Genomic DNA, 141,829 nt, shown 5'->3' on the forward strand with positions numbered 1-141,829 from the left:
TGTCCAACTCTGTGCGACCCCATAGACAGAAATTAGCCAGGCTCCCCTGTCCCTGGGATTCTCCAGGCAAGAACATTGGAGTGGGTTGCCATTTCCTTCTCCAATGCATGAAAGAGAAAAGTGAAAGTGAAGTCGCTCAGTCGTGTCCGACTCCTAGCGACCTCATGGACTGCAGCCCACCAGGCTCCTCCATCCATGGGATTTTCCAGGCAAGAGTACTAGAGTGGGGTGCCATTGCCTTCTGTGATTTCATGTCTCCTTTTAAAACGTAAAATTGCAAAAAGTCAGCTTAGATCACATTTTTTCCCTTATACACCTCTGTAACAAATAATACCATACAATTATCAAGCTCTATTTTTGCAATTTCTTAGCAAAACTAAGAGTAGAAAGGAACTGCGCCAACAGGAACACCCTTTTAGGGATGAATCTCCAGGAGGGTTTCACTACTGTCACTGTGTCATTGCGAGCCTGCTAAGAACAGGCTGGGTGAGGGGGGAACTTCTGCTATGTCCTATGCTTTCTTGCAGTGGCAGATGGAAGAGGCAGAGGGTATCTGGTTTTATCTTATGGCCTCAGAAAAATTCCTCTGGAGTCTAGGTCAAGCAAAGGGAAGAAACATTGGAAAGAACGGTCATTACATTGCTTAAGAACTACCCTGGCCCCCTTAATATTTCATCAGAAGAGCGAAGTTAACTAGAAGAAAAGCCCCTATGCAATAAACGGAATCATGGACAGATGAAAAGATGTTTGTTTGACCCAGCAAGCACAATATACTGTGCCATGGCACATCCTGATTGAATATTACTAAGGGGCTGCCTGTATTTTTGAGCCTAAAGTCTCTTTGATTTATGGTGCCAAAGTAAATGACAAGCAGGGCCAATAAAAATTCTTTAGAGATTCAGGCTTACTTTCCATTCCATTTTGTCGAGGAGGTGAAAAGACGTGCATGCTTGTAATGGGACTTATAAGCATGGGTTTCTTAGCGAAACTCACGAACCACAAATGGGGCATTTGTTCATTTATGTCGAGGGCATTTCTGTTGTCAGAAGGGGACTTCCGTCCAGGGCAGGTTCCAAGGCAGGAGTATAGCTTCATCTGGGGGAGGCCTGAGCTAGATAAACGTTTTGTCCACTGCTGGGAGTCTATTGAGCAGCCTCAGGGGGACCCAAGGAACAGGGTTGTCCAGGAGTTGGGTTCCTGAAAAGTGTGACCCACAGCCCCTGTTCCCAGGGGGTCAGCCTTCCTTTCAAAAGAACCTGGAGGAGAACAGACTTCAGAGAAGTGAATGTAATCTTGAACGAATGATTTGTACCTTACCTAAGTTAACCCCTTGGACAAAGCCTGAGAGGAAATATCCACTGAAAGTCACGGGAGGTAGCGGGCTTGAGATGAATTTGGGTTCAAACCATACTTGTGAGTAACTTTGGGTAAGTCATTTCTTTGAACCTTGTTTTTTTCTTCCATTAAATGGGCATGATACCATCACCTTCATAGGACTGGTATTCATATTAACTGACCTAACATATTAGTTTGCTGGGGCTGCCATTAACAGAGGACCACAAACTGGGAGGCTTGCAGAACAGAAATCTACTGTCTCGCAGTTCTATTAAGGGAAGTGAGGCTTGGTGTATGGAGGCTAGAAGCTCCAGACAGAGGTGTCGGAAGCTTTCTGGGGTCTGTGAGGGACTGTCTGCTCCACAACGTTCCTCTGCCTTCCTGTGGCTGGCTGTCAATCTTTGATGTGTATGGGCTTAGCAAAGACAAACTCCAGATTCTGCCTTCATTTTCAGCTTGCATTTTCCCTACGTGTATGCAAGTGAAAGTGAAGTCATTCAGTCATGTCCCACTCTTGGCGACCCCATGGACTTTAGCCTACCAGGCTCCTCCATCCATGGAATTTTCCAGGCCCCTTTTGTATAAGGACACCAATATATAGGAGCCCACCTTAGTAACCTCATATTAACCAATGACGTTGGTAATGACTGGTGACTAACTAATGACACTGGTAATGTGACCTTACCTGGTAGTAGCCAGGTAAGGTCACATTCTGAGGTAATAGGGGTGAGGACTTCAGCTTAAATTTCTGACGGACACAATTCAACCCACAAAGGGAAATTATGTAAAATGACGGGCATATCATAGTTCCTCAATAAACATAAATAAAATAATTGCATGTTGAAATACTAACATTTTGAAGCTGTTGGGTTAAAAAAACATATTACTGGAATTAATGTCACCCGGTTTTCCCTTTTTTAATGTGGCTATGAGAACATATAAAATTATATATTTGGCCCCTATCTGTGGCTCAGATTCTATTTCTATTGGATGGTGCTGGTCTAGAGTCTGAAGCAGCAGACAAAGTGTTAGCTTTTGAGTCAAACTCTGTCGTTAGCAGCTTTGTCGACGAGGGCAAGTGATTTAACCTCTATAACTCTCAGATTTCCCATACGTGAGATGGAGATAAGAGTGGATTTCACGGTATTGTGGTGAGGATTACGTGGGATCAGGTACATAGGCTGCCTAGCAGGAGTTTGCTACCTGGGAGAAACTTGGTACATGTGTGCCTCCAACCCCCTAGTTAGGAGGAAGAGAAAGCCATGCACTCTTAATCAGCACCAGATGCAGGCCTAGCGGCTTTGCAAAGATGGAGCTCTGAGAAAGCACAATGAGGGAGGGGAAGCTCAAGCACACAGCCAAAGTTCTCCATGCCGCTCTGTATGCAAGGCTTTCAGGGTTTTGGGGGAGAAGGGCTTCATTTGAACTTACCTTCTTGCATTTCTTTCAGCTTGCTCTAAAATGTGGAATGTGTCCCTGCAGAATAGAGACCTGTGCTGCATCAATACTGGTGCTTCGTGTCTGATGAAGCCACATTTGTACAGTGTGTGATTTGCTCCTGTTCTTACTGTCCCAACCCAAGCCTTAGAAACTCTGGGGAGGTGCTCTCATCTCCTGGTTTTCAGGCCACCTTTATCTCCCAAGAGCTCTGGGGATTACACCTCAGAGCACTCTCAGAAACCAGCCCAAGATAACCAGCCTCACATATAATAGTTCAGTTCAGTTCAGTCACTTAGTTGTGTCCGACTCTTTGCAACCCCATGAACCGCAGCTCTCCAGGCCTCCCTGTCCATCACCAACTCCTGGAATTCACCCAGACTCATGTCCATTAAGTCAGTGATGCTGTCCAACCATCTCATTCTCTGTCATCCCCTTCTCCTGCCCTCAATATTTCCCAGCTTCAGGGTCTTTTCAAATGAGTCAGCTCTTTGCATCAGGTGACCAAATTATTGGAGTTTCAGCTTCAACATCAGTCCTTCCAATGAACACCCAGGACTGATCTCCTTTAGGAGGGACTGGCTGGATCTCCTTGCAGTCCAAGGGACTCCCAAAATTCTTCTCCAACACCACAGTTCAAAAGCATCAATTCTTCAACGCTCAGCTTTCTTTATAGTCCAACTCTCACATCCATACATGACCACTGGAAAAACCATAGCCTTGACTAGATGGACTTTTGTTGGCAAAGTCATGTCTCTCCTTTTTAATATGCTGTCTAAGCTGGTCATAACTTTCCTTCCAAGGAGTAAGCGTCTTTTAATTTCATGGCTGCAATCACCATCTGCAGTGATTTTGGAGCCCAAGAAAATAGTCAGCCACTGTTTCCACTGTTTCCCTATCTATTTGCTATGAAGTGATGGGACCAGATGCCATGATCTTCATTTTCTGAATGTTGAGCTTTAAGCCAACTTTTTCACTCTCCTCTTTCACTTTCACCAAGAGGCTCTTTAGTTCTTTTTCAGTTTCTGCCATAAGAGTGGTGTCATCTGCATATCTGAGGTTATTGATATTTCTCCTGGCAATCTTGATTCCAGCTTGTGCCTCTTCCAGCCTGCATTTTTCATGATGTACTCTGCATATAAGTTAAATAAGCAGGGTGACAGTATACAGCCTTGACGTACTCCTTTTCCTATTTGGAACCAGTCTGTTGTTCCATGTCCAGTTCTAATTGTTGCTTCCTGACCTGGATACAGGTTTCTCAAGAGAAACTGCAATTGAGAGAAGTGAAATATCCTGTCGTGGAGAGAAGGGTCTTGTCTTGGCTTGGTTGCCTAGATGTTCATGTTAAAGGCATGGGTGTATGGGGGTTAGGGTGAGGGGGACGGTGTGTTTCTTGGCTGTACATTGAGTCAAAGACCATGGCGGGCTGCTCGATGCATCAGATGGAGTCTGGAGGCACAGGGAGTCCAGAACACTGGTCCCAAAGGCTCCATGTGCATGGGTTCATCTGAAGAATTGACCAGATCTACAGACCACATCCTAAGAAGGGAAATGGATTAGTGGGGCTTGTCCTAAGGAAGATAAGCAAGTAGGAACCAAGTTACATGGAAACCATTGGCAGAATGGGTAAGTTTACTCTGAAAAGTGGAGACAGGGGAAGTCTATAAGAGTTGGGTTCCTTGCGTGTGAAGAAAGTTCTTGTCTCACTCTGCTGGCCCCTTTGGGTGTGACAGAGACCAGTGGGTAAACTCTCTGGGAGAGAGGTGATTGTCTTCCATGGAGGAGAGTGCATTTAATGATTGATGCCTCCCCTATTCCTAAAAAGATTTAAAATGACTGAAACAAGCAGACGAAGCCCCAGTTCAGCAAGGCGTCTTGTGAGGCTGGGCTCCACGTCCCTGGAGACATCTGAGTGTTTGCTGCCTCTGCTCCTGAGCAGAGGCCTTGGCTGAGCGAGAACCTCCAGTTCTGGACTTGGAAGTGCAGACAGAGCTCCTGAGAGTGGTGGGGTGTTCCCATGAGGTTCAGGGGCCGCCTGCTCCCTCCTCCTCAGCATCACAAGTCCCAGGGCATTCTCAGGCCCATGTGCATGCTTGCAAGGTTGTGCATTTGGTTTGGAACCTTCTTACCCCCTGAAAAATACACCTGCTATTCGCAAATTTCACTTTTTCGTACCCCTTCTCCAGGTTCTGGTAATCTCAGGCTCCTGACCCCACCATCAGGGTGAAAGAGACTCCCAGACCAGCCTTTTAGCTAATGCCCACATACAAAGGAAAGTCCAAGCCAAGAGTGGCCAACACACAGCTGGCATGGATGGAGGAGGGTTGAGGCAGGTTGAAGGAAGAGTCTCCAGGGCTGAGGAGGAGGCCCTGGGCAGGGGCAGCCGTGTGTGCCCACCTTGGCCTGGCTCTTGTTGTATTTGCCAGCCCCGCCTATGCCGTGGAATGAGCCAGCCCTGGGGACGGGCTGCTGCTGGGCGGGGTGGGAGGTGCTTTCAGTGTTTTTCAATTGCATCTGCCTTTGGGGATGGGAAAGAGTGAGTCAGACACAGTTATTTGAACCTAGGACCCCCGGCCCGAACTCTGAGGAGACAGGAAGGCGCATGGGTTAGTCACTGTGTTTCTGTGGGCCATGTTGGGGTTGGAGCCTGCTCACATGTTTCGCCATCACCAGCCTTTCCATGGGTGGGACAGGATGCTTGAGAGCAAGGGCTTCCATGGAATTGCCCAGGGCCAGCCAAGCACCCCAGCCTGGAATGCTCTTCAAGGCCTCTGAAGACCACAGCTCCCCACAGCTCTGGACAAGACATGAGGTGGGGGGCGGGGAAAGGCCAGCCAAGAAGGGCCTCACAGAGTTCCTCACGGTCAGCTTTAGGCCAGTTGGCTGGTCCAGAACAAGTTGATGCTGCTCCCTCTGGGCACACGGATGGTGGAATCCTCAGGTTGGCCTTCCACATGGGAGATCAAGAACCTGAAAGTGTATTCACACTGCTTCAAGTAGCTGTTCCACTCTGAGAACTGACTGTAAATAATTAATTCCAGATTTGCAAAAAAAAAAAAACCAAACTACCAGATGGCCACTGAACTGTTATTTATCACAGTCAATGCTTAAAATGGACTAATGAACCAGTAATTTGACTAAATTAACCTACTTCATGTTCTCAGTCACTACTTGTGGTATTTAGGAAAATTTTGTAATTACATGGGAATATGTTTGTGTCTTTCAGTCAAAAACATAAAATCACAATACAAATGTATATAATTGTAGAGCCCCAGCTGTGTGAAAAAGCAAAAACACACACAGGAAAAGTCAAAGTTGGAAGATACCTAAATGGGAGTTATTTCTTCTTTCTTTAGTATCTTCCAAACTGCCTCTGATGAGTGGATATGTTTGATCATTATTTTGATGTTTTTCAAAGTAACTTCAGGCTTAAAGCAAATCAGTAGCCCTTCCACGCCTCCACAAGTGGTCCCATGTATGGTAACAGAGAATAAGCCTTTTTTATGCAAGAGGTTTCTGTATTGATGGAATTCAAAGAAGTTTGAAGGCTCATATCATAGAAAGTTGTCTGAGGGTGAAAGTGCTAGTTCCACCAAGCGGTCACTGGCTGGTCAGGGCTTCCATCTTGCCCTCCCCCACAGATCTGCACAAGCCCCAGAGAAACCTGACCGTTTTTCAGGGGGAGATTCTCAGTCCCCCATGAGGCTGCAGGGGAGGAAATATCTACCTTCCCAGTGTCCCTGACACAGCCCAGGGGTGGACAGACCCAGGGTGTGGACTGACTATACCTTCTGAGTCTCCTGTCTCCTCTCCTCATGCTGATGGTCACGACGTGAAGTATTTCCTCACTCTTCCCACGAGTCTGGCCCCAGGACAGAGAGATACAGTTGTCACGTGTCCCACTTACCAGCCTCAGAGGCTCTGACATTCATCGTGCCAGAGGAGTGCTGAGATGACTCACACGGCAGGAACTGGCACATGTCTTTATGTTTCTCCATCACCACTGTTATTTTCCTGCTATCCCCACCAAATCAGGATGTTTTTGCCCTTCAGCTGGGTGTGCTTCCGGACCCCACGGACTTGCGCAAAAATAGTATTATGGTCTTAACAAGAACATCTGTCTCTGAAGGGATTAAGGACTATCAACAAAGTGATTAACTACAAAAATCTCCTATTGGATCAACATGAAGTCTCTTGTTTCTGCCTCTGCCTCTGCCCCTGAGCAAGGGGGTGGGACAGCTGGCAGAGACCCCACCTGGGTGAAACTTCACTAGACTGCTGCGGACACTCAATCGGATCACAGACATGACTGAGACCTAGGGCATGTCTCTCCAGGATTGTGTTGAGAGTCTCCAGTTATGCGTCCCTTAGGGAAGGAAAATAGCATAGAATGAGCGCCTGAGCTCACGGGCCAGGACCCTGCTGCCTGTCCCCTGAGTTCCCGGGGGGGACACGAGCCTAGCCCGAGCCCTGGGAGGACCTGGAGGAATGCGGCTGAAAGAGCCATGATGCTTTCTTGCTCTAAAACGCCTGCAGCCCTGGAGCTCCCATCAACCGCAGGCTCCCAGGAGCCTGACTCTGCCTACCCACCTTACATCTGGCTCTACCCCCCTTCGCCTGGCTCAACCCAGCCCTTCTGTGAACTAATGGAAACACTCATTTCAGGAGAGAAGAGCTGTAGCCAGGAAAGCCCAGCTCCCCTGCTCTGTGTCTGGGCCTGGGGGGCAGTCCCCAGGGTGGGCCAACTGGGGTGGCCCATGGCTTCTATTCTTGGGGCCCAGGCAGGAGCATGGACACCCCCCAGCCACCCACACACCTAGTCAGATACGTATCTGCCAGGCTGCACCATAAAACCCTAACTAGGCACATAAAAGCTGCCTGCCAGCCCTCCGGTGCCTCTGCTGGCTCCACAGAGCCTGCCAGACTAGCCAAGACAGACGGAAAGGGTCCGGACACTGTGGCACCAGGGAACACAGGGTCCCCAGATGCCTGACACCTCGGCATGGATTGTAGCCACAGCAAGGCTGTGGTGGCCAGTTTGAAGAATCACCTAGCTGCGCCCTCTCTTGGGAGTGGAAGAGACTTGGCATCACCAGTGATTTAAGGAATAATGTTTAAGCCTTGGGATCCACCAGGCAAGGTGAATATCACACGAGATGCAGACCCTCTGCTTGGAAAGTTAAAGGTCGTCCAAGGTCATACAGTCAGAGGTCAGGCTAGTCCTCTACCCTTGCTGTCTGCTGGGGATAGCCACTCTCCCTTACTGTTTCCCTCCATGGACCAGGCTTTAGAGAACCACTTTTGGGTTGGCAGGAAGTTAGACCCTGTCTTCAGGGAGAGCAGAGAGCTACTGTTTCCAGAATCCCAGATCCAGGGAGGGTGATGGCTCTAGGAGATGGTGTGGTTGGCAACCCTAGACCTGATCCTGCTTCAGGACTCTTAATTGTCTCACCCGAAGGGAGGCCCCAGGCCCCAGGCATCTGCCCATGAACAGCCTTTGAGTTTCTTAAACTGCCTTGAAGAGCCACATCTCTTATTCAGTGGACACCACATGCTCCTGCCTTCTCTCCTAAAGGCTTACCTCTGTTGTGCTAGTGTCTGACTGCGCAGAGTCTACAAGGGCCAGGGGTTGCCTTCCACCCTACCTGCAGTTCTTGGAAAGACCATGCCTCTTCCTCTCCCTCTGACTCTGTATACTCCCTTGGCTGGAACATCCCTCTTTCCTCTCTCCTTATGCTATTTCCTTCTCGGCCCAGTCCCCCCCTCCTCCAGGAAGCCTTCCTGGACCTCTCCACCCAGGCTCAATTAGGTCTCCCAGTGACATCTCTACCAACACTTTCACTCCACACCTACCTCTCTGACCTCATCTTGTGCCCCGCCCCATCTTGCTCTCAGGTCTTGGAAGCCTTGAACCCACCTGCTTTTTCTGCATTCCCAGAACTACTTGCCCCAGCACTCAGCTCATCATAGATCCACAAGAAACATTGTTAAATGGGTGCTGAGCAGGAAAAAAATTTCCATATCCTACGGATGCAATGAGAGTCCAGAAACAAGACTCCAGAGAGCCTCATAAGTAGACTGGGATGAGGGCCAGCACCTCCCCGAGCTGCTCTTGAGGGATGTCCTGGTACCTGCCCCAGTCTCCTGACATTTGCATGTGGGACCAGGCCCCATGCTGGCTGACTGATGCCCTGGATAGGCAGTGGGGCCTATCAGTGTTCCAGAATGAGGCTGGGGGCAGGGATGCAAAGAAGACAACCAAGGGAGGATGTGGGGTGTAAGGGTTTCCCCTTCCACACCATAGCCCTGCCAGTAGGCACCTGGAATATTACAGCATTTCACATTTCCTTATAATCCCCCTGCTTCACCAGGAAGGATGCGCAGAAACTGGCTGATGAGTTCAGAGGAGGGAAGGTGGCTTGGGAGGTGAGTTTATTCCTAACTTTTATGCCCAGGCAAATTAGAAGCCAGCAGTCAGAGCCCAACTACCTTACCTCACATGGTAGGTCAAAGAAATTGGACCCAGCCCAAATGGCAAATGTAACAATGTATAATAATAAAATAAAATAAAATAAACAACATAGGACAAAACTACAATTGCATATTTAACCTGCAGAAGAGGCTGTAACAAGGCTTAGAAGTATAAATGATATAAGAAGAATCAAACCTGATTTTATAAAACATGTAAAACTTGATACATTCAAAAAATTAAGTTTAGTAATAAGCTTACTGGACAGAAGTTTAAGAAATGCACGTAAGTCCTGTAAATATTCATACTCATTGATCAAATAATTTCATTTCTGAAAATCTGTTTTTGGTATTATTTGCAAGAGTCAATAATTTTAAATGTGGAAAAAATATTTATTGCACAAAGATGTATCTTTTGGTATTGTTTATCATAGGAAAAATGAGAGTAATCAATAAGAGAATATTGGTTAATTGAATATGCAGTTAATTAAAATACGCTTTTGTAAAAATTTTTTGCATTATAAAGAAATGTTTATGCTCCCAAGTTTAGTGACAAGTGAAAAATTCAAGCATGTGAATCCAGAATGATGTCAACCAAGTGAAAACAAAAGACATTCACAGAGTTAGAATGGGAGAGAACTGAGTCATCTACTGAGACTGAGTGTGGATGGCACAAAAATAGAGAATTCTTTTTATCTCTGCTTTTCATGTTTTCCATATATTCTTTAATGAGGTTGAAGTATATTCATAATAGGAAAGCAAATATCCTTCTGAAGCAAAGCTAAAATGCTTCTGCTTTATGCTCTGACACTGTGCTGACTTGGGTGTGAGGGCCTAACACACTGGCCGTGGGCTCAGGCTCCCTGGTCAGAGACAGCACCCTCAGCAGCAGGGCTGACCTCCTCAGTGTTCACTGCGCACAGAGGTGGGCAAACGGAAGCAGTAAGCCACACAAAGGAACACGCATCGAGAAGCACCACATCTTACGGCTTTATCGGAAGCAGGCAAATTTAAGACATACTAGAATTCTGGATTGGGTAAAAAAAAAAAATGCTCATAAAGAAAAAAAGCAGGAAAAGCTCAATAGATTACCAACTGTCTCATACAGGGCAAAATTATCCCAGGTAAAATGTTAATCTGATTAACCTAAATCTGAGACAAGAGCACCACTGCATAGTGGCTCTAGAAGAATGGATTATAGTCTAGCTTGCTTTCAGGGGACTTGGCTTTAAGTCTCTTCATGAGCTAAGCCTTGGCAGTAGGAGAACACATACAGGCCAAGGACCTTGCATCCTGGGGTCATGTGACGCACCTGCGACCCTCAGCAGGCACCAGGAGCACAGGACAGAAGGACTCCTGTCCCAGTCCTCGGGAAGCAGGTGGGGGGGGGGGAGTGGGGCAGTCCCTTGTGGCCTCTTGGCATGCCCCCCCCGGCCCAGCCCCCCACTCTTCTGAACGCCTCCCCATGTAGCCTCTCTCTGCTGGCAAGCCTGCCCAGGGCTCCCAGGGCCACAAGAAGACACACACCTGCAGCCTAGCAGTCCAGCTGCCTTCTCAGTCCAGCCCTCCTCATCCTGTTTCATGCCGTATTCCTCACAGCAAGTCCACCAAACCATTACATTTTCCCGAAAATTGCTAAACATTGGGAAAGAGCCTAAACAGTATCATGAGCAGGTGTCCCCAGGAGGTAGTGCCTGGCATACAGAGGAGGAGGAGGCTGCACAGACAGAGCTTGGAAAGTCAAGAGGGTTGCCCAACGCCACAGCGGAAGGGGGTGAGAGCAGAGGCCCCTCTGCGGGCTGGCAGTTTTCACTGGTACACTTGTCCTGTGTCAGGCAGGCCTGAGTATCAGCACGCATGGCGGAGCGGGGACTTGGGTGTGATGGACAGCAGGGCGTGTCCCAGGCTTGCAGCAGGGCCTGAGTCCTCCTAGGATGGGGCAGTAGGGAAAGCTGAGGCTGAGCCCAGTGTAGAGCAGACACCCAGAGTGGGGAATCATCCTGGGGTCTGAGCAGAGCAGGACGAGGAGCTGTTCTCCACGCAGTGGCTTAGGGAATTCCAAAGCTGGAAATGAAGGTGTATGAGGACACCATCCCCCGTGAAAGGGCCCCACTGGGAGAGGAGGGAAGCAGAAGGGATGTTTCCTACGGCATTTGCCGCAGTATTCATTTGCCCAGGTCTGAGAGTTTCCTGGGATGCAGGACTTTCAGCGCTAAAACCAGGAAGGTCCTGGGTCAGCAGACACCACTGTCACCCTAACCTTAGAGGGAGTCAAGAATAGGGCTCACCTCAATTGTTCTACTTTTCATAAGCAACCCGTGAGGTCCATTCATTATTATCTGCATTTTACAGAAGAGAAAGTCTCACACTGGCTCAAGGATGAAGCCTTAGGCCAGACCTTGATCCACAGACCCCACTGTGATCTCTTTCCACAGGATGATGGTGCTCTCCAGCGGACCAGAGATTATAGTGCTTAAATAGTCTAAGCGAAAGCCAGAGGTGAATGGAAGCCAGAGAAGGGAAGAGCAGTCAGTCAGACCATTCAGGCAGGTCCAAATGGAAACTGGAGACAGGTGGGCTGATCCCAGAGGTGAACTGGGCGTGGGGACTTCGGGCAGCCAGGGAAGGAGGTAGAGGGCAGGGTCTCCCCCCTGGCCTCTAAGGTGCAAAGTGCCTCAGTCACTAGTCTGAATCTGTAGCTTGTCTGAGCTGGGATAGACGCCTGAGTCCGTGACAGGCTGAACTGGGTTCACAGGTAGGGATTGAGGGGCTCAACCATCAGTCGAAAGTAGGAGATTGGAACACAGGTTTGGCCATAATGGGATCTGACCAGACAGAAACCCGTCAATAGCCTCTAGAGTCTGACCTATTCACGGCAGGAGAAGGAATGGAGGAGGGCTGTGGGGAAGGGGAACACGTTAATAAGAAACCAGGTAGGTCCCAGGAGGCCAATATTCTGAGTCTCTCTGGGTGTAAAAATACCAGTTAGGAGACACATGGCAAAGCTGGAGTGCTCTTACAAGGATGGGATTGTTCGGGGACCCACTAAACTCTGAGTGGGTAACAACAGTGAGACACGAGAACATTTTTTTTTTTTTTTAAATCATGCTGTATTAATAATCAAGACTGATTTCACAAAAGCTGAGCTTTATGACCTGGGTCCATTAATGACCTGGTGCCATAAACGTCTCCTCCAACAGGAAGTTACTGATGCTCTGAGTACCCCATACCAATGTTAACTTGGATCTTGTGTCCATGCATCCCTGAAGTTCTGGATGCTCCCCTTCTCCCAGGTATAGTTGTCCTCTTACTGAACGCCATAGGCGTAGCTCTCCTCTTACTGAACGCCATAGTGTAGCTGTCCTCTTACTGAACGCCATAGGTCCTTCGGGGAAGGACGGGGAGTCGCCCCTGCTTACCTTTGCTGTTCTTTGGCTGTCTTCATCCTCCTGGGGACCCAGCCTCTCCAGCCAATGTGTCCTGGGCCTAAAAACTGTCTCAGGACCAGAAACTGGGCAAGACTGTGATGCTTATTGGAGTGGCTGCTCCCAGCCTTGCTCATCTACCCCTGATCTCATTTTGATGTACAAATTAAGCAGTACTCTCATTGAGCTGCCCATCTAGGGATTCTGGGTTCTACTAAGCATCTCCATAGCTTCATGTGAGTCAGGCATCCTGGCTGTGCTCCAATTATGCCTTCTTTTGATAACTGTTTTCTGTTTTACCTTGAACAGGCAACTATTCCATTATCTGGGGATCCTTTTATCCCATTTCTACTAAGGATCCCAGTTCAGTAGTAACATCTGCTATCCCAAGCCCCAGGCCACAGAGAACAGCCATCAGTGAGCTCTTTACGATGTTGATGCCCTACTCACCGCCAAACTCCTTGCCACCTGTAAATGAAGAGTCCTCTGAACCCTTCCATGGAATATTTAGGCTTGTAGTTCTCTGGTCCATAGGGAGTCCTGGAGCCAGATGGTCCTTGTAGATGGCCCTGCCTTGGGGGCAAGGGATCCTTCAGGCCATTCAACACAGCATTCAGACTGTCCTGGGGAGAGGGACAGCTTTGGGTGAGCTAATGCTTGGGATAGGAGGACATTGGGGGAGATTCAGCTGAGAGCCACCAGCAGATTACTGTCCTGGCTGCTGGGGATAATGAGGGCTTGTGTCCTGGAAGGGGTACTGTGGTGCCCCATAGCCCGTGTGTAGGGAAGCATTGCAAGGGGAGGCTGGGCTGTGTCCTGAGAGCATGGGGAGACGTCTAGATTCTGGGGCACAAGAGGGCTGGCAGGAAGGGAGAGACTGGAGGAAGGCTGTACAAGACGGGTGGGACTGGCTGAGCCAGGGGATGAGAGCTTGAATGCCAGCACAAGAACATCAGGCGTGGTCCCTCCCTCAAAGGTTTTCAGGGAGATTATTTTGGGACTGCAAAGAGATGGTACAGCCCCTAAGGGGTACACATTTCTAAAGTGTCCCTATGGCTGCCTCCCCCACCGACTTCTAACTGGCTTGCTCTGGCCAACCCACACACACCACCCCCCGCCTTCCCTCAGATCGGCTCCCTTCAGATTGTCGCCCCCCACAGTGCACCATTCATGCATCAGCTCCAAATAGTCCCACTGTTCAGCTTTAACGAGAAGTAATACCGATTCCCATGTTTGCTCAGAGAGCACCACATCTCATCAAACCAGAGCCCATGCCGGCTCAGATTACTGGCCGAGACAATGTTCTGTAATCCTGGTTTATTCACATGTCACGGGTATTTTAGCAGAACAGAAATGAATGGCCTGAGCCACCCTAGGAAGTAACGGGAGAGTTGGGTTCCTGCCCGGGGAAAGTCATGCTTTCTCCTGCCACGGTTCTCCGAGGAGCCGACTTTGATTCTCTGAGTTTTTCCCAACTTTCAGAAAGAGAATATGGGCTGAGGAGGAGTCACAAAGTGGGTAGTTATTTCCCTATAAAATGTTAACTCCATGGATGGATTTTGCCAGAGCAAAAATAAAATCTGTCATTGATTATAAAGTCTTTTGTGCTTGTTATTTCACAGATTTATTACACTTGGGCCTGGCAGCCTGGGGGAGGCCCCCGGATCCTTGTCTCTAGCGTCCCAGCAAACCCTTCAGCCGCCTTTTCACAGCTCATGCCCCAAATGGCAGGAGGGATTTGCTCGCATTTCTTTTGTCCTAAGGGCCCAGAGCTTAGGAAGTCTAGATGAAGAGGCGTGAATCATTCAGCCTATCCTTGGATGGAGACCCACAGATACTGATGATAAAGGCACGTTAGTTGAAGCCCATGACTTCTTAAATAAGGAAACATTCTCTATTTTTCTTTATCTTTTCAGCTCTTGGCACTGTGCACTAAGAAATACATTTCCTCTGCAGAACAAGGAATGAGCAGGCTGAACTTCTCATCAGATCTCCCAGAATCTGGAGCCATTTTAAACAGGCTACAACCTCTTTGAAACACATGATAAACAAAAAGAGTAGTTACTAAAGATCAATACTATTCAGTATCACCTCATGTTAAAACCTTGACTGTGATAATCCTAATTAGCCTACTTTTGTCCCCATTTTAGACCAAGACCCAGAGAAGACAAGTAACTTGCTTAAGGCCATACAACAAGAAAGGGTTGAAAATAGGGCTACGAACCTTATCTCAATAGACTCTAAAAGCTCATGGAGACGCTCTCATTTTCAAGAGTGAGTTGACATGAGGCTATAGACTCAGGCATAGCGTGTTGGGGCCTTCTCGTTTAAAGAGGAGGCACCCAGGGCTTCCAAAGAGATGATGGGGCTGTCCCTAGCTGACAGAGATAATTAGAGCCACAAAACAATTCTCCCACAAGGTAACTGGAAAACATCATGAAACAACATCTCAGGCACATTTCCTTCGGGTTTACTTGGGGTGAGGTTCCCCATGAAAGCAAATGAGCCTACTTCCCCAACTGTCCAGAGTTTGGTTTCTCCTTTATTCAAGTGTAGGGCTTTATAGCTATGGAGCCTCAGGGTTTTCTGAGCCTAAGAAAACTCTGCTGCTGCTGCTGCTGCTGCTGCTGCCAAGTCACTTCAGTCGTGTCCAACTGTGCGACCCCATAGACAGCAGCCCACCAGGCTCCGCCGTCCCTGGGATTCTCCAGGCAAGAACATTGGAGTGGGTTGCCATTTCCTTCTCCATACATGAAAGTGAAAAGTGAACGAGAAGTCACTGAGTCGTGTCCAACTCTCAGCGACCCCATGGACTGCAGCCCACCAGGCTCCTCTGTTCATGGGATTTTCCAGGCAAGAGTATTCTGTTATACCAGAGTATGGGGCAGATAGGCCTGGGAGACACAGAGGCCCCAAACAATCTCTCACCACCCAAGAGAGAACATTTTCTATCCCCAACAGTAAGTTCAAGACTTCAGAGCCCTTGATAAAAATAGCGTCGGATGCTCCCAGGACTGGGACCATTTTGGTAACAAGCTGCAAGAAATCACAGCTCTGGAGACTTGTATCTACTGTCTGCCATCTCAACTCTTATTCTGACCTGCAGCCTGAGCTATTAAAAACCAAACATTCTCATTGGCAAGCTCCACAATTAGCCTCATTTCCACGCTCGGAACACTGTTGTGCCTGAGCTGAAGTTGCACAGTGATTGTTTCTTGTCTCAGCGATGCTGTTTGCAGGCGATGCTGGGAGCCAGCGAGGATGTGACCCGGTGGTAATCTGAATTGCTTCACCAAACACATTTTTATCCCATCATCTCGGCTACATGAAAGGGGGCCATAGTGCTCCAGTGTTCAAGACTTTACAGTCCCGCTGTTCGGCAATAAAATGAGGCAAGAAATATTAGCCGTCCCCAGCTGATGCCTTAATTCTTTCCCAACAATGTCAGAGAATCTGTACCCTACAGGTTTTAGTGCCGTCTAAAGCCTGACCCTCAGGCTGTCTTGAATGGAGCGGGAATGAGTTAAGGAGAGCAAGGAGGCTTTAATGGACACAGACCCCGAATAGCCCAGCTTGTCCCGACCTCCTGCGGACTCACCCTCCTTTTCACAGGCCTCGATTGTGTATGGCCCCAGCAGAGACAAAACTACCCATGAGCAGAGGTTACCCCCAGCCGGTACAGGTCAGAGGCATTCTGGGGGAGAAGAGAAGAGGGGGGCGGAGGGGAAGTAAGGGGCACACGAAGAAAGAGGGAAGTGAGGATGGGGGTGGGAGAATGGAGTAGTGAAAGTTGGTGGGGATCATTTATGAGGAGAGATTCTTCAAGTCCAAGACTGTGACTGGTCACCTCGCCTTCAAGCAAATCACTTTCGAAAACTGTTTCACTGGACGAATGGGAGCTATACTAATGGAAAGTTGAACATAAAGTGTGTGAATTATCAAAAAAATAAAATGCTTCTCTATCATTCTTCCAAAATCTATAGGCCTAAGGTTCCGAGGCTTTCAATGGGATGGCCTCTAATTTGACACTACAAGATTTTGAAAAATTACAAATGGGTTGTGCTTTAGGCACCAAATGGAAGCTTTCTCCAGCAATTTTTCACTTATTGAATTGTGAGCCCTCCAAGAAAAGTAACTATTTTGGCTCACGCAACCCAGAGTTACCAAGGAATGGGAACAGCATGTTTGCAATGTAGTATGGTTAGCATCCTGGACCTTGCTGGAAGAATATGAGTTTGAAGAGGTCCTTTCCTTCCCTCAGAAGTGTTCCTAAACCTTCTGTGACTCCTAGCTCAGTCCAAAGAAGCCCATAGACCCTTTCTCAAAAGACTGTTCTTACTATGCAGGGTTACAGAGGAAGGCAATCACATTCAAACAGAGCTCTCAAAATGTTTTTAAAACAACTTTGCAACATAGTATACATGTCTTTTAATGAATTCATTAAGTAAATGGCATTAATTTCAGAATAGTGATGAGCAAGAGTGATCATTTTGAGAACTCTGAAAACATGATAAGAAAATATGATATGGAAATATCTGTGGTTGGTGGCCATTGGTGACAAAGTCACAGGCAGGGTTAATACCTTTGTGGTTGTGTTTGCCTGGGTTTTTTATATTACAGAATGTAAGTTTCAAGCTTCTCTGGTGGCTCAGTTGGTGATGAATCTGCCTGAAACGCAGGAGACCCAGGTTTGATCCCTGGGTCAGGAAGGTCCCATGGAGAAGGGAATGGCAACTACTCCAGTATTCCTGCCTGGAGAATCCCACCAACAGAGGAGCCTGGTGGGCTACTGTCCACGGGGTTGCACAGAGTCAGACATGACTGAGGGACTAACCCACACACTCAAGTTTCAGGTATAGGTTAGTGAAAATACAGATGTAAGCTTTTTCCATCCAAGTTCACAGATGCCCTAACATTTTATCTATGGACAAGAAATCCAGCTAAAGGCGAGATGAAGTTCAGGACCCACTGGCCTAGGGCTAAACTGAGAGGTACGGACCAGGATTCACCGTACCCTCACTGTGAAACTTTCTTGGGAAAGTCAAGTTTTTTCTTCTCCTGTCCTGAAGCTCCGGAAACGTTTTGTAAAACAATTTAAAACCATGTCCTTTTTTCAGGACAAGCCTGATGTCCAAAGATTAATAAGCATCTTTGATGTGTTTCTTCAACAGGAATTATTGTTGCAAAAAAAAGGGTCAGTTAATGGACTAATTATGAATTTTAATCAGGATCTCGTTTCAGTTACCTTAGGTTGGCTGAGCTTTAGTGTCAAGGCTTTTCTTTTCAAAGGATGCCCGGGGAGGGTTTGTGTTCCCCTCACTTTTGCATTTTGGACGCACACTGGCTCAGAGACAACTGGGCTGGGCGCACACACATCCCCCTTCCCCCTCCCCAAGCCCGCCTCAGTTCCTCACGGGGGAGCTGTCATCTTGCAACCCAATCATCACATGCCATTGCAGGGGCAACCCGGCAGGAGGGCCCCCCTCTAAATGCCTCCCAGCCCTCGCGCGGTCCAGGCCAGGCCAAGGCGCCGACACACAGGAGCCGGGCTGGGTCCCCGGGTCTCCGGCTCGCCGCAGGGGAGCGACGAGGGCGCCTGCCGACGCCCACGCCCCCTACATTTCGGGCGCACACTCGGGCGCACACCCCTGCGCGCGCGCGCCGCCACACTCGGGCGTACGCACGCCGCTGTCGGGCCAGGGATTGCCGTGTCGGCGGCGGCCCGGAGTGGTCGGGGCGCTCAGCCGGGTCTCGCTCCAGGGCTCCGCCGGCCGCCCCGCCCCGCCCCGCCCCTCGAACCCGCCGAGCCGAGCGCGCCTGGGGCTGCAAAGTTTTGCCTTCAGTCCGCCCAGGCAGCGCGCAGGCTTGGGCTCGGCTCGGCTCTGCGTGGCTCCGGATTGCCGTGACCGCTGGCCTTCCCGTGCGCCCAGCTGTGCGCCCCGCTCTGCCCCGCGCCCCGCGCGGATCTCGGCATCCCGAGCCCCCGCCTGCGTGCGCAGTCAGCGTGCCCTCCTGCCGCAGGGTCTGTTCTCAGCCTCCTGTGCGTCCTCGATCTCCTTTCTCCTCCTCCCCGGCGGCTCTGGCCCCTTCGCCTCCGCCACCCATCATGGCTCGTGGCCCCGCTCGGACCAGCCTGGGACCCGGGTCCCAACAGCTGCCGCTGCTGTCGCTACTGCTGCTGCTGCTGCTCCGGGACGCGGACGGCAGCCACACGGCCGCCGCTCGGCCTGCCCCGCCCGCGGCCGCCGACGGCCTTGCAGGGGACAAGAACCCCCAGCGGTCTCCAGGAGACGTGGCCGCTGCACAGAGCCCAGGCGCCCAGGACATGGTTGCTGTCCACATGCTCCGGCTTTATGAGAAATACAGCCGAAGGGGCGCGAGGCCGGGAGGGGGCAACACGGTCCGCAGTTTCCGTGCCCGGCTGGGTAAGTAGAGGGGACCCCCCACTCCGCTTCTCCTTGGCCTCCGGCCCTCCTCGCTGGTCCACCCGCTCACATCCCCGCACCTTTGCTTTTCCTCTGCCATTCACTGACGAGTTCATTCATTCTTTCACTAACTATTCCACCTTCCCCCTCCTCACCCCTCCGCCCCCCAGCACTCTATGCCAGGCCCTGAGCCTCCAGTGGGAACGCCAGAGTGACACAGAGTGACAGATTTCCTGCCCCTGGGGTGCCACTAAGCCTGCGAAGGTGGAAAACTTGCTGGACACAGACCACCCCACCCGCAAGGCTGTAAGCACAGGATGAAGGTGGCACTGGGCTGGCAGAGCTCAGGGTCTGTGTGTGTGGGTAGAGGGTGAGGGAGGGGGTTGGGGGGATCCATGTAGAGGGTTTAGTTATGCGGACTCTTGACAGGTGAGGCAGGTGCCGGGGAAAGCCCGCCAGGTGGGTATAATGCAGCCCTGAAGGAAGTGCTGGCACTGGGCCCAGGCGCGTATAGTTGGGGCATTTAGTGGGCATGGGGTTGGGAAGCAGGGTGGACAGAGAATGGGGTTGAGTGCCCAGCCTTGGGTACATGGGACTGAAGTCTGCTGAGCACTAGCATGAAGTGTTCAACCATGGTGATTTGAGGAAAGGTCTAGAAGCTTGGGCAGTGGGGGTTCCCCTTTTCTCTCCTGCCCTTGCCCCTCCTGGGTAGACCCTTTCCCCTCTCCCCACACCCTGGAGGAAACCGGACAGAGATCATTTGCAGACCCCTACCCTTCTTGCTTCCGAGAGCCCTTCAGAATCCAGCTTCCACTGACTGCCCGCTCAGCCTGGGCTACCTCTGCAGGCCCTGAGTAAGCAGAGGGGAGAGGTGCGGCCTGGTGGCAGGAGCTGAGGGAAGACCCTCGTTGTCATGGAGATTACTCATGGTCTCAGAATGCCATTGCAGAAAACGTGGGTAGGGGTTCCCTGCAGCCCTTGTGAAGGAGGAGGCCATCCATCAGGGGAAAGATCATTGCTCTGTAAGGCCCCTTTTGAGGTGGAGGGGAACAAGCCCAGCACTGGGCAGCCAGACAGCCCGGGGTCAGATCTGCCATCTCCCTGTTGATCACTGGGTGTGTGATTTGGGATAATACAGCCACGACATAGAGCCAAATCCTAGAAGTTGGTCTCCCAGAAATGTATACTGGGAACTCCTGCCACAGAGGGCCCTCCCCCATCCCACTCCCATCCCCTACTGGACAGACTCACTAGGTCAGTGTTCCTGGGTTCCAAGCCAACCAGATCTAACTCCATCCTCCCTGGTGCCTTTAGTTACATCTTGGGGCACACTTCTGGAGTATTATTATTAAGCCACTCAAGATGCATTTAGCATGACTGTGACCTTGGGCAAATGACTGAAATGAAGCTCTGTGGACTTGCGTGTACTCATCTACAGAATTGGCTGGTCATGGCAGTATCTTCCCTGTAGAGTTGCAGGAAAGATGACATGAAATGATATGTGTTAGCCCGGAGCCCAGCACTGTCTGGGTTAGGTGTTGGTACATTGTATTTCCCCATATACAAAACATTTGTGTTCACAGAGGTGTAGACCTGACCTTGCATCCATTAATTCAGTCCCCAAAGCCTTGCAGCTGGGGAAAGCAAGGCTGGCAAGGTTACTGCTGCAATAAGGGGCGAATATGCCCACTGAACCCACCTGGCTCCTACAGGCCCAGGCATGAAGGTGCACAATGTGTTTCCCTGTTCTCATAGACTGGGGGTACAAGGAACAGTGAAGCAACAGTTAGCCCTGAGAAGAACGTGGTGGCAGTACTTCAGATCCAGCCCTCTGATTTTACAGATAAAGAGACTCAGGCCAGGGCGGGCAGAACTGTTCACAGCAGCAGTGGTTGGCACTGTCTGTTTGTCAGGATCAGGCTGTTTTCACTGCTAGTCCCTCTGCAAACTCCCATCAAAACTGAGCCTAGGATTTAGGAGACAGAGGGTGGAACAGACAATTACTCTGTTAGGCAGATCAGAATTATTCTGGACCAGTCTTGGATTTTCTGATAAATCCAGCACTCTTGTTTGGAACCATCTGGCAGCCATGGGTAGAAGTCCCAGCTCCGCCAGCTACTGGCCGTGTGCTGCAGCATGCATGACGATGCCTCTCTGAGCACTGATTTCTTTGCACATAGAGGCAAGGTGAAGATTCAGTGGGTTGAACTAAATTTTGTGTCTGACTCAGGAAGCTTGGTTTCTCATCCCCTCCCTTGATTTCCTTAAGTTGGTTTGTACCCAGCTCCTGGGCAGCCCTCAGAGGTGCCTGCTTCATGGCCCGTGACCTGCTGTGAGGAGGTGTGAGCCTGGGCAGGACTCCTTATTTTATGAATGAGGCACAGATGTAAGGGTTTCAGCTCTGGATCATGGCAGTGCCAGCCTGCTCCAGGACGGCGGCCTCTGCTGTCTCAATGGGGTGGTCCCTGCAGCCCGTGTTGCAGTGGAATCATGTCCTCTGCCTGCCAACAGGCAGCACAGCTCAGATTCCAAGTGCAGGCTGGGAGCTGGACCAAATCCTGAACCTGTGACCTGGGCCAGGGACTGAGCTTGTCCATGACTCAGTTTTGTCAGTTCTAAAATGAAGCTAATCATGCTCTCTTCCTCATAGGGCTTTTCGAATGGATTGCAGTAAGTCCAGTGCTTAACACCGCCTGGCACGTGTAAGTCCAGTAATGTGTTAGCTCTGCCATTATTGCTCCAGCCGCCTCGCTCCTTCCCTCCCTTCCACTGCTCCCTGAAGCATGTCTTGTTCCCTACAAGTCCACGTCAACAGAGAGAGCTTCTGAACTTGACCGTAAAGGTTAAAAGTTAGACACCTCCAGCCCCAAACAATCTGCACTGAAGTCTAGGCCTTTCCACCTACCCATAGGATATTGGGCAAGTTACTTAACCTCTCTGAGGTTGGTGTCATCTCCAAAATGCGAGTAATGATACATACCCATCTATCAATAATGTGAAAAGTCACATTCAGTTGCCGAAGTCCTTCCCGAGCACCTCATTCAGTGGCAGATGCTGTAAGCCCAAAGGACACAAAGAAGCAAAGACTATTGGCCCTTTCCAGAAAAGCTCAGAGAAGGCAATGGCGCCCCACTGCAGTACTCTTGCCTGGAAAATCCCATGGATGGAGGAGCCTGGTGGGCTGCAGTCCATGGGGTCGCTGAGAGTTGGACACGACTGAGTGGCTTCACTTTCACTTTTCACTTTCATGCACTGGAGAAGGAAATGGCAACCCACTCCAGTGCTCTTGCCTGGAGAATCCCAGGGACGGGGGAACCTGGTGGGCTGCCGTCCATGGGGTCGCACAGAGTCGGACACGACTGAAGAGACTTAGCAGCAGCAGCAGCAGCAGAAAAGCTCACAGCTGGTTGAGAAGGAAGAAGTGAACAGAAGAATGTGAGCATCGGGACAAGTAGAACAGTGGAGTAAGAACAGGCTGGGGCTGGGCTTCAGGAGCCCCAAGGGACAGCACTCACCCAGCAGGGGAAGGGCTGATGGGGAGGGGCTGGAGAAGCCTCCACAGAGCGGGGGAGTGCCAGACAGATTCTGAAGAGCAGAGGGTGTCAGCCAGGTATGGGAGTGAAGCCTGCCCCAACGCACCGGGACCCCTGAGGAGTTTGGTTTCCATGAGGAAATAACAGGAGGAGAGAGTTGGGAAATGGAAGTGGTCCATCAAGGCCATCAGGAGCTTTGAGTGTGATGAATTTGCCTATAGGCAGTAGGGCAGTGTAGAGTGTGTGTGCGGGGGTCGAGGGTGGAGAAGAGAAGAGGAGAGAGGAGAGATTATGGGAGTAGTGCATACTGTGCAAAAATCATGGAAAATCACAGTAAGGAAAGAAGTTATCCCCAGTCACAACCCAGATATGACCAGAGTTAATATTTTATGGAAAATTACATAGAGTTTTTATCCTAATGGGATTATATTTTCAACATGCATGTTAAACTTGCCATATTTTCACTCTTATTTGAAGTTCCTGGGGTGCGTTTTCATTACTGGTCATCCTGAATTGTTTTTTTATGCTTTTTTGGCCATTGGCAAATTTTCCTGTGGGAATCACTTCATCCACTTGGGGTTCTTGTCTTTTTCTTAGTGATGTGTAGAGCTTGTGAAGGATGTTGGCTCTTCCTCTGTGACAGATGGTTTCCTTGTGAAGGGTGAGGGTCGGTGTGAGGGTGACTGGGTGCTGGGGTCACACAGGCAGTCGTCAGGTTGTAGGCAAAGACAGTGGTGGAAAGATGCATCGTTCAGGGTGGTTGTGGAGAAACAAGATGCAGCCACTGGGATTGGTTGGGTGCAGAAGGAAAAGAGGCTGTGAAAATTCTCAGGCTCCAGGTGGAGAGTGTGGATAGGTGGCAATGCCTCCTGTTGGGCAGAAGGACAGTGGTCAGGGGTGTGGCGTCCTAAGTGTGGCCGAAGCTTGTGAAACCAAATGACCCTGTGTTCCAAGCACGTGCTGTGTGCCAGCCAGCTTGTTGAGAGTGCGCAGGAAGCGTGCACACATTCTGCCTAGTCGACTGAGGCACAGAGAGGCTGTGGGACTCGCCTAAGGCCCCGCAGCTAGTCAGTGATGAAGCGGGGTTTACACCCTGACTCTGGAGCCTGCCTAAAAATAGCCGCTCAGTACTCATTAGTCCTCTTTGCTTCTCTGCACGCCCACTGACTGGCCCACCGCTACCCGCTTCCAGCTTATTATGTTGGTGCTTGCATCTTCAGTCTGGCGTTCTCATGTTGGTCTCCCTGATGGCTGTTTCAGGGGCAATAGGTGAAGGGACAGATCTCCAAATGGATTCTGTTTCTATTGAGCAGAGCAGTCTGAGGGTTCCCTTGGCCAGCAGGGAGCCTGGAGCGCCCACTGGGCTAGAGCCCTTTCCCTGCCTCTTTCCCCTCCAATCCCATCCCTAGCAAGTCCGGAGGAGGTTGAGTGCCCAGTAGAGTGGACCTGATTAAGGTTCTAAGACTTCCAAAGATCTGTAGAGAGATCAACTTGTCTAAATCAGGTCCTTTCTTTCCTGGAGAGTCAGAATGCAAAATCATCCAAGTAATGACTTGTGTTTGCAAAATATTTTAAGATTTCACAGCACATCACCTTTGTTAATTAGCTGTTAGGCAGATCCAGATTCTATCCAAGGTACTTGGTTGGGGAGGATGGAGAGTGCGTGGGCTTGGGGTCAAACAGGCCTGGAAGCGTACTCTGATCCTGCCCCTTACCAACTGGGGGACTTTAGGCAAGTTATGTAGTCATGTACCCTCTCTGAAGCTCCATGTTTTTGTCCATTTGCCATCTCTGCTGCCCTGATTATGAACATAAAGAATCAAGCCTGCTTATATGCTTGGAACTTTCAGTTTCCTGAATGGTAAACAATATTATTCCCATTTTAAAGATGAGAAAACTAAGGCTCAAAGGGAAGTAACTGGACAAAAGTCCTCCCGTGCAGTGCTTCCAGCTGAATTTGCATAATTGGCTGTGTTTTTCCGAAGAAAGAGACTTTCTGGACTTCTTTCAGGATGTTTGCTGAGCCCCAGGGCAGCAGGCCAGGAACCCTCTTTGTTCAGTGAAGCAGATTGATCTAGCAAAGACCCCTTCCTACCCTACCATTCAGCATGCATTTCTGAGCAGTGACAATCACTTAGGCTTTGCGCTAGGATCTAGAGATACAGCAGTGTACTCAGCTGCAAAGCCCTGCCCTCTTGAACGTTGTGTTCTGGGGGAAACAGAAAAAGTTACAATGAAATATATATTAGCTTGTCCCAAAGTGATGTGAAGACAAACGAAGCCCAGGACAGACAGAGTGATGGGGCTGCTCCTCCAGCCAGGGAGACCAGTAGGGATGCTGCTTGGCGGAGCCCTGCAGGAGAGAGGCACTGTGCTTCCGTGGGAGAAGTGATAATGGCAGAAGGAACAGCTGGGACAAAGCCCTGAGATGGGAGTTTCATGTGTGGAAGGAGAGGAGGCCAGGGTGACTGGGGCAGAGATGGGGTTGCGGAGGGCAGATGCAACTGGGGAGGTAGGCAGGCCAGGTCATAGGGCCTTGGTAAGAGGTTGAGTTTTTTTGAGGGGGCACTATGGAGGGCTCTGAGCAGGATGGTGACCTGATGCTGAGAACACCCAGCCCACGGGGGGGCCTCATGTGGACAGGGTCCTGTGAAGCTGTGACAGGCACTGCAGCCGCTCCCAACCATTGCCATCTGTCTCATCCCTGGAATGAACTCCTCTGAGGACCTCTGACCACCTTTGCCAGGACCCTGATTGGCCCAGCACTTAGCCCAAAGTAGAAGTATCCCAAATATTTATCTGGAAAAGAGAGAGAGGCAGGGGAGGGTGCAGGAATGGAGACAGGAATTGCAGGAAGGAGGAAGGAAGGCTCTTTTCTAGCTACCGTGAGACGGGAGCCACAGGCGCTAGCATGGTTCGCAGGAAATAGGGGCTTCTTTGTGGGGATTCTCCTTTCTAGCCGGGGCTAATCCAAGCTAGGAGACTTCAGGGGGGTGGCCTTTCTCTCAGTCTGGAGTTCCCTGCAATGTAGGGATACAGGCACAGTCAGAGCTGGGCCAGTCTGTTGCCCTTCAGGCCACTGAAGGCTTAGGGGTTCAGTTCCCAGCAGGGAGGGTCTTCATATAGCCGGCGGCCTACTGAAGGCCAAGCTGCCTATGGCCAAAGGCATTCAAGCCAAATGGAGGAAAGACTCCTGCCTGCCCTGAGTGTAATTGATCAGGCTGCCTGACTGCTAAGATTCCTCCCTCTCTGAGTTCCCGAGGGTGCTCTCCCTGGCTCTCCATCCTAAGGGAGGGGCAGCATGCACCATTGCCCTCCTGTACCCCATGCAGAAATAACCTCCAGGGCAGGCCGTACTCTCCTCCTCTACATCACGTCTTGCCACCCAGGGGACAGTCCTCCCAGCACCTTCGTCTGGTCATACACACCTCAAGTCAAGGTTGCTGTCCTGACCTTGGTGGTCCCAGTTATACTTCCTTAGTCCCTCTCTTGCCCTCTACTTTGTCACTGGAAGGGGAGCCAAGGTGCTTTTCTCCAGAAAGTCCCATCTTGGTTCCCCCTAGTCGGCTGTTTTCCTTCTCATCACACACTGCAGATGTCTAGGCCAGAGATTCTTGCATCCTGCTGTGAAGAGCCAGCTCTTTGCAAAGAGTCTGAAATGTCTACCCTCAAGCTTCCTAAGTGTTCTCCAGCAAAGAACCTGTTAGCAGAATGACGGAGTTGACTTGAATTGGGTAAAAGAAAAGTTCTTCCTCAGCTGTGTGAGCTGGACCACTGACTGAGAGGGGCCTGCACTGGTGTAGGAGGCTCTTGCTCTGCCAGCCTGGGTCATCTGGGTAAAAGTGGTGAGGAAGCACATTTAGGGGATTCCTCCTCTGTGCCTGGCACCTTATAGATGTTATTTATTTAATCCTCCAAGCATTCAGGTGAGACAGAGATTCTAGGTCCCTCTGAGGCAGATGAGCAAGGTGTTGTCCCATTAGGGCCTGGAAGCCTGGTTCCTAGGGTCTTTCCCAGCTGGAAGGGTGGGGCTGCCTTGTTGGTGAACTTGTGCAGGTCAGCCCCAGATGTGTTTGAGGGATCCTGGTCCTTATCATGGGTCTGGCCTCTGGAGAGCAACCTGGTGTTGGAGGTTCTACGGAGTGACCTGCTGCAACCCTGATAGTGTTCTTTCTTTGTAAAACAAGTTCAAAAGGCCTTGGACAGAGTGAATAGCAGACACTCGAACAGCTGTGCTCTTAAGCTCAGTTTTTCTCAGAAGCCACTCAGAATGCAGGTACAGCGTGAGGGACGCTATTTAATTTACCTCAATTGGACAAAGGACTGCATTTAATGTCTATAAAATAGAGGGTTGTGCAAATACAAGAGGCAGCGGAGGCGGGGTCGGGGGGGGGGGTGGGTGGCACTACTGTCAGCAGGGCTTGGATCCAACCCAAGCTATCCCAGATTCCTCATTCCAGCTTGTCTCATGAATGAAGGTGGTGGGAACACTTGTTCAGTGAGGGGCATCAGAACGCAGGGGTGGGACTGGGAGCTTCAGCGTGCAGCAACCTGGACCCTGTCTGCCGGCTTTTTTTTCTTCCTTTCTTTGTAATGGGATGTGGACAATCCCTAACCTCTCTGACCTTAATCCCTCGTACTCATCTGGTCACTGAAAATAGCAAAGGGTGCCCTCATCCGTTCAATGTGAGAATTACAGGGGATGTGGAAAGCCTGGCTGGCCTGGAAGTGCCCCCATCGAGAGGCGTTCCTCCTCGGTAACCTGAGGGAGGCCTTGTGAACACGGGGCTTATCCAGGAGACAACTTAACAGGCTGTGGTCTGTCCTTCCCTTACAGAAGTGGTCAACCAGAAGGCCGTGTATTTCTTCAACCTGACTTCCATGCAAGATTCAGAAATGATCCTGACGGCCACATTCCACTTCTACGCAGAGCCACAGTGGCCCCCTGCGCGTGAGGTGCCCTGCAAACAGCGGGCCAAGAATGCATCCTGCCGCCTACTGCCCCCTGGCCCCCCCGCACGCCAGCACTTGCTCTTCCGCAGCCTTTCGCAGAACACGGCCACTCAGGGGCTGCTCCGTGGGGCCATGGCCCTGCCACCCCCGCCGCGAGGCCTGTGGCAGGCCAAGGACATCTCCCTCATTGTCAAGGCGGCCCGCCGTGACGGCGAGCTGCTCCTGTCTGCTCAGCTGGATTCTGGGGAGAAGGAAACAGGAGTGCCCAGGCTCGGCCCTCACGCACCCTACATTCTCATCTATGCCAACGACCTGGCCGTCTCGGAGCCCAACAGCGTGTCAGTGACACTGCAAAGATACGACCCCTTCCAGGCTGGGGACCCAGAGCCTGGTGCAGCCCCCAACAGCTCAGCAGACCCCCGCGTGCGCCGGGCCACGCAGGCCCCCGGGCCCCTCCAGAACAACGAGCTGCCTGGGCTGGATGAGAGGCCAGCACACACCCCCCATGGCCAGCACTACCACAAGCACGAGCTGTGGCCCAGCCCCTTCCGTGCGCTGAAGCCGCGGCCAGGCCGCAAGGACCGCAGGAAGAAGGGCCAGGATGTGTTCATGGCCTCCTCGCAGGTGCTGGACTTCGATGAGAAGACGATGCAGAAAGCCCGGAAGAAGCAATGGGATGAGCCACGGGTCTGCTCCCGGAGGTATCTGAGGGTGGACTTCGCGGACATAGGGTGGAATGAGTGGGTCATCTCACCCAAGTCCTTCGACGCCTACTACTGCTCGGGGGCCTGCGAGTTCCCGATGCCCAAGGTAGGGTCGCCCTGCTGTGCTCCGCTCGCGGCCATCTCAGCTCTGCCCTCGCAGGCGAGTCCTTCTGCCTCCTCACTCTGTTCCCTGTCTGTAAGCAGGGATAATAGCACCTCCCATCCATCTGAGCCAGAGAATAGCTAGACAGGCATACCCAGATGGCAGCCTGTTGGATGGATGCAGCCCGCAGATGGATGCTGTCTGGCTGTCCTTTTGAAAGTGTTGCCTTCATAGCATTGGAATTTTAAATCAGAACCTGTCTTCTTTTGCAGAGCAGAAGATCCTTCCTTTCAGGTGTGTGTTTCCACACAGCAAATCACAGAGGCTGCGTGGACGCTGGCTGTTCCCCCATGCCCCCCCCCCAACCCCCACACACAGGTCCGGTCTCTTAAACCCCTTCGTTGCCAAGGCTCTTCTAGAAATCTGGTTTGGATTTCAGGGCATGGTGTCTGTAACCAGCGGAGCTGGCCTCGGTGACTTCGCAGTGTGACTCTCCCTGTCCCCACCTTCCCCTCCTCTACTCAGGGCAGAGGCTCACGTGGCAACTAGCTCTCATTGTTCTCAAGTCTGCAGGACACACGTGGGACCGTTTGCTCCATTGCACTGACCTGGGTTTTCAGATGCTCACCTCCCCTCTGGGCTGGGCCATGGGTCTGTCCATCCATCTCCCCACAGCCTGAACTGCTGTGGGATGGCTGCCAGAGGATGTCAACCTCAGCACAGAGCTCACGCTTTCCTCCTACTTAGCTCTTCCGCTGAGTTCCAGGTCATGCCTTCCCCTCCAAGAGAGGAAGTCAGTGTGTAAATTCACTGTGAACGTAAATAAATCAGTCAGCTGGGGAAATCCCAGACCCAGACGTAGGGCCCTATTAACCTGTTTGGGAATTAAGAGGCTTTTCCTCAAAGCTGTGCATGTGCAGGAGAGAGGAAGGGAGGTGCCTGACAGAGAGACAGGCGTCTGCTGGAAGGATGCAGCCCCAGCAGACGCAGAGGGAGTGTGCGACAGCCCCCGCCCCCGGCCCCCTCCCCGACCCCGCTGGCTGACCCAGCACTTACCTTATCAGTCTGCCTCACTGTCTTCCCACCTTCCCTGACATCAGTCTGAACTCCCCAAATGCCGGTGTCCCGGCTTCGCTTCCCACCTCCCACCTCCCCACCAGAGGCACAGGACAGATAAAACTCTGGCCGACAATGAGCTGAAGCACCTGTAACGTGGTGCTGTTCCTCTTCGAGGAGGTGCTTGAAAAATGGCATTCTCTGTGTTTGCAGCTGGGACCCGGACACTCCTGGATATGAGAGGCTCCCTGGAGAGGGAGGGGGAGAGAGCTGGAGTGGGCCCAGCGAGTGTGGTTTCCAGGCCAAACTACTTTCTAACTGAGGACTCTCGGTCAAGTTATTTAGTCATTTTAAGCCTCAGTTTCACCAATAAAATTAGAATCATGCCCACCGCATAAGATGGATACGAGGACAAGATGGGGCGATGCCAGTGAAGCAGCACCTGCCACCTCACAGGCAGAGCCGCCCGGGAACTGGGTTTTCAGACCCATCACAGTGGCGCACGTGTGCCTGCTGGCCTTCCCCTCCTGCGTGGAGAGCGCGTCAGTGCTCACTGGACTCTGCAGGCTGGGCAGCTGTGGCCCGAGGTGCATTCTCCAACCGTTTCCCTGGCCTTCCCTCTGGCGCGCCTGGCCAGTTCCAGGTGCTCCCTGGGGATGTGTGATGTGCAGCTGTCCTCAAGTGGCCAGTGCCTTCTCCAATGCACCTTCCCTCCAAGAGCCCAAGATTTGGGAGGGAAGGGGGTGGGAGGAAGCCTTTTGCAAAGGTCTCTAGGACTCAGCCTGTAAGTGACTTCAGAGGAAATATATGCCCAGCCCTGGGATCTCATCTTGTTTTCTTTCTCACTTTTTCTTCTTCACCTTTTCTATGTCCTCAGTCAAGGACATGAGGCAGCATGGTGGGTGGGTGAGGACTGCGGGGTGGGCAAAGCTCGGAGGTGACCATGCTCCCTTCCCCCTTGTAGATGGTCCGCCCATCCAACCACGCCACCATCCAGAGCATCGTCAGGGCCGTGGGCATTGTCCCGGGCGTCCCAGAGCCATGCTGCGTTCCCGACAAGATGAGCTCTCTTGGGGTCCTTTTCCTGGATGAGAACCGGAATGTGGTTCTGAAGGTGTACCCCAACATGTCCGTGGAGACCTGTGCCTGCCGGTAAGACCAGCTGCTCTGGAGTGGAAGGAGCCTGCCCTACCCACACACAGCAGGGTAGTATTCTGGGAACCTTCTGGAGTGAGCACTTGATTCAGGGTGCAGCTGCAAAAATAGGGCAGAGCCCGCAGACAGCCATCTGTCACCCCAGGGCATTGCTCTGGGGTCTTTCATTGCTGGTGATTCAGCCTCCTCAATGCCAGTTCGAATCCTTTAAAGGGATCTGGGAATTAAACCTGACCTGATGGCTTCTCACAGCCCATCCCCTCTGCTCTGAAGGCCTGAAAACCAGCCATATCCATATGTTGGGTTTTGTGACCATCATCTCATAACCTGGAAAGAAGACTACAAACTTGAAGGTGCTCACGCCCTTCATATGGAAAGAACCTCTGCTTAAATAATCAGTTTTAAAACACTTTGGGCCACAGAGTGATGCTGGAAAATGGATATGGAATATAATACAAATGGATGTCTCCTCTCAAAATCCACTGCAGATGCTTTTATACATACAGCATGCGCATATAACCAATTTTGGCTTCTTTTTCTTAATATATATTTTATTTTAAAACAAGAAGGAGGGAGTTGACACCATTCCCCCACAGAGAGCGTCATGCTGGTTGCGTGTGCATTTTTTAAACCTGCTTATTGAGATAACCCATACAGCAATAAGTTGGAATACTAAAACATAACCAAGATTTTATATTTTTGTAAATTATACTTTCTATACTGTAGATTGTGTATGGTATGTGTTTTTATGGAAAGCTAATAAATTAAAGGGACAATGGTATCTTGAAAAACTGAATGTCACCCGTTCCAAAATATGGTTGGATCCCCGTGTGTAAGTATGACATTTGGGGTCACCGCCTTCTTTAGGAGCTGAGGCCCCTGTAAGTCATCTCCACACTCTCTCATCTTTAGCCTAAGCTCCAGACACTGGCCACTCCTATGCCTTCCAGGGTCCTGCTCACTTATACTGCACCTCAGGTCCCCACCCCGGGCTTGTCCAGGTAAACACAACCCAGGCACGTTTAGGGGTCTTGCATCCTTAGCTTCAGTGGGGATATCGTTGATGGGGGGTGCTTGAGATATTTAAGGAACATCTATGGTAGCCTGCTCAGAGGTCTTCTTGGAGTAGTTCAAGCAAGAGACTCAGCAGGAGTCAGGGATCTTTCTGGAGATTCCGGGGCTGCTCCTGAGGGACTGAAATGTCTGCTCCTGCCTGCCCCCTTGTCAGCATCTCTGTCCCAAACAGCCTCCCCCAAGTGACTCCCTTGTCCCCGAGTTGACATTGCCTTACGGTTGTAGTGTCTGAAGCTGACTGACTAGCATTTCTGAAGTGAAAGAAAAAGTGAAAGTGAAAGTCGCTCAGTCGTGTCCAACTGTTTGAGACCCCGTGGTCTGTAGTCCATGGAATGAAACTGGGTCCAGCTGGGGGCAGGTGTATAACAGTCCCTTGGTGGGAAACTAAAAGGATGGCATGGTCCCAGTCTTACTTGGAGAAGATTGAAAACCTATGAGCAGTTCTCCAAGAGGGAACTTAGAAGGAGAAAGGAGCCCAGGCTCCTGAGGTCAGGGTTCCTGGGCAAGGGATGTACTCCCACGGGCAATAGGTGAGGACTGGGTAGAGTGGGACAGGAGGGCAAGCAGCCAGGCACCTGGCCATTGCCTGGATCCTGTGGGGAGCTCTTGCATTTAAGCTATACCTCCGTGCCAGTCCAGCTTTGAGGCCAGGAGGCTGGACGTTCAGACCCCCACCCCAGCCTACCGCCGGTGGAGAGGTGGAAAGCCCCAGTTCTCTGGCCCTCTGCAGAATCAGCCATGGTGGCTTAGGAAGCCTGGGAGCCTCTGAAGAAGGCTGCAACCACAGCCACTGGAGACAAATCGACCTACGCCGAAGAGAATACAGAACACGTGAGAGGGGCTGAGGGTACCTGGGTTGGGGTCCAAGTATTTTCCCCGTAAATATCTTTACTGCAAGCAGTTTCTTCAAAAGCATTTTTGCCACACAACTAGTTGGCCATGAGACCATTTTGCCATCGAAGATAAAATAGCTGGTGGCAGTTCCATTACAGAAAATAATAGATCAGTTTGTACAGAGTCTTCTGGGAGCCGTCATACCTCTCACCCATCAAAACCAAAAGTTTACTATGTGGAATCTAGGGAAATGGTACAGATGAACTTATCTGCAAAACAGAAATAGAGTCATAGATATATAGTTCAAACCTATGGTTACAAGGGGGGATAGGGGGTGGGCTGAATTAGCAGATTAGTATTGACTAAATGTGTGGACACTGCTATGTATAAAATAGATAACTAGTGAGAACTTATTGCATCACACAGAGAACTCTATTCAATGCTCTGTGTCCACCTAAATGGAGGGAAATCTTAAAAAGAGTGGACATAGGTATACGTGCAGCGGATTCAGTTTGCTGTACAGCAACAACATTTAAAGCAACTATACTCCAATAAAATCAAGTTTAAAAAACCTGCAAAAAATAAAACACCAAAAACAAAAGTTTGCCAAGCTTTCAAAAATATAGAGGAGGCAGCTACTAATTCACAACAGTCTTCGAGAACATTAATGATGGATTCTTTAGCTAATTTAGATATGACAGCTTGTTCTCTCAGGCCACCTTTACCAAATTTATCATGCAGTGTTAGAAGTTGGAGGCAAAAGAAGAATCAAGCTCCTCCTATCCCTCTCCACAAAAGAGATTTTTATGTGATTCCTGATGAGTAGAAGTTTTTGGAAAATGGTGAAAATCTGTAATGAAATCTGGCTTAGATTAATTCAACTAAGAGTTTGCAAAAACCAATGTGTTATCATTTTCTAGTGTAATATAACTGTCAAGCAGTTGTCTTTTTTTAAGGCAAAATGGCCTTATGGTCAGTTAGTTGTGTTGCGAAGCTGCTTGCGGCAAAGATGTTTACTAGTAAAGATACTGGGCACACCTGGCTGGAGCCCAGCAGCGTCTGCTGAGCATCCGCTCTGAGGTGCTCCAAGTGGCCTTGGGACACGTGTGTGAACAGCTGCCCTGGGCACATGGCCCTGCCTCTTGGCAGAGATCAGGTGAGGCAAGGGGGGTGGTCCTTAAGGCACACACTGCCTTATTCCTGCAGGACTTATGCTGGGACTAAATGATTCATTCACTGGATGGCTGGGATGTCTCAAACTGGCCTGCAAATTGGTTATGGCTTGGTTTGCCATGTCTAATCCTTTTTGAAATATGACAGGATATAAATTACTAGCAAAATAAGTAAAAACATTAGGGCTTGATAAAGTTCCAAATGCCTTTTTTTCCCCTCAATATTAGAGTCTTCCTTTTCCTTTCTCCCCCTCATTTTTTTTCTCATCCAACTGCCTCCTTTCCATTTCTTAGGAAAGATGGGGTGTTCTATACCATTTCTTAGGAAATTTGGGGTGTCCTATAATACCATTCCAGTACTCTTGCCTGGAAAATCCGATGGACAGAGGAGTCTGGTAGGCTGCAGTCCATGGGGTCGCTAAGAGTCGGACACAACTGAGCGACTTCACTTTGACTTTTCACTTTCATGCATTGGAGAAGGAAATGGCAACCCACTTCAATATTCTTGCTTAGAGAATCCCAGGGATGGGGGAGCCTGGTGGGCTGCCGTCTATGGGGTCGCACAGAGTCGGACACGACTGAAGCAACTTAGCAGCAGCAGCAGCACCATAATACTTCTATCTTACTCTTTCTGGCATTTGCTGTTTCTGTGAGATCTCCGAGGTCACTGTGAAAGCCTGCAACTTCCCTGTGCCCTCATTTCTGGATTACAGGGGTGGAGGGAGAAGGCTGGGAGGCTCAGCCCCGTGTCAGCCATGGACAGGGGCGTTGTGCTTGGCCGGGATGGATGGTACCCAGTGGTAATGATTTTGCTGTGGGATGAAAGGAACTAGGGTCAGCAGGGACCCCTCATGTTCACAAAGCGCCGTGCAGCTTGGATAGGGTATCTCCACCCACATGGCAACCTTGCAACTGACTCCTCAGTTGGTGCTTCAGAAAAACTGGCTCAAAACAGGTAAGTAATATGGCCACCAATGTCTTAGCAAGATCACAGGTGATATAGGCTTTGATATGCAAGGCTGACTGGAAAAGGCAATGGCACCCCACTCCAGTACTCTTGCCTGGAGAATCCCATGGACAGAGGAGCCTGGTGGGCTGCAGTCCATGGGGTCGCAAAGAGTCGGACACGACTCAGTGACTTCACTTTCACTTTTCACTTTCATGCACTGGAGAAGGAAATGGCAACCCACTCCTGTGTTCTTGCCTGGAGAATCCCAGGGATGGGGGAGCCTGGCGGGCTGCCGCCTATGGGGTTGCACAGAGTCGAACACGACTGAAGCGACTCAGCAGCAAGCAAGGCTGACAGGTTCAAGGCCAACGTGGTTGGTGCTGCTTCCCAGCTTCCCAACCAGTGATGCCCCTCCACACCCCCCCCCCACCTCCAGCCTACTAGGGTTGTCTCAATGGTACTGAGTGGCCTTACAATAAAGCAAGGTTTAAAAAGAAACATAAATATGAAAACTTTTTTTCCCTCTCTCTATATATATATCAACATCACATGATCACAGGAGCAAGAGGTCCTAGCACACAGCCCAGATGTGCACAGTCCTTGAATTCACTTAACTACACCCGGGTCTGTCTGGAGGGAGCAATGTGGTGGGCTGCCACTGAGCCCTAATCCTGAAGTTATACATCCTCTGAAAGAGTAGAGCCTTAGTTCCTGTGCAACTGAACGACAGTACAGCTGTGAGCTGAAAATAGTAACGCTGTAAGAAACCTTTGGAAAACTTCTGGTACAACCCTTTTATTCTAAAAGAGGGGAAAGTGAGTCTGGATGCTACCAGATGTCTTGCTGAGGCATCCCAATAGGTGCCTCTGTATGTCTAAATCACTCTTAAAATGTCAGCAGAGCTATAGCCTGTAACTCAGGCTCCTTCTGTGGCCAAGACAGAGACGGGACCATGATGAAGGGCCTGAAGAAGTCTGGGTGAGGGAGTGAGGAAGAGACTCCAGGGGAAGAGGAGTGGAGAGGAGCAGCGGGGGCTCCACCGGGATGGGAGAGTGGACTGAGCTAGTGGCATAAAGCCGCTGAAGTACCAGCTTGTGCAAACTGTGTTTGATGGCAGCATGTGCCAAGGAGGGCTGGAGTGGGTTTCTGCAGGAAAATGAGGAGGGCAGAACCACTTTGGCAGCTCTGACTCCAAGCTGTGCACCAAAATATTGAAATTAGAGCCAAAAGCTATTTCCTTTTACCAAAATCGGGAAACATAAAATCTTCACTGATAAACCGGTGCTTCTGAGATTTCCAACTCTCCTCCTCTCTTCTAGTGTCTAAGATGATGGTGCTCTTTCAAGCTTTGGACCACTCTTCCTTCTTACTCAAGTCTAATCCAATCCTAGGTTCCTCCAATCTCTCCTGGCAGTCTTGTTTGCGTATGTAGAGGGTGGGTGAGCAGAGAAATGAAGGAACTGTTTCTTCACTTGGTTATTCAGCATCCACTACATGCCAAATGCCAGGCAGTATACACATGTTGATCTCTTGGAAGGCTCATATGAATTTCCTCTTTTATCAAAGCCAATGTGCAAATTTGAATGATCAGAATCACCTGGAGAGCTTGACTAGCTTGCTGGGCTGAATCAGAGCTTTTGATCTGGGGAAAGACTTCACATTTTTAAACCAGTTCCCAGGTGCTGCTACTGCAATGGTCCAGGGACCACATTTTAAGAACCACTGTTCTAACAAATTTGCTGACCACTTGGGCAAAGAACCACTGTTCTAACAAATTTGCTGACCACTTGCGCACAGTTCAAAGTGCCAGGAGTAAGCAGGATCTCAAGAAGTTGAGGCGTGGAGCTGGGAAGTGACAGAGCTGCCGCTCTGCCTGGTTCATGCTCTCTCCTTAGAACCTCAAAGTTGGGCTGCTTTCACTCCTCTGAGCAATAAGTGAGCGTGTGGAACTTGAGAGGTCAAGCCTCTTGTGACGGAAGGGGCTCCTGACCCCCTGGAGGCAGCTGTATCGCAGTTAACCACCCCCAGCCCCTGGCAACCACCATTCTACTCTCTAATCTCTATACATTTCACTACTCTTAAGTACTTCGTATAAGTGGGATCATACAATATTTATCCTTTTGTGACTGGCTTATTTTATTTAGCAAATCTTCACGATTCCTCCATGTGGTGGCACGTGTCAGAATTCCCTTCCTTTTCAAGGCTGAGTAATATTCCACTGGGTGGATGTACTACATTTTGTTTGTCCATTCATGGATCAATAGACACTAGGGTTGTTTCTACCCTTCGGCTATTGTGAGTAATACTGCTATGAACATGTGTTTACAAATATCTTTTTGAGACCCTACTTTCAATTCTTTTGGCTATATATACAGAAATAGAGTTGCTAGATCACAGAGTAAACTGCTTGAGGGAAGAGAAAAAGGAGAGAGGAGCAGAAATAAGATCATTGTGGTGCAGTTAAGGCAGCCCTTCCCTGAGGCAAGCAGGTGGCAGGGAGGAGAGGGGGCCCTTTTGACACAGGAAGAGAGGATCTGATTTACAATCCTAGATTGTCATCTGGGAAAGACAAAACAAGACCCAAACCTTGTTCCCTAAGACCCAGAGTCAAGAGAATCTGTCCAGAGGAAGCAAGGCCCGTTCATTCAGAGAGGTAGTAAGGGCTCTAACTCACCTTGAGGAAAATGGGAGTCCAGGCTGGTAACTGAAACTCCCCCATAAGAACCTAGAAATCTGTGGGAGAGGGTAGGATGGGATCAGAGTGTGAGCACAGCTGGTTTCTTCTCTCCACCCAGCCACCTGCCCCACCCCCCCAAGTGCCTTCTGGAGAAAGGGTAAGCCTGGGAGAATGTTTAAGAAAACTGTCACCTTAGTGCCCAATCGGAGACATCGTGGGGACCTGAGCAGAAATGAGGATCTGCTAGGCCATCCCAGCAGCTGTGCACCAGCAGCTATAAACTGTGCGGGACCCACCCCAACAGCGAAGCTGTGTGTCAGTGAGAAGCAACGGCGGGTGGGACCTGCCAGGACCTCTATCCCAGCCTTCTTTCCCTTTCCAGCCTTAGAATTGGGACTGATACCATCCCCCCTCCATCTCTTTTGGACTAAATGAACCTATAGAGCTCCTGGGCGATTCAGAAAAGGGATGCTCTGAGCAAGAAAAGCAGAACTTCCAGGAATGTGGATCAGGAGGTCTCGCACAATTACTTGAAACCAGTGAAAGAGCTGGGAACATACTGATATTCTGAGCTTGTGGGGCAGATCATTCCACACAGAGGCACAGGTCTGCAGGCGCCATCCTCATCACAGTCTATGTGACCGGGACCTCCAGACAGTGCAGCCTCCATGACCGGATGACCCCATGTGTAAACAGGTCTGCAGTCCTATATCTGAGATCCCCAAATCCAAAGCTATCAGAAAAGCTGAAGTTTATTTCTTTTTTTTTTTTTTTTTTAAATTTTTTTATTTTTTTTTAAATTTTAAAATCTTTAATTCTTACATGCGTTCCCAAACATGAACCCCCCTCCCACCTCCCTCCCCACAACATCTCTCTGGGTCTCAGTCTTTCAAGACAAAACCTGACCTGGAAGGAGATTTGTGTTTTTATTTGTTTCACTGCAGAAATATCAATATGTTGTCCCCACTGGGGATATGACAGTACACACTCCATATACTGTATTTACTTCCCCAAATCTGAAGCTTCCTGAACTTCAAAACCCTCCTGGCTACAAGGGTTTTAAATAGGGGATTGTGGAGCTGCATGTATCTCAAAATGGTGAGACTGCAGGTTATTTTTACATTCTTTCTAATGCTTTGCATTTCCAAAATTATCTGCACTATATATAACACTCTTATCATCAGAATAGCAATCTGCCATGTTTTTAAGAAAACATCGAAGATCAGCTCCTCTGGCTTCAAAAGCACATTCAGGCCACCCCTGCCCTCTGAGTCTCCTGGCTCCGCCTCTTGAACATGACAGGCTTCTGGGCTGCCTCCAGGGACTGGAGCACCCTGGGTTGGGGGGGCGGTGTCTGCCTAGTTCCCCAGCTCCTCCCAGCCCGCTCCCTGCTGGAAAGTTGCAGCCCCCCTTCTGGGGGCCGTGCACCCATTCATCTTTCCCCTGCCTCGGAGTTCTTGAGCTAAGTTGGCTCAAAGCCCCACATGCTTCCTATCCGCTCTGCAAGCAGGCCTTCTGAAACGGCACCCTTCCCATCCATCCTTCTTGGCAGTGTCCCCAAAGGACAGGGACAGCAAGTTCTGTCCAGGCCTGGCCACTGGGGATTCCTGGTTTCAGCCCACCCTCACTAGGGGTGGGGAAAAGCTGGATGCACACCCGGGATCTCTGACCCTGCCTGCCCTGGCCCCTTGTTCATCTTCCTGAATCTGCTTAGCTCACTGCACCCCTCACCCCCAGAAGCCTCACCAGCTTGGAAAAACCTCACATTTAAATCCTCCTCACAGTAGACTCCCAGAATATTTTATGCTTATTCTTTGCTATGGTCAAACCCACATGCAATGGAAATGGACAGATCTAAGTGTGGGGCTGCCATTCTTAAAATAACACAGACCCTGAAGCCTAGCAGGGCTCAACTGGGCCACGGTTTCTCAGCTTCTTCAGGTAGGGGAAACGTCTCCTGGACATGCCCTGGACTCAGTGCTTCCCTGCTCCATTGCCTCCCAGATTACATGGTTCTCCTGACAAGTGTGGCCCAGGCAACCACCCGGATGAATCAAGACCTCACCATCACCCCCAGACCACTGACAGAGCTGTACTTGGGTGCCAGGGCCAGGAGGCCTTGCTGTGTAGGTGATATTTCTAGAGAGCAGGCCAGGCAGGTGCAGGGCCTCTGGGGATTCCTCCCAAGCTCCCATTCAGTCAGACCCAGGGTAGAGAAGCTGTAGCCAGAAAGCAACCACCCAGCCGACTGGGGCTTGCGGTGACTGCCATGATGGTCAGCACTTACTACCTTAAGTCCTCACTGCCCTCTTCTGAAGTGGAGGCCCAGAAAGGTGAAACGACTTGCTCCAGGTCATGCATGCAAGAACAGCTGAGCGAGCTGGGATTTGAACCCACATCTGGTCTGACTCCAAAGTCTCTACCACCTCACTAAATTATATGTGCCACCTTTACCCACAACATGTAAGACTCAGGAATTCACTTGACAAATGGGAAATCGAGGCACCGAGTACTTGAGCCACAGGTGCACACTCCAGTTCCACAGGAACCAGGCTTCTCACCAACCCCCCATCCCCACCCCAGCGGCCAGCCCAGGGGCTTCTGGGAGTCTTGTGCTGTCGCTTCCATTTTTGGAGGACTTTTGGGTCTTCTTTCTTTCCTGGATTCTTTGCTTCGGTGGCCCAGGAGATGGAGCATATGTCACCCTGCCTCAAGATTCTTCTGAGAGCTGACAAGGAAATGAGAGAGGATCCATCCTAATTAGGGGGCGATAACCCCAAGGAGAAACTCGGATTCTTTGCAGCAGTCCGTGTCCTTCCCACTAGCCCTGTGTGTTTCTCAGATGTTTACAGAGCCTTCATTAACAGAGAGCCCCCTTAGATAAGAGGCCTGAACAGCATCGAGGGCCAGATAAGAACAAGTGGAGGGCACTTCGGGGACAGCAGAAGGGTGAGAGCCTGTGAACTGGCCCGGGTGCGCCGTACAGAGCTGTGGGCAGGACAATGCAGGCCGGCTCCTTCCGGCCTCCTCCCGGCACCCGCTAACACACCGCGGCCGCCGCAGTCTCCAGACCAGGGCGAGAGCCTCCCAAGATGGGCCGTGGGGCGCTCCGGATGGCTCTGCCTGTGCTCTCCCTGCTGGCCTGCTCCGCCCTAGGGAAGCCACTGGGGAACCGGGGGCGGCCGTCCACTGGGGGAGATGCCCACCGCCTGCTAGGGGGGCCCGGCGGTGAGCAGGAGGGGGTCACCTTCGACCTGAGGATGTTCCTGGAGAACATGAAGGTGGATTTTCTGCGCAACCTCAACCTGAGTGGGGTCCCTTCTCAGGACAGAACACGAGCCGAGCCACCGCAGTACATGATCGATCTATACAACAGATACACCACCGACAAGACGTCCACCCCTGCCTCAAACATTGTGCGCAGCTTCAGCGTGGAAGGTAGAGTCGGCTCCATGGGGCGCCCCGGGCGGGGGCAGGGGGACTCAGTGGTGGGTTCAAGGCCGCGCTGCCCGATATGGCGGCCACTTGAGACACGGGACTCTTCGTTTCAATTTAGGTTAATTTAAATGCAATAAAGTTAATAATTTAGTTAGTTTCAGTAGCTTGGGGGCAAGTGCTCAGCAATCACGCCTAGCTACCCTATAGGAAATGGAGACTATAGAACAATTCCATCATTGCATAACGTTCTACCAGACGTCTCTGCTCTAGAAAATTCTTCCTCTCTGGGCCCAGCACCACATTAACACAGTAGGTGCTGAAGGAATGCCTGCTCGCTTTCTTCCATCCCTTCTCTTCCCCTCCCTTCCCATCCTGTCTCCTTCCTACTTAGACACAGACAACTTATTTAGCCTCTGACTAACAGGCGTCTTTTTAAACACTGAAAGACTGCATTTCTCACTCATCAAAAGGTGTTTAAAATTCAGATAAATTCCTCTGAGAAACGCTGGAAGACAAGGTAATTATTTTCTAAGTATAAAATAATTTCCCTGATTTAGTAGGACTAGAAGATAACGAATGTCAACTTAGGGCTTATGTCCTCTAATTCACACCACGTAGGTGACATGATCTTGTGAGCAGTGAGCCAAGGCTTGCAGACCCTGAGGGAACTTGCCTGGTTCACATGTTAGTTAAGCAGCTGGATTCTGACCCAGTCCCATCTGTTTGCACAGCTCAGGCTTTTTCCGCAGTTGCAGCCTCTAACCAACCAGGCACACAGGACTTCTTCCCTCCTGAGCTTGAGGCCTGCAGACTCCTAGCCATATGCCCTAGCTCAAAGATGCTGTGGTCATGCTGCGCGCCTGGCAAAGCTGTATTTCCCAATGGCCCCTGTGCTGTGCTTAGCTGCTCACTCATGTCTGACTCTTTGTGACCCCATGGGCTATAGCCTGCCAGACTCCTCTGTCCATGGGCTTTCTCCAGGCAAGAATACTAGAGTGGGTTCCCATGCCCTCCTCCTGAGGATCTTCCCAACCCAAGGATCAAACTCAGGACTCCTGCATTGCAGGCGAATTCTTTATCATCTGAGCCACCAGGAAGGCCCCTGATGGCCCCAAAGGAAAACAAAAGTCTAGATTTAATGTGGACCTATCCTGTTTCTAAAAGATGGGTTTAATTTGTTTTAATGCAGTCTGTAGGTAATATAGATACTGGCAGCATCACACTACGCCCATGGGACATGTCTGTAACCCCTGCTTTAGGGAGAGGCTGAGCTTCTTTGGCCGGCCCTAATCACCAAATCCTGTAGTCAGGGAGTCCAGTGTTGGGAGCCATCTCCCAACAGCAGTGGGGTGACCCCTACCTGCTCCCCTCCCCCCAGCATTGTCTGTGTCCCAGAAGCAAGTGCTCTGATCTGATCCCAGCTCTGCCTGTGGCCAGTGCTGCTGTGGAGGCAGTGATCATTATCACGAACAGCCTGAGTGTGGCTCGGGCAGAGAGAGCACTTGTCCTCTAGATATCGGATGCGGTCCCTTGGCAATTTTCAAGGCGTGCCACAGAGCACAGCCAGTAGTGAATGCACTGCCCATGGATCCCGCTCACTACTCGCATATGACACAGCGGGCTTAACACATGGTACGGGAACGAGAACAGCTCGTCCAGGCTGGGGGAGGGCGTGCAGAGAGCTGTGCGAAACGCCATGTGCTGGGGGCGGTGGAGCAGGCACAGTTTCTGGGGCACACATAGAAGTACCTGATTTAGCACCTGCTGCGAACCAGGGACAGCGTTGGGGAGGCTTCATGTGCCTTCTTGTCAAAGCTTCACACCAGCCCTGGGGAGGTGGTAGGATGGAGCCCCATTCTACAGATGAGGAAACTAAGGCCCAGAGAGACTCAGGACTTCTCCCAGCTCATAAGCCTAGAAGAGAGAGAGTAAGGATTGGAATTTTAGACTTTCAGATGCTGCCAGGTTTCATGACAGCACATTCCCCGCTCATGTTGGCACATAGGAGATGCTCAGGAAAGACAACTTGTCTTCCCTCCTGTGACCAGGCCATGGTATAATAGAGATGTGCTAATGGCTGGGAGTCAGCCAGGGAAGTGGGAAGAGAGACAGTTGTGTGGCTAGAAGGCAAGCTCCATATATGTCTAACACGGCCAAGCCATTGAGGTTAATCTATTTTTTCCTCACACATTGAAAAAAAAAAAAACCACTTTCATTTTGCTCATAAGTTACCATTCTGAATGATTTTCTACGTGATTTAGGTGATATTTTTAACACTGTCGTAATAAAATTTCACCATCCGCTCCTAGGATCGCTCCTTTAATATTGTATGCTCAGGATTTGCACTCTGAGGCTGATAGTGTGCTTTGACATTTTGTTTATTTGGTTCTTTTTCTTTTTTTAAGTGAGGATCTTTACAGGATGTGTGCACTTTGGCAGCTGCACACGCTAAATCCAAGTCTCTACATCTGTAAAAGTGTAATAATAATTAGATCTTCTTCCCTGGGTCAGTGTGAAGAGACAAGTAAAACAAGCAAAGGTGGGCACGCAGTAGGTGCTCAGTAAACAGCTGGAGCTGTCAGCTCCAATGCAAGGCATCTCCTGCCTTTGTTTTTCTTTGGAAGATGTCAAATCTATCTTTTAAATTCCCTACTACATTAAGGTCTTGAGGGAAACCAAAGAGAGACTTGTTGGAGATAGATGGTGTCATGCCCAGCGCCCTTTCATGGAAACCACGAGTGTCAGGTTTGGCATTGTGAAAACAGACCCTCCCGGCAGACAACTGTGTATTTGCATTTCAGATGCTGTCTCTTTAGCCACCACAGAAGACTTCCCCTTCCAGAAGCACATCTTGCTCTTCAATATCTCCATTCCCAGGCATGAGCAGATCACCAGGGCCGAGCTCCGGCTCTACGTCTCCTGTCAGAGCCACGTGGACTCCTCTCACGAGCTGAAAGGAAACATGGTCATTTATGACGTTCTGGATGGAGCTGAGGTCTGGGATGCTCCTGGGGGGACCAAGACCTTCCTGGTGTCTCAGGACATCCGGGATGAGGGCTGGGAGACCTTTGAGGTGTCCAGTGCCGTGAAGCGGTGGGTCCGGGCAGACTCCACCAAGAGCAAAAATAAACTGGAAGTGACAGTGGAGAGCCGCAGGAAGGGCTGTGACAAGCTGGATATCAGCGTCCCCCCAGGGTCCAAAAACCTGCCCTTCTTTGTCGTCTTCTCCAATGACCGCAGCAACGGGACCAAGGAGACCAGGCTGGAGCTCAGGGAGATGATCAGCCACGAGCAGGAGAGTGTGCTCAAGAAGTTGTCCAGGAACACTGTGGTGGAGGCAGGTGAGAACAAAGACGAGGAGCAGGATGCGCAAGGCCCCGTGCCCACGGCAGCATCTTTGGTCAGACGGAAGAGGAGTGCTGGGGCCAACAGCCACTGTCAGAAGACCTCCCTGCGGGTGAACTTCGAGGACATCGGCTGGGACAGCTGGATCATTGCGCCCAAGGAGTATGATGCCTTTGAATGTAAAGGTGGCTGCTTCTTCCCCCTGGCTGACGATGTGACCCCAACGAAACATGCCATCGTGAAGACCCTGGTGCATCTCAAGTTCCCCATGAAGGTGGGCAAGGCCTGCTGTGTGCCCACCAAGCTGAGCCCCATCTCCATCCTCTACAAGGATGACATGGGGGTCCCCACCCTCAAGTACCACTATGAGGGGATGAGCGTGGCAGAGTGTGGGTGTAGGTAGTGCTGGCCTGTGGGCGGGGGAGGCAGGGTGGACAGGCTCCTAGTGACAGGCCCTGTGTCCCGCTGGACATGACAGGGACCGAGTCCACCTGCCTGCCAGTCTGGAGGAGGAAGGGGAGCCATCAGGTCCTTGAGGTAAAGACCTGCTCTCCCTCTCGGGGCCCACCCCAAGCACATGCCACTGGCCTGAACTACAGGGGAGGGGATGCCAATGGGCAGTAGGGTTTGGGGAGAAGAGGAAAGCCTGGAAGGGTTTGCTGGGGTGGGAGGGGAGAGGAAGAAATGGGGATAAGAGAAAGAATAATCCAGAGTCAGCAGAAAACTGAGCAAAAATGAGGCCGAGAAGTCTAAACAGGAGATGCACACAGATTAATGGAAATTAAAGCAAGTGAGAGGGATAGGATTTACTCCAATAACCACAGTGAACAAAGGCGAAAGGAATGGGCCGTGTGCCATACCCACTGCACATTATTCCCACAACCCATGAGATGGGCGTCATGACTCCCAATTCACACGTATGGGAGCCAAAACTTTGGCTCAAGTAGCCCAAATAGCAACAGTTCAAGTAGCAACAGTCAATGGCATGATTCCAATCCAGGGATCTCCACAGGTCCGTCGGTCACCGAAGCCGAGGACCTCCCCAAGTACCCTGCTGCAGTTTAGCAGGTCACCTGGTAACTGAACACAATTAGACTTTGGGAGGTGGGGACTGGGGACGAGCTGGACTAAGTCCAACCAGTACCCAGCAGGATGACTGGGCTACTTGTCACATCTAGGGTACGTTCTGACTGCTCTGCGCCTGTGTTGATTCAGTGTCCAAGTGTGTTTGAAGATACCCCTGAGTCACTGAGAACTGTCCCGTAAACCAGCTGCAGGATGGAGCAAATGCAGGACGAATGCCCTCAGGCCGCAGTGTACGCTGTGGCCAGAGGAACTCTGACCCACTGGCACAGAGCTTGTGTGACCAGTGGTTCATACAGGGCCCCTTGCTGCCGTGGACTCAGACTGCAAGATGGTTTGCAGGGGTGCACTGAGTTTACCCGGAGGGATGGGCAGCCCATGGCCTGTGTCTCTGCAGTTACTTAGCATAACCAGCTCACCACCATCACAAACCCATGGGCTACCGTCCGACAAGGACTCCATGGATGACAAGACCTGGATTTGAATTTGTTGAAATAAATGCATTCTTGCTTTGGAATTTGCAATATCCTTGCTTTTACTCCAGGTACTCAGGAGCTGACAGCCAGTCTCCCTGGGTGAGGGCTCCTGCCATTGTTGAACTCAGGTCCTTAGTGGCCACATTTGACTCTGGCCGCACTCACTGGCTGTTTTGAGTAATGTGCATCCAGTTCCGGTCCTGGGCTTGGGCCTTGGGACCAGACTTCATCCCCACTGACCGCAAGAGAGGACCTCTGATTCTCAGAGTCACACATGGAAGAGGGTGGAGCAGGAAGGTTCTGGAAGTGGTGAAGATTCCACTCCATGGCCCTTCTGATTGCTGGCCAGAGCAGAGCCGTAAAAGGCCTGGAGAGACCCAGGTCATTCCCATTGGTTGAAGTTCCCAGAATATTTTTTTAATGGCTTGTGTTAAATGTTTACATGGAACCAATGAACAGCTTTAATACCAAAACACAATAAAACATTATTGTTTAATTACTGGAGTTACAGAAAATACTAATTCCCAGTATGACAGTGTTGCTCAATCATAAGGATGGATGACAGACATCTTTTAGTCCCTGTGGGGTGTTTCTGTGCCTGCATCAAAATTTCACTTGGAAATAAAGTCAAATGTCTAATCTGTGGCCTTTCTTTAGTGTGAGACCTGGGCCTGATGGTCCCCTAGCCTCGCACCCTGCCCATTCCTTCCTCCAGGCCCCTCTTTCCCTGGGGGGAAGTGGAGGGGAGGGGCACAGAGGGGTGGGCATGAGTGAATGAAGCCTCTGCTGGACAGGTGTGAGCTCCATGGTCCTCTCAAGACCCCAGTATCACGCTTGCATTCTGGGAGCTACAGGGCTCCACCTCCAGTCATCCAGGTTGGTGCCCAGACTGTCCTTCCTTTGCCTGGAAATGCTCCTTCCAGATGCTGCTTAACCAGCCTCTTCCTCTGGCTCAGTAACCATCACCCTGGTTTGCCTGGGATGGTCCTGGTTAATCCATGTTATCCACATATAACTAGGGCTCCTGTTTAGATGAAAAGTCATATGGTACCCACAGTCAGGGACATCTGAGGGCCCAATAGCGGAGGATAGTCAGGAGTAGCAGGTTGGCTGGGAGCACACCAGGTGTGGGATTGCCTACCTTGGGCTCCTGTCCTGACCAGGTCACTCACTGGTTCACAGTCACTTCAGTGGCCACTGAGTCTTTATGTCCTTGCTTATAACCCCCAAAGTGCAAATGCTCCCCGGGTGCTTAGAAAAAGTTCACTGAGGTCTTGCTTCTCTTTCTGAGTAATGCTTAGAAAAATATTAGAGCCACTCCGTTACCTTCTATTATTCTCTTTCACCCTGAAATCTCCATTTCTTTCCTCGTTGTCTTTTCAATGCCCCCTCTTCATTTTTCCCCGTGCTCTGCCAATCTCTTTGGCCTTCCTGCCTGTGCCTGGGTTGGAAGCAAGAGTCACCTCTCCTTGCATGTCCTCTTCCCAGGTGCACACACCAGAGGTCCCCTGGTGCTGCGCACTCAAACCTGAAGTGTAACCATGTATTTGGGAACTGCAAAGACAACTCTCTACTTCCTTGATTTGCCTGGACCCAGGGGTCTCATGGAGAAAATCCTGAAACCTGTTAATTATTGGGGCTTATACATGTGATGACATGTCTCGTGAACCTAGGTGGAAAATGCAAGAATGGTTAAGTCATGGAGGAAAAGTGAGGTCAGCATCTGCAGGGCAGGCCCTGCTCACCAGCAACGTACTGGTGACTCCAGACACAAGGCGAGGCCAGCCCGGGCAAGATGTCCTGGGAAGGATAGACTACAGGTAACCAGGCCAAAGAGCACCACTGAGAGCAAAAGCCGATAGGGTTGTAAGAAGAAGGATGCTAGCTCCCAAGCTTTCAGAGAGAGCTAAAAGGAAAATCTTTGCTTAGTGGCTTGGGAAGGTGATAGGAGGAGAGAGAGGAATGAACAGGAGAGGGCAGGAGGCAGCCCTCTTTGGGAAAAGATATGCTCAGGGGACACCAGAGGTTGGGAACAGCTGAACCGAGTAACCTGAGCAGATCCCCAAGCCCTCCAAGGTGTGCCCTGCAACCTGTTCCCAGGCCTGCCAGGTGGATCTGCTCTTAGATTTCCAAGGCTATGTTCCATTCACCATTCCCATTCATCTATGTCATCCCATCTTATCCTGTGGATTCCCATGGAATAGGGGATGGTGAACCTGGCTGGGTTCAAGCTTCACCCAAGCCTCCAGCAGACTGCCCTGGAGTTCCAGAGACATGGCATTGGTGGAGTTACTAAAGCCAGAGGGAATCTAGGCCTTGATCGTGTTCCTACCCCCCACCTCCCACCACAAGTCCACGCCTGGGATTATGACACACAGTCAGGGACCAAAGCCCAGGTAAGCGTGTGCAGAATCTTCAGAGGACACAGTATCCCTTCCGTCAGTCAATCCACTGCTCCTGAGTGCTGTGATTCTGGGCAAGTCCCATTATCCCTCCAAGCCCCAGCATCCTCCCCCATAAAAGAGGAGAAAGAGTGGTTTAGGAGAATTCGTCTTAGAAGCAGGATGTGAACAAGACCTGTGAGTGAAGGCATCATCATGAGCAAATGCTGCACGAGGCCTCGCCGACTGAGGGCGACAAGAAGCCCGTTTGACGCTTGTTCACTGCTCTCACGGTTTTACCTCTGATAACAGTGACTGCTTAGGCATAGACTCGGTGCGGATTCAATTTAAAATAAATCTTATTTATTTGTGAAAAACTAAAAAGAAAGAAAGAAAAGCATTCATTCCCAGAACCTCTTTAGGCCCCGCACAGTTTCTAGGCGGGTTCAGCCACAACTTACCCTTGCTGTCTATAAACTTGAATTTCTGCCCTCACTGCACAGAAAATATTTGATGCAGGGAAGAGGCCAGACAGCCTTGCTTCCTGGAGGTTCCCTGCCTGCAGAGAAAGCATGTGGGTGATATCCCACTGCTCCTAGGACCTCGGTCACTCTGAGAACCTTCCCCTCCCACCCCCCACACACACCTCCGAACGAATTCCAATTCAAATCACCTCCCCCACCGCACCTGGCCCCGCCAGGCTCATAGCCTGACACACAGCGCCCCCTGGAGGTGACCATGGGAGCTGCACCCACAGTTACTCTAGTTCTGCTTTCCCATCGGGCAATGTTGTTTTGGGGCAGTGCACACTTCTTATGCGAGTGATTAACAGCTGGAGTGATTATTTATCCTGGGACTTCAGTTATAGTTTCCCTGTCATGGCACAAAACTGTGAAAATGCTCTGTTGGGAAGTAGGGATAAGGAATAAACAGAACCAGCCCTCCTTCCTTATCTAGAGAAATACTTCTTAGAGCCTTAATTACTTAAAATAATACCAATACTACATGAACTGTTCCATAAAATAGAAAAATTAAGAAATAGAAATATTTTTCAACTCATTTAATAAGGTCAGCTTTACCTAGAAACCAAAGCCAAATAAAAAGGACTACATACGGATATTCTTCATGAACGTGCAAAAATCCTCCAAAATTGAATTCAACAGCATTTAACACAATAATACATCATGACCAACGGAGGCTTATCTCACAAACACAAGGTTGGTTAATCATTAGAAAACCAATCAGCGTAATCAACAAACCACTAGTTTGTTTAGTGTTAACAAACTAAAAAACAAAAAACATGGTCATCTTAATAGATGCATCTGACAATATTTAACATCTGTTCATTATTTTTTTATTCTTGAAATACTAGGAATATAAGAGAATTTTCCTAATCTCAGTTCTCCTAAATGGATATATACCATTTTCATAGACTGGAAGTCTCAGTTTTGATGTCAGTTGTTCCCCCTACTGATTTATAGCTTCAGTTCAATTCAAATCAATTGTCTGATTCTTAAAAAAATATATATATATATCAGAATCTAAAGTTTATATGGGTAATCAGTGGAAGTGCTGCTGCTGCTGCTGCTGCTAAGTCACTTCAGTCGTGTCCAACCCCATAGACAGCACCCACCAGGCTCCCCCGTCCCTGGGATTTTCCAGGCAAGAACACTGGAGTGGGTTGCCATTTCCTTCTCCAATGCATGAAAGTGAAAAGTGGAAGTGAAGTCACTCCGTCGTGTCCGACTCTTTGCGACCCCATGGACTGCAGCCTACCAGGCTCCTCCATCCATGGGATTTTCCAGGCAAGAGTACTGGAGTGGGGTACCATCGCCTTCTCCAATCAATGGAACTAGAATAACGAAAATAATTTTGATGGACAATAACAAAGTTTCAGGGTTTACACTACATGATTTCAAGACATACAGTAAACTCTAGCAACCAGGACAGCGTGGCACTGGTGGAAAGACACACAAATGGAGGCAGCACAGCAGAGAGTACAGAAATAGGCCCGCACGCGTGTGGTTAATCACTGACCTAATGCCAAGGGAACTCGATGGAACAGGGAAGATTTTTCAACAGCTAGTGTTGGATCAGCTGGATATCAACATGGAAAAACATAAATCTTGACCCCTTCCTCATAAAATAAAATTAACACACTCTACAAAAAAATTAATTCAAAAAGGATTATAAATGTTAAAACTTCTAGAAAATACTGAAGAAAAACTGGTGACCTTCGAATAAGCAAGGATTTCTTAAATATGGCACCAAGGGTAAGAATCAGAAAATAAAAAATTGATAAATTGGAATCTATCAAAAATAGGAACTTTTAATCTTCAAAAGACACCGTTAAGGTCAAAAAAAGGCAAGCCACAGACTAGGAGGAAAATTTGCAACACATACATGAGGCAAAGACGTTTAGAATCGCCAAAATAGTTCCTTGATCAATAACAAGACATGAACAGTCCCCTCGACTTCTCTGTTACGCGTGCTGACACTCATCACAATGCTGAGGGTCTCTTCTCATCTTATTTCCCTTTTGAGGAAGCTAGGGCAAAACCCAGTCAGGTCACCTAATCGGGGTCTATACTTTAGAAAGCAGTAGGGTTTGGGGATAACTCCTGACCAGTCTGCTCACATGGGTGCTGTACAAGTGAGGGGGGGCAGAGGCTTATAACTGCATCCCAATTCCAAACACAGCCCCAGAGACCACCCCCAGGACTCTCTGTAGCCCCTGGGCCAAAAGCTGGGAGGGGCTGGATGGGAAGATCCTCCCGGCTCCCACATGCTCACCTTAGCCCGCTACCACCTGCTTGTATCTCCCTTATCTGGGGGCCCGGACATCCCTTCCTCTTGGAGAGTTTGCGGAGTTCTAGGGACAGAATTATCCCACTGGCTTCAGGCCACATCCACGGGAAGACACGTCGCGTCCCCTCGCAGGCACTAACTCAGCACTCCAGGGGCCACAGACTGTCCTGTTGTTGCGTCCTCCCTGAGGCTCTGGGCCATCTGCACAAATCACAGCCCGGAACCAGCTCCAGGTATCCCTTTTCAAGACTTCATTTTAATAAGAATTCAGGGGAAACATTTTCTCCAAAAAGGTTCTTATTTCTGCTCATCATCCCCGCCTTTCCTAGTCCAGAGGCTCTACTTGGGCTCAAGCAATGATAGAAAAGTGTCCTCAGAGGATGAGGCTGAGTTGTGAATCCCCAAGTGGAGGTGGAGCAGAGGGCTCAGCCTTCCCAGTGAGGACTAAGGAGGCCTTATTATTATAATAAATCAGTCTCACTTGATTGGCTGCAAATGGTGGAGTGATGTGACCATATGTCACTTGGGCATTAAACAAATCCTCATGAGCTAAGAATATGTTTGTTTAGCTAATTGACCTCTTTGGCCTTCATCAACCACTTGGTAAACATCCTCAGATAATGATTTCCAGAGAGCGGATTGTGGCTTTCAAGTGTGCTGAGAAGGGCCCCCAGCCCCAAGACCACCTCCTCCGGCTGCCTGCTGAAGCACATACGAGCCTGCCTGAAGCACACACGTACCTGGTCCTGGGAGGGTATACTGGCGGTAACGGGGCTAAGGGAAGAGAATGGAGCCTGGCAACTCTCCTTGGCTATGTGGACCACACTCTGAGCCGTAATCAGCCAGACTGTCACATGAAGGAAATGCCCACTCCCAGAGGGATGGGGGCGTAAAGCAGGGGTTCCAGGGTCTAGGCTCTGTAGTAGGTATTCTTGGAAATCTGCGATAAATCAGTCAGAAGATGGACCCATGTCGCTTCTATGCAAAGGAGCAGAAGTCCAGCTGTTTGCTGGGGACTGATGATTTGGATACCTGTGGGGCCTGGATCTCAGAGACCCAAGTCCTCCAACTCAATTCTCCTTGCAAGCAGAGGGTTGTGGGCTGGGCCCTCAACCAGGAGGGGCGTCTTCTTTAGTCAGGAGAATGGATACTTGTTATATCTCAGAGCTAACTTCTCCTACCCTGGAATCGCCAATCCCACTCCCCATGCCCCGTGATGAAGTCCAGCCATTTCATTCCTGTCACATGAGAGCTGTCATGGGGCACCATTTCAGTTCCCTAGGCAAGGGAACAACTTCAAGCCGTGAAGTAGATGGAAGCTTAGACTCAACCTCGGCATGATCTGAGTGACTACGGCCTCCCTGGTTCCTTCCGGCTGCTCTCACGTCCCCCTCACACCTAGGATGGTGGGCTTCTGGCAGCTACTGAACTGTTTATTCAGCTACAAAATAGAGAGACAATCTAACACGGAAACCTCATCGGTAATTTAGTGCTTCCTTCTTGCCTGAAGCTAAGCACCTTACCCATGTTTTCTCACTTAGTCTATACAATAAATAAGACGCTTCCCTAAGGCCACAGAGTAGAGGGCGGCAGGACCAGATCTCCAGTGAGTTCTCCCTAATTCCAGGGTGTGGGTCATTCAGTGTAGAGGGGAAATGCTATTTACTTGCACGTTAATAACTCTCCTTTGCAGGATGGAAACCGTCTGCGTATAAAGTATGGGGCACAGAGCCTGGCATGTGGCAGGAATTCACACGGAAGTTACTCATGTTATTCTACCAGAGGTGGTGCAGCCAGTTGAGACCTCCACACACCCTCTGGGTCAAGCCACTTCCGCCCCTTCTCCCCAGTCCCCAGGGCTGATGAGCTTGAACTAGATAGGATTAAAGGCTTACTGGGGTTGGAAGCTACACCCCAACTCCCGCATTTAGCCCCAGACCTTCTGTCCGCCAGCTGAGAAGGACGAGCGAGGGAGGCAGCTGCACAGGGGAGTGCTATTGCCTTACGGTGTCAAGAGAGCTTTTGCGCAGGAGCCAGCCCTCCCTTCGCGTCCCCATGGTGAGAAAATGGGCCCTGCTCCTGCCCATGCTGCTCTGCAGCCTGGCTGGTCCCGCACACCTCTTCCAGCCAAGCCTGGTGCTGGACATGGCCCAGGTCCTCTTGGATAACTACTGCTTCCCAGAGAACCTGATGGGGATGCAGGAAGCCATCGAGCAGGCCATCAAAAGTCATGAGATTCTGTCTATCTCAGACCCTCAGACTCTGGCCCATGTGTTGACAGCTGGGGTGCAGAGCTCCTTGAATGACCCTCGCCTGGTCTTCTCCTATGAGCCCAGCACCCTCGAGGCGCCCCCACGAGCTCCAGCATTCACGAACCTCACACTAGAGGAAATCATCGCAGGGCTGCAGGATGGCCTCCGCCATGAGGTTCTGGAAGGCAATGTGGGCTACCTGCGGGTGGACGACATCCCGGGCCAGGAGGTGATGAGCAAGCTGAGGAGCTTCCTGGTGGCCAACGTCTGGAGGAAGCTCATGAACACCTCCGCCTTGGTGCTGGACCTCCGGCACTGCACTGGGGGACACATCTCTGGCATCCCCTACGTCATCTCCTACCTGCACCCGGGGAACACAATCTTGCATGTGGACACCATCTACAACCGCCCCTCCAATACAACCACTGAGATCTGGACCCTGCCTGAAGCCCTGGGAGAGAAGTACAGTGCCGACAAGGATGTGGTGGTCCTCACCAGCAGCCGCACGGGGGGCGTGGCTGAGGACATTGCTTACATCCTCAAACAGATGCGCAGGGCCATCGTGGTGGGCGAGCGGACTGTTGGGGGGGCTCTGGACCTCCAGAAGCTGAGGATAGGCCAGTCCGACTTCTTTCTCACGGTGCCCGTGTCCAGATCCCTGGGGCCCCTGGGTGAGGGCAGCCAGACGTGGGAGGGCAGTGGGGTGCTGCCTTGTGTGGGGACGCCAGCCGAGCAGGCCCTGGAGAAAGCCCTGGCCGTTCTCAGGCTGCGCCGCGCCCTGCCAGGAGTCATTCAGCGCCTTCAGGAGGCGCTGCGCGAGTACTACACGCTGGTGGACCGCGTGCCCGCCCTGCTGAGCCACCTGGCCGCCACGGACCTGTCCTCGGTGGTCTCCGAGGAGGATCTGGTCACTAAGCTCAACGCTGGCCTGCAGGCTGTGTCTGAGGACCCCAGGCTCCAGGTGCAGGTGGTCAGACCCAAAGAAGCCTCTTCTGGGCCTGAGGAGGAGGCTGAAGAACATCCAGAGATGGTCCCTGAAGTGCCCGAGGACGAGGCTGTTCGGCGGGCTCTGGTGGACTCTGTGTTCCAGGTGTCTGTGCTGCCAGGCAACGTGGGTTACCTGCGCTTCGACAGCTTTGCTGATGCCTCTGTCCTGGAGGTGCTGGGCCCATACATCCTGCGCCAGGTGTGGGAGCCCCTGCAGGACACGGAGCACCTCATCATGGACCTGCGGCAGAACCCCGGGGGGCCGTCCTCCGCAGTGCCCCTGCTGCTGTCCTACTTCCAGAGCCCCGACACCAGCCCCGTGCGCCTCTTCACCACCTACGACCGGCGCACCAACGTCACCCAGGAGCACTTCAGCCAGACGGAGCTGCTGGGCCGGCCCTACGGCAGCCAGCGCGGGGTGTACCTGCTCACGAGCCACCGCACGGCCACCGCAGCCGAGGAGCTGGCCTTCCTCATGCAGTCGCTGGGCTGGGCCACGCTGGTGGGCGAGATCACCGCTGGCAGCCTGCTGCACACACACACCGTCTCCCTGCTGGAGACGCCCAAGGGTGGCCTGGCGCTCACAGTGCCTGTGCTCACCTTCATCGACAACCATGGCGAGTGCTGGCTGGGGGGCGGTGTGGTCCCAGACGCCATCGTGCTGGCCGAGGAAGCCCTAGACAGGGCCCAGGAGGTGCTGGAGTTCCACCGAAGCTTGGGGGAGTTGGTGGAGGGCACGGGGCACCTGCTGGAGGCCCACTACGCTCGGCCAGAGGTCGTGGGGCAGATGGGTGCCCTGCTGCGCGCCAAGCTGGCCCAGGGGGCCTACCGCACGGCAGTGGACCTGGAGTCGCTGGCTTCCCAGCTTACGGCCGACCTGCAGGAGATGTCTGGGGACCACCGTCTGCTAGTGTTCCACAACCCCGGTGAAATGGTGGCTGAGGAGGTGCCCCCACCACCTCCTGCCGTCCCCTCCCCGGAGGAGCTCTCCTATCTCATCGAGGCCCTGTTCAAGACTGAGGTGCTGCCCGGCCAGCTGGGCTACCTGCGTTTCGACGCCATGGCTGAGCTGGAGACGGTGAAAGCCATCGGGCCGCAGCTGGTGCAGCTGGTGTGGCAGAAGCTGGTGGACACGGCCGCGCTGGTGGTCGACCTGCGCTACAACCCCGGCAGCTACTCTACGGCTGTGCCGCTCCTCTGCTCCTACTTCTTTGAGGCAGAGCCCCGCCAGCACCTCTACTCTGTGTTTGACAGGGCCACGTCGAGGGTCACAGAGGTGTGGACCCTGCCCCACGTCACAGGCCAGCGCTACGGCTCCCGCAAGGACCTCTACGTCCTGGTGAGCCACACCAGCGGTTCAGCAGCTGAGGCTTTCGCTCACACCATGCAGGATCTGCAGCGAGCCACCATCATCGGGGAGCCCACGGCCGGGGGGGCACTCTCCGTGGGCATCTACCAGGTGGGCAGCAGCCCCTTATATGCCTCCATGCCCACGCAGATGGCCATGAGTGCCAGCACCGGCGAGGCCTGGGATCTGGCTGGGGTGGAGCCGGACATCACTGTGCCCATGAGCGTGGCCCTCTCCACAGCCCGGGACATAGTGACCCTGCGTGCCAAGGTGCCCACTGTGCTGCAGACAGCTGGGAAGCTCGTAGCAGATAACTACGCCTCCCCTGAGCTGGGAGTCAAGATGGCAGCCAAACTGAGTGGCCTGCAGAGCCGCTATGCCAGGGTGACCTCAGAAGCCGCCCTCGCCGAGCTGCTGCAGGCCGACCTGCAGGTGCTGTCTGGGGACCCACACCTGAAGACAGCCCATATCCCCGAGGATGCCAAAGACCGCATTCCTGGAATTGTACCCATGCAGGTGAGTCACAAGCGGGAGCTGGTCCCACGTGGTCCCACGAGGGAGTCAATCAACTGTCCACACATCCAGGGCTCTGTGCAGGGTTCAAGGCAATGGCTTCCAGACTTGTTTTCATGTTAAAGTTTTCACCAGTCAAATCTTTTCCTCTCTCTGACCCTGTCCTCCACTCCTCGTGCCCATGAGGTCCCTGAGCACCTCCGTAGAACATCGGTACTCACAGAAGCTCAGGTTGAAAACGCTGGTACAGAAGGAGCTTCCCTCTTGTCCGGGTAGAAGGCAAGAGCTTGCAGAACTTCTCTTTGTTGGTGTTAGAGAAAGAGGTTGCTAAGTCACATGAGGTCCCCATGAGTTCCCCTCCTAGAAATGTGGGGTCAGTGTCCATCCACGTCACCTGTCTGCCTTGGGGGAATTGCAGGTTTTGTGAATGAGGGGGGGATGGAGACAGGGAATCAGGCAGCGGCCCTGGCCTCACATTTGCCTTGGAGCTAGAACACGGAGCTTGGGGACAGGCCCGGGGTGCTGGTGCCCAGCCTAGACAACTCCCGAGGTGAGGCTGCCTTGGTGGGGCACTGACTGCCTTCTCCCCTCCCCCAGTGCCAAGTACTGTCTCCTAAAGGTGTCACGCTGGGTGAGTGTGCACCTAGATACAAGGGCCAACAGAATGGGAAATTCTGAGCAAAGCTGTGTGGTCAAAATATTTGATGTCAGCATTGCAGATCTGGGTAAATCAAGGCTAAGGAGGTTTGCTGCAGGGTGAATAAGAGAAAAATTCTGCAGATCAGGGGCCAAAGTACACAGCAAGACTCTGCAAGCTCTCCTGTCAACAAAGAGCTCCATCAAAACAGCTTTACAACACCTCTCCACGGCCTTTATCATCTACTCTTTCACTTCATGGCCACAGCACTTAGGCAGGGAGCATTCGTCCTGGTTCCTTTGAAGGCAGGACCTGGACAGGGGCTTGCGTGCGGGCAGCTGATGTGGGAGATGTTTGCTGAAGCTGGAGTGAGGGAGCAGGGTGAATTGGATGGAGTCCAGCTGGTGAGTCTATTATTGAGGCTGTTGTTTCTGAAGAGTCCAGAAGCACCCTGACAAGAGTGAAGAGTGCCTTCTGGAGCTGTCCCTCTGCAGACGGGACTCAGTAGCTCCATCCTCTGTTAGCTGAAAGTCACCCCCAAACACGAACTCGCTCAGGCTCTGGAGCAGCCTGGAGAAGATCCTGAAGTAGAAAAAGGCAAGGGTGCCAGAGGCAGGGCCCTGTCAGCTGTGGCTGACACCAGAGGGCTGAGGCACCGAAAGCATCTACTACAGGACTGTTATCTCATTTTACCGAAAGGGGGACTGAGGCCTGGAGGAGCACCCGGGAGAGTGGCCTGGAGCCAAGGAACTTGTGACTGAGGTCAGCTCAAGGTCTGGACGGCAGGGGCCCTGAACTCTACCACTTACTGGCTACATGAGCCCGAGCAAGTTACTTAACCACTCTGTGCTTTGGTTTTTTTGTTTTGTTTTGTTTTGTTTCATTTAAAAGATGAGGATAATAGTGTCTTCTCTACAGTGACTTCTACACTGTGCTCAGGGCAGGTCCGGATCCCTGGGAAAGACTCGAGAGCCCTGTAGTTCATGCCTTCCCTCCCTGCCTCAGGGAGGGAGAGGATGATAAACTCAGAGTCAAAAAGTATCTGGGGAGCTCGGGCAAGTCAGAGTGGAGACTGTGCCTGGGTCTCTCAACTCAGATGCCAGGTTGAGGAGTTGGCACGCGTGAGCATTCCCTGTAAGGAGGCTGCTGATCACACACGGGATTCACATCCCGGGCTCACTACCCATTTAACTTTCCAGGTACCATCAGGAAAGGCCCTGGCACCTACTACTTCCTTACAAAATGTTAGCTCCCTTCCCGTGCCATCAATATTTCTCATGATGTAAAGGAACCCCATGGCACCCACTTTCAAATCTGAGCTTTCACTGTATCTGGCAGAAGTGACAGGGAGTAGATGCCAGGTGGGGCTTGGCAGAACAGAGAACCACAGCCATAGAAGAGTTGGACGTGGACTTTCTTCTTTAGCAGAGGTGGTTGTCCATTTAAGTACCATGATCAGTAATGAAAGAAAGAAATAATCAAAACCCTAAAAAAAAAAAAAAGTGAGCTTTCAAATCTCTCCTTTCCTGACATGGAGCTGACCTCCCACTCTTTCAGATCCCTTCCCCTGAAGTCTTTGAAGACCTGATCAAGTTCTCCTTCCACACTAACGTGCTGGAGGGCAATGTTGGCTACCTGAGGTTTGACATGTTTGGGGACGGTGAGCTGCTCACCCAGGTCTCCGAGCTGCTGGTGGAGCACGTCTGGAAGAAGATTGTACACACGGATGCTCTGATTGTCGACATGAGGTCAGTGGGCCTGGGCAGCTGCTGTAGACAGTCTAAGCCGTGAGCAGGGTAGGGAAGAAAGGACTATGGGGCACAGCACAGGACCAGGGGGGAGCCTGGCTAGCTAGCTGGGGTTCTGGTTTAATTGGCCAGGTGGGGCCCCACTACTGGTAGTTTTTTAAGCTCAGATGGCCTCAATGTGCATTCTAGGCTGAGAAGCACTGGACTAGTCCAGTGGTCCCCAAATGTCCCTGGTCATAGGATTAAGTGAGGAGAGAGGGAAGGGTGACCTTAAAAATTATGATTCCAGGGTCGTTCTGAATTGAAATCCCTGTGAATCCAAAGCCCCAGGGGTGAGACCCAGTGACTAGTATATTTGACAAGCATCATCCAAGTGACTCCGATGATCAGCCGTGTTTGGGAGAGCTAGGCCTTCTCCTATGCTCGAGTCTCCTATCTTACAAAATCAGCGCAGGACAACCCTGGTGATGAGAATCATAAACCCAATGGCCCAGTCAGAATTTTACAGTTCAGCCACTATTGTTGCAAAAAGAACTCTTTACATCACAAAATGATTGCTGAGGGGATGCTTTCAGCATCTGCTTCTGTGAAGGTATGCCTCATACAAGGTGAGTTTCCTTCCTAGAGCTGGGGGAGGGGAGTTAGGAGGGTAATGGGTAGAAGAATGCCCGTGTGTAGTGGGCCAGCCCTCTCCTCACTTCCAGGACCATCAGTGGACTTGCCCTGGGCATCTTCCACGGGCACTGGGAGGAGGGAAGTCTGCTCCCCAGGGAAATGGACACTGCCCCCATCCCCAGGGGCTGGATTGACTAAGAGAGAACTCTGGTTGCTGGTTTACAATACTGTTATGATTCTTAATTGTCACTAGGTGGCGCTAGATCACAGAGGTGGGCTCCCCTCCCTGGAAGAGAAACTCCCAGGGCTTGGGTTTGGGTATGTCAGAACTTATTTGTGCCATCCCTAATGACTTTATCCTTCAAAGGCTCTACTGAACATCCAAATGACCCTCATGCTCAATCTCTTCCTGCTTAACTGTATTTGTTGTTCAGTATCTGACTCTTTGCCACCCCATAGACTGCAACATGCCAGGCCTCCTGTCCTTCACCAGCTTAACAATGTAGTCCACATTTTTTTTTTTTTATACAGAGGAGACCCAGCCCACAGGTATGCTTTGCTTAAAGATCCTTCCAAACCACAGTCTGGAGGTTCAGATGCTGAAGTCATGGGCCCTGAGCCCATCCAGGCCATCCTAGACCATCAACCAGGAGAGATTGCTAATACACTGCCAACACAGTTGCTGGCATTCCTTGTTGGATTCTTGTTTCACAGATAAGGAGACAGGGCCCAGAGAGGTCACACAATGGGACATACACAAATGGCCTGGAATGATCACAGGCTCCCTTACCCCCAGTGCAGTCCCACAGCTCTGAACACTCCACCAGTCAAGGACAGACTCCACCACACTGAGTGCCATGTTAGGACACCCCAGCTAAGACGCCTAGTGGGTACTGTGAAACAAGCAAGCATGGAACTGGGAAGACAGTGTTCTCAAAATGTGCTCCACTCACAGGCAGCAATCCATGGTCAGTAAGCTGGGGAAATTTATCAACAAGTTCCAAGCTGCAGGACTTGTCAGAGCCTTTAATATAACATACAGCATGTATCACATAATGTATTGATACATGAACAGAAAGAATGGGTCTGTTAGGTAGTATTTTTTTTAATGAATTTGACCACAAAGTCTCTTATTCTCAAGAATCTTGTACTCTGGGAAATGCCAACCAAAGAATTCTGTAAGATAAGGAAAGGGCACCATGCTCAGGCTGCCTGGGATTAAGAGCAGGGCAAGGATTTGGGCCCCCTGGGGGCATCGAGGGTTTCCCCGTGGGCTCCGCCCCTTAGCGGGCGACTGTTCCCTTCCTTCAGGTTCAACATCGGTGGCCCCACCTCCTCCATCTCTGCCCTGTGCTCCTACTTTTTCGACGAAGGCCCACCTATTCTGCTGGACAAAATCTACAACCGGCCCAGTGACTCCGTCAGTGAGCTCTGGACCCTAACTCAGCTCGAAGGTGCGTGCAGAAGGCTTTCCTTCCTACTATTCTAGAAGCTCCTGAGAAATCCAGGAAAGACAGTTTGGGGTTCAGGTAAAAGTAATTGCAGCCAGAATACAAAACCCCTGTCCTAGTCCACGTGCTCTGTACATGAGTCCTTCAATCCCTGCAAAACATTATGCCTATTTTCTAGATGAGAAAAATGAGTTCTAAGTCAGCTGTCTTGTCTAAGGTCACTCAGCTAATGATGGTAATTTGAACACTGGTTTGTCTAAAACCAAAATGCCTGCCATTCTTGCCGTGGCAGGCATCAGTCTGCAAGACAAATGCAGAGCTGGAAGGATCCCCTGCCCATAAGCAAATCCCAGTGGGTTTCCAGTGGCTTTCCACCTTATCTGAACTCTCAGCAGCTGCCCAGCACATTTGCCTAAAGAAAGTTCATGACTCTAATGAACCTTCTGTTACCTTCCCTGGGCCCAGAGCAGGGGCTGGAGGAGGCAGTACAGGCCTTACGCTTTACAGAACCACGGGCCTCCCACTCACATCCCAGGGGATAGCCTGGCTCTGTCTCCCTTGCTTAGCTTGCAAAACCAAGGAACCTGGATGCCCATCTGACAGGAAGGGGCTGGGAAACCAACAGAGGTTGTGCATCTAATCAGAAAAGCGCTCTGCAATCTTCATTTGCCATTTTCTTATCACACAAGCATGTGGGGGCAATCTTCCAAGATATACATTCAATAATATTACAAAACGTAAATAAAAATCAGGACCAGATGAATTCTCAATTTAAATAGATATTCAAGACTGGAAGGTAAAACCAGATCTGCAGACCGTGGAGCCCGGGGAATTGCCATGTCCAATATGCCACATGCCCCACATGGATTGGAATGTGTAAAGTGTTAAGTGCACACGAGATTTTGAAAACTTTTTATGAAAAAAAATGATGTAAAATATCTCAATAATTTTATTGTTCAAAAAATTTGAGAGGAGCATATTTTGGATTCATGGAGTTAGATAAAACAGTGTTAAAGTTCATTTTATTGATTTCCTTTTACTTGTTTAGCGTGGTTTCTAGAAAACTTGAAATGACATCAGTGGCTTACATTTAGGCTCATGTTGCATTCCCACTGGACATCACTATCCTAGAGGTTCTCATCATTAAATCACAAACTTGGCTCTTCTGGGGGTCCAGAGTGAAAAGAGAGTCTGGTCAGGTTAGCCCTTCTCTCAGGTAAGTCGGTCAAGCCTTTTCCCATCACTTGGTGAAAAAACTCTCAAGCACTTGCCTGCTCAGGATCAGGCAGGCATCCTTATCCTCGTTTTATGGATGCAGAAACTGGGGCTTAGAAAGGTGGAGTGAATCGCATGCAGACATGAGGATACAGACCCGACCCTCCTCTCTCGGAGTCAAGGCAGTCTGGAGAAGACCAGTGCCCAGTGGGGACCTGACTCCCTATTTTGAAGGGTCTTGTATCTTGCAGGTGAACGCTATGGCTCCAAGAAGAGCATGGTCATTCTGACCAGCAGTCTGACCGCCGGCGCCGCAGAGGAATTCACCTACATCATGAAGAGGCTGGGCCGAGCACTGGTCATCGGGGAGGCGACCAGCGGGGGCTGCCAGCCGCCGCAAACCTACCACGTGGACGACACGGACCTGTACATCACCATCCCCACCGCCCGCTCAGTGGGGGCTGCAGACGGCCACTCATGGGAAGGGGTGGGCGTGGCACCTGACGTGGCTGTTCCTGCAGATGCCGCCCTTGCCAAAGCCAAGGAGATGCTCCAGCACGCTCCGCTAAGGGCGAGGCGCAGCCCACGCCTGCGTGGCCGCGGCAAGGGCCACCATAGGCAGAGCCAGGGAAGGGCGGGATCTCTGGGCCGCAACCAAGGGGCAGTCAGGCATGAGGTCCTGACTGAGGCCCCCAGTGGGCAGAAACGGGGCCTGCTGCACTCTGGCTAGGCTTAGAATCACAGCTACCCTTGGAGCTCATACATCTGGCCTCTTCCCAACTGCCAGCATCCTTTCTGTTGGAACACCTAGGGCCAGGAAGCTCATCCCCTTCGAAGTCCATCCCCTGCAGGGAAGTGAAGCCCACATCTCTCCCCACCCATGCTTCTTAATCACCAACCTCTGGTCCTCACGCTGTCAGCCACACCACCTCAGCCCAACCGCATCATGATGTGAGCCACAGACGCTAGGCACATGTACATTTTCCGGTAGACAGTTTAAGAAAAGTATAGAGAAGCAGGTAAAATTACTTTGAATAGTGTACTTTAACCCACTATATTCACAGTAACATCATTTCAATGTATACTCAGTATAAAAATATTATGAATTGAGATGCTTTTGCACCAAGTCTTTGAGATCAGGTATGTGGCCCATCAGCACATGTCACATTAGTCCAGCTCACAGCAGCCACCTGCAGCTGGCGGCCCCCACGTGGGACAGTGCAGGCCCAGAGGTCCAGAGCGCCCACTCCCTCTCCACACTGTCCCCATTCTGTCCTCCCTGCGCCTGCTTCTTCCCCATCAGAGCGCCTCTCTCCCTCTGCCCTGGGACCACGTCTGTCCCCATCATGCTATGTTGCGCTCAGGGACGGGAATGTCCTGCTCATCTCATCTCCTATTGCTGCCAGCTGGCATGGCGCCTGACACAGGCCGTGGGCACACAATGAACGCACATGCCTATCAAGCTGAAAAGCTACGTGTTCCTCCAGGTAGCTGTTCTCAGACACGCGAACACAACTTCAGGTTCGCTTAGTAATCCTCTCCTCTCTGCCCCAAACCCTCCCAATCCAATTGTACACGATAAGTCTATCTTTCCTTCACGATCCTCCCATGACCGCTTCTCCTGCTTCTGCCAAGGACCCGAAAGTGACCTCTGATGCCACGAAGCTTCCCACCATGCAGGGTTGCTGTCAGAGGGGATAGTGGCCCTGGGTGGCAGTCTGAGGACCTGCCCAACTCGTCCAAGTGCAGCCTGTCACTCTGCCATCTCTGACAACCAAGCTGACTCCTAACAGGGTGAGAAGTTTGAGGCAGGCAGAGCCCAAGATCTCCTCCCCTGGATCTGGGCCAGCCGTGGGAGGAGGCCTGGAGCCTAGGGGTGGCCTGGGGAAATGAGACACCTCTGGCTGATGTCCTGGCACCAGGCAACCCTGCTCTGCTAGAGTCACAGGGACCAAAAATAAGAGACCTCTAAGGCCCTGCTCAAAGTCGTGGTAGGGCGAGGCCAGGAGGACAGGAAGCCCCCACCATGCCCCTTCCCTGCTCCTGGGATCCCAGGCTCCAGGACTGCATGCTGAGGATGAAGTTCTGCCTAGCCCTCTGGTGAGTCCAGGCTGTGGTTGCCACAGTGACTTCCTCAGGGGGCTGGGAACAGCTTGGACTTCATCAGTCCCCCTCCCAGACCTCAGAGATCTGGGGAATCTGGGCCACCACCAATCCCTAGGGGTTTTCTCTGCTAGAAGACCTCAAACCAGCCCTGGAAAGCCCCCATGGAAGGCAAAATCTTACTCCAGCTCCTTTTCCTCCTGCTAAATTCAAGAGGGATTCAGGGCATGATTGGATTTTAGTAGTGACATACATCCTGTAATCTGACCTTTTTCTTCATTAGACCTACCGCCATCCAGACAAATGTATGATCACCTTCTATGCTTACACTCTAGGAATCTCCCTCCTCCCTCTTCTCTCTCTCTTTCGCACACACACACACACACATATATACATGCATATATATTATATATATAGCTATCTGATGATTACCTAAAGCAATGGTTTCTTCTAGACGGTAGTATTTGGGGTGATATTTTAACTTTCTTCTTTATACTTTCTCTTTTTCTTAAATTCCTATGATTAGCATATGTCATTATTTCCAGATGCAGCAGGCATTATTCCAAAAATATAATAAGAAGAAATAAATTCTATACCTGAGTCACTATCATAGTGATCATTAGCAGTTGCTTATCTTTTATGAGTTTTCCTTTTACATCATTTGGATTTCCTTGATTTGTACCACTGACGTTTACTATAGCTTATTTTGTTCAAGGTGTCTTGTAGGTGTTGTGGGGTCCACAGATGGAGAAGATCCTGGTGGGTCTTGAACGTCTTACACAGGGGAAGGGGTGGAGCAGTTCTTGGGCTGGATGACATACGCAGATCTCCCTTCCAAGCTTCACACCCTGGACACCCATTATTACCGTCTCTGCAGAGTCGACTCTGCCTCGGAGCCATAGACGTCAGCTGTTATTCACTGGCAGCCACACATTCAGCACAGTGGCTGTTCGCCCTCGTTTAGGCCACCAGCATTTGCACCCACCTTGGGTGCTCAGAGAATTGCTCCATGTGAACTTGTGGGAAACAGGCTCACTCAGAAGCAGAGAGGTGGCTGAGAGCCCAGGTCCCAGCTTGAGCCTGCCCAGGCGGGAAGGCCAGCTGTGTGACTCTGGGCAACTTACTTCATATCTCTGTGCCTCAGTTTCCTCTTCCATGTGATGGGCAAGATATTAGCACCTTTGGGGATGGGAACACTGAACGAGTTAATCTCATGCTTGGCCAATGTCCAGTATAACCATTCCTCCACCATGAAACCAGATACCCTAGAAGTGCACTTTTCCAGCTCTCTGTTGGACATGCGTTCCTGCCTGGGCCAATCAGAGGCCCCTGTATAGGATGTTTTGTTTTGTTTTAATTTCTGCAGCAAGTGACCCAGGGAAGCTGAGTAGCAGCAACGGCCAGATGTCACGTGTGCAGGGCAGCACGGCCACGCCCCAACTTACCAGGGGCGGCAGTAGTGCCCTCCAGAGGCAGTTCCTGTGCCTGGCCACAGCTGAGGTCTTGCTGAGCAGCTCCTTGCTTCTGCTTACTATTCATCCTGGGCCCCCAGCTTGCCCACCCAACACTGGGTGAAGCCCTGGCTCCTCTCAAGACAACCTTTTCTGCTTCAACCATACACAGACTTTGTTTTCGTACAATGAACTGCACCATCCCTCCCCCTCTCTTGCCTTGAGGTCCTGGCTCAGTACCTGAATCCCCACCAGCCTTCTGCTCCATTTCTGTATCCCGGCCTGTAGCCAGGGCCACTGTTTTGCCGTACAATCTTTTCACATCTCCCGCTGCTTGAAAGCCCCTCAAGGCACCCACTGATGTGCCGTGAGAGGGTTTAGATGAGGCTGTGTACCCCTCTCCCAAGACATACCCAGTCACAGACATGCTGGACCTTCATCATCAGGATGGTTGCTGGGCCCAGCTCCCAGGCACCATGCTGAAGCACCAGAGGATAGGATGCCAGCTTCTCTCCCATCTCACCCCCCTGCTTCCTGTGTGCCTGCATCTGCCAAGCAGCCCAACACGAAGCGCATAGACACGTTTGTGTTTCAGGGAGGGTCATGCCCACCCACACAGCTTTAATGCAATGAGAGGATACAGTTCAGAAAGTAAAAGGATGTAGCCGGAAACACGGTCATGAGCCAGGAAACCTGCCTCCAAGGTCCCCGCTGGAGGGCACCCATCTCCCACCTCCTGGTTTCTCCAGGATTAGCTGCCACCTGGCCTAAGGACCTCCTTACTACCTTGCAGATCAGGGTGGCTGGCAGTGAAAATAGCTGCATAATCCAAGCAGCTTAGAATAAGGGTATCAGAGGCCACTGGCTTCCTGTCTCCAGTTCCAGGAAAACATGAGATGGTTGGGGAACAAAAGGTTAAACGTAAAGAAAGGCAACCCTCCTTTCAGAAAGCACTAACTCCCCCAACCCCTATTCAAAATTGCCTTCCAAAATTCTTTTCTAGGACGTGGCACAAATCAAAACACATTGGAGAATAATTTGTTTTTTAAATAGAAGCTTCATTCTATTGCTTTCATATCTTACTATATGATCTTTAGACCGCCCACATGACTTCTACTAGGAAAAAAAAAAAAATTATACAAATAGGCTCTTAAGAGAAGTGACCTGCAGGGGAGGCCTGCTGCCACCAGGGGGCACCAGCACCTCCCAAGGAAAGAAAGAATACGGGGTTCACCTTCGGACAGCTCCTGCTGACTTTCACCCCTCTGTAAGGGCCTCTCCCTCCAGCCAGAGGAACAGGGCGGTATTGCAAGGCTGCAAGGCTGGGGCCAGCACCTAGTCAATTCAAAGACTGGCATCTTGGTAGAGGTAAAGGTCTCCATCTGGTGGCTCCTGCCCCTCCCCATTGCCGCCGCCTCTAATGCGCTTCCTTCACCGTGTACCATTCTGACCATCAGCTTTTAAAAGACAACTGGATAAATGGTAACTAATGTCACATACAGTCCTGATTTCTGGCCTCGCCTGAGGCCTGTGTTCAGCCTGGCCCTAAGGAGCCCTCATCCAGAGATCATGCACTCTAGGTTTCAGGGCCTCCCTACCTCCTCTTCCCTTGCCACCCTCCCCCAAGCCCAACGGGCTTCACTCACTTTCTTTAACCTAATTTTATAGCCATTTGACTAGACTCCCTGGTCTAGGATTCAGGAACTGGCCAGAAGTAGAAATCTGGGACCTTGACCTTGTTAAGATTTTACTTCTCTTCCAGAGAAAAGCAGAAAGAAAACCAGATCTTGGTTAAAATTGAGAACTAAAATGGATGTGAATTCAGAATGTCTTATTTTAGCCTCATTAGCACACTTGGGGGACTTTTAAAAACCTTAATTGAATGGCTGCTACTTGGGAGATCACATATTAAAATATAATTTGCTATTTTTTCCAGCCACTATAGGTATTTTCCCTTCCATTGTCCAAAAAGGAAGCCAAGACTTTGTTTATCGGCTCAGTGGTTCCTGTGTTACCTACCTAATGCTGGCATTGCCAGAAAACCACCAGGGCTGAGATCCCGGGAGAAGATCCATAGCACATTGGAGGGTAGAGGCGAAGACCCCAACACAGAATGGGGAGGCCGTTTGATGCTGAGAGGGTATTCTCAGTTGTGAGGTGCTGGGGAACTTTCTGTAAACTGGAGAGACAGGGGAGGGATTTTAAAAAGACAGACAGCCCATCCTACCAGAATAGGATTGGTGTGAAGAACAGATTAAATTATATAAAGAGAATTTAAGGAATGTGGCAATTCTTACTCCAGAATTGTCAAGTAAAATTCATACCTGCTGATGTGATGTTTTGTGGCAACTTCACCCGCCAACTCTTAACCAGGATGGAAGGTGGCAGAGAGAGTGTGAGCAAAGTTGTGATTAAAAGTGACTGCTCTCCAGCAGATACAGGAGGGTGGGAGAGAAAAGGAGTGAGACAGTCTTCAGCTGCCATGGGGACTTTGGAACCCAGCCTAGAGGCAAGGAGGAAATGCCACATTAATAAACTGTAAGGCATCACCTCCATAAGTCACCTCGGAGTCGGTCAATTTGAATGTCAGCAAAACAGCTTGCATCGATATCAGTTTTTACCACAATGAACTCTGTCTTAAAAAGTTAAGTTGGGAGATGTGTTCTTGTGCTTCTTCATTAAATTAATTTTATTAATTTTTTTTCAAAATGTTTCTCTTGCTTACGAGTGGTCACTATCAGTAATCATTCTGTTTGCAACCATAGTCAAGTTTCCCAGAGGAGTATGGGTGGGCCAGGGAAGACACACTGGTCTAGACATCTAAAGGGTCCTAGCCTTGACCTTACCACCTCCTGCCCCTGAATCACTCTGCACATCAGCTCTTGGTGGACCTCACTGCTCACTGTTATAAAGTGAGGGGATGGACCAGATATGCAGGATCCCTTACAATTCTAAATTTCTACTTAGAAATCATTTTTTATTTTAGTGTACTTATGTCAAACTGATTTCAAAGAAATTATGGAGTAATCCAACAAGCCAGAGGAGGACAGCTGTGCGTGCAGCTTAACAGATGTCGAAACCCTGGTGAGAAGCTGGCTTGTCAGGGGTGAGGCCAGACCAGGCATCTGATTCACTCCTTCTACAAAGGTCCGTTGAACACTTGCTTTGGCCTCCATTGTTCTAGTTGCTGGGGACATAGCAGTGAAAAACACAGCAAATACTCCTTACAGTCTAGTGATGGGGGACACAATAGACCAGACAATTCAGTAAAGACAGTATGCAAGAAATGAAGTGCTCAAGAGAAGGGCAACAGAAAGTGCTGGGGAGGGCAGGGGCAGCTGAATTTTTAGACAGGGAGTAGACGCCTGGTCCTAAGCCCCAGTTTTTCACCTGCCCACAATGCCACGTGACCCAGCTGGGCCGAGCAGACATGTGGCAGGCTGGGAAGGATGAGCACAAGTGGGGCAGTCTGGGCTCTTATTCTCGCACGGCTTCTCCAGAACCCCCAGTCTTAGGAAAATCAGTTGACTTCTTGGAGTTCAGTTTCTTCTGCTGTAAAATGGGAATTAGGTGTCTATCTCCAGGGCATATCATGCAAATTAAATGACATAATGTATGTTGCTGTGCGATGTGGAGTCTCAGGTTCCAACTCATGAAATGTCCCTTCCTGCCCCGCATGGGACAGGAGGCGGGGGAGACTCCCCAAAGCTTCAGTCTCCTTCTGGGCAGAACTCCCTGTGGGCAAATTCTAGCTCCATGCAGTTTCCAAAGGGACTCAGCCTGCAGGGCCCCTGGGCTCCAAGCCTCTCTGTAGAAATGGGGGTGCTTCCTGGGTGGCTCTAGGGAACCCTGCTTCTTCCTTCCAGATGGAGAGGCAGTGGCTCAGGAGGTACGTCTTCGCTCCTCCAGCCCACTTTACCTGTTGCAGCCAGAGGCCCCTGGAAGGGCTTCTCGGAGCCCGCCCTCCAGGACCCTAGCTCAAACTCCTTTCCTTCAATGCCTTCCCACCTTTGCATCTCCAAGAGTCGCATCCTCACTCTCTCTGCCCCTCTGTGCCTTGCAGCAGCCTCAGACACCTATATCTCAGGAACACGCTCTCCCTAGCATTTCCTGCCCTTTCTGAATCACCAGCTCTTGCTGGACTCTGCAGCTCAGCTTACACCCCCACCCCTACCCATGGGTTGAACTCATTGTGCCATACAGGGCCTGGCACACAATCTGGCACAGCCCAGATGCCCAGAGAGGTCAAGAAATGAATGAATATATGGGTGGCTATGGAGAGTGGATGGGAGGGCAGGTAGGAAGTGGGGGGAGTGGGAACGAGAGGGATGAGGCAGGTTGGGCAGGAGGGACAAGCAGCTGCCTTGAGCAAGGCGGGAGCCAGACGTGGTGGAGAGAGAGGTGGAGTCTGGGGGGTTTTAGATGGATGGCGGCCGGCCGAGACCCCCACCAGCTCCTTTCTATCCACAAGCCTGAGTTCTGCAACTGAGGTCTGGAGGTCAAATGAGAAAATCTTGAATGTGAAGTGGAAACCAATTAAAAAAAAAACACTGCACTTTGAAAGAAATTCCAACAAACGGCTTTCACACAAACTAGCTTGTGTTTTAGCAGAGTTTATGATCTGAATTTTGCATTATTAGGAATAAGGACAAATGTGGATGAACAGCACAGGTATTGAAACGACATGCATTAGACAATAAACAGCATCCACAACTCTCCCCGTCCTCACAGTGCTTCACGCCTTAAGGTTTCACGGTCGCTTCCCGAGAACTGAAAGGGGAGGGGGTGTTGTTTCATTTTCCCATTTGCACGTATTCAGAATGTGAATAGCCATGGACCAGGTGTTGGTTGAATTATTGGTCCCAATTCCTCCAGCCCCTGTAGGATTATACACGCACTCATGACTTCCCTATTGGCCCCCCATGCACATCTCACCCCTTAACTTTGGGTTTGGCCATCCACTTGTTTTGGCCAAGCAGATGTTAGTGGAAGTGACCGAAGCAGGGGCTTGAAATGTGTTTGTGTATTTGGACTTGTCCTTCTGTGCTCTTGGCATAACCACGAGAGAAGCATGAGTCCTGAGAGAAAAAGCAACCTGGAACGAAGATCAGGCAAGCCCGGCTCGACACCAGCCAACTCACAGACCCAGCGCTGAGAAACAGGGCCCTGCACTGTTTGCCACTGAGATTCTGCCAGTGAACAGCTGACTAATCTGGACCACGACAATTGCACTCTTTGCTTAGTGGTGACACTGCCAGGCATGTGCTGGCCATTTGCCACACATCTTCCCACATAATCCTGACAACATCCCTCAGACACAGGTGCCACCATCTCCACTTTACAGAGAAGCATGCTGGGACTCGGTCAGAGCAGTCTGCCCAAGCTCAGGGCTAGTATGTGAAAGGGCCAGGATTCCAATCCACGTCTGTCTGCCTCCAAAGCCCATGCGGTGTGCCAAACTTGCTTCCATGTGGAGCAGAAGTTATGTGTACAGAAGAGCCCCCACTCCTGAAAATGCCAGAAGCGCTTGGTGCCTGTTCTTCATCATACCCTGTGATTAGCAAAGTGCATTGTTTCACAACTTTATTTCCTTTAAAACACATATGGGGGCTGGTTGTCTTTTTCCAATTATGACTGAGCTGTTCATCCTCAAATGCCCCAGGAGACAGCCCTGCAGACAACTGTGACCAGCCTTTTGAGAGGAAGGCCCCGTGAGCCATCTTGGCCTCACGGCCAAGCGCTTGCTCCAAACCACCTGTTAACTGTGCGAAGTCATGTGCCGGGAGAGGTGGTGGCGCTCGCGGAAGTACTCGTGGCAAATGGGGCATGTGAGGGCCTCTGCTCTCAGCCTCTTAGAATGCAGGTCGGGCCCCGCACGCTCCTTTTTGTGGTGGGATCTCATGTGGAAGACCAGGTCGGAGGTCAGGCGGAAGGACAGGTTGCACTTGGCGCACCAGTTCTCGGTGGACAGGCCCAGGGAGGTGAGCGTAGGGGGCAGCAGGGCCCAAGAGCTGGTAGAGGATGACGATGGGGGCGTGGGGATCTGGACCGTGGCGTGCTTGAGCCACAGCGTGGGGGCGCCCAGGAAAGTGCCGCAGAGAGCAGCATTTGGTGGCACTGTTTGCAGGTTCCAGAAATCACCCACCAAAAGCTTGGAGTTGGAAAGTCGACCCCAGCAAGTGACATCAACCGTGTTGATGAGTCCCAGCAGCTCTCCCAGGGCATCTGCAGGTTCACCGGCCTGAAAGACACAGGCTGGTCCCAGTCTCCCTGCTGGACCCCTGGCTGGCTTGCTGAAGGCACTTCTCTGCTCCCTGCAGGCTCCACTGGGCCACACAGAGATGCAGGTGCTGCCAGTTAGGTCCCTGGGGATATTGAGGGTCAGCTGCTGGGGGCCAGGATGGCCTACAGGGCCACTGTGCTCTCTGTCCTGGGCCTGCCCGCCCCCGAGCCTCTTCCTGAGCCGAGGCACCTCTGTGAAGGCGCTCTGCCTCTGTTCCCACCAAGTCTTCTGGGGCATCAGCTTTCCCAGCCTGGGCTTGCCTGGGGCCACGGACAGTACCATTTCGGCACAGGCCTCATCCTGGCCACTGCCGCCCAGGGCAGTCTCAGAGCCCAGATGGTTCATTTTCTCCAGTAGCACCGGCTTCCGGCCCCAGCCCTGCTCAGATTCACAAGCTGCCATCTGTTTCCAGCTGAAGGGCTCCGCAGAACTCCCTTCCCAGTAGCCATGGGGCCACAGAGCCTGAGCCAGCTGGGTGAGGTGGATCCTCCAGCAGCTGTCAGCCCCTGGGGTTTCTGGAGGGCTTGGCCCGGGGAGTGGCTGTGAGCTTGAAGGGCTCCCCTGGGGCCTGGGCCAGCACACTTGGACCACAGGGCTCTGCAGAGAGAGGAAGCAACAGGCCATGAAACGTGTGCTCTTCACTCAGGCACATATCATAGCATGCAGGCTGCAGGAGCTTACAGACCTCCTCCCCTCACCCGGGACCTCAGCATCTTGGGCCAGTTGCTGATAAGAGCATGAACTTGAAGGCAGACAAGTGTCCATGTGAGTCCAAACTCTGCCAACCTTCAGTTGTGTGATGTTAGACGAGCTACCCTTCTAATTAATCTTCTCAGCTAACTTGACCAGAGATGGTTTTCCTCCTTTGCATCCAAAGCATCCTGACTGCTACAGCTGCAGCAACCTACCCTGACTCAGAGCACGTTTTCACCCCTAGATCTCCATCAGAGAGGAAGGACCACAGCGCACAATGCTGCCACCCAGAGGCCAGATTCAGTACTGCCCTGCATCTATCAGCATCCAGGCAGGAGCTGCTGTGTTAACAGCGGCATATGGCCTCCACCAGCCAGCTGTGACCTGGTTGGCACTCTAACACCTCCGCACCCTGATATGCAGCAGTTTTTGTTCCTTGCTGCTCAGCGTGCTAATTTTTCTTCCAAATCATCACACGCGCCAGGACATTTCAGGCACCCTGCAGCACACGTGACCAGAGGGTAAAAGCTGGACAATCAATAAGCACCCAGGCAAGGCAGGCTGGGTCCGGGGCCGTTCCTGGCCCCTGCTCCCACGCCCGGGGGCAGCCGCCTTCCTACCAGGCCCTGACCCTGCAACAAGTGTGGGTCTCCCCTCTCCACTCTCCTGACTACACGTGTTCTTCACACACTTGCTTGTCCTCTGCTCATAACTGTCAGAGGTCTTCTTGTGCCAACCTACTTGGCATTAACAGGGGAATCAGCCTCTGCTTTGCCCTCAAGGTGCTCATGGCGCAGGGGAGACACACAATGGCCATTTGTGATGGCACCTGGAAGGAGAGGGAGCCATCAGCCCTGCTGGGGAGACATTTATCCCTCTTCCCTGATCAGCCCACCAGCAAGTTCTTGAAGCTTGCTCAACCATCCTTAAGTGTCTCCTCAGCCTGTCTCCTCAGCTTGCTGGACCATACTCCACTGAGTGATCTGAGCTCTTATCATTAAGAAATAAGTGTCCTGAGCCCAGGAGGACTGTGAGGAGTGGGCAGCTCTGATCCTTCCTCACGGGGACATCATTTAGGTTCAACTCAGCTTCTTCTTCTTCTTGGCCTGCCTCCTGCTCCACCTGGAAAAGGCATCACAGATACCTGCCCTCCTTATCACTGTCTTGGTGACAGAAGTCTGTGACATGTGTTTTGCATATGAGTGAAGAGGACCCTGGTCCTGCAATACTAAGCATCCTGCCCAATGTCCCCTGCAAAGAGGAGGCGCAGCTGGGGAAACCCAGGTGTGTGCCCCCAATGCCTGCTTGGATGCACTGGCCACGCCGCCTTCCCAGAGTCCCCACTGATGAACAGCCAAGTCAACCATGTGACCCAAATACCAAAGGGGCGTCTATAGAAGGTTTAAGCTTCCTTTTCCGGCCTTCTCTCAAATTTCTCCCAAGCTTTTACCCAATCAAGAAGTCAGATTCTTTGTCTAACCTGTGAAGTTTGAACAGTTTGTGAGGAAACCCATGCCAGCCCCACCCTTCAGTCCATCCAGAGCGACTCCAGTCTCCTGCTTGGTCGTCCTGAAAGGACTTCCAAGATGGGCCACCAGGGGGAGCTGAGCCTCTCCAAATATCTTTTCCAAACTGAGTCCTCAAAGGGGATGCCATTGGCATCAGAATTAGTGCCAGCCAAGAAGGCAATGGCATCCACTCTAGTGCTCTTGCCAGGAAAATCCCATGGACGGAGGAGCCTGGTAGGCTGCAGTCCATGGGGTCACGAAGAGTTGGACATTTACTGAGCGACTTCACTTTCATGCATTGGAGAAGGAAAAGGCAACCCACCCCAGTGTTCTTGCCTGGAGAATCCCAGGGACGGCGGAGCCTGGTGGGCTGCCATCTGTGGGGTCGCACAGAGTCGGACACAACTGAAGCAACTTAGCAGCAGCAGCAATGTTACTTGAAGAGGCAGAGATGGCCATGTCCCTGCATCGAGTGACCCTGAGCTGTCCTTCTCACCTCTCTCGGTTTCAGCTTCCCGTCAACTGGGGTTGGACTGAATTATCTCCACAGTCCTTTCCAGATCTAACCATGCGTGACTCCAGTTGGGATGAAGCCATTTCTCCCTCTTTGTCAAAGAATAAGCAGTCTGCTTGAACCCCGTTGCTGAGCTTCCATGAGCTCACAAAGACACACACACACACACCCAGGCACACTCACACCCTCACATACACATGCATTCACAATACATACACACCCACAGTCTCACATGTATACACTCTCATGTACATACTCACATACACTCAAACACATACACGCTATTACACAATCAAATGCACATACACCCTCGCACAAACTCCCCCTTTTTGTCTCTCTCTCACTCTGTGTCCCTCACTGTTTACCAGATGACAGTTTAGAACCACCTGATATGTTTCCCACAGCTGGGCAGGAGGCTGCCTTGCTGGCCGAGGTCTGGCTGCACCCCTGTACCCCTCTGCATGTAGCCCCACTGCGTTGCCCTCACAGTTTGGGCAACATTGTCCAACCACAGCCATGTAGACCCCATTGACAGAACTTCCAGTGTTCTGAATGACAGATGAGACGACCTTCTCAGCTATAAAATTTGAAACATGCCATCTTCCTGCAGGCTGGAATGTTTGCTACCAGAATGCTTCATGATATAAATATACATCTCACCATTTATTGACTACATAAATGCACGCGCCAGAGACACCAAGAGCTTAACACATCTTATGTCATGGGATTTTCACAACTACATGAGGAATGTTGCAGGCCTCAATCCAAATGTGTTCATCTACAACTTACAGAGGCCGTATCAATAAACTCTGTGCTGCTCCAGCTTTTTGAGACTCTTCTAGATCTGGATTCTGTCAACTACTGAATCCACCCAAAATCACTCGTCAGTGTTATCATCCAACTCTTGATAATGAGAACAAGAAGAAGGAAGAAAAGGTGGAGACCAAGGTACTGAGCTGATGGGAGACCTTGGCATGCCGCCCACCCTCCCTGAGGGCCACCGCTCTCACAGGCACCAGCACCACCGGGTAAGGTCACTCAGGCAAGTGCAAAGAATGTCCCACCAAACTCCTTCTGGGGCCCCATCTAACCTTGGTCCACTGCATGCGGCAATCACCAGAAGGAAGTCTTTCAAATGAAAAATGACATGAGTCTGCTGTGGCTTGTCCGGGGTCAGGGGACCACAGGCACAGCCGCTCAGTGCTGCTTCTGTCCCCCTTTCCTACATGGATCTGCCAATGCCCTTGGCAACTGGAAGGTGGCTGTCTGTCCAGACGATCGCTGAGCAAAGCAGAGCTGCTTCCGCCTCTTTCTCCTTCCACTGACATCAGCTGTTCTGGCAGCAAGCGGATCTATGCACCCCTTGATTTTTTCCTCCCATCCAGTATTAAAGGAACTTTGCTGTCCTCCACACCCCTCAGTAGCCTAAGTCCATTCCGGGCTCTTGATCCCTGACGCTGTTTACTCATCCTTGTCACTCTGCTGTGTGTGTCCTGGGAAGGGACTCTTCTTGCCTTCCTTGGTTCTTTCAGTCTGAGCTCAGCAAGACAAACCTCTGAGCCATACAGACATCATTCAGTGCTGGCTTCCCTCGTAGCTCAGATGGTAAAGAATCTGCCTGCAGTGCAGGAGACCCAGGTTCAATCCCTGGGTTGGGAAGATCCCCTGGAGAAGGAATTGGCAACCCACTCCAGTATCCTTGCCTGGAAAGTCCCATGGACAGAGGAGCCTGGTGGGCTGCAGTCCACGAGGTCACAAAGAGCCGGGCACGACTGAGCGACTAACACTTACACCCTTGTGGTCTCCCTACTGAAACAATCGGACTTCAATCCCAGACTCTCCAACCTTTTCCCAGCCTTTAGATGAAGTAATGATCTTGGCAGACTTCTGAAACTGAGCCTCCCAAGTCAAGAGTTGGTCTGACCATGTCTGTCCTCCCCTCCCACTGGGAATACTTCTCCCTCAGGATTCAGTCCTTCTGGGCCACCAACCAGGGTTCTACTGACCGAAACAAGAGGTTTTCTGAGAGGTGAAGGCTCACCTGCCCCATAGTGCAAAAGCGCGTGTTTCTCTCTTTACTACCTACTGCTGGGGCAAGGGCTGCAGACTCCAATCATTCCTTCATCTGAGCAGCACTGGCCATGTTCTAACTTTCTGTTCAGGTTCTAACCCGGCGGTCCCAGGAAGCTTCCAGCCTCACATTCACAGGGAATTTAAGTGTGTGGGTTTCTAGGGTTAGAATGCCTGGGTCAAATACAGCTCTGCTCTTGCCAATCACGCGACCCTGGACAAGGTGCTGATCCTCTCCCTGCCTCTGGTGTCTCCCTGTGGATCACCTTAGTGCCCACTTCATGAGGTGGTTGTGAAGATTAAGTGGATTAACATACCTAGAGTGCTAAAGAGCCTGCCTCAATAAATGTGAAAGTGAAAATGTTAGTCACTCAGCCGTGTCCAGCTCTTTGCCACCCTATATATACTGTAGCCTGCCAGGCTCCTCTGTCCATGGAATTCTCCAGGCAAGAATACTGGAGTGTGTAGCCATTCCTTCTCCAGGGGATCTTCCCAACCCAGGGATCGAACCTGGGTCTCTTGCATTGCAGGCAGATTCTTCACCGTCTGAGCCACCAGGGAAGCCCAGGTTTATCATCATACTAGTAATTTATTATCATACTAGTTCCGAAGGTTAAACACAAGCTCAGGGCTGCCTTCCCTCCACTCATGCCCCTCCCTGCCAGGGACCAGCACACAATAGTGTTTAATAAGGGACCAAATGGCCTGGGCAGTTTCCACCTTCCCCCTCCATTTATAGGAAAAAGAACTCTTTCTCAAGCAACTGAATGATAGCATGTTGCAGATATCTGAACATACTCACCACCCCAAGCTAGCCAGCCAGCCTCCAATTGTCCCAAGTTGCAGCTGAGAAACTACGTCTTATTCAGTGAAACCATCTGAACTGACAGTGCCTTTCTCTGCTGCTTCCTCTTCAGCTAAAACAAATGAGAACAGAAAAAAGTCTTCTGGGCCCCAAGACTTTGGTTTCCTCAGACTCTGGAGATGCCTCTCATACTTTTTTGGAAGATTTCTAAGGATAATCCTCTATCTACATCTGCTATATGTGGCTTGTGTGGTGCTGGGTTTTCCTAAAGGGAAACATACATGTTTTCTAGATATCCTCTAGCCAAAGAACCCTGAGAAAATGAAAACTTGCAGAGTTGTCCAGGCCTTCCTGGAGGCTGGCTGCTGGTGCCATGCGGTGGGAAAGAAGAGAAGGACTTCCCAGCCAGCCCTCGAAGGCTCCGCATTCAGTTATGCCTACATCCCTCTAGCAGCAATGCTTGCTATGATCAAGCAGAACCAAATGCAGGATTCCCAGGATGCAGCCAGCCACCAGGCCCACTGTGAGGTCAGCTGCAGGCCTCACACAGTTTGGCCAGTGCCAGTGGCAGTCTTCAGAGGAAAAGCCCATGGTTTGTACGACAGACTGCACAGTCAGACGCTACAAGAACATCACTGGCTAGAAAGAAGAAGAGAGGCAGTCTACTGGAGAAGGAAAAGAAATTCAAAAGCACTGCAGCTCAAGATTTTGCCTAGAATAAAAAAATTATGTGATCATCTGTTTTAAAGAAAAGTTGTCACCTCTTAGGGTTTTTGAAAAAGAAATCTGCTAACCAGAGCAGACATGATAGTTCTATATCATTGGAAAAGCATCCCTTCCCTCTCCCTCCCCAAATTCTAATATCTGGGAAGTCAGAGGTTAAATGCTGCAAAAGACAATTTAACCCTTCAGATCAGAAAACAGTCTCCCAAATCAAAGTGTCATGCTTATACCTACGAAAGTGTCCGATGTTCTTTGACATAAAGTGGAAAAAAAAATTTCTTTCAATAAACACACTGAAATCTTCTTCCATCATTTTTAATTTTTGTTCAATTCTGTGTTTTATCTACTGACAAATTTGCTTTTGCGTATCAGCCAAAAGTTAAATAAGCTGAATTATCACTAAAAATCATAACTAATTTAAAGAGCAGGTTAAATTAATTATGAAAAATAAAAGCCTCAAATGTTGGGCAGTAATTAGCAGCTTTAAAACCAAACAAGTTTCCTTTTTACAATTTTTACATATATCTATAATGTATGTGTATGTGTATGTTTGAACATATCGCTATACATGACAAAAATATCATCAAATAATGAAATCATGTCTGATTAAATTTTTAAGAAGCAGAAAACTGCTTTGCTATATAATACTTTCTATTTTATTTCTCAAAAATGAATCAGATTTGTTTTTCTGTATTTCTTCACTTAGTATCTTGGATAAGGAAATGAAACCTTTCTACTGTGATCTTACCTCATGTACACAAAAACATTACTCTCCAATGTCACAATAATTGTTATAAAAAGGCTGGATCATTAGACAGTAATTATGAAACCTAAATTCTGCACACCACCAGCACTGACAAGTATACAGTTTATAAATTTATAGTTAACTTCCTGTTTCAACTCTCACCCAAATGTTTCCCATGCAAAGCTCTCGCCTATTGTCTTCCCACAACTGCTGTCTGAATCCCACCCTGGCCCTCCCCACCAACCTGGCCTTGTACTGCCTGCACAGAAGGATGGTACGGGCCCCCATGTTCCCTTAATGTTCCTGCAAAATTTAGCTTCCTGGTGATGTCTGCGTCTAAAGGCCAAATACCAAGAAAAGGATTCAATCAATGCCTTGTTTCTAAGTATTTCTTTCAGCTCACCCTGAAAACTCAGAGATTTATAACTTGATCCTTGATGTATTTTCCCACAACAGACACTGAACAGGTTACATGCCTAGATCTTTGATATAATCAGTTGGAGAAAGGACCTGGAACAAATGCATCGTTATTACCCTAGTACCCAGAACAAACTCTGGCTAATAACGGAGCGGCAGAGGATGGGTGAATGGCTGAAGGGATGAACTAAAAGATCCGCAGCACAAAAAGTCAACCTAGGAGAAAAAACAATCCAAGGTGGAACTCTTGATGGGGGAAGGAAAAGGGGAAGAAGGGAGGAGGAGAGAGAAAGAAGAGAGAAAAAGAAGGACGAGGGACACAGGGAAAACAACGATGGACAAGAAAAGGTGAGACAGATGAGAGGGAAATACAGAAAGAAGCAAGGAGACCAGACAGAGGCAGAGGGCAGGGAGAGGAGCAAGCAGCGCGGGGGCGGGGAGAGAGGAGCGACGGAGGCTGCTGGCGAGGAAGACCCGGGCAGCTAAAGGCAGGGCTGAGCGCCCGCCCCGGGGCAAGCCCAGGAGAAGTGAGATGACTCCCGACCCCCACGCCCATTCGTGGCCCCGTCCCGGGGGCAGGACAGCGCGTCTCACCTCGGCTCTCTCGCGGCGCTGGGGACGCGCTGGCAGCCCCGGCCGCCTCCAGGTCGGGGCCGTGACACGCGGCTCGGAACTTGGCGCGCGAGCCCTGGGGCCGAAGGGGCCCCGCCTTCCCGGACTGCCCCGCCTCTGAGGCGGGGCTTCGGGCCTCGGGCCCCGCCCCGCCCGCCGCGGGCAGAGGGGTTTCTGGGAAGGGCCTGCGAGAGGGCTGAGCGCTCAGAAAGCGGCGCCTAGGAGACCCGCTCGCCGCACCGCCCGCCGCAGGGCCGCACGCCGCACCGCGCGGCTTCCCCTAGCCCTCTTGGCGGGGCCTGGCCCGCCCGCGAGCCCAGCTCCGCATATCTCGACCGGCCGTCCCCGCTGGCTCAGGTCTTGCCCTATGCCTCGCAAGTTCAGGATGAGGAGGGTGCCCTGGCGCGCGGGCTTGCCTTTGGAGGTGGCGCTTGGACTGGCAGAGGCTGCACCTGATCCGCGTGCTGCGACTTCTACCCTCTTAGGTCTCCGAGACCCAGGCGACAGACACTCAGTACAGATGGTCCGTGCCATGCGGCTGCAGACCCTCCGTGCGCTGCCCAGAGACCCCCATCAGCGTCATGGACTCCCCTTCCAGGCTGAGCGGCCGTGCAGGCTCCATAGTTGGGGCGTCCCCAGAATCACCCAGACTTCACTGGAGCTGACCCTCGGCCTCTCAGCCTTTCCCGAGCCACCTCAGTTGTGAAATGGCAGCGTTTTGCCAGATAACGGTGAGTTGTGACTTCACAGAATGCACAACTGTCAGGGAACTTAATTACCCACGGAGGGTGGGAGAGGCCAGGGCCTAAAGGGTTGGGGACAAGAGGAAATGCCTTCTAAGTGACTGCATTCATGCCAGATCGTGGACTGATTAGGACATATCCCTGGAGTGAGGGTAAGAGGAGACGAGAGTAGAGTCTCAGGTAACCTGAATGGTTGCAGTGGCATCCGGGTGTGTGGGTCACATTGTTTGAGCCCAGCAGAAGGCAGAGCAGATTAGATCCGGCAAGAGAGAATCCTTGAGGGACTAAAGGGAACCTTCCTTCCTTCAGTCACTCAGTAACTGTTCTGGATGCCCCTGAAAGGAGAGTGTGGGTTCATAAGGTGACAAAGTTCTGCGCTTTTCTCAAAGATTTGGGAGCATCTGTTACACAAGGCAAGATTGTAAAGGAACAAAATTATGATGAGTCTGAGGTGGGCAAAGTGAAATTCAGAACAGACATTAAAGTTCTGGTAATGGTCCCCAAAGCAAAACTTTTCTTCTGTGAAGAGAGCCCACTAATTAATATAGACACGAGAAATCAAATCTCTAATGTGCAACTCAGTCAGCCTTAGTGGAATTACAGGACTTCTAGGACAACCTCGAAAATAATCTGTCCACCTAGAATTCTGTATCTAACCAAACTGTTATTCGAGAGTGAGCACCACACAGATATTTTCAGGGGTACAGACCCTGAATTGAACACCCTCACAACCTTGGTGAAAGAACTACTAAAGAATGTGTTTCAGAAGGAAGGAAACAGAACCCAGAAGAAAGGAGAGAGTTTCAAGAAACAGTGACTGGAAGTCCAAGATCAAGATGTCAGTAGGGTTGGTTTTTGATGAAACCTCCCTGAACTGTAGGCAGCCACCTTCCTTCTGTGTCCCAAACGCTGCCTTTTCACTGTGACTGCCTGAAGCCCATCTCAGGTGTCTCTTCCTTTTCTTATGAGGACACTAGACTTAGGCCCAACACTTAAGACCTTATTTAACCTTAGTCACCTCCCTAAACACCCAACATCTAAATGCAGTCCCATTAAGGATTCAGTTCAGTTCAGTCGCTCAGTCATGTCTGACTCTTTGCGACCCCATGAATCACAGCACACCAGGCCTCCCCGTCCATCACTAACACCCGGAGTTCACTCAAACTCATGTCCATCGAGTCAGTGATGCCATCCAGCCATCTCATCCTCTGTCGGCCCCTTCTCCTCCTGCCCCTAATCCCTCCCAACATCAGAGTCTTTTCCAATGAGTCAATTCTTCGCATGAGGTGGCCAAAGTATTGGAGTTTCAGCTTTAGCATCAGTCCTTCTAATGAACACCCAGGGCTGATCTCCTAAAGAATGGACTGGTTGGATCTCCTTGCAGTCCAAGGGACTCTCAAGAGTCTTCACACCACAGTTCAAAAGCGTCAATTCTTCGGTGCTCAGCTTTCTTCACAGTCCAACTCTCACATCCATACATGACCACTGGAAAAACCATAGCCTTGACTAGATGGAACTTGTTGGCAAAGTGATGTCTCTCCTTTTTAATATGCTATCTAGGTTGGTCATAATAGTCTTACCTAATAGCAAATCCAGATAAGAAGAGCACAAAAATAGGAAATTACTGACTAGCCTCTCTCATGAGCATAGGCAAAAAAAATCTGAACTAATACTAAATTCAATCCAGCAGTTAAAAAATAGCATGGCCAATTTGAATCCATTGACAATATGTTAATGTTGTTTCAGCTGCATTAATTTAATTAGCCATATTAATAGATTACTGGAAAAATATGTGTTTCTCACAAAATATACAAAAAATTTTAGTTAAAATTCAGCATCCATTCATATCTAGCACACCAAGAGTATTAGTGAAATACCTTTATCTGATAAAGTATTTCTACCAAAAGCTTTCAGTAAGTATCATTCTTAATGGTGATGTGTTAGAGGCATTCTCTTAAAAATCAAGAATGCCTCCATCATAGCTCTACTCTTTGGAGTAGTCAGGACAATGCTTTTTATTTTTATGCTGACCCAATGGATTTTATAGTTAAATTTTTAGAATAAGAGAGCCTAGCAAGTTGAGTGACTATATCAATCAATAAGTACCTTAAAACTTATACAACTTAAAACTCTATTTAAAGTAGTCCTTACACTAGCAGCAAAAAATGTTATTTAAAGAAGGTACTTGACAAAAGAAGTGAAGATCTTCACAGGAAAATGGAAGGTATTGAGAAAGACCCAAATGAATGAAGACATCCCTGTGTTCGCAGAGAAGAGGAGTCCCGATTACAGATTCAAATACCTCAAAATGAATCATAAACAAATCTTAAGAAGGTTTTGGTGGAGTAAAGAGTCAATTCTAAAATCAAGAGTTGATTCTAAAATGTGCATGAACAAACAAATGGCCAACAATTACCCTAAGAAAAATCCGATGGGTGATTTACCTTGTACTGGCAAGGCTTGCTCTAGCTCTCTGTGTATGTTAGGCTAGGTATAATAATTGAACCCTGTGTATATCAGATTATAACAAACCCCACCAAATCTTATCAGCTGAAAAGCACAAAGTATATTTCACTCGTATATCTCGTTGTTGCACACATACACGTCCATCCCAGATTCCCAGGAGGGAGCAGCACTTCTCACTTACTCAGCTACTAGGCTGTTAGTTCCACTTAAGTCACAGCTGGGTTCTTAAAGCTTCTGCTCTGAAGTGGCACATGTAACTTCCATTAATGTTTCCTCGGTGGACTCAAGTCCAAGTCTGCCATGAGTATGGCAGGGAAGCAGCCCTCTACAAGAGGAAGGGAGAGGGAAAACCAGTAATACAATCATTCACATGATGGTGATTCAGACAGTGTGGCGTCAACACTCTCGATAAAAACCAATAGATGGATACAGGTGATAGGACAGAGAGCACAGAACCAGGCCCACAACTGTATGGATTTTGAACACATCAGAGGTGACGTGTGAATCATGGAGGATAAAATAGAACAGACAGCGAATGATGTGGGAACAATTTGCTCTATATATGGGAAACATGAAATCAGATCCATAGCAAGAATCATGCTTATAAATTAATTCTAGGTGGATTCAAGATGTCAGTCTGAAAGGCAAATCTTTAAAACTTTTAAGATAAAACCTCTTTCACCTTAACAAAGAAGAATTTATTAAATAAGATACAAGCTGTGCAAAACTTAACAGCTTCTAAAAAGTGACAAATTTACATTAAAATCAAGAACTTAAAAAAGAGTACATATGTATACATAGAATACACACACACACACACATATACACACACTGTATACACACACACACTTATTCAGGAATACATATATTTACATATATAAATCACTTTGCTCTATACCTGAAACTACCACATTGCCAATCAACTATACTTCATTTTTATAAAAACCAAAAATTTGTTTTGTTAAAAGGCATTAAATAGAGTGAAAAAAGAGCCACACACTGAAGAAGATCTTTGCAACAATTGATAAAAGATTAGTATCCTACATAAAATGGAATTTTAGGGAATCAATATGAAAGAGAAACAACTGGAGAATGGATATATGCAGAAACAGGCATTTCACAAAGGATGGAAAATGAATGACCCAAAATCTGTTGAACAGAACATCAGTCCCTTCAGACTGAAACAGATGCTGAATCAATATAAAAATATATAAAAATATGACAATAGCAAGTGTCATGAAGGATATGAAGCAAAGAAAATCTAATCAGCTGTAGGGAGAAGTATACTGGATTTCATCAATTCCAAATATCTTTTATTTAAGATAGTCCATTATTTAAAACACCACTTGAACAACAAGAACTACAAAAATCTCCAACACAATTCAAAACCATTTGTAGTTTTTGTATTTTTGTTACACATATTTGAAGATCTATTTTATATTTATTGCAGAATGACTTGCAGCATATTTCTCTCTTCTTTTGTGCCAACAAAAGAAAATAAAATAAATTGGTAAAAGTATTTCTAAAAATGTTTATATTCACAATCTGAGTTTTTGAAACACTTTTGACTCAGAGTTGTTTATGTCCAAGGTTGGCTGCCGGGGTCCAGCCCTGGTGGATCCAGGGTGAATCGAAGGTGGGGACGGAGTCGGTGTCTTTGGAAAAATACATATTTAATCACAGATATAGAGAGATTAGAAATGGATAGTGTAGTAGGAAGATTAATGGAGAAAAGGAGGCTGAACAGCTTGGATTACGTGGAATAGCATCATGCTGCAGATGGGAATTCAGCCAGAAAAACGGGAGCAAGAAAGAAGCGACATGGGGGAATCAGTCTTTCCGGAAACTGATCTGATTTCTTTATTTTGGGGTTTTCTTATATACCTTTTGTTACACATAGGGATGAATACAGAGTCACGCGGGAGTCAGCAGTCCTGACCTTTATCAGAATCAGGTGCTTCACATAAATGTATAAAAAAGGTACATCATCTTCTGGCCATGAGTGAGACCTGCTGACATTTTGTGATCCTTTCTTTCTGATAACCAAAAAACTTATTTCTTCCAAGGGTGTTTTTTCTTAAACCAGGCACCATCCTCCAAATAAAGTTACATTCCTATAGGGTGAGGGTGTAGTGAGTTACAATCAAGAAAGAAATTTATTTAACGAAAGGTTAACATGATTAGTCTTAAAGGTTAATACTTATTTCTCCTATATGCTTAAAGGTTAATACTTATTTCTTCCTATATGCTAGTTATATTCATTATAAGGGTAGGGAACATGGAGATTTAGCAGCAAACATCAGCCTAACAAATGAAAATCCTTTCATCAATGCTCCCCTTAAGATCTATTTAGTCTTAAGATATGATAAAGTTACATTTTCACATAGCAAGGACACAGTGATTTATAACAAAGTCTAGTGATCTATTACAAAAGAGAAAATCCATTAACCCAAAAAGTCTAGTATTGCTAACATCAAAAACTACTATATTTCCTTTGCTATATTCCAAATATATTGATTAATATATTCCCAGGTGCCTAAGGATATGGAGGCCTGGTGGCAATCATTGACTCAACAAGAAGAAAAAGCCCTGTGCTAATTAAGACTCTCAAAATACTCCAAAACTCTCTGTGCTGTTTATGGTTGAGAGGTAGTAAACAATCATGTGGCAGGAATATGGATAATCCTGTCACGCAAGCTAGTCTGTCAGCAGAGAGGTTTGACCTGAGACACCCTTGTCCCACCCAGAGCAGGGAATTAGCAGCAATTATTGGCACAACAAATGAAAAACCCTTCATCAATATAATTCCTAACCAACCCACTATATTAATAATTTCCAACTCCCCAAAAGATTTTGCCTTTAGTAAGTCTAAAGCATCTCATGCCTCTCAGGTTGGGAGGCTGTAAACAATCACATGTGGCCGGACGAACCTATACAGGCGGGCTAGATAACCTTCAGAGGAGTCCGTAAGCTGAAACACTCTTGTCACGCCCAGGAATTTTTATTGCCTTGGAGCTGCGCGTCTACTCCTTCTCCAAGAGAAACGGTTATGGGGGAGAGCCCCCCGTAAAGTCAGAGGTGTAGGTGAGAGCATAAAACAGACTCTGGTTTTGGGGTTAATGCTCGGGAACAGGGGGTTTCCTGAGGCTTGATCACGCCTTTGCGTATGCCAAGCCTCCTTCCTCATGACCTTTGCCATGGGCGGAGTTCCTCACGCTGGCCCCCGCCAGTTGGCCTATGGAGACACAAGTCAGCCTTTTCTGATTTCTGGTCCCAGAAACTATGAGCATAATAAAAACTTGTGCTTACTTGCTCAGTCATGTCTAACTCTTTGTGACCCCATGAACTGTAGCCCACCAGGCTTCTCTGTCCATGGGATTCTCCAGGCAAGAATACTGGAGTGGGTTGCCATGCCCTCCTCCAGGGGATCTTCCCAACTCAGGGATCGAACCCAGGTCTCCCACACTGCAGGTGGATTCTTTACTGCCTGAGCCACCAGGGAAACCCAAGAATACTGGAGTGGGTAACACATCCCTTCTCCAAGGGATCTTCCTGGCCCAGGAATCAAACCAGGGTCTCCTGCATTGCAGGTTGAGCTACCAGGGAAACCCCATAATGAAATAGCTCTTGCTTTATGTCACCCAGTTTGGGGTGGTTTGTTAAACAACAGAAAATAACTGGCATATCCTTCATTCACAAGGTACTTTGACATCCTTGCAAGGACCTTCTTCCCCTTCTAGATGCTTCCATCTACGGAGTCACAAGAATGACCACTGAAACTCTCTACACTTCCACTTTCCTGACTTCCTCCCAACAGTGATGTCCTCATCTAAGCCATTTCAGCTGCCCTCATTCAGTTGACAAAAAGGTACGATTTCTCCAGGATTTTAAAGGCCCCCTGAGAAGGATGAGGGACAGAAGTCTCACCCTACTGCCCCTCCAAAGATCCCCTGCCTCCTCCCAGGATTGTCCACAGGCAGGACATTGAGTAGAACCACAGGTCATAGAGTCACTATGCCAACCTTCCTGTCCATTGTAAGGGTCATCACAAGGGATTCTGCTTCCTTGGGGTGGGGGAAGGGCCCAAAGCCAACCATCTTTGCCTCTTCCCCCTCAGGGGAGGTACCAGGGAGGCTCACTGTGCACTGTGGTTAGAGGGCTAGAGGGGTGGAGGCCCCTGGGCAGCGGAGGCCGTGGGGGCTGTGGCCTGAGGGGGCCTGGAGTGGCCAGGGTCCAGCAGGGCTGTATGTATGGCCAGGTAAATGGAGGGCAGTGGGCCCTGGGTACCCGGCCCCGGGCTCTCCCTGTTGCTGTTGCTGCTCCCTCCACTGCTGAGTGCAGGGAGCTTCCAGCATGATGTCCTGAACTGGAGAAATTTCCGCCACCTTGACTTTGGCTGGAAAACCATTCACCGCTACCTCAGCCCAGACTGGGGAAGCCTCCGCAGGAGCGTCAGGAGCAAGGCGAGCAAGCTGCACGACTGTGACGGTGCCTTTGACTTCTATTTGGTCTTGGATGCGTGAGTAGCCCTCCCATCTGGTCCCCTGTGCTTCTCAAGGAGCCTCTGTCACCAAGGTCACTGATGGGAAGGAGGGGTTCAAGGGGTCCCCAGGCCCTGGAGAGAAGAGGTGAGGACAGTCTCGGTCAGACCCAAGGAATAGGCCTCTGTGGCCTCCCTGTTCCTAGGCATAAAGAAAGCCCCAGGCATTTCCTGCGATGTCTACTTCTGGAAAGGAAAAAGGGCCCCATAAGGTGTCCCAGTGGCTCTGTCTCTCTTCAGCTTGGCCTGGATCTGTGAGGCTCGTGCATGACCTTTGAACACCTGGAGTGGCAGGTGATCGCTAGGCGCTGCCTTCTCAGCAGTTGTAAGAAGCTCACAGTGCGTCTTGGTTTTGCTTTCTTTCCAGAGAGATTGCTGTGTCCTCTGTTAGGCATTCTTGTAGTGTTTCTGCTTAAAGTCCTTTGCTTTGCTGGTTGCAGCTGCTTTGCTGCTTTCTTCGAAAGCTTGGAGAACCACGTTTTAGTTTGTGTGCACTTTAAGAACAGTTTGGTTTGTCTGCTTGTGGCCCTGGGAAACCTGGGCTGTGCATTAGGTACCTTCTGACCCTCAAAGGAAAGGGCAGGGTGAATCCTCAGGCTGCAGAGATTGCCTTGGTTCCATTTTCAACTCCTCTGTGAGACTGAGGATAAACGTTACTTATTTAGTAGTAACAGTGGCTTGATTCTCAGTATCACTGAAACGTTTTACGGTTTCCAAAGCTCATCACTGGCATCTGTCATCCTCAAGACAATCCTGGAAGACAGAGTGGGAATATATTTGCCTATGCAATCTCTTGGGAAAGGGAAATGGACTCCTAGAGATTGGATGAGGTATAACAGAGGCTGGTGGAGGTGCCGGGACCAAATCCTGCTGGATTCTGCAAATGGGTGGAGAAGAAGAGGGTGTCCAAGAAAGGGACCTACATACCCATTCCCCAGCCTTAGGCCATTAGAGTAAGAAGAATAAGCCTAGAGCATGTCTATAGTGGGCCAGGCAAGGCTTGTCTGAAACCACAGCAAATTCATGTAACCTTTTCTCCCTGGGAACCATGCTCATTTAGTCCAGTTGTAGAAAGCCTTGGTGCCTTCAAAGCCATCTTGATGAGAATATTTGGTGGCTGCTTCCTGCTACTCTTGGGGAGGGGGAATAATGACCACTGAGGAGGCAGCTCCAGTTTTGCAGTCAAGCAGACTCCACTCATCAGTCATGCAGCTTAGGCAAGTCACCTCACCTCTCTCTGCCTCAGCATCCCCATCTGTACAATGGGATTTTCATACCTACCTCACCAGGTCGTGATGAGGATGAATGGGAGTTGTTTGGTTTGGGAGTCTGGTTTGGGAGTTTGGGAGTATAGTTTTCCCAGCATGTGTCAGATGAAGACATGGAGGATGAGCATAAAATAAAGGGAAGGCAGAGTCATACACCCTGCGAACTCCCCAGCACTGCAGGGGCCCCTGATCCAGCCCTGACTCCCTAGCTCACTCTCTCCCACGTGCCCTTTGTGGGGAGGCGGGGTGTGGATCAGACTTCTGTGGGTGACAATCCCAGAGTTGTCTGGATCTTTCTCCCATTGGTGAGCAGTCTTATCCACTCCCTCGTTCCCTTGCTCATCCACTCACTGAAATAATTACTGGAAAATTTCTACACACCAGTCACTGTTTTGGGCAGTGGGGATAAGGCAGCAAACACAGCAGAACTTGAAAAGTCCTTTTCCTCTTAGAGCTTTCGTTTTAGGAGGCAAGACATAAATCAAAGAGGAGCTAGGGTATTAGATGGGGATAAACACCAGGGGGAAAATCAGGACAGGAGAGTGAGAAGTTTGGGGGAGGGACTGTTCTAAAGAGGTACCCAGGAAAGACTCTAGTGACAGACTGAGATGGTGTCAAGAAGACTTGGATGACTTTTGCGCAGAGTAGGCATGGGATTGGATTGGGTTCAAAAGAGTCACAGATGCAGGGCCCAAGAATAGAGCCTTCTAAGTGAGGGGTCTGGTGCAGGAATCCAGGGAGGAGATGATGGTAGTGCGGACCAGTAGATATGGGTGGCAGTGATGAGTGGACAGATTCTGGAGCTATTTTGAAATCAGAGGCTACAGGGTTCCAGAGAGTGTGGATGGTAGGCAGCTGGGGGAGCCAGGTGTGTTGCTAGATTGGAGACAGGGGTAGGAGAGGAAAGCAGTTTCTTCACCATGTCTTCTTCATAATGTGAATAAATATTATTATCTCCATTTTACACATGAGGCAAGGAGGCTGCTCAAGGCCTGGGGATGAATGACCTACCACAGCCTCAATATAGAATACACAGATCCAGAATCTGAACTCCAGAGTCTTAGTGTTTGTCTTCAACAGTATGATTATAATGTGTCTTGATGCGAATCTCTTTTTTATTTCATTTGTACCTAAGATCCTTGGAATTATAGGATTGTATATTTTATCTAATTTTGGGCATTTTTAGATGTTATTTCTTCAAATAACATTTGTTTCTTTTTTTGCTTTATTAATTCACACAGTATGTATACCGTTCTGCTCAAGTGTGTCCTGCAGGTCCTCCAGACTCTGACCACCTTTCTTCATTCTTTTTTCTTTATGCTCCTAACACTGCTGCTGCTGCTGCTGAGTCGCTTCAGTCGTGTCCGACTCTGTGCGACCCCATAGGCGGCAGCCCGCCAGGCTCCCCTGTCCCTGGGATTCTCCACTAGACAGTAACAATTGTCCTGTCCTGCACTTTGCTTATTCCTTTGTCTGCCTAGTAAAATTTTTTAATGAACCACCATAATTTTGAATTTTTCAATTTATTATTATACTTTTCTGCTCCAAAGTTCCTCCTTGATTTGTTAATAATTTGTCCTTCATATTTATTTTGCTCATGTATCACTATCCCGATTTCCTCTATTTCTTTGTCTTTATTTTCCCACCATCTGAGTATATTTAAGATGATTTTAAGTGTTTTTCTAGTAAGTCTGATGCCTTGGCTTCTTCAGGAATGATTTCTATAATTTTATTTACTTCCTTTGACTGAACAATGGTCTGGTCTCTTTGTATTTTTTACGGTTATTTTTGTTGAAAACTAGGATTTTTATTACTATAATGTGGTGCATCTAGGAAGCAGAATTCACCGTAGCTCACTGGGTTGTATTTGCTTTTATCTGCTAATATAGACTCATGTAATAGTCCATTTATTCTGAAACATTTCCAAACTATTTTTGCAAAGAGTATTCCTTGTTGTTGTATGTGATCACTAGAGTTTCTGTTCCTGTAACTCTTATTCACTGAATGTATTGACAGAGATTTCCCGAATGCCAGGATCTGAAACAAACATGAAATCATTACAAAACTGTAAACAGACATGGGAGTGGCGGGGAGAAGCCACCTCTTCCACTCTTTGTAGAATGTTCCTTTACTAGGACATTTCTTTAGCACTTAGCCAGACCCCCACTGAGCCTAGGGACCAGCCCGAGGTGACAACTTACAGTCTTCTCAAGACTTTCCTGATCACTCTCTTGGGCTGCGCATATGTGTCTGTTGCTAAATTCACCTCTGCCCACAGCTGATTTTAAACATCCTAATTGACACCAGCCAGGTAAGGTGTTTTACAAAATAATCTGTAAGTAAGGTCAACATGGGAGAAGGCAATGGCGCCCCACTCCAGTACTGTTGCCTGGAAAATCCCATGGACGGAGGAGCCTGGTGGGCTGCAGTCCATGGGGTCACTAGGAGTCCAACACGATTGAGCGACTTCACTTTCACTTTTCACTTACATGCATTGGAGAAGGAAATGGCAACCCACTCCAGTGTTCTCACCTGGAGAATCTCAGGGATAGGGGAGCCTGGTGGGCTGCTGTCTATGGGGTCGCACAGAGTCGGACACGACTGAAGCGACTCAGCAGCAGCAGCAGCAGCAGCAGCAAGCTGATGCTGATAGATATGGTTGTTTGTTCAATGTGTCCCTAGGGGAATGAAGGCTTAGATTTTCAGAATCTGCCATTTTGATGACATCCTTCATGCTATAAGTTTTTGTTTGCAATTTTATTTTCACATTTGGGAGAAACTACTTGAACACAAATTTTAAATCAAACACTATTACTGTTCACAGCAAAAGTCTTGAGGCTCCTCACCCTTTCCTCCCCATTTTTGATCTCACTTCCAAGAGGCAGCCAAGGGATCTCACTTCCAAGAAAAATCTTGCAGATTTTCCTTCTGATGATATGATCACGTTTCCAATGCTGTGCTCGTACTGACCACCGTTTCTTGCTTTCTGAGGTTTACACCTTCTCTACTGAGTTCTTATTAGGGGAGGAAGAAAATTTAGCTTTCTTACAGGTCAGCTCTCCTACATGACCCTGCCCCAACAACTTCCAGTGTCCCATCATAGTTCTCTCAGTAGGATGTTTTGATCTCAAGCGTAATATCAAAGCTATCCTCCAATTGCTGGTGGTCCTTGTGTCTCCATTCCCGTTTAAGAGTAGGGCACTAGTCATGCTTGAAACTTGGTTTGGCAGAAGCCCGTGTGGCTGCTCGGCTCCAGAGTGCCTCCTTCCTAGGGACCCGAAACTCCCTGTCATAGTTCCCACTGCCATAAACACTGGTGTTCTCCTACATTCTAGAATCTAATGCTTCATTCACAGTAATCCCACACGGAACCCTTTTCCAGAGTAGGCGGGTGGGTTAAAGACTTAAGTTTCCTTTATATCTTCTTTGGAAGATCCTCTTCAGTAAGGGGGACACAGTGGAGAGGAGTAATGAGAGGGAAAGCAGAATGTGGTATGGATGGTCAGGAAAAGAGTGGCCTTGCACTGACAGTTTAGGAGCTCCCAAGAAAAAGTGTGTGTTGTGGGCAGGTTGACCGTCTCATATTGGCACCCACGGTTGTCACACACAGCAGTGTCTCCCAGGTCTGCTAAGTTGAGGAGGTAAATCATGGGGTTTACAGCTGGTTCTTACGGTTCACATCCATGGAAATGTTGGCAAATTCCTTGATCTATAAGCACTTCCATTTTCTCATCTGTAAAATGCAAATAATGATGATTTCATAGAAGTGTTTAGCATTGAAAATCATGCATGTAATGTGTCTGATATATACATACTCCATGAATAATAACTATAGTATTGTTAGAATTATATATCCTTAGTTTACTCACCGTCTCTTAACAGTTTTAGATACAGCCAAGAGGAGTCAGAAGGAATAGTAGAGAGGAGAAAGATGCTCTTGGGTATATGAGAATTACACATTTAAACATGATACTCAGGGTGTTTATGGGCATGGGGATCACTGCAGGTAAAAAGAAGGAGCTCCTGGTGGTTTTCTCAGACTCGCAATCCATATCAAAGACACGAGCCAACGTTCACCGAGGAAGAGCCCAGAACAAGGCACCAGCCTCAGTTTCTCTACTACCGTGTGCAGAACCTTGACAAAACCATTAGCCAGAGAGACCCACATTTGCCCTCCATAACCTGGAGTGCAGCCTGCAGAGGTGTGGCATTGCAAGGCCAGCAGGGCCCATGGAAGTTCTTCCCACCTAGACGTGAGAGGTCGTGAGGCTCTCCAGCCTCCCCGTTCTCCATTCAGGTAACTGAAGCCAGAGCCAATGGCAGTGAGAAACTGGAAGTGGGGGTAGGGAAGCCCTGCAGCTCTCCCTGATGGTGCGGCGTCACGGTGTCAGGAGAGCAGCACCCTGGACCTAGTGCTGCCCTCCCCATGAGCGTTCCCAGAAAAGGCCTTCAGTGTTCAGCGTGGCTCAGCTTTGCAGGCTGATAAGAAAGTAGTAAAATAAAATAATCTAAGTAGTACATCCTTCTCCTGCCTGATACCAGGGCTCTTATTGTTGTGTCAAAATTAAGGGACCAGGAGTGCAAACGTATTAGAATTGCTCAGACTTCTCCAACCAGTGTATCCTCCCTTATTCCTTGTGTGTCAACCAACCTGGTTTGCTACCCAAAGTGTCTCATCCCCAACATACGTCAGGTTGGTCACCTTCCCCACCACTGACACTGGTGAAAGTCACCACCAGGGTGACCCAGTGAGGTTGCTAAGGGAGTATGATGGCCTTCAGCTACACGGGGTGGGGAAGAGTCTGCTGGAAATTGGAGAGGCAGAAAATCTGCCCACCGCAAGGAGGCGCCCCATCCCTCCTAATCAGGCCTTTTTTGTTTTCAGGTCGCCCAGCCAAGGCAACACCTGGAATGAAATTTGTGATTTAACAGAAAGGTTGCTGAAGAGGTTTACAAAGTATGGCTGGTGTTTTTCCCTGCCAGACAGAGCACACAGCTCTTTACAGTCGGCGAAAGTGGGAGTCCTTCGGTTTCAGGAGCAGAGAGCCCTAGGTGGTGTTCTGAGGCAGAAAGAATTACCAATCACACTGATCTTACCAGGTCCCAATAGCTCAGTCGGTAAAGAGTCTGCCTGCAGTGCAGGAGACCTGGGTTCGTTTCCTGGGTTGGGAAGATCCCCTGGAGAAGTAAATGGCAACCCACTCCAGTATTCTTGCCTGGAAAATGCCATGGACAGAGGAGCCTGGTAGGGCTACAGTCCATGGGGTCGCAAGAGTCAGACACGACTGAGCAACTAAGTACATGGGCAACATCTTTCTTGACTCCTCCTGCCGGGAATCAGGTCACAGTGTGGGGGACACACTCTGTCCTTAAGGACCTCACCGATTAGGAAACAGGCAAGTCACATACCTAAACACTGAGTTAAAGGGTGCCAAAGACCAAAAGATAAGAACGAAGGAGCTACTTGCAACTTTAAGGAGAAAGCAAGTATTCTTAGAAAAGGAAGAAGGCAAGCTTGGCTTCCTAGAGACTGTGGAATATTGAACTAGATCTTAAAGGATGAGGAAAGACAGGGCAACAGAAACCGCTTCTGTAGTGAGTGGTCTGTTTGGCTAGAAAGCGGGCTTGACTCAAGGGAAGACTGAGAGATGAAGCTTAACAGGACCGTTTGGGAGGCTCATACTGCCAGGTTCATGATTACCTGCTGTGAGCAATAGGGAGCTATAGGTTATTTTAGGGCAGGGATCTGACATGATCAAGGTTGTGCTCCAGGAGAAAAGTCTGATAATTATGGATTAAATGAGATGGAACTTGAACCAGGAGAAGTGGGGGACCCAGCTAGGTAATTATATCATGAAAAGATGAGTCAATGGACCAGAAGACAGTGGGGAAAGAGAGAAGGATGTGTGTGTGAATGCCTGCTGAGAGGTAGAAACATTTCCCTGAGATAAAAAGCAAGCACGGAAGACAGAGAGAGGAAGGACGGGCGGTAAGGTCCAGAGAATTTTACATTAGCGGAGAGGTCCGTGGAGAGGCCCTCATGCACAAGTGCGTAAGTGTCTACTTTCTTGTGCATGCAGGAAGCATGAGCATGATTCTGTGTGTGCCTGCATGTGTGTGTGTGTGTGTGTGTGTGTGTGTGTGTGTGTGTCTGAGAGAGAGAGAGAGAAGCTTTGGGGGTTTGGGTTGGGGGCATATAGAAATGGACCAAGATGACATATTAACACCACCTTTCAGCAGGATCGTACATTTTACAGGCCTCTGAACCCTTCACAAATGTATTGGAGCTTTCAGGATTAGAGAAACACACACCAAAGCAAAAGAGTTGGGATGGGTAGGGCCGAAATCGACAGGCACCGCTGCCTCTCTGGCTGCTCACTGATACTAATTTTGACCAGTGTTCATGGCTTCTTATGAGCCCTTGCTTCCTCCCCAGCCCTAAACTGAGGGTTTCTATCATCACCTACTCCTCAGTCAGCAATGTCCTTCTGCCGCTCACCTCAGACAGGTAAGTGTCATTTTAAATCTCCAAGGTAGCCTGGTGGGCAGGGTCACAGAGAGGCCCAAGGAGCTGAGGATCTCCACTGGGTGCAGGCTGGGCCAGCCTGGGTTCTCCTGAGTGCCCACTCTGACCCCAGGCCTGATTCCCTGGTTCCCACTGACCCCTGACCGTGCTGACGCTAGCAGACCCCTGTGCTGCTGGACCACCTCAACTCCCTCTAAGCCCTGCCCTCCACTCATCCTGTCCTCTCAGCCCTCTTCACTTTTCTTAGAACTGGCTCACTGTGAGGACTCCTGGGATCTGGTGGAGCAGATGCGTGCGCCCTTTGTGAACACGGGCCTGTGTTGGGCACCTGCCCTATGTGTCAGTCTCTGCTCTGGGCCACGGGGGAAGAGGGCAGGCAGAGTCAGAACCGGGAGGCAGGGATGGGCCTGCTGACATGCTGGAGCTTCACTGTGTGGGAGTTTGGTCCCTTGGTGAATCTGAGACAAGGGAGCCCATGCGTGTGGTTCCAAGTACCAGGCTGGGCTGGGTGTAGGAGGGAAGCATGACACAGCAGCATCCTAAGTGTGCCAAAAAGCCGGGAGGTGTTAAGACGCACTTCTTGTAGCAGGGAGGTGAAGATGCTCCTGATGCGCTGAGCCCAGTTCAGTGGGTGAAACACCAAAAAGAGGTTAAGGTCATTTAGAGCTAAGTGGGTCCAGGATTTGTGGCACAGCACCCTTTTCAGGACCTTGGAGAGAAGCCACAAGCTGCAGATTAAACAGGACAGCAAGGTTTCCAGGGAGGAAGTGCGATGGTGTCAGTTCATGGAGACAGCACTCCCCAGGCCTGGCTCCCAGGATAAGCAGGGACCAGGCTTCCTGTTCAGTTGAGCTGGAGAAGCTGTGGTTTTGTGCATGTTTGAGTTTAGAAGAGAGAAAGAGCAGAGTGGATTTGACATGGGAGAAAGTCCATGGGGAGGGATACTGGCAGGTGGCAGAGAGGTGTCCAGTGAGGACTGCAAACATACCTCTGGGGGCAGAGCTGCCCATGGAGGAGAAGAGGACAACTGCCTCTTCCAAGGCATGGCACTTGAGGCCCGAACCAAGAGAGGCTTGCTGAGGCCCATGGAGGGCCTCCATAGTCCACTCTGGAAAGCGAAGGGGAGAAATCTTCGATGACAAGAGGGTTCAGGAGAGGGAATGGAGCTCAAGGGAGGGGAAAAGAAGTGAAATTCTGTGTGTGTGTGTGGGGGGGGGGTGTGGTTTGGATGGGGAGGGGAATACATACCTAGGAAAACAGGTCAACATCAACCATGACCCTCATACTTCCAGCTCAGGAGGACCCCACAGAATCTTGCTGGGAGCTGGTCTCAGCCTGGGCTTGGGCATTTCCAAAACTGCCTAGGCATTTAGGAGGGTGTGGCAGAGGGCTGGGGTGGGTCTTGCTGTACAAGGTGAGTGTAGAGTGGCTGAGGGAGCCTGATAAGAAGTGTGACTCTAGTGGGTCTGCAGAGAATTTGGGGCAAGACTGGAACCAGGGCTGGCGCTTTCTGAGCCCTATCCACTGGGGTGAGCAGGCTGAGAGGGCACCGTCCACAAAGGGCTTGCTCTGGTGCTGGAGAAGCCAGACAGCACGGGGCTAGGAAGCCTCAGGTGTGCTGGTGGGGGTGGGTGAGAACTGGGAAGAGGTTCAGGAGCTCCTGTCGTATGAGTGGGATACTTTAAGAGCAGGAGGGATTGCTGAGGGTACTAGGAGCCTGGCGTCACGGCATGAGAAGAGCTGGAAGGGCAGCAGAAGAGAGAGCCACTCGGGTGAGAACTTTGCCTGATGACATGGGTCCTGGGCAGGAGGCTGTGAGCATGGAGAGTTCCAGCATATTTTGAGGTGTGAATGACGAAACTGAAATCTTCCAGGAAGTGCCAAGATGTGTGTTTCTGCTTAGCTAGACAAGGCCTGCTTGGGCCTGCCCTGGCAATGGGTCCCGGGTCTCCTCTTCTCATGGGCTAGGTTGAGTAGGTCTGGGGCTCTCATATTTCTCTGTGCATTGAGCATCTCCTCTGCCTGCAGTGAGAAGCCAGCCTTCAGGGACCACGTACTCGTTAGACTTGCTGTGACAGCTCAGCCCATCACACTGGATAAGCCTGAACCTAAGTCCCCATGCCCGAGTGTATCCCAGTCGCATCCCCTGCGACCTGCTTTAGCAGAGGACAGAGGCTGTCATGGCAGCCTGGAGTCACTACTCTTTCCCCTTCCATGGACAGCCCTCGGGTCGCTTTTCCAGCTTATGGTCTGTTTCTTCAGGACCAGAGCAGATGAAGGCCAGGAGCCCTAGACTCTAACAGAGAAGCTTGACTACTTCCTTTAGCACTGGCCCAGAGGGAGAAGTGGCTTGGAGGGACCAAGTCCACCTCAGGGGTCTGTGGCTGAAGAGGAAGGGACAGGGCGGGGTATCAGCAGAGTGACTTCGCCAAATGCAGCCTTGCTTGTTGGAGGATAATGTGCCCTCACCAGGGACCCCTTAGGGGCCAGCAGTACTGCCAGTCACGTTGGGGGTGCCGGATCCACAGGTGCACGTCCGGGGTGCTCCCCTCTCAACACAGGTGGTCAAGGCAGGGCTCTTGAGTCCCCTGAGGTCTGGACGCCTGAGACAGGGATGAGGACATTGAAAGTCAGGACCTACTTATGGGACAGAAAAGCAGCACCCTCCGTGCTCACTGAGTCGGGAATGAAGAAGGGTTAGGGCTAGTCCTGTCAGTGGCAGAGACATGGGCAGAGGAGTCAGGACACGGCCATTTGTGTCCCCTCAGGTCCAGGCAGGTCTGCACAGGGCAGAAGGGTCCCAGGACAGCTGGGGCTGTTTATAGCCATTAACCCCCATTCCTCCTCTACACTCCTTTCGAATTGTTTTCAGAAATGAACTAAAAAAAGCTCTTCAAAGACTTCGGGGGATAAGGCCCTCAGGAACCAGAAGATTGCACGATGGATTGAAAACGGTATGGACTCTATAGCTCAGAGGTTTTATTCTGCTTTGTCAAGTTCTTAAAGAATCATTGGGTCATCTCACTGTCCTCTCCCAACTTTCCTTTATTTTGTTTCAGGCAGGTGATGAGATTGCGAAAGTTTTGTCTGCTAGTAAGTTGCCTGCTGACGTCACTGTGCTCAGGGGGGACAGAGCCCGGCCCAGGCCTCAGCGAGGGCTGGTGCAGACCCTCCCTGGCCAGCCCCTAGCGCTGACTCTTGGAGCGAGTTCCTTGCCCTCCCCGTGCTGCAGGTTTCTCCTCCCCACAGTGAGGATGGAAAGCTCCCCCAGGGATGTTCCTGAGAACCACATGGGATCATGCAGTACATTCCTGGTTCTTACTAGATATCAAGTGTTTGACCTACAGTTGAGCTGCATGAAAAAAGAAAAGAGAAATTCCAGGGACAGTGAGAAGATGGAGTTCAGTTTGGGGAGCAGAGACCTGGGTGCTCTCTGCCTGCCCACACTCTGTCCACCACGGTCCTGGCTCTGCCTCCGTTCCCTTCAGCCCCTCCCCTCTCATCCTGTGACCATGTTTCCAACAGTGGGAAAGGCTGTGCTCGGCCCAGAACCATCGGCATGTAGGCTGTAGGGCTGCAGCCTCATCAGGAAGGAAGCACAGACTGCTGGGAAAGGGAGGGAGCTGGGCGGGGCTGCTGCCCAAGCCTCTGGCAGTCAGTCTGGCTGCCCTTCCCTGAGCTGTAAGGAGAGGCTTATCCTCACCAGGGAAGTAGCTGCAGTTGCTATTCAGGATAAAGGCTGTCCACCTGCCCCTAGTGAGGGTCACTAGGAAGCACTCTGAGCCAGGCTCCTCATCTGTCACGTGGGTCCTAGACTGAGGCTCCTTCTCCCCGCAGATGCTCTGGGTGGTGGGTACTCAGGTCAGGTGGCCCCTCCCCAGGGAGGAGATGTGGGAGCTGCACTGTGGGCCTGGCAGCCTGAGGCAGGTGCTTGCTGACCAGGCCACTCCCTGCTTGTTCTGCAGACAAGAAAGCTGCCAGCATGGTTTATGCTTTGAATGCTGGACCACTGGACAAATGGACAGTGTGGGCTGCTATGAGAGAAGTAAGTCCAGGCCATCATTTCCAACTTTGTGTCCCATCTAGTTGTATATTTTCTACTCACAGTCTTTTTTCTATTAGTCCGACAGGTTGAAGAAATTTAAGACCAAACTTTATGCCATAGCTATGAAAAACTCTCAGAGAAACCAGGTAATTCAGAACAGGTAACCAGGTGCCACTCTTGAAGCCAGTTGGGGAAAACTTTCCAAGGCAGCTGTCCCAGCATCACCCAGGGACGTCCCTCTACCCTAGCCCAAGTGTTTGGACAACAGGTAGTCACGGTGGATGAACAGAAGGCGTTGTGTAAACTATACACCAGAGGTGCGGGTGGAGGAGCTTTCCACGCCCTGAGGGTGGGCTGCTGACGATGCCAGGCTCGGAGTCCAACATGGCAGCGGGCAAGAGCCTATTTCCCGGGACAGAAAGCCGTGTTCTCAACCCTGGGCTGTTTGCCAAGCCATCTTCTCTTCCTCGTAGTTGGTTGAAATTGTGGGTGGAAAGACCCAGGCATATGAGGTACCCAATCCTGATGACATGGAAGGCTTTATTATATCGGTGAGTGTGGGATAAATGTGAGAAGGAGGTTGGGGTAGCTTCCCACCACGCTCATGCGTGTCTCTCTTCCTGACCCTACCACCTATTATACTCTCTTCCAGCTCGTGGGAAATTCCTGTAAGCAAGTCATGGGTGGGGACACTTACTATGCCTGTGTAGGAGGTACGTGCTGGGGTCACTGTTGGAGAGTAAATGACATTTGTGTATGCGTGGTGTGAATGTGCCTGAGTCTGAGTGTGGTGTGTGTCTTTGGTGTAAGTGTGAAGTCTGTGTGTGTGTGTGTGTGTGTGTGTGTGTGTGTGTGTGTGGTGTCTCAGTATGTGCTGTGTGTGTGCATGGAGTGTTGTTACAGAAATATGTCGGGTATGTTATTGTGCGTTGAGTACTTAAGTAAGTGTGGTTTGTGTGAGTCATGTCTGCCATGGATTTTGGTGTAGATATTGGGTGTAATTACCTTTTCTTCTGGTTTTATTGAGATATACTTGACATACAGCTCTATATAAATTGAAGGTATCTACTACCGAACGACTTCACATACCCGTGTTGGGAAATAAGTACCCTAGTAAGATTAGTGTCATTACCTTTTTAAAATTCAAAACTAAAGAGTTTTACTTAGATATAAGAAAAATAAAGCACAGATTAATAAGAAATATATTTTAAGTAATAAAATTTGGAACACTGGCAAATGTAATCCAATCTATGAAAAGGACAGTACATCAAGATTCATGAAGGATCACCTCAGTATTTGAAATGTCGGTGTAATTTACCACATCAGCAAAATGGAGAAAGAAAATATGATTTTTTTCAGTGGATGAACAAAAGAATTGGACACAGTTCAAGTCATAAGAGGACCATAGTCGGACAAAGGCAACCACACAAATTCTCACAGCCAACACTATACCCAGTGATTCAATGAGGATGGCCTTTTTCTGAGGTCTTGAGCTGGACGAGGATGCCCTCTCTCCCCTGGAGGGTCCCTGCCTCAGCCTGGGGAGGATCCTGTGCAGTCGAGTTTCTGTTAGAAGCCCGCTGTGAGCTCTGTGTGAGCCAGTTTGTGCATCCACATCACTGGGATTTGTACAGCTGAGGCGGGTGGATAAGCACCAGCTCCCACTGGTAAACACCTCCCGGCTGGATGCAGCTGGATGCAGACCCAGGAAGCTGGTTCTGGTTGCGGTACTCCAAACTGCAAGACTACAGCGTAGTAGGCTGTGGTCAAACAGAGCAGTGCTCACATCCGCGACCTGCTGCCCACAGGCACAAAACCAGGGCAAGTTGCTGAGTATCTGGCAGCTCCAATTTCATCTTCAAAGAGTCTAAATAACAAACATCCACTGTCACATCTGCAGTGAGATGTAGACACAGTGGGATTCACAGTGACTGGCACAGTGTCTGGAAGCTGGTGGCCCTTAGCAACAGGAGCTGGTACTGAGGGTTCTATCACTGACCCCTGGCTCTGCCCCGACTCTCATGCTGAGCCCAGGTTGGGGAAGGATATGGTTAAAGAACACCCAGGATGAAAATGTCTTCAGCTGCACCCACTGTAGGTCATGTCTGACCCTGACCTCTCCTGTCTCTGACCCTGTGACCTGCAGTGCGAAGTGTAGAGGTGAGGAGAGACCCACGTGCACGTGCAGGGTCTCTCCCTGCTTCTCTGGTGTCGCTCCTGCCAGCTGTATAACAGCCTATCAGGTCCCCAGGACACACACAGCCCTGCCGGACCTCAGGGGAGGATGCCTGTTGTCATTCATGCCCTGTGCTGGCCCAGCAGGGGTGACAGGTGCCCACTGCACACCCTCTGCCAGGGAGGCCCAGCAGTGCTGCTCTGACCTTTACAACTGCAGGCATCTTGCCAAAAGCTGTCTCACAGCATGACTGTCACTGGAGGAAAGCTCAAGGCAGGAACCTGGCCCTGGAACAAATAGAAGCTAGCACTCTGAGTAAGTCAGTAGGCCGGGTGTGAGGAAGTCTGGAGGAGGTGAGCATGAGGCAGGTCACTTCTTCAGCCTCTCAGGACTAAGACTCTACTCCAAGACTAAGCAGAGGCCTCTGCCGGCCTGCCTGCCTCCAGGCCTGTGCTCCAGGCCCTCCTCTGCCCAGGGCACGAGGGGCTGAGCAGTCCACTCCCCTTCCCACCTGACCACAGAAGCTGAGGCCCTCAAGCTGGATAACCAGACTCTCCAAGGACCAGCCTCTGCTGGAAGCTCACCTGGTGCAGAGGCTGTGGGGTCAGGGGACTGAACTTCCTGAAAAACCTCCCTCAGCTTTACAGGCTTCAGCTTACCACCCTTTCAGATGTTACTCTCCTGGTGCCTCAGTCCCAAAGCCTTTCCTGGTCAGCTGCTCACTCCGGCTTCCCACAGCTTTGATGCTTTCCTGTCATTTGTCACTTATGTACCATGACTTCCGCTTCGTTGTGTCCATGGTTTTATTTTTTTGATTTTTTATTATTCACCTCACTTTTTCCTACCTTTTATTATGGAAACTTTCATAACTATAGCAAAGTGAAAACAGATGTACAATGGACACTCCTGTCTCCACTACCTGGATTGACGGCATTTCTATTATCATTTATCATGGGGCTACCTCGCCTCCAGACCCTTCATTGCGCATGACTTTACCTGGTGGCTGTTTCTGGTTGAGTTCTCTTTTTGAGATGCAGCAGAGCTAAGTGCATCATTTGATGAGTTCTGACAAAGGCACACAGCACCCGTGTAACCCCAAACCTCACGAAGACTCAGAGCATTACAGTCGCACCTAGAATGTCCCCTCAGCTCCCTTCCCAGGCAGTCCCTCCCCCACCCCCTGGAGGCAGCTACTCCCTGCTTTCTTCCTCTACAGTCTAATTTGCTGCTTTAGAACCTCTCCTCAGTGACTCACAGGGACGAGCACAGGATCTGGCCCCAGGCACTCGCCACTGTGGTTTGGGGATTCACCCACCCTGTGTGTTGCTGGGTTTGCCTGGGATTTGACCCCGGAAGGCAGGCTGGAGGCGGCCCCCTTGTCACCCTTTCTCCTGTATGTGACCAGACCAGAGTGAGTGTCTGCAAGCCCAGCAGCGAAGGCTGCAGTAGGACCCGTGCAGAGCAGGGCTTCCCTCTGGGGTCCCGCGTCCAGCTCTGCCTCATGGCCAGAGAGCCTCTGTGGACGGAGGACCTGAGGATGAAGGACAGACACACAGCACCGACGGACACTCCTGCAGCCAGCCTGGGCAGAGGCTGCCCCTCCTCCAGGTCCCTCCTTGTCCCATCCTACTGTCTCCTGAGCTAAGAATCACAAGGAGTTCCGCTTTTGTATATAGATTCCTACCTAAATAGACTTTATAAAGATATTTCCCTTTAATGGGATCTTGCAGTACATAGTGTTTTCCATCCTTCTGCACAGTATTCCCTCACGTGAATGGACCGATTTATTTATTAGTCTTCCTCGGTCAATATTCAGATTATTCCTAATAAGTATACTACAAGTCACATTGCAGGGACTGTCCTGATGGTTACTCCTCTTGGGTCAGAGTATCCCTGGGATCAAGACCAGAAGTAGAATTGATACCTTAAGGGGCCACCCAGCTCACTGTGGGCAGCGTCCAGTTCATCTCAGAATGGCTGTGCCAAGCTGCATGTGGGGCTCCGCCATCTGCCCTCCCCAAGGCAGGTCACCTCGATCCGTGCAGCCTGGTCAGTCTCATGCAGGTTGCATGCCCTCTGCAAACTCCTCTCCATCTGGCTTTCTCAGGGAGCCTGCCTTCCCATAACTCTGTCTAGCAGCCCCAGGTGACCTGCTGTGTAACTTTTCTTCCAGAGAGAAAGCTCTCTCCTCCACAATGGATCAGAATCCCTCAGGCTGTTGGTCCTTCTGCCTCTGATGGGCAGCTGCACTGTGCATGGGAAATGAAGCCCTGTGAGCTGATTTCAGTTCTTCTTGCAACTTCATTTTCATCCTGTGGGGCTAACTGTTAAGAGGAATTAGGATATGGGGTGTTGGGAAACAGAAGAGGCTGCTGCCTGGACAAAGAAAAGTCGTTTATTTTGAACTCTCTTCTCAAAAATCTGAAACCATCACCTTGCCTTCCACTTTGGAGACTTGCCAGAGTTTAGAAGCCCTTCTTTGAGAGCAGTACTGCCTGGGACAGAGGGGCCCTGCTGCAGAGGCGAAGCAGCACCTGAGTGGGGCCGGAGGCAGCAGGAGGCCCAAGGAGGAAGGAAGGCGCCCAGGCAGAGGGCAGCGTGTACTGCTCCTGAGGATGCGGCATGGTCTGTGCTCTGGGCTGTCAGCTGGCCCTGCCCTCAGCTGCTGCCCTCCCTCCTGTCACCCACATGGAGGAGGAGGCAGAGTCCAATCTTTACCATGAGCTAGGGTTTGCCAGGTCCTCTCTGGTTCCAACTCAGTCCAACGAGCTGAAAAATCCACGTTATCAGAGTGTCAGAGAGGATGTGTCCCTGGAAAGGAGTGTGATAGATGTTCAGAATTAAGACAGGAATGGGCTTCCCTGGTGGCTCAGCTGGTGAAGAGTCCACCTGCAATGCGGCAGACCTGGGTTCGATCCCTGGGTTGAGAAGATCCCCAGGAGAAGGGAGCGGCTACCACCTCCAGTTCTGGCCTGGAAAATTCAGGCCATGGGGTTGCAGAAAGTCGGATATGACTGAGCGGCTTGCACTTCACTTTGAGACAGGAGCAGAAGCGGTTTAAGTGGGTGCTGGGTTAGGTACTTGAGCTCAGATTCTCGCCCTGTACCTGCCAGGGGGTAGGGGGTACCTCTTGCCCTATCTTAGCTCCAATTTCACTCTCTGTAAAACTGGGGGTAGTAGATCATGTGTACCTTGTGGATTCAGGAGACTTAAAGGAAGAAGAATAAAGATTGATAGGCTCACTGTGGATGCTTGCTTGTGGAGAACATCATTTTGAATGAACACAGCAGGTAGTGCCTTGCATGGATTTTCCCACTTCTGGTTCCTCTTGTCTTTTTGTTTGTGGCAGGAAGGCTACACCGTCTATTTTTTTTCTCATCTAGAGCCTGACCTCTCCATATTCTGGCAGCTAAGGTTTCCTTTCTCTCCCTGTATCTACTTACAATATCGTTTATTCATTTAGAGCTATGCTTCTTTGCAAAAAGTAATCCTAAAATGTAAATTGCAGGCAATCCCCTTTGAGACTGAGGGGGAGCTGCCCTGCTCAGGTGGACCAAGTTGTGCTGGCAAAGGTGTATGTGCAAGACACAGTCACAACTGCTTTTTCCGGGACAAATACAGATTCCCATGTCTTGGTGAGCAGTGAAGGTGCTTGGACTTTGTGTCATAGTTCAACTGACCATGGGTGCATGGGTTTACTTTGGGGCTCTCTATACCTATGTGTCTCCTTCTGTATCAGTACCATACTGTTTTGGTTACTGCAGCTTTGGAGTATAGTCTGAAAATAGGAAGCATAATACCTCCAGCTCTGTTCTTGTTTATTTGGTGTCAAAAAAGTATGCAGACTTTAAACATGGGGTGCAATTTTTGGAGAACCCTTAAAAACCTAAAAAGAAGTTATCATCAAGCCAGTTTCAGCCCACAGGCTGAGAATATATTTCCTGCAAGCAGAGAAATTGCAAACTTAGCCCTGATCTGATGGGAACTGCAGGGATACCTGAAGCAGGAGGAATCAGGACTGCCCGATAAAAGTCTGTGCTGGCATTTCTGAGGAATGTTCAAGTTAACTGACCTTGGACAAAATGAAACATCTGGGATTGAAATTCACCACCTTTGGCCAGGAGGCAGAGGTGGAAGCTAATGACCTTGGGCTTAGAGCAAGAAGACTTGCATGTTATCTTGGACAACTCCCCAGGTGGTTGTGCTTAGCCTCTTAGGTCCAACTCTTTGTAACACCAGGGACTGTAGCCTGCCAGCCTCCTCTGTCCATGGGGATTCTCCAGGCAAGAATTCTGGAGTGGGTTGCTATGCCCTCCTTCAGAGGATCTTCCCAACCCAGGGACTGAACCCAGGTCTCCCACATTGCAGGTGGATTTTTTTTACCGACTGAGCCACCAGGGAAACCGTCTTCTCTGGGTCCCCTGGTATTTGCCTCTGGGACAACAAATTCCCAGCAGCCTGGAGAGAGGCTATGGCCCAGAACTTCACTTTAGCATATCAATGTCTCTCACCCTGGCAAAAGGAAGTGCTTGGTGAACCCTGGGGGCATTGTGTGAGGAACATGAAGGGTCAGGAAGAGGGAAGGGAAGAGCAGTCATTGAATACTTCAGAACCACATCTAAGACAAGGTTTTATCCTCCATGGGGGATTCTCCTGGGTCCTTTCCTCCTTGCTTGCCTCACCCAGGTCCTGGCCTTGCTCCTGGGTTCTCTAGCCTGCTATAGGCACAGAGAAGCCCAGGGAGGAGGAATAGACCCCAAGTGAGAGAAAGTCCTACAAGCACCAGCCTTGTGTGCTCAACTCAAACGAGGGTCAGATCTATCTTCAGCATGCTTTGTCTTGGTTCCTGTCCTTTGTGTAAGGGAGCGCCTGGTGGAGAGCACTGCCTGCAACTCCTAGGGAAGACCCTGGGACAAATGGGTCAGAAACCCGTGACTGGATTTGCCTTTATGGTGGGGATGACATTGGGTGCCTTTAATGAACTTAATGGGTCAGGGGAAGTAGTGAGAGGCCCCCTGGGTTCTCAAAGCCCAGCCCTGCTGCCTCAGAGTGGACCATCAGTAACAACAGGTGAGCCCAGGGGACAAATGGGTTATTCAGACCCTGATTCCTTACAGGTGTCCCCTGGGAATGCAGTTATGGGGTGACCTGTAATAATTGTGAAATCAGAAGGAAGTCAGGACTCAACCACTCCTAACACAGAAATTTGGATGTTGCCTTTGCAGAACCCTATCATCTCGGATTTTATGCACCTGAACTGAGTCCAGACAAAATGAGTGAATATACTTGCAGATATACATTGGACAAAAGCAAAGTCTACAGTAAGTAACCCACCTTGGTGCCTCTAAGTGACAAACTTTCCCCACCACACTGCATCCCCTCAGCCAACCAAGCCATCAGATCCCTTCCTTACCGTTCCCTCAGACAGTCTGAGGACAGAAGGAGTGGGGACAAGTGGAGGTAGGGACCTGGCTAGGAAACCTGGCCTCCTTGCCCTTCATCTCAGGCTGGGGAGTGAGCAACCCCCAACAAGTCAAGAAAGCCTTGGATCCGGGCTTATCCCTGCCAAGGCTCTGCCCTGCTTGGGGCACTGGCTCTGCCCTCATGCTACACCCTTCCATGAGTTCCTTGGCCCTCCCTCCCCTTGAGAGAAAGGACCTGAATCTTATGCGTCTGTTGGTGAGAAGTGGAGGCAGCCCCGGGGCCCTGAGTCTGTGCAGGGTGCACTGAGCTCTCCCAGGAGAGTGGTGTCACCGGGATTGAGAAAGGATGCTAACCTGGGCCCTGGGGCCTTGGCTCAGGCCCATCTTACATGTGTGATTTTGACCTAATGAGTGTTCTGTTCTCAGCCTCTATTATCTGTACTATAAAGTGGGGTCAGTAGGGTAGGTGCACTAACTAAGCCCTACCATATACATAAAGCTACTATTTGGAAATATTCTGGCGCAAATATCCTCCACAATGGGGGAGCGGCCTGAGAAAGCCCACAGTGGGGGCAGGAGGTGAGCCCTCATCACTGAGGTGAGTCTGACCTTCCCCAGAGAGTGCCTGGGGGCAGCTGGACTTCCTCTTCCTCCTCAACTCTCCCAGTTAGCCCCTGATACATTGATCAGATATGATTATATTATGTTCTCTGACTCCTCATTCCAGGGCCATCTGGTAAACCCAGAGCAAGTCCTCTCCACCAGGACACTTCTGGACCATGTCTCCTTACATGGGTGCACAGAATAGGCAGGGCTCTGCCATTTCCACACTCTCACCCCACGCAGGGTGTACATGGCCTCAGAGGTTAGATTTCCCTTGGTCTGCACTTTCTCAGGAGTGGCTCGCACCGAGTCAATCATTTGTATGGAGAACTCGTGTTTATTGAGCAGCTGCTACATCAGGTTATGCGCTGAGTGGCTTATATGCACTATCTCAGTTGGTTCTCAAATGAGGCCCAATGGTGTGGAGCTGATGCAGCGAGAGCTGGAAAGGAGACACACAGATCTGACCACCTGGTCTGGGTCTTTGGCCTTGCTGACGACAGTTCTTGAAAAAGGTTGGGAACAGCCTATCATCCAACAAATGTGTTCAGACACTGCTTCTGGGTTTGGTGGCTATTACTGTTTCCTCACCCATGGTGTCATCAGTTTCTCTCTGAGGTGGACCAGCACAGAGGTCTCACATGGGAGAGCTTATCCCTGCTGGGCTCTCTGCTGACTGCCACGTTGCATGTGGTTGGAGGCTGACCAGAAGTGGTGGCTCAGCACTGTTTATTGCCATGAGCCCTGAGGATTGCCATGAGCGCCAATGAGGATTCATTTGGTAGTCTCTCCTTATATTTTACTCTGATTAAAACATCTGGGAAAACTTTTTAGTAAATACAGAAAAGCATAACAAAGGTTAATTTTAAAACCAACATTTCTGTATGCTTTATATTGTCTTTCATAAGTGTGTCATGATTTCACATATTAAGAAATTTTTAAACATGCTGTTCTTGTGACCCTCAGTATATGAGGTGGCTGCCATTGCCTCACTCTCCCTGCTGTGTGGACACTGTGGAGATTATATGACATTTTCTTGTGATTTTTTTCACCCTAATCCCAACCATTCTACCCCTCAGACACAAATCCTTCCCCCTAAGTAAACTTCAGTTCAGTTCAGTTCAGTCGCTCAGTCATGTCCGACTCTTTGCGACCCCATGAATCGCAGCACGCCAGGCCTCCCTGTCCATCACCAATTCCCAGAGTTCACTCAGATTCACGTCCATTGAGTCAGTGATGCCATCCAGCCATCTCATCCTCTGTCGTCCCCTTCTCCTCCTGCCCCCAATCCCTCCCAGCATCAGAGTCTTTTCCAATGAGTCAACTCTTCACATGAGGTGGCCAAAGTACTGGAGTTTCAGCTTTAGCATTATTCCTTCCAAAGAAATCCCAGGGCTGATCTCCCACCTGCTTTCAATAATTATCAACCCTGGCCAATCTGATTTCGCTCATATTTTCACCATTGATTATTATAAAGCAAATCCCAGATATCCCATCATGTCCTGTGTAAATATTTCATTTTCTCTTAAAGAGAAATTGTGTCTCTAAAAGACTAAGCAGTTATTCCTTCCACTCCCTTCCCTATTCCTTCCCTTGATTATTGACATCATGGCGCTTTTCTTTCTGGCATTCATTTCATTGTTTGTTACTTTATTGTCTGTCTCCCTCTTTAGAGCAAGCTTCTGCCCGCCTTGTTCCCATTAAACACCTGAGCCCCTGCACCGCACCTGGTGCACGGTAGGGTGTCAGAAGAGGGCAGAGAAGAGAAGCTGCTTCTGCCAGAGCGGTAGCTCTGCTTGCCAAGGGCAGGCAGAAGGGGAGGGGTGGGTGGATGGGGAAGTCCATTGACACTTTTTCATATGGTTGTCTTTTAGCTAAACCACCTGACTCAGTGACTGGAGAAAAACTAGTCTGCCTAGGACATGTTTTTCTTGAGGCTGGACAGTAAGTGTTTATGACCCGGGGCTCTTTGGGCAGGTTTCCCCACCATGAGGAGTCCAGAGTGTGGGATGCCCCATTTACTGAGGGCAGCACATGTCTGTTTCCAGGAGGGCTCAGGCGTCCTCCACCCCTGTCCTGGTTGATAATCCCCTGAGGTGTTCAGGGATCCGCTGCGGGCCGTGACCCAGACTCTGCTGAGGAGGGCAGGATGTGGGAGATGGCGTGTCCCAGGGATGGTACCTTTACTCCAGGAAGCTTTTCCAGACGAAGCCAACAGGCTGTGTACATACGGAGTCAGGATGGTGATGCATAGTGACTTAGTCCGTGTCAGGAGGGCATCTGACCCCGGGCAGGGCTCCTCACTGCCAGCTCTGCCTTCGTTTCAGAGGTCAATCTCATGTTGTCTGGGCATCAGCTTTCCTTGCCCATGCTTCCTGCTCCCTGGGAGCTCCAAATGCCTTATGTTTGAAGTCATTACAATAAAGACATCTGGGGAAAACAGAGTGAGACAAGTGCAAGAACTGTCATTGTCCCCTTGTCACCATTTGCCCTTTCTATGCTTTAGGGTGGTCGTCGTTGATTACTCTCTGAACAGGGAAAATACCTGGAGTGAGCGAAGCCTGAAAATTACCAGCAAGGACTGTGTGAGTGAATGTTGGGCTGCAAGAGAACCTGCTTGGGAGGGAGAGACAACCAGGGATGCAGGACAGGGGCATAACACCATTAGGAAAGGGCCAGCAAGTAATCTATGAAGACAAGCACTTCAGGTAGCATTTCACAGCCAGTTTGGTGCCTGAGTTCTTCATCAGGGAGCTGTCACAACTCTGGTTTGTGAAATTCACTGGAATGCCTCTATGAGTTTCTCGGGGTACAGCTGGCTATCCAAGTCCTACAGAAACTGCCTTCTCTGTGAACCAAGTATCATTGAAGGTATGTGCAAGGAACCAACTCAAGCTCTAAGCAACTCCAAAAATGGTTCTGAGCTTCTGCCCACCCTGGACCCACGTTGCCACCTCTCCTGGCCCAGGACTTGTGGTGGATAACTCCAGGCGCCAGCCTGGATTCCAGCTGGAGTGAATGTAAGAGGCTGGGACACTGCATATTAAGAGACAGAATCCAGGCCCTCTGAGACTCCCAGGCCCTCCAAATTGGAGTCCCAAGCACAGGGGTCTGGAGGGTGGGACCAGCTGTGGCCATGTCCAGAGTGTGTCTTCACTGCGTGGGTGCAGCGGCAGGCAGGGCTCTGAACCCACTCATTACCTTCACAATCCCAGCCTCCCAAGTCTGTTTGGGGAACACAGGCGATCACTTTGCAGAGGTCGTCAGCCTCCCTTCTGCCTCTCCTCTTTTCTCATGCTACTCCACTGCCCCTCTCTGCAAACTGGCTCTGACCTTTGCAGGGGGGCTCTGCCCTCTGTTCCTGGGGAGCTGGCAGGGGTGTGGGGAGGGCAGGGCTCAGCTCAGGAGGAGGAAACTGGGAACAAAGGCTGCTCCCAGGGGCTGCTTTCCCCAGCTCTTCAGCATCCAGGCTGCTTAGCCTGGGGCAGCCTGGCATGGATAACAGAGCCTCTCGGCCTGGAGTGAGATTTCTCTGGGAGGACGGATGCTTGTACCTAATGCCACTGCTCCTGTGTCCAGTCCCAGCTGGTGTGGGTTCCCTCAACGTGATGGTCCTTGTGTGTCCGTCTCTGCTGCCCCCTGCACATCCTCCTGAGGATCTGAGCCTGAACCTCCACATTTCCCACCAGGAGTCCCTCCACCTAACTGCTGTCTGTCCATGGGCACATTGAGAAGAGAATGCTGGAGCTGCCTGTGGCTCCAGGCCCAGCAAGGGTCACTCTCAGCCTGACTGGGCCTCTCCTTTCAGCAACCCTATTTCCTGGACAGGGGCTTTCTCTATCCCCTTCACTTCTGCTTCTGTCCAGCAGAGCTGTTGATGTGGGGAAGAGCTGGGCAGTGCAGGCCCATCTATGCAGCATACATACCCTGGGTTATGAACAAGAGAACAGAGCTCACTCCTTAAGCTCCCATGTGGACATGTCCTGTACTACTGGGCTTTCTAAAGCCTCTCTCTAATGCTTTCAAGTGCCTGCTCTTCCTCACCGCAGATGTGAGATGGAGCCTCAGAGAGTAGCTTTGCCCAAGGTTGCAGAGCTGGGAAGTAGGGAAGAGCAGCTACGGGTAGGTGATCAGGTCTCCCGCCTCTTCTCTTGCACCCCCACTCCTCAGGGGCCCCCCAGCCCTCCCTCGCCCATCCGTGTGTCATAGCTTTTTGCGATCCTCGCAAAACCCCAGTGCTCTCAGCCAAGGCAGGCAGTGAGGGCTGGGCTGTCACTCCTTGGAGAACTGGGCTTCCTTGATAGGGCTCTGGAGAGAGCCTCTGAGCAGGGCCGGCAGTGGGGGTCTGTGGCCCAGGGCTCCACAGGGGCTCTCCGGGTACCAGCCATGGTCTCCTGGCCCCACTACGGGCCCTGTAGATGAGGCAACCTGAGGAGAAGGGGAATTGTGGGGTCTAGCGTGAGGAGTGCATTTTGGGTGCATAAGAAGCGGTCGCTCAGGCTAACCCCAGGGCTTTGGCATGTGTGCTCTCCACAGTATGAGCCTACAGAGCCCACCACTATCCCAACAACAACAACAACAACACCGACGACGACGACAACAACAACAACAACAACAAGGAGGACAACAACAACACCGACGACAACGACGACGACGACGACGACAACGACGACGACGACGACGACAACGACAACGACAACAACGACAACGACAACAACAACAACAACGAGGAGGACAACAACACCGACGACGACGACGACAACGACGACGACGACAACGACGACGACGACAACAACGACGACGACAACAACAACAACAACGACGACGACAACAACGACGACGACGACAACAACAACGAGAAGGACAACAACAACACCGACGACAACAACAACGACAACAACAACAACAACAACGAGGAGGACAACAACAACACCAACGACAACGACGACGACAACAACAACAACAACAACGAGGAGGACAACAACAACACCAACGACAACGACGACGACAACAACAACAACAACAACGAGGAGGACAACAACAACAACACCAACGACAACGACGACGACAACGACGACGACGACGACAACAACGAGGAGGACAACAACGACGACAACCACAACGACAACGACAACAACGAGAAGGACAACCACAACAACGACGACAACGACGACGACGACGACGACAACCACAACGACAAGGAGGACGACGACGACAACAAGGAGGACGACAACAAGGACCACGACGACGACAACAAGGACCACGACGACGACGACTACAACTACGACGACGACGACTACCACAACGACGACGACTACCACAACCACAACGACAACTACCACGACGGCGACCACGACGACCACCACCACCACCACGACTACCACGGTGCCTACCACTGTCACTACCACGACAACCACCACAACCACAGAAAGTGCAGCTGTCCCAGAGCCGCCAGTGTCCACTGCTGTCACCCCGAGCCCGGTTCCTCTCTTGTACCCTACACTTGTCCCGTCCCTGGTTGTGATCCCGTTGCTGCTTATCTGCATCTGCTGCTACAAGAGGGTGAGTGACCCCTGCCTGCGCAGCCTCTGCACAGCCCTCACCAACCCCCTGAGGGGCTGGGCACGTGCTGGCCCCAGAACCCTGCCTGTGAGAAGGCTTCTATCAGCTCCAGGGCCCTCACACCAGCAAACAAGGTGCAGACTCTATCCTCCCATTCTGGGCATAGACACAGCCTGGGCTTCTAGGGGGCCACCTGCCTCATGCTTTAACTTCACAGGGAAGGGGCCTATGAATTGTCCAGACCCCTGAGACCAAGGCTGCCCCACAGTAGTCAGACTCCTGAAGAACTCAGGTAGACCAAAGCCCCTGGAGTCCCTGCTGTTTGGGGGAAGGAGAGGGGTCTGCCTGGGCACTGATGGCCCAAAGGGAGAAGGATGCTGGCCTGGAGAGGGCTAAACTCAGAGGCGGCTGTGCCTTTGGAAGCAGCATGGATCCCTGCCCATCTCTGGTACCTTCTGTCACTCCTTCACCAGCCATAATAAGTCACCAGAATGTGCAGCCGCCACCTTTGCCCACAGGAGCTCACTGTCCAGTGTCTGGTCTGGTATTGGCACCTGGGGGACATTGAGGGTAAATATCACCTTCAGAGGGTGTGTCAGGAACCCTGATAATGAAAAGAGTAGAGACTGGCCCTAGGGAGGGAGGGGAGACAAAGGGGATGGCCAGCTGGACTTGCAAAGACACAGGCCAGAGCGGTGAAGAAAAGGAAACAGCAGAGCTGAGAAGGATAAGCAAAGCAGCATAGAAGCTAGCAGATCAGATTTCTGCAAGAGATAAGTGAGGAGAGAAAGCACAGGGAGATGGAGGTGGACCATCATCCCTGAGGGCTGGGAGGCAGGGAGAGCTACAGGGGTATGGGAGAAAAGGGGAGCTGGGAGAGGTGTGGGGAGTGTTCTCTTGTCTTCATATTATGTCAGGGCTACTGATGAAAACTTCCATGTGCAGCCTCTGCCAGGGACCACGGGCCTTGACCTGCCTTTCTCCGCCTTGACCCTACAAGGATGTATTGATTCCCCTTTGAAATCTGAGAAGTCTAAGGCTTAGGAAGATAGTCACAGGTCATGAGCACCTAAGAGATACCCTAAAGCCTGTTTTTTGACCAGTTATTGTTGCAGAGCAGAGTTCCAATGTCTGCATGGCTGAGTCAGACTTGTCCATGCCCTTTCCACATTAATTATGTCTCTTTAACATCCTAGGTCATCAAGGAGCCACCATCAGCCCAGAATCCAAAAAAAGTGAGTGATGTGTTTGGCTGATGTTGAGAGCACACCTGATGCACACACTGCCCTGCACAGTGAGGCCCCCTAATGTGTACAGGGCTGTGCCCCTCGACCCTTCCAGCTCCCACCTATCTGAGCAGAAAGAACTGGCAGAAAGAAGAGGGTGACAGGGGGCAGAGAGGGATGTAGATGAGAGATGGACTCACAACATGTCACCCGCAAAACACCATTCCCCAGTTCCCAACACCACCTGATATAGGGCCTTTATCAATGAATTAGCAATGTGGGGTGGCCTGTTTAGAAACACCTATGATCCCTCCCGGAGTCAATGAGCTTTTTGCCAGTTCCCAAAGGACTGTTTGTAGGATGGTCCTTCCGGGACTCAGGTGAGTGTTTGGAAAAGGGTCCTCAGGTTTCCGGGCCTTGGTCTCTCCCCGCGCGCGATGCATGTTGTGCTGTCTCTGTGACCTTCTCCGTCTTATTTCAGGGTGGAGGTCTTGGCAGGGTTGGCCCTTAGGGCCTGGGGACTAAGGAAGGAGGAGGGAGTCTTACCTGGCATTGAGCTGTGAGGGGGGCACAGCCCAGATGAATGCAGAGACAAAGGGCCAGGAGAAAATGCTGTGACTGACCCAGGGTGGAGACCCAAACCAGGGCCCATAAGAAGTAGAGTAGGGATTCATGTCCCAAGAAAGGGAGACCTGGGTCTGATGTCTAGTGGCCAACAGGGTCTCTGCAGGGCTGGCATAGCACTGGCCGCAGTGGAGCCTGGGGGCTGCGTCTGCCCAAGGCAGGTGAATGCAGCCCTGTCCCCTGCTACTGCTGCACCCCTGACAGCCGCCGTCACATGGCACAGCCTCGCACCCAGCCCAGAATCTCCTGCGGGGGTGCCTCTGGGAGCCAAGGGGACAGGATGAAGTTTGCTAATCTTTGGAGAGGAGGTGTCTTTGTAAGCCAGATGGAGCTGGTGTGTTCACAGATGGAGGCCACTCTTCCTGTGCTGGGAGCTGCTCATCTGTCCTTGATTCTCCCACAAACATTTGCTGAGTGGCCGGTACTTGACAGGTGCTAGGGCAACAGACGTCATGTGTCTGCACCCAGGAGCTTCCAGACAAAGACTCAGACAATTATTTCTCTTTCTCACAGCCATGCCCTGTACAGACCACAGTGATTGTCTCCCGCTGTGAGTGCCAAGAAGACAGGATAAGCCAGATGGAGGTGAGAAGCACTCATAGGAAGGGAAGGATGACACCCTTAAGGCTAGAGGTTTGGAGGAGCAGGGGGGCCAGATCGATCCACATGGACTTGGCTCTAAAAGACCTGGCCTGGATGGACATGAGCTTTAATGGGCTCTGGTCTCCCGCCACTTGGTGACAGAGCAAATCCAGAAGCCCTTCCCACCCTAGTGGCTCAGGGTGAGACAAAGAGTTGAATGTTCATGCACTCACTGCCTCCAGCTGTCCCAGCACCAGCTGTTGCCCTTGAACAGGCCCAGGATTCTGGATGTGGGTGGCTGACTCATAGCTGGCCAGTTCCTAGTTCTCACAGAGACTGTCATCAGCTCTGACAATATCCTGAGTTTCACCAGAGAGTGATTGGATGAAAGGAAAGAAACAATGACAAAGAGACACACACAAGTCAGGGGAAAAAAGCAAAAGAAAAAGAAACTTCTGGGCCAAGATCCTCCCACCACAGCCCCCGTCTGCTCAGTGAGCGAGGCCAAGGCCTTACTGCAGGGTCCTGTGGCGCCTGAGACGGGGTGACAGGGAACACCAGAAGGAGGGAAGCTGAGGACACTTCCTCCCCCTGAGTGACCGAGATCCCCGCTCGCAGGAGGCTGAGAGACGACAGGGAGGGCCCCAGGAGGCAGGTGTGAGGAAGAAAGAACCACTATCTCCGGGTTCAGTTTTGCCCTCCTCCACCTGGTCCTGCCTCTGTCCCTGTGGGATCCATTGCTTCCTCCTGGGAGCTTCAAATGGTAGCTGAAAGGCCAGCCCCACGTCTCTCCTGACAGTCACTGTGGGGGCCCAGGAAAGCCAGAGCTCACCTTCCAAGAGGGAGGAAGCCACCTGCCAGGGACTTGTCCCCACTCAGAGGCCCGGCCCCACATCCTACCCCACCAGGTCCACTTTCTGGCCTGTCCTTTGCTTTCCTCATGTTTCTCTTTCACCCCAGTATCGGGACCCTTCCCCCTGAGCAGGGAGCGGGTCTCTCCCCTGCCTTCTCCCTTTGTGCCCCCACATGCAGGCCCTCTTCCCCCTCCTTCACCTCCTGCTCAGTCCCCATGCCCACCGTGTTTCTCCTTGAGGACCTCTCCTTGGCGACTGCATACCTCCTCCAACCTTTGACGTTTGTTTTCTTTTTTTTTCAAAAGCAGCCCCAACATCTCCTACACTAAAAGCACTGTTTTGTTCCAGAATCCAATACAGTCTGTGATCCACAAAGTCCATCTCCCAACAAACACAAAAGGTTTTCCAGCCCCCTGCCCCAGGTGAAGCCTGCAGCGCTGCCTCAGCCAGGGTGTGGGGACACAGCCCTGGGGACTCGTGGGAGATGGAGGCGATGCTGCTCATCTGGAGGCAGCGTCTGTGCCTGTAGCTTCCTCACAACCACATCTGCTTTGCAGGGAAAACTGGATGTTTTTTATAACTTTCTTCAGCGCTGCAGCCTGGTGCCATTGATGTGGTGTCCATCCAGGGACATGGTAAGCTGGGTACAGTGTGCTCCCCATGGGCTTGGGTCTTGTCTTTGGTCTTGACAGTTACTGCCTGTGACTGTGGTTCAGAGAGCCTTGTGGGGGCATCTGCTAAGAGGAAAGCCCAAAACATGGAGGCTTAGACATCATGAGCCTCCAGATAATTCTCAACATGGTGCCCATGCATTTTCCCTGCATGGTCATCTCAAGGATGTCAGGACATTTTTTTCTCCAGAGCAATGCCCAGAACTTCCAGTCCTGAGTAAAAAGGGCTGAGAGGCCTACTGGCCTCCCATACATCGTCCCTACCCACCGCTGTGGGACTGCTGGCTGCACCCCGCCCATGAGACCCTCCTGGGCTGGTCGCTCAGGTACCAGGAGTGGTGGAGGATATGGTGACACCCCCTCCCCAATGTTGTCTGGCCGACACTGACTGCATTTACCAGGTCGTAAAGATGCCTTCTTTGCGTCAGTGTCTGTGACAATTGGGAGAAGCCAAATTGTTCCAGTTGTCATCCTTGGAATTTACTAATAATGATGAATAATAATAGTGCATCCTTTCTGTGGGTCAGTTGCTAGACCAATAATGTTTTCAGTGCTTTAATTCTCCCAGTAACTGTGCCAGTACCATTATCCCAGCTTTACCAAGGGGGAACTGACCCACACAGAGGTTGAGTGACGTGACCCAGGTCACAGAGGCTGGGAGGAACAAAGCTGAACTTGAATTCTGAGCCTGGCCATTCTCACTGCTCTGCCCCCTTTCAGTTCAGCATTCACGGTCTCATGATGGTTACTCCCACGCCACCAGAGATCTGCCCTCCTCAGGCCTCCAGATTCAAAGAGGTACTGCTCCTGGTTCACCTGGGCAGCACCTGGGCATCATATTTTGGGTGTTCTCATGCACAGACCTTTTCTACAGACCGGGCCAGGGGCCTGGAGGAGGTTCTGGTTCCAGGGTCTGCAGTTAGGCTGCACTGACTGGATTCACTGAGTCAGGCAAACACTGGCTCAGGGGGCTGGTCAGGTGGGTGTTAGAAGCTCTGGACAGGCTGGAAGCCTCTGGACACTGTCGGGGACAGAGCTGACGCATGCTCACGCCCGCCAGAGACACTTCTGGGGACGGAGGCACCAGTGCAGCTGGGCTCCTGGCTATGGATCAGAATAGAGCCCTCAGGCCCAGCCTTGCTTTCACAGAAGCCCCATTCTCCGTGTATCTCTCGATAGCTCTCTGGAGACTTGAAAGTCATGAATGTATCAGTGAGCGCCTGCTTGGCCAGTTCAGAATCTGTGACACGGTGACATGTCACAAGCTAAGAAATAATTGATAAAAAGGAGTTGGTGAAGTGAAAATCCAAAGTCCTTCCCAACAGAGGAAACATTCAGTGCTTCTGCCCTGGGGCTGTTAGGCTTAGAGAATCAAAATGCTGGAAATTGAGTACTGTCCTCATCAATCCCATGGTCAAGATATTCCCCGGTTACCAGTGTCACCCTATGGTGTGTGGGGGACAGATGAGCACCAGCAGATCAGAGCGTCACAGGAGCACCAAGTCCAGACTGCGTGTGATCCACACACACACTGAGTCCTCTGGTAGTGAATGAATGAATGGACACGTCCAGTCATTGTGTTTCTTTGTAGATGCTTTCGTCCGTTTCTCTGGCATGCATAGGCATTGGGGATCTCATGAAATAAGGCACAGATCTCTGCTTTGCAGGGCACTGTGCAGGGATGAAGAAAGATCCCTGCGGCCTTTTCTGGAGTTACTGACTTCGACCTGCTACTAAGTCTGCAAACTTAGCTTCTTAAATGCTCTGAGACCTACCATTTATATCTCAAAACAGGGGTAAAATAATAAAATACCGCCAAACCAACAATAATGCACTTATGAAGAATGTTAGGTCTATTTTTGGTGAGGAAAAGGGAGGATTCAGGTGAGTCTGAATAATCCAAAGTCCAGAGGTCCTGGAGTTCTATTGACAAATCTGATCCATGGCTACCTAGCAAACGTTACATCTGGTGGTAGTTACCACCATGGTATCCTTATAGACAGGGGTGACTCTGGCTCCCCATTCTAGCTCACACAAACTCCAGGAGAACAGCAGCATGTCTAAAATCTCCCACGCTCACTGATGCCCGTGTCCTCTCAGTGCTTGGAGAAAGGGATCCACTCTCTGCCTCCCATTCTGGAGAAGAACTTGCCCTCTGGGTTCCCACCTTGTCGTACCCTCCCTCCTCACAGTGGGAAAGGGAACCAACTTAGCTCCCACCCCAGAAAAGTCTTCCATCACCAGGCATTATATTCTGATTTGTGGTATCTCAGCCTATATTCCTGTAGGGCTTTTTCCTAAGAAATAAAACAAGATATGGTGTGTGAAAGCGCCTAGCGTGAAAAAGAATGTGGGGCTCGTGGGAATGAAGGAAGAGAATCTTAAAAGTGAAGGAAATGGAAAAATCATGGTCTGAGTTGGACCATGTCTGGAAGGAGGTGGGTAACCAGGAGACGGAGCCCTGGCATTGTGCTCAGTGGAAACCATGGGGGGAGGTGGAGTGGCCAGCAGTTAGCAAGTCCCCTGGACCCTTGAAGTCCAAGCTGTCACCTCCTCTTCCTCACACAATGGCTAGCACAGGTGGTCTCCTCTCAGTATCCTCACAGACCCTACTGCTGCTTGGGAAGAAGTTGAGGACGATTAGGACCCACCCTTCCCTGGCTCTTACTGTTACCTCCCCCACATGCTTAATCAATTACTGCTTTGAGGGTGATGAGTAACAAGGAGGATGGACAAAGTAAGGATGGACTTATGGGCCTCAGCCTTCCAGTATACTTCAGAAGGCTTCCTGCGAAGGCCCAGTTTTTGCTAAAGACATAATGGTCTCAAACCTGTGGCTTAAAATAAGTGCAAAGAAGAAGACGAGTAATGAGGGGGGATTTATTCCGCAGGAAACTGGTTCACATCGTGGGCCAGTCTTTTGCTGAACTGGACCGTGTGGTCCAGCGGTCACTGTGACAGGCCTCTCATCGGCCTGTGGGCCACCCAGGTCAGATGTCAGGAGCTCAACCTCACCCGCTCCCCCATTATCACAACACTCCAGGGACAGACAAGTAATGAAGGAATCTCGGAGATCAGACATCTTGCTGGAAAAGAAACATGCAGGGTTTATAAGATGGGCTGAGTGGGAATAGTTGGAAGTATTTGCTGGAAATGAAGTTAAGGGGATAGTTACAGGGATTCATGGAAAAGGTAGGGCTTAGGGTGATTCTTAAAAGGTGATTAGGAGCTCGCTAGGAAAACACAGTAAGGAAGGATACTCCAAAGAGAGATAATAGCCAATTATCTCTAGGTTGTGTGATAACTTAGAAATGATAACCTAAGTTGTTCCAAGAAAGATTTTAATCTGATTGCCTTCATCCTCAGCAGCCTAGAGTTGGTGTCAGCTGGTCAGTGTGCTGAGGCTACCCTCCTTGTCACATCCAGGACCCTCAGCAGGGGACTAGTGAGAGGTGATGGCAAAGCTAGAAGCAACTGATACTGCAGATTATGCTGTCCCAGAGGGTCTATGGCAGTCTCTACCCAAACTGAAAGGTCTGTATGTGCTGCTGCCTTAAGAGCACATCACCCATCTGAGGGCACCATTGTCTGCCCTTGCCCTGTGGGCCCAGAGCTCAGACTGAAGGTTGTGGTGAGGACTCATCCTTCGAGCACACTGTCACCAAGAGAGCCTGGTCAATGCTGGGGCTGCGGTGGCAATCAGCACTTATCCTTCCACAGGCTCCCAGTGCACAGGGGAGCAGACAAGTTCAAGACCAGAGCAAAGGGGATCCAAAGTCAGAAAAACAGGGCTCCATGGGAAAAGGGAGAGTAGATTCCAATGTCTGAACAGAGTCTAGAAATAGGAGCACAGACTGAAGGCCAACACCCAGAAAGAGGAACGGCATCAACGAGGGCTTGCCCTGGGAATCCTGAGGGGCACTGAGCTTGATCTCCTTGAGCCAAGGAGACCACAGCCTTCTGCTCCCAAGTCCAGTGGCTTCTCACTGATATTCTGTTTCTACTCTTCTTCATACAGGGGAGGTGCATCGACTATGCCTTAGTGAATCCTCACTGCCTGCCAATGCTCTATGGCTCAGAGACCTGCCTTCAACCCAGTCAAGAGTGCCTCCCCCTCGATGTCTGCTGCTCACGTTGTCAACATCCCCCGCCGATATGCTCTCAGCCACCATCCAGGATGCTACCGCTGATCCCTCCCCCAGAGGTCTACAGAAGTACTATGTCTCTCCCGCCCCCATAGCTCAACATCTAAAGAACTTAAAACTGAAAATTAAGAGCCCCTTTTGTACCAAATTAGACATACATATATATATATATATAATACAATACATATATTGTGTTTTGGATTACAGTCAAAAGGAGCTGGAATTAGTTTCTGATCAGCAGGAGAGTTCCTTTCCTGGGGAGCACCGCTCCTCTGTAAGAGACACAACTGTACTCATCTACCAGGACAAGACACCCTGGTATCCTGTGGATGTAGACATGATGAGTCCCATTCCCACAAGACAGATCTCCATCTGTCTCCAAGGGTTGAGATGCCTGGGGTGTTAGACGAAATATGCTCTTTCAAGAAAGCCCAAAATAGCTGATATATGGAAATAGTCTGGTGTCCATTGCTTGCTTGCTGTTACTTAATCTCCTGGATGAGTTACGTAATCTCCCTGTACTTCAATTTCCTTACTGAAAAGATGTGGATAATGGTGTCTCTTCTAAAAAGAGGGCGACAGTAACTGCTGCAACATGCTCAGCACAAGGCCGGTCACTTGTAAAGACTCAGGGGCCAGCTCTTTAAGGTCTTCCCCCCTTCACCAGGGAAGGAGGCAATGATGAGCTCAGAGACATCAGGAAGTGTGTGGTGAGTGAAAAGATGTTAGAAAAAGTCATGACTGGAACTTTAAGCGCTGGATACCATGACAAAGGGTTGGCATACATGAGAATTCTCTGAAAACTGTTAACCACGTGCAAGTTAATATCAAAGGCCACCACCCATGTAATCTCCCAGATACCATCAGAAAAGGTCCTTCCACCTACTCTGTCCTTCACAAACATGTGTTCCCTTCCTGTACCTTAATTTTTTCTCATAAAGTTAATTCCTAGTTTCCAGTTTCCCATCAACTCCTCTGATAACAGACAGACCTCCCAATCTTCCAGGTCCCTTTTGAAGAAGCCTTTGAAGACATGCTCAGGCTTCCTTGCACACTTACATGCCAGAGGACTATCAGTAGACAAGAATTCATTGCGACGATCACACAACATATTTATGAAGATGGATCAATACCCTGGACCAAAGAGTCCAAGACGAGTAGAAGTGGCTACTACCTCAAATGTGCACATCCCAGTGCAACCAGTAAGGGACCATTAAGAGTCAAGTAAACATGAGATGATGAAAAGAAGTGACTAAAACTCTAAAGAAATAGAGATCTATGAACTCCTTTACAAAGAATTCAGTCCTCTTAAAGCAGTTTAGTGAAATGCAAGAAACATGGGCAGACAACTACATGAAATTCAGGGGAAAGATGCATGAACGAAATGAGAAGCTCAACAAAGAAAACAAAAGAATGACTGAAAACTGAGCTGAAAAATAAAACACTGTATTGAAGAATATAATCAAGTATTTCAGCAACAAACTCAAGCAAGCAGAAGAAAGAATCAGTGAACTAAAAGGTAGATCATTTGAAATTATCCTGCCACAGGAGTGAGTGAAAAGAAAAAAAAAATATTAAAAAGAGTGACAGTACACTCTGGGACATTATCAGTAGAAACAATAGTGAAATATGGAAGTCCCATATGAGAAGAGAGAGAGAGAAAAGAAAGTCTATTGGAAACAAAATGGTTGAAAACTTACCAAACATGGAATGAGAAATACATCCAGATTCATGAGGCCCAAAGAATCCCAAATAGCTTGAGCCTGCAATGGTTACAGGAAATCACATTGTGAGGAAATAGTCTGTGGTCAAAGACACAAGCAATTTTTAAAGCAACAAGAAAAAAAAAAAAAAGTCACCACATGTAAGACATCATCACAACACTCAAGAGAGACTTCTCAATAGAAACGTTGCAGGCCAGGAGAGAGGGATGATGTATTCAAATATAGAAAGAAAATAAAACTGTCAAGGAAGAATATTGTATCCAGGAAATCTACTCTTCAGAAATGAAAGAGATATTGAAAACATACCAAAGAAATAACAAAACAAAGCTGAAAGTGTTCATCACCAGAAAACTTGCTGTATAAGAAATGCTGCAGGAATTTCATCAGGCACAAATAAATGAATAATAATTAGTATCATGAAAAGGTAGGAAGTTTGTAAAACTCACCAGTAATGGTCGATCCTGTGATATTGTCATAACAGTGCATAATTTGGACTTCCCTGGTGGCTCAGACGGTAAAGCGTCTGTCTACAATGTGGGAGACCTGGGTTCGAGCCCTGGGTTGGGAAGATCCCCTGGAGAAGGAAATGGCAATCCACCCCAGTGCTGTTGCCTGGAAAACCCCATGGACAGAGGAGCCTGGTGGGCTACAGTCTGTGGGGTCGCAAAGAGTCGGACACGATTGAGCGGCTTCACTTCCACTTTCAGGGCATAGTTCACTCAGAACACCAGTTAAAAGGTTAAAAATATATTAAACAACCATAACTACAATAACTTCTTACTGGACACAAAACATAAAGTATGTGAATTGTCATCTTGATAACCTAACATGAAGGAGGAGGAAAGAAAGGAAAAACTTAGGTATGCTATCAGCTTAAAATAGGACATTATAAATATCAGATATTTTAGGTATGCTTCATGATAACCACAAAGAAATAACCTCTGGTAGATATACCAAAGATGAAAGAGTGATCTTAGCATGAAAGTGAAAGGGAAGTCACTCAGTGGTGTCCGACTCTTTGTGACCCTGTGGACTGTAGCCTATTGGGCTCCTCCATCCGTGGGATTCTCCAGGCAAGAATACTGGAGTGAGTTGCCATTCCCTTCTCCAGGAGATCTTCCCAACCCAGGAACTGAACCTGGTCTCCTACACTGTGGGCAGACGCTATACCGTCTAAGCCGCCAGGGTAGTCCTAATTGCAATTGTATGCGTTACTCCATAAATGTGTGCAATTGCTGTTTTCTTGATAGATGGACTTTTTTTTATCATTATACAATGACCTTTTTCCCTAGAGCATTTTTAGCTTAAAGTCTAAAGTAAGAGTATTTACTTAAAGTAATTGCTGCCTTAGCATACCCCCTACTAAAAGTTATAAGATAACAAAAGACAGCACAATAAGAAGCTAAGAAAAATGGATTTAGAAAACAGTTGAAAAAATTAACAAAATGGCAATGGTAAGTACTTACATACCAATAATTACTTGAAACATAAAGTAAATTCAATTAAAAATACATAAAATAGCTTAATGGACCAAAAAAAAAAAAGTCCAGAAATATGCTACCCATCAGAGAATTACTCTAGTCTTAAAGACACACAAGGGCAAACAGTGATGGAATGGGAAAAGAGACTCTAGCAAAGGGTAAGCAAAAGACAACGTCAATATCTATACCTTATACTTACAGGGAACGTAGACTTTAAGCTAAAAATGCTCTAGGGAAAAAGGTCATTGTATAATGATTAAAAAGAAAAAGTCAGTCTATCAGGAAAACAGCAGTTGCACACATTTATGCACCCAGCATCAGAGCATCTAAGTATATAAAGCAGTTATTAGCCGAACACATGGAGAAATAAGGGCTTCCCCAGCGGCTTAGCGGTGAAGTATCCGCCTGCGATGCAGACGCTCCAGGTTTAGTCCCTGGGCCGAGAAGATCCCCTGGAGGAGGGCGTGGCAATCTACTCCAGTATTCTCGCCTGGGGAATCCATGGACAGAGGAGCCTGTAGGCTACAGTCCATAGGGTCGCAAAGAGTCGGACACGACAGAAATGACCCAGCATGCACGCAAAGAGAAATAAATAATACAGTAAAAGTTGGAGATTTTAACATCCACTCTAAACAATGGAAAAATCATCCAGATAGAGAATTGATAAGGAAGCAGCCGATTTGAACAAAACCAGACCTAAAAGCCATGTACATTATATTTCATCCAATAGCAGCAGACTACACAATTTTCTTAAGCACCTATGGGCCATTTTCTAAAGTAGATCATATTTTAGGCTCCAGGTAATTCTTGATAAATTTAAGGAGATTAAAATCATGGCATGTATTTTTTCCAAACACAGTGGTATGAAACTAGAAATGAATATCATGAGGAAAGCTGAAAAATTCTCAAACACATGAAAATTACATACCACACACGTCTGTAACCAATGGATCAGAGAAGACTTTTTCAAAACAAAAATAGACAAATATCTGGAAAAATAAAAAAGTAAAGACAATACATAAACAAAAATCATGTGGTATGCCTCAAAAACATTTCTAAGGATGACATTTATAGAAATAAATTATTATTTTAAGGAAAAAGAAACAGTTCAGCCTAAGGAACTAAATAAGCACAAAGTTAGTGGAAGGGAAATATGGTTCAATACACACCAAACAATACATGTGATGTCACATTAAGAGATTGAAAGAAGAGAGTTGTATGTCCATGTCAGTAGATGCAGAAAATGCATTTAAATGTATTCAACATCCATTACTGATAAAAAGTTTCAACACATGTACAGAAGGACCATACCTCCACAAAAAAGTCCATATATGACAGTTCACCAATTAACATCAACCTTGATGTTGATCGAACCCAGATCTCCTGTATTGCTGGCAGATTCCTTACCACTGAGCCAGAAAATCTTAGAGACTCCACAAAATAACATTAGACATGATCAACAAATTCAGTACAGTTGCAGAATAAAAAGATCATAGAAAAATTACTAGCATTTCTATGAAGTAACAAGGAAGGATCTGAAAAAAATAAAGACAGCAATCCCATATACAATAGTATCAATAAAATAATTAAAGATAAATTTAACTGATAGATGAAAGATCTGTATATTAAGATTATAAGACATTGATAACAGAAACTGCAGAAGGCATAAATAAATGGAAAGATGATTTATGTTCATGGATCAGACAAATCAATATTGGTAAATTGTCCAGACTCCCTAATGCCGTCTGTGCCTTCAATGCAATCTCTGTCAAGATTGTTTTAAAGATGGCATTGCATTCATCCCTGCCTTTCCCTGATCAACTCCACAAGCAAGTTCTTGAAGCTAGCACACCCATCTTGAAGCATTTCTTCAGTTTGTGAGACGTTTGCTGGACCACACTCCACTGAGTCTTCTGAGTTTTTATCATTAAGAAATATGTGTCCTGAGCGCAGGAGGACCTGAGGAGTGGGCAGCTCTGCTCCTTCCTCACGGGGACATCATTTAGGTTCAACTCAGCTTCTTCCTGTTGCCCTGCCTCCAGCCCCACCTGTAAGAGGCATCACAACCACCTGCCCTGCTCACTAACTTGACAACAAGTGTTTGTGACATGTGTTTTGCATATTTCACCTCCTTCCATCTTCCATATACATGAAGGGTCATCATCCTCCTCCAACGATGAGGAGGGCCCAGATCCTGCCTTACTAAGCATCCTGCAAAGAGGAGGCGCAACTGGGATTGAAACTCAAGTGTGTGTCCCCAAAGCCTGCTTTGGTTGCACTGGCCGTGTTACCCTCCCAGAGCCCCCAGTGATGAATAGCAAACCAACCATGTGACCCACGGAGAAGGCAATGGCACCCCACTCCAATACTCTTGCCTGGAAAATCCCATGGATGGAGGAGCCTGGAAGGCTGCAGTCCATGGGGTCGCTGAGGGTCAGACATGACTGAGCGACTTCACTTTCACTTTTCACTTTCATGCATTGGAGAAGGGAATGGCAACCCACTTCAGTGTTCTTGCCTGGAGAATCCCAGGGACGGTGGAGCCTGGTGGGCTGCCGTCTATGGGGTCACACAGAGTCAGACATGACTGGAGCAACTTAGCAGCAGCAGCAGCATGTGACCCAAACTCCAAATGAGGGCATGTTGAGAGTTAAAGCATCCTTTCCTACCTTAACTCTAACTTCTGAGTATTTATTTACTCCATGAAAAAGTCAGATTCTTTGTCTAACTTCCTTGCACTTCTAACAGCTCCTAAGGAAATATAGGACACCCAAATACATGTCTTTAGGTCTCATGTGCTTTGTCATCCTGAAAGGACATCCAAACTGTGCCACCGTCAGCATCTGAACCTCTCCTAATATCATTTCAAAACTGATTCCTCAAAGGGGATGCCATTGACATCTAAGATTAGTGTTGGCCAATGTTCCTTGAAGAGAGACAAAGGCAGACACATCACTGTACTGAGTGACCCTGAACTGATCATTCACCTCTCCCAGCCTGAATTTCTCATCATTATGCTGAATTTGGGCTAAACTATACTCACAGTCCTTTCCAGATCTACCAGTTTATAACTAGAGCTGGGATGAAGCTAGAGTAATTACTTTTTTCAAAGCTCAAAATTAAAACTAAAAAATAAGAAAATATATATTTTAAACGCTGAACATAACACTAGCAAATGAAATCCAATAAAGTACAAAAAGGTCAATACATCAAGACTAATTAGGGTTCACCCCATAAATGCAAGTCTGATTCAGGTTTGCAGTATCGATATAATTTACCACATTGGCAAAATGGAGAAGGGAAACATGATTATCTCAAAAAGGAAGAAAATAGTTGGAAACAGGTCAAGCTCAGCATCACAATAGGAACAGGCTAACAAAAGGCAGCCACACAAAATGCATTCTCACAACTAACATAACACTAGGTGCTCAGTAGGGATGGTGTCTCTCTGAGATCTGAAACTTGACCAGGAAGCCATCTCTGCCTTGAGAAGGTGCCTGCAGCAGGGTGGGGAGGATCCTGTGTAGTCACTTTTCTGATCGAAGTCCTCTCTCAGAAGCGTCAAGTGGTGTCCGATGAGGACAGGGCTGTAAGAAAAATCATGACTGGCACTTTCAACTCTAGGTACTAAGACATGGGGTCCTACACATGAATATTCTCTGTAAAAGGCTGCTGATCACATGTAGGTTCACATTCCAGGCTTACCAAGCACATAGTCTTTCAAGAACTAATTGGAAAAGGCTCTGGCACCTGTTACCTCCTTCAGACTAAATCTCAAAAAGACCAATCACATCATAATGAGGGAAAGACAAATGACCACAAAGGGATGCTAAATTGATCAGAAAATATATAAAATATGAAATATCAAGTGTCATGAGGAATGTGAAGCTAGGGAAATCTAATAGGGAGAAGTATACCAGATTTCCTCAATTCCAAAACACCATTTATTTCAGATACTCCATTATTTTAAATACCACTCCAAAAATGCTTTTGATCACTTCTAATGTTTATTTTGCATGTTGAAAGATCTCGACTTATTAGAGAAGGATTTTTAACATATTTAACTCTTCCTTTGTGCACATAAAAATGAACAAAATAAATTGGTTAAGGTATTTCCAAACAGCTTTAAATTCACATTCTTAGCTTTTTAATCATTTTTTATTTAGACTTGTGTATGCCCACATAGAACAGAGAGAAGCTATTGCCACTCAACCTTCTCTGATTTCTGGTCCCAGAACCTAGAAGCATAATAAAATAGTTCTCGTTTATGTGACTCAGTTTGGGGTGACTTGCTACACAGAAGAAGGTAACTGAAAATGTCCCACATTCACAAAGAACTTTGACATCCTTGCAGGCCTTCTTTCCCTTCTAGATCCTTCTGTCCATCCACTGGGTCACACAAGTGACCACCGCAGCACTCCTGGCTGCCAGTTTTTGATCCATCAGTGATGTCCTTATAGAAATCACCTCAGCTGCCTTCTTTCAGTTGACAAAAAGGCAGGCTTTCTGAAGGGATTATGCCGCCTGAGGATGTCTGGGATGAAGAACAAATAGAAGCTTCATCTTTCCCCCCATGCTTCCCTACTGGGATTGTCAGTAGGCCGGACACTGAGCAGGCCTGCGGGTCACAAAGTCGCCATGCCGACCATCCTGCCCCTCATAAGGGGCATCACAGCAAACTCTGCCTCCTTGGGGCAGAGGAGGACTGTGCAGAGAGTGGGACCACCCCCGGGGGCCAGCCTCTTGCCTCTTCTGCACTCAGGGCAGACATCAGGGGGGCCTGCAGCTCCAGCACACCTCGGTGAAAGGGCTGGAGGCGTGGGGCCCCTGGGAACCGGCGGAGGCAGCAGATGCTGCGGCCTGCGATGGCCTGATGGCCCGGGGCCAGTGGGACCACGGCGGGTGCCAAAGAAAATGGGGAATGTCAGGCCCGGGATGCTGGGCTGCATGCTCTTTCTGATCCTCGGGCTGCAGCCGCTACCGCTTAGCCAAGGGAGATTCCTGCATCACCCCCCAAACTCGAGAAGCTTCCACCTGGGCTCCAGACATCACGGAAGCAGCTGGGAGAAGCTGAAATCCTGCGAGGGCGCCTTTGACCTGTACTTCGTAGTGGACGCGTGAGTGGCTCTCCTACCTGGCTCTTCAGGGAACCTCTGTCTGCCGGACCACTTCATGGCAGCGGCAGGGCCACCGATGAGACAAGAACAGTCTCGATTAGACCCAAGGAGCAGACCTCTGTGTCCTCCTTGGTCCTGAGTTAGGAGTGTCCTGGGCCTTTGTCCCCAGGGGCATTTATATTTTAGAAAGTAAACAAAACACCATAGGGTTTCTGGATGGCTGTCAGTCTCTCCATCAGCTTGACCTGGATCTGTGATCTGCATGTCCCTTAATCAGCTGGAGGGGCAGCTGATTGCCAAGTGTTATCTTCTCAGCATTTGGGAGAAACTCACTGTGATTTCTGGGTTTGTTTGGTTTCTGTTTCTTATTTACCCCAGTGACTTCTATTTCTACTGCCTCCCGAGAGATTGACACGGCATCCGTTAAGCATTCTCACGGTGTCACTGCTTACAAGCCCTTTGATTTGCAGGTTCTAAATGTTTTGCTGCTTTTTTGACAACTTGGACGCCCATGTGAATGCTGTGTGCACTTTCTGAACAGTTTGGTCTGTCTGCCTACAACCTTAGGAAACATGGGCCTCTTATTAAGTATCTTCTGGCAATCAAGGAAGGAAAGGGAGGGGCAGGTCCTCAGACTGGAGAGATTGCCTTGGTTCCATTTTCAACACCTCTGTGGGACTGATGATGTGTGTGTAGGTGTGTGCACATCACTCAGTCGTGTTCAACTCTTTGCGACTCCATAGACTGTAGTCTGCTAGGCTTCTCTGTCCATCAAATCCTCTAGGCAAGAATAATACAGTGAATTGCCATTCCCTTCTTCAGGGGATCTTCCTGACCCAGGGATTGAACTTAGGTCTCCTGCATTGCAGGCAGATTCTTTACCATCTGAGCTATCAAGGAAGCCCAGGGCTGAGGATAAATTTTATCCTCAGTAGTAATACTCAGTAGTAACAGTGATATGACTCTCAATATCACTGAAGCACTTTACAGTCCCCAAATTCCTTTAATGCACATCTGCTATCTTTAAAACATATGGAGGTAGAGTAGGGAATGTATTTGCATTTATAATCAACTGGAAAGAGGGCAGGCGCCTAGACATTGGATAAAGTAGCCCAGAGGCTGGTGAGAGTAATAGGACTGAATCCTGAATTCTACAAATGGGGAAAGGAGCTGAGGGTCAGTGAGATGTAAGTCTAGAGTATGGCTACAGTGGAATAGGCCAGGCTTATCTGAAAGCACAGCACATGCCTCAGGCCCCACTGTCTTAAGCGTCCTCAGTCTCCATCCTGGCACTAAAGTTAAAGGGAGCAACTGAAAGAAGAACCAGGAAGGGCCTGAAGCTTACCCTGCTGGTGGGGTATCATGATGCCAGGACAGCAGTGTCCCAGGCCATGTTCAGCCCTGCCCCAGACAGTGGTCCCAGAAAAGGCCTTCAGTGTCCAGAGTGGCTCAGCTTTAAAGCTGATGAGAAGAAATGGAAATAAAATGCTATAACACCCTCCCTGGCCTGAGGCCGTGGTGCCTGTTGGATGCCCATAAGTGAGGGACATGAGCGCCAACATAGCAGAACTTTTCAATGCATCTTTCCTTAGTCCCTTGTCTTAAAGCCTTAAGTAAAATGATCGGCCCTCCTGGTTTGCCACCCGAAGTTCCTCACCCCCCCGCCCCCCGCACATGGGTCTGGCTGGTCACCCTCCCCAGCACTCAAAGCGATGAAAGTCACCACTAGGGTGACCCACTGAGGTCGCTGAGGTAGGGTGGCAGCCCTGCACTGCCTGGGATGGGAAGGATTTGCTCAAGTTTCTCCTGGAATCTGGGGAGGCAGAAACTCCACCCGCTGGATGGATGCTCCCCATGTCTCTGACTCAGATCTTCTTTGTTTTCAGGTCACAGAAGGCAAAAGATATTTGGGAGGACATTTGCCAATTAGTGGATGAAATTACGACAAAGTACACAAAGTACGCCTGGGGTTTCCGCTCCCGGGCTGGGCACGCGGCTCTCTAGATTTGGTGGCCATAGAAGTCCCTTTGTTCAGGAGCACAGAGTCTGGAGCAGGGCTGCTCTGAAGCAGAAAGCACACATCACTCTGGTTCTGTCAGGTCTTAACAGATTTCTTGGCTCCTGCCTGTGAGTCAGGCCACATTGTGAGGCGCACAGTCTGCCCTTGAGGACCTCACAGATTAAGAAACAGGCAAACCAGTAACCAAACACCAAGTTAAATGGTGCCAAGGGTTAAAAGAAAAGTGCAAAGGAATTACTTTCAACTTTAAGGAAAAAGCACGTATTCTTTTCTGAAAGTCAAGTGTGACTTCCTAGGGGATCTGAAATTTTGGACTAGATTTGAAGAATGGGGAAAGATAGGGTAACGTGAGCAAATATTAGATTTCTTGTCAAATGAGTGGTCTGTTTGACTAGAGAATACGGTTAACTATGGGGAAGGTTGAAAGGTGGGACAGGACAGCATGGGGCCAAAACCTTTAAGGCTCATAATGACAAGCCAAGGGGCTTAAAATTCCTGCTCTGAGCATTTGGGAGCTATAAGCTGATTCTTGAGCAAGTGTCTAATATGATGCATGATGTCCTCCAGGTACCAAAGTCTGCTAACAGTTGTTAAAATAATTTGTAACAAAAACCAAGCGCAGCAAGGAGCATAGCTAGGGACCTATGGTAGCAAATAAAATTAAAATAATGTGGGTCAATGGACCACAAGACAGTGGAAGGAGAGAGAAGGCAGAGATGTCTGAAAGGCTGAAATGAGGTAGAATAATTTCTTTGAAAAGGCAGAGGAACCAGAGATCAAATTGCCAATATCCGCTGGATCATGGAAAAAGCAAGAGAGTTCCAGAAAAAACATCTATTTCTGCTCTATTGACTATGCCAAAGCCTTTGACTGTGTGGATCACAATACACTATGGAAAATTCTGAAGGAGATGGGAATACCAGACCACCTGCCCTGCCTCTTGAGAAACCTGTATGCAGGTCAGGAAGCAACAGTTAGAACTGGACATGGAACAACAGACTGGTTCCAAATAGGAAAAGGAGTACGTCAAGGCTGTATATTGTCACCCTGCTTATTTAACTTCTATGCAGAGTACATCATGAGAAACACTGGGCTGGAAGAAGCACAAGCTGGAATCAAGATTGCTGGGAGAAATATCAATAACCTCAGATATGCAGATGACACCACCCTTATGGCAGAAAGTGAAGAGGAACTAAAAAGCCTCTTGATGAAAGTGAAAGAGGAGAGTGAAAAAGTTGACTTAAAGCTCAACATTCAGAAAACTAAGATCATGGCATCCAGTCCCATCACTTCATGGGAAATAGATGGGGAAACAGTGGAAACAGTGGCTGACTTTACTTTTCTGGGCTCCAAAATCACTACAGATGTTGATTGCAGCCATGAAATTAAAACACACTTGCTCTTTGGAAGAAAAGCTATGACCAACCTAGACAGCATATTAAAAAGCAGAGAGATTACTTTGCCAACAAAGGTCCAATCTAGTCAAGGCTATGGTTTTTCCAGTAGTCATGTATGGATGAGAGAGTTGGACTATAAAGAAAGCTGAGCACCAAAGAATTGATGCTTTTGAACTGTGGTGTTGGAGAAGACTCTTGAGAGTCCCTTGGACTGCAAGGAGATCCAACCAGTCCATCCTAAAGGAGATCAGTCCTGGGTGTTCATTGGAGGGACTGATGTTGAAGCTGAAACTCCAATACTTTGGCCACCTCATGTTGGAGAGCTGACTCATTTGAAAAGACCCTGATTCTGGGAAAGATTGAGGGCAGGAGGAGAAGGGGACGACAGGATGAGATGGTTGGATGGCATCACCGACTCAGTGGACATGGTTTTGGGTGGACTCTGGGAGATGGTGATGGACAGGGAGGCCTGGTGTGCTGCGGTTCATGGGGTCGCAAAGAGTTGGACACGACTGAGCGACTGAACTGAACTGAACTGAACTGAATTTCTTTGATATGAACAGGACATGGGCAAGGTGGGCAAGGAGGGAAAAGGAGTGAAGTTACAAAGACTATTACAGAAGAAAAGAGGCCAGTTGAGAGAATCATGCAAAAGTGGATGGGGGTCTGTCATCTGGTGCCTGTGTGTGTGAGAGAGAGAGAAAGAGACAGAAGGAGATTTGGAGTGGAGGTGGGAGTATAGGGATGGAGCAAGAAGGCCCCACATCTCCACAGGCCTCAGAATCCTTCACTAAGTTATAGGAACCTCCAGGGTTCAGGAAATAACCCCAAAGCAAAAGAGTTGGAATGGGAGCAGAGAAACTGGCAAGCACCCCCTTCCTGGCTCCTCATTGGCTTTATTTGCATAATTCTTCTCCAGCCCTGACCTGCGGATGTCCTTCATCACCTACTCCACACAGGGCAACATCGTCATGAAGCTCACTTCGGACAGGCAAGTGCTGTTTTAATCCCCCAAGGTAGGCATGGTGGAGGGGTCACAGGAAAAACCAGGGAACTGAGGGTTCCCTGAGACATCATAAGGACCCATTAGGTGCAGACTAGGCCATCCTGGACTGTCAGTGTCCACTCTGACCCCCAGTCCTGGCTCCCTGGCCCCCACTGGCCTCTGGCTGAGCTGGCACTGAGAGATCACATCCTGCTAGATGCCTCCACCTCCTCTAAGCCCAGCCCTCCACCTGTCCTGTCCTCCCAGTTCTCTTCTCGTGTCTTAGAACTGGCTCACTGTGAGGACCCCTGGGACCTGGAGGAGCAGGTGCGGTGGGCCCTTCGTGAACACTGGCCTGTGTTGGCTCCTGCTGTGTCAGTCTCTGCTCTGGGCCAGTGTGGGAAGCGGGGAGCAGAATCAGACCAGGGGGCAGGGGTGGGTGTGATGAAGTGCTGGAGCTTCAGTGGACTGATCCCTTGGTGGCTCTGAGACAAGGGAGCCCATGAGTATGGTTCTGAATACCAGGCTGGGCTGGGGTCAGGAGGGCAGCATGACAGAGCACATTCCTAGGTGTGCCCGAGGCCCTGAGGTGGAAGATAGGGAGCTCATGAGCATCTAGGAGCTCAAGATGCTCATGATGCGAATGACTGAAACCCAGAGAGTGTGGGGCTGCCAGTGCGCGGAGACAGCACTCCCCAGGCCTGGCTCCCAGGAGAAGCGGGGACCGGGGCTTCCTGCTCAGCGAGCTGGGGAAGGCGTGGCTTTGTGTGTCCCTGTGGTCTGCATTTTGGAGAAAGAGACCTGAGTGAGTGTGAGGTGCAAGCAGCAAGTGAGTGGGGAGCTGTCAGGCAAGTAGCAAAAAGAGAGACGGGGGCCTCTGGTAGAGGAGCTGCCCTTGGGGGAGAGGAGGACCGCTGACTCCTTTAGGCAGAGGATTCAGTCTAAACAAAGTGACCTGTGGGGGAGACTTCTAAGGGGCTCCCAGTCCTCTCGGGAGAGTGGACGTGAGGCTGTCTTTCTCAAGAGAAAGCGTCAGAAGAGGAGTGGGGATGAGGGGACGGGAAAAGGGTGATGGAGTTTTAAGAAGGTAAGGGCTTCGTGGGGACATAAGCAAGCTAGTGTCCTCTCCATGCATGGAGCTGGGAGTCGAGACTGAGCAGGTGGTAGGGAGGGTAGTCAAAGAAAAAGGCTGGTGGGTGAGAGTTCCAGCATATTTGCAGGTGTTATCAACGAAACAGAAATCCTCCCAGAAGTGACAGGAAGAGTGGGGCGGGCAGGGCCTGGTTTGGCCTCCACTGGCCCTGGTCCCAGGCCTCCTCAGTTCCCATGCTGGGTCAGGCAGGGCAGGACCAGGGACTCTCAGATTTCAGCTCACGGCAGAATCCCTTCTGCTTGAGGCAAGAGCCAGCCTTCAGGTGCCATGTTCTCTAAGACTTACTGTGACAGGTTCATCACACAGGATGAACCTGAACCTAAGCCCCACCCCCTGGCATGTCCCAGTCCCATCCCCTGTAATCTGCATTAACAGAAGCCAACAGAGATCCCTGTGGCAGCCTGGGGTCACTGCTCTTCAGCCCGCATGGACACTCCTCAGGCCTCTTCCTCATTCATGGTCTATTTCTTCAGGAGCACATGAAGCCCAGGAGCCCTAGACTCTAATGGAGCAGCTTGACTATTTCCCTTAGCATTGATCAGTGAGGGAAGTGGCTTGGAGGGACCAAGTCCACTACAGGGGTCTGCGGCAGGGGAGGAAGGGACAGGGCAGGCATATCAGCAAAGTGAGTTCTCCAAACTCAGCCTTCCCTGTTGGAATGACCTTACTAGGGACCCCTTAGGTGCCAGCAGTACGGCCAGTCATGATGGGGGTGCCAGATCCGTAGGTGTCCCCTCTCACCGTGGATAGTCAAAGCAGGATCCTTGCTGAGTCTCTGAGATTTGGATGCCTGAGACAGGGATGAGCATGTTGAAAGGCAGCCATATTCATGGGACCAGCAAAGCAGCAGCATCCACACTCACTGAGTAGGGGACAAAGAAGGATTAGGGTTAGTCCTGTCAGCATCAAAGACACGGGCAGAAGGGTCAGGACAGGACCACTTGTATCCTCTCTGGTCCAGGCAGGACTGGTGCAGGACAGCTGGGGCTGTTTATAGCCATCAACCCTTATTCCCCCTCTACCCTCTTTTCTGATATGTTTTTAGAACAAAAATACGTGATGGTCTTAAAAGACTTCAGGATATAGTGCCTACAGGAGCCACAAACATGCAGGAAGGATTGAAAAAGGTACAAGACAGCTCTGAAAATTTATTCTGCTTTGTCAAGTTCTTAAGCGTATTATTGGTTCATCTGCCAACATTCTTTCAATTTGTTGCAGGCAAATAAACAGATTCAACAAGCTACCTCAGGAGGTAAGTTGCCTGTTGATGTCACTGTGTTCAGGGGGGGACAGAGCCAGGCCCAGGCCTCAGCGAGGGCTGGTGCAGACCCTGCTCGGCCAGCCCCTAGCGCTGACTCATGGAGCGAGCTCCTTGCCCTCCCTGTGCTGCAGGTTTCTCCTCCCCACAGTGAGGATGAAAAGCTCCCCCAGGGGTGTTCCTGAGAACCACATGGGGTCATGCAGTACATTCCTGGTTCTTACTAGATATCAAGTGCTTGACCTACAGTTGGGCTGCATGAAAAAGAAGAGAAATTCCAGGGACAGTGAGTGAGTAAATAGAGTTCAGTTTGAGGAACAGAGGCCTTGGTGCCCCCTGGCTGCCCACACTCTGTCCACCACGGTCCTGGCTCTGCCTCCGTTCCCTTCAGCCTCTCCCCTGTGGGTGACTCTCGTCCTGTGTCGGTGTTTCCAACAGTGGGAAAGGCTGTGCTCGGCCCAGAATCATTGGCATGTAGACTACAGGGCTGCAGCCTCATCAGGAAGGAAGCACAGGCTGCTGGGAAAGGCAGGGAGCTGGGCGGGGCCGCTGGCCAAGCCTCTGGCAGTCAGTCTGGCTGCTCCTCCCTGAGCTCAGCTGGGCGGCTTGTCCTTGCCAGGGAAGTAGCTGCAGTTGCCATTCAGGATAAAAGCTGTCCACCTGCCCCTAGTGAGGGTCACTAGGAAGCGCTCTGAGCCAGTCGCAGGCTCCTCACCCGTCAAGTAAGTCCTAGGCTCAGTCCCCTGTCCCTCCAGGCACTCTGGTGGCAGTTCTGGGGTCAGGGTGGCCCCTCCCCAGGAGGAGGAGGAGCAGGAGCAGAGCTGCAGGCCTGACAGCCTGAGGCAGGTCACTCCAGGACCAGGCCATCCCTTGCTTCCTCTCTAGACAGGAGTACCTCCAGCCTGATCATCACCCTGACTGCGGGGCCACTGCTACCAAGGACATTACAGGACACAAAGAAGGAAGTGAGTCCTGTCCACCATTACCAGTTTTGTACTCCATGTATTTGGATGTTTCCACTCAAAAATTTTTTTCTCTCAGGCTCAACAGGCTCGGGATATGGGGGCCAAGGTTTACTGCGTGGGTGTAAAGGACTATGAGAGAGATCAGGTAATTCAGAACAGATAACCAAGTGCCACGTTTGAGCCCAGCTGTCGAAAGCTTTCAAAGGCAGCTGTCCCAAGATCACCCAGACAATGGCCCTCGACCTCAGCCCAAACATTTGGACAACAGGTAGTCAGATGAACAGCAAGTGTTGTGTAAACCTACACACCAGAGGTGTGGGTGGAGTTTCCACTCTGACGGTGGGCTGCTGACAGACGCCAAGGTGTGGCTCCTGGAGTCCAACATGGCAGGAGGCAAGAGTCTATGTCCTGAGATGAGACTGCTGTGTTCTCAACTCCTGGCTGTGTGACAACCATCTCCTCTCTCTTGTAGTTGAATGATATTGTAGAAAGAGAGGACCAAATGTATGGGACAGAGGAATTCAATTCTGCAGAAACATTTGTTACGTCGGTGAGTGTAGGCTAAACATGAGAGGGGAGGTGGGCTGTCTTTTCCCCATGTCCCTGCTATCAGTCTCCCTGACCCTGCCACCCCTCTGTTCCAGCTCGTGAAAAATTCGTGTATGGAAGCTATGGCTGGGGACACACACTTTGTCTGTTTAGGAGGTAAGAGCCAAGTCACAAATCTAGACAGAAGTGCTTGTGTGTGTGTGTGTGTGTGATGCATTCAGGTGGTATGGGTGTTCTGATTGTGGCATATGTGTATTAGTGGGTTTCTGTATGTGGCTTGATTGTGTGTGTGGTGTCTATGTGGTCTGAGTGGATTGTGTATGGTATGTGTGTGTGGTGTGCATGCGAGCATTGTGTGAGTATCTGATGTGCGTGTATATATGACACAATTGTATGGAAATCTGCCCAATATGGAAGTATGCATTGATATATATATGTGTGACTGTATGACATGTGTATGCCAGGTGTTTTCTGTGGATGTGGATGTGTGTAATTACTTTTATCTCACAGATTGATTGAGAGGTTTTTGACATATAGTTCGGTATGATTTTAAAGTATACCACATAATGGTACAGACTTATACATACATTGCAAAAGGGTGACCATAAATAAATTTAGTTTTTAAAATATAAAACCAAAAAGTTTCTTTAAAAAATCAAATATATATTGATGCTTAAAACTCTCAACAATACTTATCACATGAATTCAAACTACCCATGAAAACATAACACATCAAGATTAATTAGGGCTCACACCAGAAATGCAAGCCTGATTCAATATATAAAATAGCAATGTGATTTTCCTCTTCAGAAATAAATGGAGAAGAAAAACGTGATTATTTCAGTGGATAAAGAAAAGAACTGGACATAGTTCACGGTCAATGTCATGCTGGTAACACAGCCTGACAAGGGCATCCAAGGAAGCCATGTCTCCCCCGAGAGGGTCTCTCCATCGGTGTGGGCATGACCCCGTGCAGCTGAGTTTCTGTTAGAAGCCCTCTCTCTGAACGAGCTGTGTGCATGCCAGTTTCTGCATCCACATCACTGGGATTTGCAGAGTTGAGCTGGGTGATAAGCGCAAGCTCCCGCTGGTAACAGCACCAAGCTGGATGCAGCTGGATATAGACCCAGGAGGCTGGTCCTGGCTGTGGTTCTCTGAACTGCAAGACCACAGTGCCGAAGGCTGTGGTCAGACAGAGCAGTGGTCGTATCTGAGCTCTGCTGCTCATGGGTACAAAACCGGGACAAATTATTGCATATCTACCAGCTCCAATTTCATCTCCAAGAAGGTGAAATAACACCCGCCAGCCACTATCAGATCTGCTGTGGGACACAGAAGCAGTGGAGCTCACAGTGACTGCATGGGATCTAGAAGCTGGCGGCCCTCACCAACAGGAGCTGGCACTAAGACTTTCATCACTGACCCCTGGTTCTTCCCCTACCTCTCTGCTGAGCTCAGGCTGGGGAGGCAAGTGGTTAAAGAACTCCCAGGATGAAAGCATCTCCCGCTGAGCCCTCTGTGGGTGGAAGCTCTCGATCCCTGCTGCCTCTGACCCCGTGGTCCGTGCAAGGTGCGGCCATGGAAGGAGACCCCACACGCGTGCAGGGTCTTTCCTTGCACATCCCAGCTTGCAGCAACCTGAGCGCCTCCATTTTCTGATCAGGTCCCCAGGACACACACGGGCCTGCAGGCTTCAGGGGAGGATGCCTGTTGTCATTCACGCCCTGTGGTGGCCTAGCTGGGGTGACAGGTGCCTGCTGCACAGCCTCTGCCAGTGAGGCCAGCGGTGCTGCCCTAACATTTACAACTGCTGCCATCTTTACAAAAGCTGCCACACAGCATGACTGTCACTAAGACAGAAAGCTCAAGGCAGGAACCTGGAGCCTAATAAAGTAGAACCTCTCACTCTGAGTAGGTCAGTGGGCTGGGTGTGAGGAAGCCTGGAGGGGGTGAGCATGGGACATGGCACTTCTTCAGCCTCTCAGGCTCCCTCCAGGACTAAGCGAAGGCCTCTCTGGGCTCCCTGCCTCCAGGCCTGTGCTCCAGCTCATCCTCTGCACAGGGCATTAGGGGCTGGGAAGGCCACTTCCCTAACCCACCTAACCATGGGGCTGAGGCCCCCAAGCTGGATAACCAGACCCTCCAAGGACCAGCCTCTGCTCTAAGTTCACCTGCTGCAGAGGCTGGTAGGTAGGGGCCTGGGCCTTCTGGAACACCTTGTTTAACTTTACGGGATCCAGATCACCCAGGTTTTGAGACTTCACTCTCAGAGCACCTTAATTAGAAGGCTTTCCTCTGCATCTGGCTCCCTTGGTTTCCCACAGCCCTTAATCTCTCCTCTCATTAGAGGCTTCTCACCTGGTATGAAGCATGACTTCTGTTTGGCTATGTCCACATCTTTATTTTTATCATTCAGTAAATTCTCTTGCTTCAGATTTTATTATGGATCATTTCAAACCCCCAGCAAAGTAGAAATAATTGTTTAGTGGGCAGTCCAATATCCACCACCTGGATTTGCAATTACTATCTAACTGTATTCCCTTTCATATTAATCTGTCTAGCTCTTTCTATGTCTCTCTTTATCAGTCTGTCTTATTTTTTGATGCATTTCAAAATAAATCACAATCGTCAGACTACTACACCACATATCTTTAATTGGGAGACAATTTTATTAAGATTTCTTTTTTGAAATGCAGCAGAACTAAGTGTTTCATTTGATGAGTTCTGACAAATGCACACAGCAGCAAAGCCCACGAAGACTCAGAGCATTACATCTGTAGAGTAGAGTGTCCCCTCAGCCCCCTTCCCAGGCAATCCCTGCCCCCACCCCCTAGGGGCAGCTACTCCCTGATTTCGTCCTCTACAGTCTAATTTGCGCTTTAGAACTCTCCCCAGTGACTCTCAAGGGATAAATGTGGGCTCTGTTCTGGGGCACTAGGCACCATGCTTTGAGGATTCATCCCTCCTATGTGTTTCTAGGTTTCCTCAGACCTTGACCCCGGGAAGGGGCGCTAGAGGCAGCACCTGGTTACTCTTTTTCCTGTATGTGACCAGACCAGACTGGTGTCCTCAAGAATACCAGCAGTGAAGGCTATAGTAGGACCAGTGCAGAGCAGGGCTTCCCTCTGGGATCCCGCATCCAGCTCCTCATCATGGCCAGAGACCCTCTGTGGCAGGGCGGGAGGAGGGGGCAGGGGGAGGGGGGCGGGGGGGCGGGCTCTGTGGGGCAGGAGGACCTGAGAATGAAGGATGGACACACGGCACCGACGGACACTCCTGCAGCCAACCTGGGCAGAGGCTGCCCCTCCTCCAGGATATGGCCCCCCCTTGTCCCATCCTACTGTCTCCAGAATTAACCACAAAGAGTTCCTTTGTGAAAGCGTTAGTGGCTCAGTTCTGTCCAACTCTTTGCAACCCCATGGATTGTATCCCACCAGGCTCCTCCGGCCAAGGAATTCTCCAGGTAAGAATACTGGAGTGGGTAGCCATTCCCTTCTCCAGGGTATCTTCCCAAGCCAGGGATCTAACATAGGTCTCCTGCATTACAAGGTCGATTCTTTACCAACTGAGCCACTAGGGAAGCCCTTTTATATGTAAATTCCTACCTAAGTATACTTTACAAGGATATTTTTACGTTCATGGCATCTTGTAGTACATAGTGTTTTCCAACCTTCTACACAGTATCTCATTTTATGGATGGACCGGTTTATTTCATTAGTCTCCCTTGGTCAATATTCAGATTGTTCCTAATTGGTAGATACTGGAAGTTATACTCGGAGAAGGTGATGGCACCCCACTCCAGTACTCTTGCCTGGAAAATCCCATGGAAGGAGGAGCCTGGTAGGCTGCAGTCCATGGGGTCACGAAGAGTCAGACGTGACTGAACGACTTCACTTTCACTTTTCACTTTCATGCATTGGAGAAGGAAATGGCAACCCACTCCAGTGTTCTTGCCTGGAGAATCCCAGGGACAGGGGAGCCTGGTGGGCTGCCGTCTATGGGGTTGCACAGAGTCAGACACAACTGAAGCAACTTAGCAGCAGCAGAGGTTATACTATAGGACCATCTTGATAATTACCTCTCTGTGAGCTTAGGAAAGGACCAGAAGTTGACCTGCCACCATAAGGGAAAGCCAGGTCACAGTTGGTCTGTGTCAAGTTTCTCTCAAAGTGGCTGTGCCAAGTAGCATGTGGTGCTCCAAGACC

The 141,829-nt window shown here is 49.9% G+C and overlaps 5 protein-coding genes and 1 long non-coding RNA gene across 7 annotated transcripts; 5 read left to right on the plus strand and 1 right to left on the minus strand.

Moving 5' to 3' along the window:
* GDF10 (growth differentiation factor 10) lies at positions 18,355–31,385 on the plus strand. Of its 2 annotated transcripts, none has more exons than XM_018042641.1 (3): positions 18,355–19,090; positions 27,461–28,277; positions 30,404–31,375. In XM_018042641.1, exons 1-3 carry the CDS (start codon positions 18,772–18,774, stop codon positions 30,501–30,503), a joined length of 1,236 nt encoding a protein of 411 aa, XP_017898130.1. In that variant the 5' UTR covers positions 18,355–18,771; the 3' UTR covers positions 30,504–31,375. The 2 variants fall into 2 exon arrangements, with proteins under 2 accessions (XP_017898130.1, XP_005699392.3); XM_005699335.3 differs by having other exon boundaries at positions 18,363–19,090; positions 27,461–28,386; positions 30,404–31,385.
* GDF2 (growth differentiation factor 2) lies at positions 40,266–44,709 on the plus strand. Its single transcript, XM_005699334.3, has 2 exons — positions 40,266–40,738; positions 43,540–44,709. Exons 1-2 carry the CDS (start codon positions 40,393–40,395, stop codon positions 44,484–44,486), a joined length of 1,293 nt encoding a protein of 430 aa, XP_005699391.1. The 5' UTR covers positions 40,266–40,392; the 3' UTR covers positions 44,487–44,709.
* Positions 52,887–62,327, plus strand: RBP3 (retinol binding protein 3). Its single transcript, XM_005699333.2, has 4 exons — positions 52,887–55,934; positions 58,126–58,316; positions 60,243–60,385; positions 61,849–62,327. The coding sequence occupies exons 1-4, from the start codon at positions 52,887–52,889 to the stop codon at positions 62,325–62,327; spliced, it is 3,861 nt and encodes a 1,286-aa protein (XP_005699390.1).
* ZNF488 (zinc finger protein 488) lies at positions 69,759–79,603 on the minus strand. The gene is given in 3 exon segments (XM_018042645.1): positions 69,759–71,826; positions 71,829–72,031; positions 79,504–79,603. Coding segments are annotated over 2 exon segments (972 nt in total). The 5' UTR covers positions 71,884–72,031; positions 79,504–79,603; the 3' UTR covers positions 69,759–70,909.
* LOC102177501 lies at positions 79,637–93,693 on the plus strand. The gene is made up of 4 exons (XR_001917439.1): positions 79,637–79,878; positions 80,007–80,252; positions 86,471–87,249; positions 93,424–93,693. It is a non-coding gene; the product is annotated as an uncharacterized LOC102177501 (long non-coding RNA).
* Positions 107,247–121,431, plus strand: LOC108633335 (protein PFC0760c-like). The gene is made up of 7 exons (XM_018042155.1): positions 107,247–107,287; positions 111,361–111,433; positions 112,345–112,873; positions 114,070–114,108; positions 115,237–115,308; positions 116,717–116,794; positions 120,849–121,431. The coding sequence occupies exons 1-5, from the start codon at positions 107,247–107,249 to the stop codon at positions 115,275–115,277; spliced, it is 723 nt and encodes a 240-aa protein (XP_017897644.1). The 3' UTR covers positions 115,278–115,308; positions 116,717–116,794; positions 120,849–121,431.

The sequence above is a fragment of the Capra hircus genome, chromosome 28, assembly GCF_001704415.2.
Source record: "Capra hircus breed San Clemente chromosome 28, ASM170441v1, whole genome shotgun sequence".
In the NCBI taxonomy this organism is placed as follows: Eukaryota; Metazoa; Chordata; class Mammalia; order Artiodactyla; family Bovidae; genus Capra; species Capra hircus.

What these genes read in the sequence shown, in the direction of transcription:
- GDF2 (XM_005699334.3), top strand. Translation starts at nt 40,393, where the DNA reads ATGGGCCGTGGGGCGCTCCGGATGGCTCTGCCTGTGCTCTCCCTGCTG. An exon ending in GCGCAGCTTCAGCGTGGAAG is followed by an intron (nt 40,739 to 43,539) that starts GTAGAGTCGGCT and finishes TTTGCATTTCAG; the next exon opens with ATGCTGTCTCTTTAGCCACC.
- GDF10 (XM_005699335.3), top strand. Translation starts at nt 18,772, where the DNA reads ATGGCTCGTGGCCCCGCTCGGACCAGCCTGGGACCCGGGTCCCAACAG. An exon ending in CAGTTTCCGTGCCCGGCTGG is followed by an intron (nt 19,091 to 27,460) that starts GTAAGTAGAGGG and finishes CTTCCCTTACAG; the next exon opens with AAGTGGTCAACCAGAAGGCC. An exon ending in GCGAGTTCCCGATGCCCAAG is followed by an intron (nt 28,387 to 30,403) that starts GTAGGGTCGCCC and finishes TCCCCCTTGTAG; the next exon opens with ATGGTCCGCCCATCCAACCA.
- LOC108633335 (XM_018042155.1), top strand. Translation starts at nt 107,247, where the DNA reads ATGGGGGAGCGGCCTGAGAAAGCCCACAGTGGGGGCAGGAG. An exon ending in GTAGGGAAGAGCAGCTACGG is followed by an intron (nt 111,434 to 112,344) that starts GTAGGTGATCAG and finishes AACAACGAGGAG; the next exon opens with GACAACAACAACAACACCAA. An exon ending in CAGCCCAGAATCCAAAAAAA is followed by an intron (nt 114,109 to 115,236) that starts GTGAGTGATGTG and finishes TCTTTCTCACAG; the next exon opens with CCATGCCCTGTACAGACCAC.
- RBP3 (XM_005699333.2), top strand. Translation starts at nt 52,887, where the DNA reads ATGGTGAGAAAATGGGCCCTGCTCCTGCCCATGCTGCTCTGCAGCCTG. An exon ending in CTGGAATTGTACCCATGCAG is followed by an intron (nt 55,935 to 58,125) that starts GTGAGTCACAAG and finishes CCACTCTTTCAG; the next exon opens with ATCCCTTCCCCTGAAGTCTT. An exon ending in GACCCTAACTCAGCTCGAAG is followed by an intron (nt 60,386 to 61,848) that starts GTGCGTGCAGAA and finishes TGTATCTTGCAG; the next exon opens with GTGAACGCTATGGCTCCAAG.